The 135950-nt window shown below is 34.5% G+C and overlaps 2 protein-coding genes across 2 annotated transcripts; one reads left to right on the forward strand and one right to left on the reverse strand.

Annotated features, from left to right (window-relative positions):
• Positions 1-1186: 1186 nt before the first annotated feature.
• Positions 1187-2374, reverse strand: LOC123658249. Its single transcript, XM_045593689.1, has 2 exons — positions 2117-2374; positions 1187-1855 (listed from the first exon to the last, which is right to left on the reverse strand). Exons 1-2 carry the CDS (start codon positions 2372-2374, stop codon positions 1187-1189), a joined length of 927 nt encoding a protein of 308 aa, XP_045449645.1.
• A 2659-nt stretch (positions 2375-5033) lies between these two features.
• LOC123658250 (monocarboxylate transporter 4) lies at positions 5034-71712 on the forward strand. The gene is made up of 14 exons (XM_045593690.1): positions 5034-5120; positions 34178-34454; positions 41054-41197; positions 47798-48045; positions 56458-56586; positions 56701-56871; positions 58170-58315; positions 62820-62886; positions 64400-64619; positions 66062-66240; positions 67354-67497; positions 69718-69796; positions 70953-71184; positions 71496-71712. The coding sequence occupies exons 1-14, from the start codon at positions 5034-5036 to the stop codon at positions 71710-71712; spliced, it is 2340 nt and encodes a 779-aa protein (XP_045449646.1).
• Positions 71713-135950: the final 64238 nt, after the last annotated feature.

Below are 135950 nucleotides of genomic sequence, written 5' to 3' on the forward strand. Positions count from 1 at the left end.
AATTGCCGCTGTAGGCGAGATGAGAATTGCGGAAAACCGGGATGTCTGGCGTGAGGTTGGGGAGGCCTATGTCCAGCAGTGGACTGCGATAGGTTGATGATGATGATGATGATGATGATGATGATGATGATGATGATGATGATGGTGATGATGATGATGATGATGATGATGACGGTACATATAGTCTGTTTTTTGTTTTGATTAATTGGGGGTGGCTTTGATTGTCTTCAGGCGGTCCATCGACCTACGCAGAACTCGTCACGGATACCGTTTTGCAGGGAATGAAATGTTTCACGCCCCACACAGTTGTTCGTGTCGGTGGCAGGTCGAGGTCTTGGGCTCGATGACTCTTGTAAAAGAGCTTGTTGCTCTAAGCTGAAGAGTTCTCGGGCTTGGGCTGTAGCAATAAATGCGGGGTATCTACAGGCGCCCAACCTGAAGAAGAGATTCAACGCTTCCTTCAGATATTGCAGGAACTAAAACGCTGAGGCAAAGTTCAAACACATTCGCAGAATTGGAGACTATTGGGCTTTCCAAATGAAATCCTTGGCTTATGCCATTGGATAACTAGTGTTCTTGATAGGTGTAGCATCATGATCGCTGTTGATGGAATATTCTCGGAAATTATGCCTATTAACGCTGGAGTATCTCAAGGCTCAAGGCTCAAGGCTCAATGGGTATGAACCCATACTGTTTATTCTGCCTATTAACGACATGTTGCAAACTAGCAATATTCGTTGCTATGCAGATGACTATAAGGGCGATGCATTTTACGCTGGCCGGGCTAATATCCTTAGGGCGGAAGTGGAACAGAAGAGATTACAATTTGTGTCTGTGTAAGTAGCTCACGAGAACAAATATGACTCAAAATTAAATTATATTGTATACAAACAAGAAAAAATGAAAACATAAAAATAAATACTTTTAGTTTCGGAGTGTTTTGAAAACAATTTATACTAATTTTAACTAACAGAATTTAAATTAATAAATATGAAAGACACGTAACTGATTTGGAAGCTTTAATATCTCTGACTTGACTTTACATTCTCACCATACGCTGTGTTTGCGTCTCTTGCTTAGTTTATGAATCTTATTCTATGAATTTTAATCGAGGGCGGATGGTCGAGTCGTAATTACAACTAGATTTGTGTATTATACTAATAATTACAACAAAATACATTGCCTATTAATATAAGTGGGAGAGTTGAACTATAACTATGAGATATGTGGTTGAAACACTTACAAATTTAAGTACTAATTTAATGTCTATAGCAAACATATCGTATGCAAATATCTTCAAAGGTCTGACTTCAGTTAGATCCATTAATAATTTTGCTTCAATTCTCAACTCAACAGGAAGATCGTAATTCATAATTATGTCATTAATTAAAATTTTTGTACGACGACATTTCAAAAGCATTAATTCACAAACAAAAGACATTGCACTAATAGACAATATTTCAAATACACATAGCATAAATACGCGTGGCATGGTGTCAAAAGCGTTCGAACTACGTATATAATATAGGAATGTCCATATAATAATTATTACATAGATAAATGTTGATAAAAGACATTTAAAAATATGAAATTGGAAAACTTTATTTATTAATTCGTTAGTTTCACTGATAATAGTATATGCTTTTCCTAAGAATAATAACTTAGAATTGCCTTCTCTATTAGTGAGGTCTTTTCGGATATCGTTATTTTTTGGTATTATTACATTTACATACATATTTCTATTATTGGGTCTAACATATTGTTTTAGATTTATATTGACAACACCTAATTTGTCATTTAATATTTCAATAAATACGCAAAATGCAAATACTTCAAAATGTCTTTCAAAATCAATAATAGCCGTTAATATTTTTGTCATAAAAAAATCATCTAGTTTTATATTGTCTAATAAATTTATAATACTATAAGACGTCAAAAATATAAGTAATTGAATTTGAAATCGTTTCCGTAGTTTCTTGCAGCTTTCCTTGTCATTTGTTTTATTTAAAACAGAATCTATATGTGCGAGTCCAATAATGATGAGTACATTATTGTTGCTATAAACTAAAAATAATGCCATCGATATAATGTGTTGCACGACCATAATAAATATTACCAATTCATCCACCAGGTCTATAACTTCGCCAATTTCAGTGAACTGTTTTTTCAGTAAAAAATCTATAAATGTTGCATAATACGGTACAATCAAAATAATCGTTATAAAAATTCCATAAATTTTCATTCGTCTGTTCAATACGGTAAGTTGCCCTTTTTCCATTCGATATCTGAATTTTCCAAACCAATTTTCAATTACAATTAATGGTTTTAACATGTAAAGAATTGATTCAATGTTTTCATTTTTACGATTATTCATCTTTTTTCTATATTTTATGACACGAATTTTATTCTGAAAGAACTCTTTAGAAGTTTCTTGTTCCTATTTATTGAACGTTTTAAGTACAACTGAAAATACGTTTCTGTGACTAAGCTTTTACTTACACTAATTGAGTTTCCATTAAGATAATAATAATTTCTATTAAATGAAAGTTTTTGCCTTAATGGTAAATTGTTTTATGTAGAGAATATGTTCTGTATATTTATTTTCAGAAGAAGATTATTTAATTTTCTGTCTGTGTGTTGTTCCCAGATGCCTGACAAAAAAGTTGTTCTTGTATGGGTATATTAGGATTGTTTATTGTATATGTATCAATTTTTAGTTTGTGTAAGTATCTATATTTTTTTTCAGGTGTGTTAATTGCATTGCATTATGTTATAATTTTTTCTTTACTGCGCCTTTTTGTATTTTGAATCTATGAACTTTGAGTGCTAATTTCTGTTTTAAAATGACTAAAAAACTCTTCAGGTTTTGTGTTGCTCTGTGTTAGTGCTTAATATCTTTTTCTTGTTTTAAATATTCCTTCAACATGCAATTTACGGTATCTATTGTTATTGATGTACTGGGTGAGTCATGTACAGTCTACTCTGATTTTTCTATGTTATTTTCTAACCTTATTTGCCATGGTGATTTATTGCAGTCTTTGGGATTGTGCTTTTAATATATTCTGTAAACTTATAGTTAAGTTCTTCGGAGATAACTAAAGCTGCTTAAACATATATGGACTAGTTGGAATAGGCGAGAACTGTATCTATACGTATGTATTTAAAAAAAAAGTTTAGCTACAACGTACGTTGACTTGCAAATCTTCGTTGAATAAAACATAGCGCGAGAAGCATTTGTCATCATCATCCACAAGCTTGCACCGAACATTATGGTGCGAACTCATAATTATGTTTTGCCCATAATCACTACGCTGGGCAGGCCGGGTTGCTGACCGCAGGGCTGGCTTTATCGCACCGAAGACGCTGCTGCCCATCTTCGACCTGTGTATTTGAAAGCCAGTAGTTGGATGGTTACCCCGCCATCAGTCGGCTTTATAAGTTCCAAGGTGGTAGTGGAACTGTGTTATCCCTTAGTCGCCTCTTACGACACCCACGGGAAGAAATGGTGTGGCTATATTTTGTACTGCCTTAATTAGGGAGTAAGTGACTTTTCCACTAAAGGAAATAAGCCTTACCAAAAGTACTTAAAAATTAACTGGTATATAGTATGTTCTTGATACATACATTAACCTCTGATTTTATTATTGTAAAACTTTTGTCCATCTTGATATGGTATCAATATGCAACGATATCACTTAAATTTAGGATATACCGACTAAAATTACGGTTTAGGTTTCGGCCATAAAACAGCCGAAACTTTCGGCAAAAACGAAACTCAGTTTTTATGCAAGAATTCCTTATACTGAGATTTAGTGATTAGATTATGCACCTAAATCTTAAAAAGAAATATTTAACTACCGTTTATATTCTTACAAACACTTAATTAAAACCTATAACTCAAAATCTGTAGTACATGTCTAAGTATAATGAATGTTAATTTTGTAAAGTTTACTTCTAAGAACAAGTCTTTACTTTAACATGTTTGTTATAATTACCAAATTACCTTTACACTGGCCTCTAACCTACTAACAGATAAAATAAAATACAGCCATTATTATAAAATCCATTTTTTGAAGTCACTTAAATAATACACTAGTTACATTGTCCACTTGAGTTTCGGGTTCGGCTAAAAAACCAGTTTCGGTCTGACACTACCTACCTAAAATTTAATCTATATTTTCAATGAGAAATATGTTATGTTGTTGCAACCACAGTAAAAATAATTTAACCTTGAAAATAAATGTACTTAAAGCCACGTTGAACAGCTTTTAAACTGTCAAAAGGTCCCAGGCCTCAGCTGAGGGTGGACTTGCGCCTTCTGTATCGACCGACGACATAATAGGCATGTTCCTGGAACATGTCGATATTGCCACAATTTTTTAGATCCGAATAATAAATCCATCGAAACTCAAAAGGAATGACGTTTAAGATTTATAAAAGTAATGGAGTAGGTATAATCATTAAGTCAATAAAGGTCTCATAAAAAAAATACAATCACAAAGAAATGAAATAAGTTCGAAAGAATTCAATACGGCACGAGCTATCTTTATTGCAGATAACTTAGCTCGTTCCGGCTTAAAAGTTATACCATATTATAGGATAGCAATCAAGAGTATGTCCGTTTGATGCCAAGTGGATACCGTATCTTCAACAAGTTATAGGATGGCATTAAAGTAGACATCAATCATACCTAATAAATAAAATAAGAGTAATGTCTTCTTTGTATCAAATCAAGAACCGTCCAAGATCAAATTAGACAAAGCAATATAATATACCTACTTGCTATACCAGCAATACAAGCGACATGATTATTTCAAAAATTAGACAAAGCTTTTCAGCTTATAAGAAAAATTGAATTACTTCTACTTTTTTACTAAATTTTTAGGGATATCGATGTATTAGGGGTGAATCCCTAGTTCTTGACAGACCCATGTAAGCTACCACAACGGCGCGGTATCGGTCGCGCGAAGGACGCGTGGCGGCTGCTTGCGGCCACGCGCCGCGTTACGTCAACACTAACAAAGTAATCAAACATGGGTCAGATAGCTGGAGCTGAATGCTCCCCCGACGATGACGAAGAAGAACCGCGCATTCATGTTAACCCCACTGAACATTCACTGGTAAGTTAACCCACGAATATTTTGTAAAAATCACTTTTGGAAATTCATTTATGTAACGCATTTTTAGTAAAAGGTTTGGTATTTTAAAATTATATGTGTTGTATTGATGAATGAGTGTTATGTAGCTAACTTTTGAATAATAATCCTGCTGAAAATTTAGAGCAATTATCCTACTTGCACGAAATATAATATTGCTAAGTTTAAAATTCAAGACAAAATTCTGCTCTTATGTAAGTAGGTATCTATGGTAGATATACAGCAATTTAAATTAAGGACGTTGAGTAGAAAAATGTTTGATTAAAACTCATAACATATTTTTTATTTGTCTCACGAAAAACAAAAACAAAAAAATTATATTACGTTCACAGATTTGTTTATTAAGATAATGTAAAAACATTATTATAGACATCAAAGAATAATATAATTATTTAATGCACAAACAATTATTTATTTTGATGTGATACGTTAATATTTAATAATAATAGTAAGTCTAGTACTATTGTGTAAATATTATCGATATTTGTCTTTTGTTAACTCTAAAATCATTTTTAGTTTTCGTATAAACTTAGCCTATTGTGGTCCACAGCTGGCCATAGTTAGCGTCAAATATCCTAGTAGATTATGTTATGATTAATCGAATATAATAATCAAAGTAGCTTAAAATTAAAATGTCACATATACGTTTTTTTTTTTTTCTTCTATAAAATAAAATAAATAATTCTACTGGTTTTTAAATTTTATTGCAATTTTTATAGCCGGTACACTTTTTGTAGTTTTCTTTTACATATTATAATAATAATTTTTCTCTGCATTTCGAGAATCGATTAAGACTTAAGAGTGTCTATATGAGATGAGTGATATGAGATTTTCGCCCCTATGACTCATTCATACGCACTTGGCGCGAATCTTCTAACTAGTTATCAGTTTAACAATTGACAGTTGTCGGTCCGGCAGCGCAACGAATGGTATCTTGTAATTTGCGCCATGCATGCCGTCCGCGTGTAAAACGAAACGTATCATAGCTGTAGTTAACGTAACTGTCAATCTTGCTAAACAAACTATTATTAAAACTACTCAGATTTACTCCAATGAATCAGTAACATTAGATCACAGTGCTACCTTCATATTATAACAATTTCTTTATGTGTGATTGAAAGTTTACGTTATGGGTCGGGGTAATTGATAAAAGTGCTGTCAAAATTAAAACAATAGACTTCCTTCAGTGTAAGATGTTTAGATGTTTGTAATTTGAACAGTGAATTATATATTAATCGTGAAGATTGAAGCCGTTTGCTGCAGTGCAGTAGTTTTCATTTTGCTACTCAGTGAAGATTGACAAAGTCGAAGATGTCTAAAGTGTCTCTTAGCAATATTCCTTCAAATCCTCGTATTAATCGTCTACGGACATTTTCAAGGGTAAGGTTATTTATATTTAACAAGTGTTAAAGTTGACAAAATAAATTTCATTTTTAGGTTACATTTTTGCTTAACATCTATATTTAAGTAAAAAGGAATAATATCCGTACTTATTTATATCAATAACTTTGAAAATAGAACATTAAATTTTATACATTTAAAATATCTTCTTTTGTTTGTGGTGTAATTAAACAAAAACAATGTTTGACAAATGTTTTGTCAAATGTGCTATTGTTCCTTAAGGTGATATCAGACGGTTCACTCGAATGATTGTTCACTCGAGTGAATGCTTCATTTTTTTTTCATTCTATGTTCACACGGCTTAGACGAAATGATACAGAAATGAACATTCATTGTTCTTTCTTTTAAATATGTCATCGAATGAAGTCGTACGTCTTGGAATTTGCCGCATGAAAACAATATAATAACACACAGAAAAAAATATAACTTCGTCGACAACGTGATGTCCGTCGGCTACAGGACTCGAAACAAAATGGCCGAATCCGAATGAACGTTCTCTCAGTGTTCAGACCGTTCATTTCTCGTTCATTCGGAGTGGGAATGAAAGATACCGGATGCCAATATCCAACACTGTTGGATCGGTTCACTAATGAATTCATTCGGCACTCGTGTTTCATTTTTTGTTCAGACATTTCATTTCGAGTGAAATGTACCGAATGAAAGGTGAAAATGAACAAAAAATGAACCGTCTGATATCACCTTTAAGGACAAATATGTTTCATTTTCTCCATCTTACGTGACATTGGCGAAATCATCTGTGCTATTCGGCACTAGTAAAAGCCATTAATTCTAAATTCATTCATTCATATATTTCATTGCTTTGTTGTTTTTTTTTGTGTTGTAGTTGTAATATAAACATACAACATAATTAAACAATTTGAAATAATTACACCTACATGTAAGGAAGTGATAATAATTGTAACAAATTGTAGTGTGGTGATAAAATTATTATTGACACATATTAGTACTAATAAATGACACGTTCATAAACTGATACTTTTGAAAATAACCATTAAAGGCTTCTTTTACTGAATTTAATCCCGAGTCCACATGTCTTAGTGATTTTTGTAAAAGCTTTGTAAATGATCAAAATGTGATTTTAAAAGTATGTATATCATAAATGTTACCATTTAATTTACGAGTAGATTATTGAAAATAAATTTTGCCGAACAAAATAAAATTGAAATAACAATTAAATGTTGCAATTTATTGAGTAAGTAAAGCTGATTCCGAATTCAAAAGTTGATTCAGCTATGCTGTTCTACTTTGTGTTTCTTGTTAATTTTCTTACCTTTAAGTACACATGAAGCATGTTAGTGAGCCAATTCCGAGTTGGAGTTTAACCTGTAAACTTTGGCTTAAAAGATCATCTCAACGCCATCAAAGTGGCCATTACTTATCATATCATATTTAATCACTAAAAAAATTCATCTATTATTTGTTAAAAACATTTTCACAAGCATACTTTATTTTTATTAAAGTTTATAAATATACAAAGATAATTATGTCCTCTAGGCGGGAATTGGGGATAGGGTCAGCAACACACTAGCCTTGTGTTTCAGACCTCTTGTTTGCTGACCTAGTAATTTAAAAAATGTAATAATTTGACATTTTGTGTCATTATTTTTTGAATTTGAGAAAAAAATTAATAAGTTAAGGTGATTATTAGATTTTGATAAACACCAAAAAATAATTTAAGCTTCAAAACAGAAGTTTAACACTGTAGTTTTTAACTATATTTAAAAATGTTTATTATGTAACATATTGTTAATTTGATTTCATTTTATCAAAGGTATTGTATGCTTTATATGTATTTATGTAACCTCTGATTCTCACTTGTGGTATTAATAGGATTTTAGTAAGTATGTAATGTAGCAAACATATATTATTTCTAGAATTGTTTGTAGCATTAATGACAAAATAATTTAAATACAATTAAGTTGTTTTTTGGCAAGTTAAAATATGTAGAAATGCCAAAAAATATCACGTGACTTGTCAAATGTTCAGTCTAATACTCGTCGTCATTATTGTCATCATTAGCTTAATTTCTATGAAATTACTTTAACATTCACTATCAGAGCAGACCAGGTTCTTTATTGAAATGTTTCATCCAAAGTTTAGTATCTCATAAATTTGTGATTGTTTATTTTAAATATTGTACATACACAGAAAACATCACTATTTATTAAGCGTGAAGAATTACTGTGCTTATGTGATGTTTTAATGATTAAGTTTGTCCACATCTAACACATCTATTATATGAATGGTGCCAAACTCTAGAGACTTTCTTGTTCCCAATGGCCTATACAAAATATAATTTATCTAACATTAAAATAGTTCACTCATGACAAGCATGATGTTTGTAGTAGATTTGACCTTGCATAACATTTCTTTCATTGTTCCAAATTAATGAGACGGTATGATTGATTAAATTTCAAGAGCCTGTTATTTACAGCAAACACTAAATCAACTTTATTTTAAAAGATCAGTCTACACTAATATTATTAATGTTTTTTGTATTAAACCATTAAATTTAAATTATTATTTTTTTATTAAGTATCATCATATATATTAACTAGTGACCCGCCCTGGCTTCGCACGGGTGCAATACTGATACTAAATATACTACAGAATGTCTTTATTTATACTATGAAGTTAGCTTATAGCATGGTTATTAACATAATAACAACATTCAAATATGCGTCGTTAGATTACACGTTGCTACAGAATGCGTTGAAGAAATAAAGGTTCACTGCTCGTTCCCCGTAGTTGATAGCGTGATAATATGTAGCCTATATGTTGACCTGACTTCTTAATAATATTCGTGCCAAATTTGAAGTAAATCCATGCAGTACTTTTTGAGTTTATCCCGGACATACATACAGACAAACAGACAAAAATTCTAAAAACTATATTTTTGGCTTCAGTATTGATGGTAGATCACACCCCAAGTATTCTTTTAAAGAAATATTCAATGTACAGTTTTGACTTTCCTACCATTTTATTATATGTATAGATATGCTAAGGCTTAAGGCTTTTAATTTGATACAACGTCAACATGATTGACGGCCAGATTTTTTTACTTTTTTGGTGCAATACATTCGCATGGGTATTGCTAATATTTTATTAATAGAAAAGTTTAAATTTAATAAAAGGCATGAGATAAAATAAATGTATAATTTAAAAGAAATTTTTATAATAGATACTAAATTCATAGCAGAAGTCAACTGACAATTTTGACCAATAGAAAATAAGCTAGAAAATATCATGCATAGTTAGTTATATTTTTATTTATTTATTGAAAAGTTACAATATTGCTACATACATTTAAGTTACAATATAAATATAAAAAGCTACAACAATATCTATATAACACACATAACTGAGTACAGTGATCAGCATGTGTTCCATGCATTCAATTTTAGAAATTATGATTACGTGTGTATTAGGTGAGAATCCTGCTAAAGTAGGTGTTTGTTTTAAATTTAAATTTTATGTCCAAGATTTTTTTGATTTACCAAATATGTATGTTCCATGTTAATAGTGTCCTTGTTATTTGCAAGTAGTCCGCAGTTTGACATTCATTAAATTACTAGGGAAGTTGATATTTTTTATAACTTCTTAATATCAGTGCGTTTCATGTATGATGTTTTTGCTATACGAGTGATTAGAATAAAGGTACACATGCTAACATGAGAAGACATGTTTGATACCCTTATTACCATTAACCAGAAATTAATACAGACACAGAAATGTAGAAGCAAATAAATATAATCTCCACTTTTGTTACTTGTTATATAAATATAGGACGATACAGACGTCAGAAAAGTTGCAAATAATAGGATAAGAAGATAAGAACGTAATTGCGTCGTCCTCATGTTTACAAAGTACTTTGGTCCTGATATTTGACCTGATTGAGTGTTTAATAAAGTCCTTTACAAAATGTTTAATCGAATGTTTTTAAAAAATACAAAAGGCGGTCTCATCGCATTAAGCAAGGCAAGCTCGATATCTAACTATAAAAAATCCTGAAAAATTATTAATATGCTTGTGGATACAGCGTTCTTCTTAACGATTTAACTCAGCAGACAGGCACTCTTTAGGCCCGGAACTCTGAAAATTATTCAAACTTCTAAAACTTCTAAACAGCGACTGTTTAATTGTATTGTTATCAATTTTGCTTGAAAGTTTCCAATACCATTGCTATGATTACACCATATAAAAAAACGATTTATCACGAATGTTTTAATAACAGCCAACTTGTCGTCATTATAGGTTTAGTATTAAATTAAAGCTGAATTAAAAATCTATTTAAATTCCAGAAATATATTTATAGGAATGAAATTCGTCAGACGCGACAGTCAAAGTGAGCAAGAATAGCACAGTACTTCAATTTAAAGAATTTGAGAGAATATTTTTAATACTGAAATAAATTGGAACCTTAATTCCTTAGATAAAATATATTTTTTAGTAAATTTGTTTCTTCATAATATGTTCCGAAATATTCAGATTTCCTCACGATGTTTTACTTCAATCACAGATTAGTATATATGTAGCTAGCTAACTTCAATGCCGAGCTTAAAATGAAGTATGTATATTTTAACTGAGGTAGGGCACAGCAGGAATTTCGTGCTCAAAATATGGAGCAGCCCTACTGGGGTAGTACCTCGACCTTACAGAAGATCACAGCAAAATAATACTGTTTTCAAGCAGTATTGTGTTCCTGTTGGTGAGTAAGGTGACCAGAGCTTTTTTTTTTTTTTTTTTATGTCACTAGGTCAACAAACAAGCGTACGGCTCACCTGATGGTAAGCGATTACCGTAGCTTATAGACGCCTGCAACACCAGAAGCATCGCAAGCGCGTTGCCGACCCAATCCCCAATCCCCCCAGGAGCTCTGGTCACCTTACTCACCAACAGGAACACAATACTGCTTGAAAACAGTATTATTTTGCTGTGATCTTCTGTAAGGTCGAGGTACTACCCCAGTCGGGCTGCTCCATATTTTGAGCAGGAAATTCCTGCTGTGCCCTACCTCAGTCAGCTCCTGGGGGGATTGGGGATTGGGTCGGCAACGTGCTTGCGATGCTTCTGGTGTTGCAGGTGTCTATAAGCTACGGTAATCGCTTACCATCAGGTGAGCCGTACGCTTGTTTGCCGACCTAGTAACATAAAAAAAAAAGTTGTAAAGACAACCCTATTACTTGGACACTCACAATCAGCGGCCAGCACCGGTTTTAACTCATGACAGCCTAGTACCGATACTTTTGTCTATTCCCTGGCCCTAAGCCATATAGACGAGATCAAGAAGACAAAATACGTTCAAAGTTGTAACTAAAAAATGTAATAGTTACTTGTAACTGTGGCGAACTCGAACCCTAATGTACACAATACCTATATATAATACACCTACTTACATCAAATATGTAGGTCAGGCTATTTAACTGGTTAATTACAAAGTTATTTGGTACATTTATGTCAATTGACACAAATTTAGCGCAGTTGTTATTTTTTACGTAATGTAAAAAATAAAGATTCCAGTGACTATGCGATTTCGTAAAACTCAGAATATTTAAATTAAAATTATAAATAAATAGAAAAGAAGAGAATGTTAATAGTATTAAAAAGTTCAATAAAATACATTTTTAGTTGTAATTTCAAACCTAATAATAATATTTGATGATAAGTTATTTTATCCCTATGCGCTATAATAATAATATTTGATGATAAGATATTTTATCCCTATCCGTTATATAGGTGCCGGATAGAAACGGCTATCATTTGTGTAATTCGGGCTCAGAGCCAAAATCAAGGGCTGTGTGAACTTGGCACCCGACTTTGGAAAAAATGTTTTTTTTTGGATTCATTTAATAGATATTGGTTAGTAGTTGATAGTAGTGACAACAACTTTTTTTGTAGTTGTACAAAAAAAAAATTTTTTCGCACCAAAAAATATTGCATCCCCCCACATTTAAAATAAAATTTTTTTTTCTTCGATTCTTATAGAGGAACGTTAATAGATGATTGTAGTGCATTTTGTTTTGTTTTTAGTAAGCTAGAAAAAAAAATAATTAAAAATATAAAAAATAATAAATTGCGAGCAATTATCGTCATGAATTTTACCTCTTTTAATAAAATCAATTTGAAAGCCTCAATAATTACAATTACAGGTTAATTGAACGATAATTTCCGTAGCGATTTATAGTCATCATTTTTTTAGTTAGTGATAGAATTAATATGACATACTCGTAATACCTATATAACAGTATTAGATGCAGTGAAAGTAAGAAAACCAGTGATTCAGTGCGAGCCAGTTACCGATGGATGGTCTTCACAATTACTGCATACGTCTAAAATGATTGAGGGACCTCTATAGAGGTTTTTGATTAAAAGACTTTCGTTTGTAGTTGAATAGAACTTACAGAAAATTGAAGTGAGATCCGCGGGAGTACGAAAACTTCGACTTCGACTGATTCGATGCGAGCCAGTTACCGATGGATGATCTTCACAATTACTACAAACGTCATAAATCATTGAGGGACCTCCAAAGAGGTTTGTAGTGAAAAAACTTTCGTTTGTAGTTGATAGAACTTACAGAAAATTGAAGTGAGATCCGCGGGAGTACGAAAACTTCGACTTCGACTGATTCGATGCGAGCCAGTTACCGATGGATGATCTTCACAATTACTAAAAACGTCATAAATCCTTGAGGGACCTCCAAAGAGGTTTGTAGTGAAAAGACTTTTGTTTGTAGTTGAATAAAACTTACTGAAAATAGAAGAGACAGCCGCGGAAGTACGAAAATATCGATTTCTACATGTTCCGTGTGAGCCATTACATATGGTTGGTCTTTACGATTACTACAAACATCATAAATCATTGAGGGACCTCCAAAGAGGTTGTAGTGAAAAAACTTTCGTTTGTAGTTGAATAGAACTTACAGAAAATTGAAGTTAAAACCGCGGAAGTACGAAAATTTCGACTTCGACTGATTCGATGCGAGCCAGTTACCGATGGATGATCTTCACAATTACTATAAACGTCATAAATCATTAAGGGACCTCCGAAGAGGTTTTTAATTAAAAAACTTTTGTTTGTAGTTGAATAGAACTTACAGAAAACTGAAGTGAGATCCGCGGGAGTACGAAAACTTCGACTTCGACTGATTCGATGCGAGCCAGTTACCGATGGATGATCTTCACAATTACTACAAACGTCATAAATCCTTGAGGGACCTCCAAAGAGGTTTGTAGTGAAAAGACTTTTGTTTGTAGTTCAATAAAACTTACTGAAAATTGAAGAGACAACCGCGGAAGTACGAAAATATCGATTTCTACATGTTCCGTGTGAGCCATTACATATGGTTGGTCTTTACGATTACTACAAACGTCATAAATCATTGAGGGACCTCCAAAGAGGTTTGTAGTGAAAAAACTTTCGTTTGTAGTTGAATAGAACTTACAGAAAATTGAAGTTAAAACCGCGGAAGTACGAAAATTTCGACTTCGACTGATTCGATGCGAGCCAGTTACCGATGGATGATCTTCACAATTACTACAAACGTCATAAATCATTGAGGGACCTCCGAAGAGGTTTTTTATTAAAAGACTTTCGTTTGTAGTTGAATAGAAATTACAGAAAATTGAAGTGAGATCCGCGGGAGTACGAAAACTTCGACTTCGACTGATTCGATGCGAGCCAGTTACCGATGGATGATCTTCACAATTACTAAAAACGTCATAAATCCTTGAGGGACCTCCAAAGAGGTTTGTAGTGAAAAGACTTTTGTTTGTAGTTCAATAAAACTTACTGAAAATTGAAGAGACAGCCGCGGAAGAACGAAAATATCGATTTCTACATGTTCCGTGTGAGCCATTACATATGGTTGGTCTTTACGATTACTAAAAACGTCATAAATCATTGAGGGACCTCCAAAGAGGTTTGTAGTGAAAAAACTTTCGTTTGTAGTTGAATAGAACTTACAGAAAATTGAAGTTAAAACCGCGGAAGTACGAAAATTTCGACTTCGACTGATTCGATGCAAGCCAGTTACCGATGGATGATCTTCACAATTACTACAAACGTCATAAATCATTGAGGGACCTCCAAAGAGGTTTGTAGTGAAAAAACTTTCGTTTGTAGTTGAATAGAACTTACAGAAAATTGAAGTGAGATCCGCGGGAGTACGAAAACTTCGACTTCGACTGATTCGATGCGAGCCAGTTACCGATGGATGATCTTCACAATTACTAAAAACGTCATAAATCCTTAAGGGACCTCCAAAGAGGTTTGTAGTGAAAAGACTTTTGTTTGTAGTTCAATAAAACTTACTGAAAATTGAAGAGACAGCCGCGGAAGAACGAAAATATCGATTTCTACATGTTCCGTGTGAGCCATTACATATGGTTGGTCTTTACGATTACTACAAACGTCATAAATCATTGAGGGACCTCCAAAGAGGTTTGTAGTGAAAAAACTTTCGTTTGTAGTTGAATAGAACTTACAGAAAATTGAAGTTAAAACCGCGGAAGTACGAAAATTTCGACTTCGACTGATTCGATGCGAGCCAGTTACCGATGGATGATCTTCACAATTACTACAAACGTCATAAATCATTGAGGGACCTCCAAAGAGGTTTGTAGTGAAAAAACTTTCGTTTGTAGTTGAATAGAACTTACAGAAAATTGAAGTGAGATCCGCGGGAGTACGAAAACTTCGACTTCGACTGATTCGATGCGAGCCAGTTACCGATGGATGATCTTCACAATTACTAAAAACGTCATAAATCCTTAAGGGACCTCCAAAGAGGTTTGTAGTGAAAAGACTTTTGTTTGTAGTTCAATAAAACTTACTGAAAATTGAAGAGACAGCCGCGGAAGAACGAAAATATCGATTTCTACATGTTCCGTGTGAGCCATTACATATGGTTGGTCTTTACGATTACTACAAACGTCATAAATCATTGAGGGACCTCCAAAGAGGTTTGTAGTGAAAAAACTTTCGTTTGTAGTTGAATAGAACTTACAGAAAATTGAAGTTAAAACCGCGGAAGTACGAAAATTTCGACTTCGACTGATTCGATGCGAGCCAGTTACCGATGGATGATCTTCACAATTACTACAAACGTCATAAATCATTGAGGGACCTCCAAAGAGGTTTGTAGTGAAAAAACTTTCGTTTGTAGTTGAATAGAACTTACAGAAAATTGAAGTGAGATCCGCGGGAGTACGAAAACTTCGACTTCGACTGATTCGATGCGAGCCAGTTACCGATGGATGATCTTCACAATTACTAAAAACATCATAAATCCTTAAGGGACCTCCAAAGAGGTTTGTAGTGAAAAGACTTTTGTTTGTAGTTCAATAAAACTTACTGAAAATTGAAGAGACAGCCGCGGAAGAACGAAAATATCGATTTCTACATGTTCCGTGTGAGCCATTACATATGGTTGGTCTTTACGATTACTACAAACGTCATAAATCATTGAGGGACCTCCAAAGAGGTTTGTAGTGAAAAAACTTTCGTTTGTAGTTGAATAGAACTTACAGAAAATTGAAGTTAAAACCGCGGAAGTACGAAAATTTCGACTTCGACTGATTCGATGCGAGCCAGTTACCGATGGATGATCTTCACAATTACTATAAACGTCATAAATCATTGAGGGACCTCCGAAGAGTTTTTTAATTAAAAGACTTTTGTTTGTAGTTGAATAGAACTTACAGAAAATTGAAGTGAGATCTGCGGGAGTACGAAAACTTCGACTTCGACTGATTCGATGCGAGTCAGTTGCCGATGGATGATCTTCACAATTACTACAAACGTCATAAATCCTTAAGGGACCTCCAAAGAGGTTTGTAGTGAAAAGACTTTTGTTTGTAGTTGAATAAAACTTGCTGAAAATTGAAGTGAGATCCGCGGGAGTACGAAAACTTCGACTTCGACTGATTCGATGCGAGCCAGTTACCGATGGATGATCTTCACAATTACTACAAACGTCATAAATCCTTGAGGGACCTCCAAAGAGGTTTGTAGTGAAAAGACTTTTGTTTGTAGTTGAATAAAACTTACTGAAAATTGAAGAGACAGCCGCGGAAGTACGAAAATATCGATTTCTACGTGTTCCGTGTCAGCCATTACATATGGATTGTCTTTACGGTTACTACAAACGTCTTAAATGATTAAGGAGCCTCCAAAGAGGTATGTAGTGAAAAGACTTTCGTTTGTAGTTGAATAGAACTTACAGAAAATTGAAGTGAGATCCGCGGGAGTACGAAAACTTCGACTTCGACTGATTCGATGCGAGCCAGTTACCGATGGATGATTTTCACAATTACTACAAACGTCATAAATCCTTGAGGGACCTCCAAAGAGGTATGTAGTGAAAAGACTTTCGTTTGTAGTTGAATAGAACTTACAGAAAATTGAAGTGAGATCCGCGGGAGTACGAAAACTTCGACTTCGACTGATTCGATGCGAGCCAGTTACCGATGGATGATCTTCACAATTACTACAAACGTCATAAATCCTTGAGGGACCTCCAAAGAGGTTTGTAGTGAAAAGACTTTTGTTTGTAGTTGAATAAAACTTACTGAAAATTGAAGAGACAGCCGCGGAAGTACGAAAATATCGATTTCTACATGTTCCGTGTGAGCCATTACGTATGGTTGGTCTTTACGATTACTACAAACGTCATAAATCATTGAGGGACCTCCAAAGAGGTTTTTAATTAAAAGACTTTCGTTTGTAGTTGAATAGAACTTACAGAAAACTGAAGTGAGATCAGCGGGAGTACGAAAACTTCGACTTCGATTGATTCGATGCGAGCCAGTTACCGATGGATGATCTTCACAATTACTATAAACGTCATAAATCATTGAGGGACCTCCGAAGAGGTTTTTAATTAAAAGACTTTTGTTTGTAGTTGAATAGAACTTACAGAAAATTGAAGTGAGATCCGCGGAAGTACGAAAACTTCGACTTCGACTGAGTCGATGCGAGCCAGTTACCGATGGATGATCTTCACAATTAATACAAACGTCATAAATCCTTGAGGGACCTCCAAAGAGGTTTTTAGTGAAAAGACTTTTGTTTGTAGTTGAATAAAACTTACTGAAAATTGAAGAGACAGCCGCGGAAGTACGAAAATATCGATTTCTACATGTTCCGTGTGAGCCATTACATATGGATGGTCTTTACGGTTACTACAAACGTCTTAAATGATTAAGGAGCCTCCAAAGAGGTATGTAGTGAAAAGACTTTCGTTTGTAGTTGAATAGAACTTACAGAAAATTGAAGTTAAAACCGCGGAAGTACGAAAATTTCGACTTCGACTGATTCGATGCGAGCCAGTTACCGATGGATGATCTTCACAATTACTACAAACGTCATAAATCATTGAGGGACCTCCAAAGAGGTTTGTAGTGAAAAAACTTTCGTTTGTAGTTAGATAGAACTTACAGAAAATTGAAGTGAGACCCGCGGGAGTACGAAAATTTCGACTTCGACTGATTCGATGCGAGCCAGTTACCGATGGATGATCTTCACAATTACTACAAAGGTTTGTGGTGAAGAAATTTTGGTTTGTACTACAATAAAAGTTATATAAAATCAACGTGAGAGTTGCGAAAGTACGAAAAAATAGATTTCAACATAAATTTCGTAGAGAGCATCCGCCCTTCCGAAAAGAACCTCGTATTCATGCTCCTTTAACGGTTCTTTTGAGAGCGGACTATTCACTTCTTTATACTACTTCTATTATATTCACTTTTTGATATATTTGTATCTTTGCGTAAAGTAGGTAACAAGCAATTTGTTTCACCGATAGACTAATATAGCGTCAACAGTGTTGTCAATAGTGACTTCAACATTACTCTCATTTTCGGTAGATTCCAGGCATACGCATAACGTGTTTTTTTTTAAATATTGTTCCTGTTTTGCGACAAATAAATAAAGATAATCTTTCGACATCTAAGCGTTTATTGCAATAGTTGCAATGTCCCAGACACCGCTACTCTACAGTACTAGTCTGTCTTTGTCATCGATAAAACGCAAATGTTTTAAAGAATCAAAAATAATATGTGGCGTATTTGCCGCATTGCAAGACGTATTTATTTTGATTAATATGAAAAATGAATAATTTCAAAATTTGTAGTCACAATTATATATACCAAAAAAAACAAAGTTGTAAAGTGACCATTATCATTACAACCTTATTATAGTTAGGTCGTCGTGTCCGTACGACAAATTTTCATAATAAAAATATTCAATATGTATTTAAAATAAACTAAACTTAATATAATGTTTAAAAAAACATTACTAACGGGAGTGTGTATGATTGTGTGTATGGGTGTGTTTTCTTGTGTGTGTAAAAATATAAGTCTTTCTTTTTGTTTACGGGTACACAATTACTAAGAAATTACAATGAAAAGACTTCGAATTATATATTGGAAATAATAACGAGAGTCTTATTATTAGTAACATTACAGTTTACTTAGGATTCGGATTTTCTGTAATTTTTATTCTACTGCAAACAAAAATATCTCATCTACAAACATCTCGAGAGATCCCTCAATCATTTTAGACGTTTATAGTAATTGTGAAGACCATCCATCGGTAACTGGCTCGCACCGAATCAGTCGAAGTCGAAATTCTCGTACTTCCGCGGTTTTAACTTCAATTTTCTGTAAGTTCTATTCAACTACAAACGAAAGTCTTTTCACTACATACCTCTTTGGAGGCTCCTTAATCATTTAAGACGTTTGTAGTAACCGTAAAGACAATCCATATGTAATGGCTCACACGGAACATGTAGAAATCGATATTTTCGTACTTCCGCGGCTGTCTCTTCAATTTTCAGTAAGTTTTATTCAACTACAAACAAAAGTCTTTTCACTACAAACCTCTTTGGAGGTCCCTCAATGATTTATGACGTTTGTAGTAATTGTGAAGATCATCCATCGGTAACTGGCTCGCATCGAATCAGTCGAAGTCGAAATTTTCGTACTTCCGCGGTTTTAACTTCAATTTTCTGTAAGTTCTATTTAACTACAAACGAAAGTTTTTTCACTACAAACCTCTTTGGAGGTCCCTCAATGATTTATGACGTTTGTAGTAATCGTAAAGACCAACCATATGTAATGGCTCACACGGAACATGTAGAAATCGATATTTTCGTTCTTCCGCGGCTGTCTCTTCAATTTTCAGTAAGTTTTATTGAACTACAAACAAAAGTCTTTTCACTACAAACCTCTTTGGAGGTCCCTTAAGGATTTATGATGTTATTAGTAATTGTGAAGATCATCCATCGGCAACTGACTCGCATCGAATCAGTCGAAGTCGAAGTTTTCGTACTCCCGCAGATCTCACTTCAATTTTCTGTAAGTTCTATTCAACTACAAACAAAAGTCTTTTAATTAAAAAACTCTTCGGAGGTCCCTCAATGATTTATGACGTTTATAGTAATTGTGAAGATCATCCATCGGTAACTGGCTCGCATCGAATCAGTCGAAGTCGAAATTTTCGTACTTCCGCGGTTTTAACTTCAATTTTCTGTAAGTTCTATTCAACTACAAACGAAAGTTTTTTCACTACAAACCTCTTTGGAGGTCCCTCAATGATTTATGACGTTTGTAGTAATCGTAAAGACCAACCATATGTAATGGCTCACACGGAACATGTAGAAATCGATATTTTCGTTCTTCCGCGGCTGTCTCTTCAATTTTCAGTAAGTTTTATTGAACTACAAACAAAAGTCTTTTCACTACAAACCTCTTTGGAGGTCCCTTAAGGATTTATGATGTTTTTAGTAATTGTGAAGATCATCCATCGGTAACTGGCTCGCATCGAATCAGTCGAAGTCGAAGTTTTCGTACTCCCGCGGATCTCACTTCAATTTTCTGTAAGTTCTATTCAACTACAAACGAAAGTTTTTTCACTACAAACCTCTTTGGAGGTCCCTCAATGATTTATGACGTTTGTAGTAATTGTGAAGATCATCCATCGGTAACTGGCTCGCATCGAATCAGTCGAAGTCGAAATTTTCGTACTTCCGCGGTTTTAACTTCAATTTTCTGTAAGTTCTATTCAACTACAAACGAAAGTTTTTTCACTACAAACCTCTTTGGAGGTCCCTCAATGATTTATGACGTTTGTAGTAATCGTAAAGACCAACCATATGTAATGGCTCACACGGAACATGTAGAAATCGATATTTTCGTTCTTCCGCGGCTGTCTCTTCAATTTTCAGTAAGTTTTATTGAACTACAAACAAAATTCTTTTCACTACAAACCTCTTTGGAGGTCCCTTAAGGATTTATGATGTTTTTAGTAATTGTGAAGATCATCCATCGGTAACTGGCTCGCATCGAATCAGTCGAAGTCGAAGTTTTCGTATTCCCGCGGATCTCACTTCAATTTTCTGTAAGTTCTATTCAACTACAAACGAAAGTTTTTTCACTACAAACCTCTTTGGAGGTCCCTCAATGATTTATGACGTTTGTAGTAATTGTGAAGATCATCCATCGGTAACTGGCTCGCATCGAATCAGTCGAAGTCGAAATTTTCGTACTTCCGCGGTTTTAACTTCAATTTTCTGTAAGTTCTATTCAACTACAAACGAAAGTTTTTTCACTACAAACCTCTTTGGAGGTCCCTCAATGATTTATGACGTTTGTAGTAATCGTAAAGACCAACCATATGTAATGGCTCACACGGAACATGTAGAAATCGATATTTTCGTTCTTCCGCGGCTGTCTCTTCAATTTTCAGTAAGTTTTATTGAACTACAAACAAAAGTCTTTTCACTACAAACCTCTTTGGAGGTCCCTTAAGGATTTATGACGTTTTTAGTAATTGTGAAGATCATCCATCGGTAACTGGCTCGCATCGAATCAGTCGAAGTCGAAGTTTTCGTACTCCCGCGGATCTCACTTCAATTTTCTGTAAGTTCTATTCAACTACAAACGAAAGTTTTTTCACTACAAACCTCTTTGGAGGTCCCTCAATGATTTATGACGTTTGTAGTAATTGTGAAGATCATCCATCGGTAACTGGCTCGCATCGAATCAGTCGAAGTCGAAATTTTCGTACTTCCGCGGTTTTAACTTCAATTTTCTGTAAGTTCTATTCAACTACAAACGAAAGTTTTTTCACTACAAACCTCTTTGGAGGTCCCTCAATGATTTATGACGTTTGTAGTAATCGTAAAGACCAACCATATGTAATGGCTCACACGGAACATGTAGAAATCGATATTTTCGTACTTCCGCGGTTGTCTCTTCAATTTTCAGTAAGTTTTATTGAACTACAAACAAAAGTCTTTTCACTACAAACCTCTTTGGAGGTCCCTCAAGGATTTATGACGTTTGTAGTAATTGTGAAGATCATCCATCGGTAACTGGCTCGCATCGAATCAGTCGAAGTCGAAGTTTTCGTACTCCCGCGGATCTCACTTCAGTTTTCTGTAAGTTCTATTCAACTACAAACAAAAGTTTTTTAATTAAAAACCTCTTCGGAGGTCCCTTAATGATTTATGACGTTTATAGTAATTGTGAAGATCACCCATCGGTAACTGGCTCGCATCGAATCAGTCGAAGTCGAAATTTTCGTACTTCCGCGGTTTTAACTTCAATTTTCTGTAAGTTCTATTCAACTACAAACGAAAGTTTTTTCACTACAACCTCTTTGGAGGTCCCTCAATGATTTATGATGTTTGTAGTAATCGTAAAGACCAACCATATGTAATGGCTCACACGGAACATGTAGAAATCGATATTTTCGTACTTCCGCGGCTGTCTCTTCAATTTTCAGTAAGTTTTATTCAACTACAAACAAAAGTCTTTTCACTACAAACCTCTTTGGAGGTCCCTCAAGGATTTATGACGTTTTTAGTAATTGTGAAGATCATCCATCGGTAACTGGCTCGCATCGAATCAGTCGAAGTCGAAGTTTTCGTACTCCCGCGGATCTCACTTCAATTTTCTGTAAGTTCTATTCAACTACAAACGAAAGTTTTTTCACTACAAACCTCTTTGGAGGTCCCTCAATGATTTATGACGTTTGTAGTAATTGTGAAGATCATCCATCGGTAACTGGCTCGCATCGAATCAGTCGAAGTCGAAATTTTCGTACTTCCGCGGTTTTAACTTCAATTTTCTGTAAGTTCTATTCAACTACAAACGAAAGTTTTTTCACTACAAACCTCTTTGGAGGTCCCTCAATGATTTATGACGTTTGTAGTAATCGTAAAGACCAACCATATGTAATGGCTCACACGGAACATGTAGAAATCGATATTTTCGTTCTTCCGCGGCTGTCTCTTCAATTTTCAGTAAGTTTTATTGAACTACAAACAAAAGTCTTTTCACTACAAACCTCTTTGGAGGTCCCTCAAGGATTTATGACGTTTGTAGTAATTGTGAAGATCATCCATCGGTAACTGGCTCGCATCGAATCAGTCGAAGTCGAAATTTTCGTACTCCCGCGGATCTCACTTCAATTTTCTGTAAGTTCTATTCAACTACAAACGAAAGTCTTTTAATCAAAAACCTCTATAGAGGTCCCTCAATCATTTTAGACGTATGCAGTAATTGTGAAGACCATCCATCGGTAACTGGCTCGCACTGAATCACTGGTTTTCTTACTTTCACTGCATCTGATACTGTTATATATTACGAGTATGTCATATTAATTCTATCACTAACTAAAAAAATGATGACTATAAATCGCTACGGAAATTATCGTTCAATTAACCTGTAATTGTAATTATTGAGGCTTTCAAATTGATTTTATAGAGGTAAAATTCATGACGATAATTGCTCGCAATTTATTATTTTTTATATTTTTAAATATTTTTTTTTCTAGCTTACTAAAAACAAAACAAAATGCACTACAATCATCTATTAACGTTCCTCTATAAGAATCGAAGAAAAAAAAATTTTATTTTAAATGTGGGGGGATGCAATATTTTTTGGTGCGAAAAAAATTTTTTTTTGTACAACTACAAAAAAAGTTGTTGTCACTACTATCAACTACTAACCAATATCTATTAAATGAATCCAAAAAAGAAAATTTTTTCCAAAGTCGGGTGCCAAGTTCACACAGCCAAAATCAAGAGGTGAGTGTGCAACAAATTGCAAGAGAATTTAGTTTTGACTGCAGGAGAAAGAAGCATCTAATTAATTATTTGCATATAAATCATGAGAAATAATATAATGAATCAAAAATATTTCCTAGTAAATATATTGTTATTAGACTCAATTTAGGCACTACTAAAATAATTATTATGTAAAAACTATTGTTTCAGTTAAAATAAATTTATTAAAATTCGCATAATTAAAACTACGTCCCATTGATCTTCGTACTGTAGACGGTCGACAACCTTTTGCTTATTCATTTACGAATAAGTTAAATTTTGTTAATATAGTCTTAGAATGTTTCCGTTAAAGGAGGAGAGGTAAAAAATGATTATGAATTACTTTAATGAAAATTAATGGCGTTAATAGCCATCAATTCATCAATCATTGTAACATTTTTGATAAGTACCTAAATCATTAGCCGGTAATTATGCACTTGTCTGTCCTATCTATTGAAGTTTACTCATTATCAGTTTCCGTTTCGCCGCAGAAGTATCTAAAATCGCTATTTTATAATATAACTTATCTAAAATATTATAGCATAAATCGATTGTGATACGTATTCTTGGTTGTATTTATCTAGAGCCGTTGATTAAGTTACAATTTATCGGATTATATAGCTCCCGATACAATTCTTATCACTAATAGTTGAATTTGCAACTAATTGTGAGTGAAGCGTTTTTTGTCGAACGCTTTGAAGTGTTAAATTAAATTAAAATTAAAATAATATGGTAAGTAATACTAACTACAATTTGTGTACTATAGATACTAACAATTATCGTATTAAAGGCACGATTAAGATAGCTCTAATAGTACCAGTAGCTAGTTAAGTAACTCAATTGGAGAATAGGAAACTTTAAACTACTTTTAGGTTTCTGGGTCAGAAGTATGGGTAGTCCATTGAACACTGGAAGTCATTTTACGTTACGTTTACGTAATTACAAACATCCTAATAAGAAGTAATAAATGTTGAATTTGAAGGAAGTCAGAGACGAACGGGCGGCACTAATCAATTACCTAATGGGAATCTGCGTGTTGCTTCGAAAGGATATCACAATCATCACAATTGTATATGAAAGAAATTTAAATATTAATTACCTATATGTGTTATATGTTACTCAAATTTTATTTTATTTTTCTTCATTTTTTATTGTTGAGTACCTTTTATTCAATATTTGATATTCATTTATTAAAGTAGGTAATGTAAAATGGCGTAGAAATAAAAGTGACTCGTTTAATGATCAAAAGTATTTTAATGCTTACTTTAGTATGACAAACCGATGCCAAAGGTTCATTAACCATATGCCGTTTCTTTGTTCGTTTAATGTTTATTTGTCACGCGTCGGCAAATATTGCTGAAAACTCAAGGAAATTACATTGATATAAGTATACAAATGTAGAGTTTTAGTAGTAGAGTAATGGGTCTTTATATATTTAATATTTTAATTTCATTGAAACTAAAAATGTGTCTATTTTGTAAATAATAAAAATAGTAGTATAAAAACTACTAGTAGGCACATGCGCCATAGGTGTTAAATTTAGCGTGTAATAAAATATATTTTCACTATATGAATCCTTCGCAATGGCAACGTTCCGATGTGACGAAGTGACTGCAATATCATGAAAAATTCAAACGCTCTGAATGTCAGTCTCACAGCTTCCGTTACAAAGTTACTCGACATTGGAATAAAGCAAGGTCTTTGAAATGAAATGTATATAAAGTATTTATAAAACATTCGACTCCTGAATTTCTGACCTTACTTGAACAAATGTCTCGCTAGTTATTTACGTCAAACGTTTTTCTATGTTGCGGTTTTTATTTATTGCCCCTAAGGAATGCGTAATATAATAGTTTTAGTTGTTTATCCGCATAGATATAATGCATTATGTATAATTAATTCGAGTACATACGATGATATCAGGTTTCTCTGTAATAAGCATAGGTAAACATGATAAAATTTAATTGCAAGAAAATAAGCCACTGCGATCATTTGAAACAATATGCAAATAGGAAAATTTGGTCTTTATCCTAAAAACTACCCTGTTTAATGTATTATTAATTCGTAATACACACACAACGTTTGACATGTTGTTGATAAAACAAGTGCAAATAATGTATGTTCGTTATATTGAGAAATATAAGACCTTACGATGAACAATCATGAAAGGGACAATCTTATTTTCCAATGGGACGATTTGAAAAGTTCTTTTATGTTAGATTAATAGTTTGTTAAGAAACGTCTATATTATTAAAAATACGCAGGAATATGAAGCATGATACAATTCATAGAAGTGAAACATAAAAGGAACAGTAACCATAACTATGAATGAAAACGGGTGTGTGTTTTTAACTGACTTGAAAAGGAGGAGGTTCTCAAATCGACTTTATTTTTTTAATGTGGGTTACCTCATAACTTTTTACTGGGTGGATCGATTTAAATGATTATTTTTTAATCGAAAGTGGTGCGTGCCATATGGTCCTATTTAAATTTAATCGAGATCCGTCAGTACTTTTGAAGTTATCTCTTATAATGCGCGATTAGGTACTTGACTATTTTTTCCTCAGCATACTTTGTATTATACTCCATAACTTTTTACTGGCAACTACGAATTTAATATATATTTTTTTAATCGAAAGCTGCTGCTTGCTATGTGGTTCTATTTAAAATTAATCGAGATCTTATTAGTATTTTTTGTAATATTTAGTAAGGCGTATATATACTTGACTATTTTTTCGTGTACATGCGTTGTATTACTGGATCTATGTACCTAATTGATGTCAGTGTTTTTTAGTTTACAAGCAAATAACTATTTATATAATAAGAAATTTATTTATTATAATAAACATTTAAACTACTATTTTTCCTGGTTCATTATCAAACTTTCTGCAAAAATAATGGGCCGTTTTTCTTTTTAAAATTCAACAAGTTTGTTGTACAAAAATAAATTTAAAAAAAGGTAATATAGATATATTTTTATCTAAAACTGTATAAATTAACATGTGATATTCTAATATATACACTAATTGACTACAATAGTAAACGAACATTCTCGTATATCCCTTTTTAACCGATTTCCAAAAAAGGAGAAGGTTCCCAATTCGATAATATTTTTTTCGTGATCAAATAGTGAATGCGCTTTTCTATAAAAATAGTCGATTTAAAATATTTGAAAGAAGATTTTAATACAATCATGGTCACGGGAGGACCTCGTCGGAGGCATGTAAAAAACCTAATAAACCGCGATAAAATCTGAAAAAGTGGTTTCATTATAATGAGTGAAATTCGCGTAAATATTAAAAAACAATACTGCAAGTGAACTGAAAAAAATATCACATATGAAAAATAAAATAGGAAAATGCAAAAGAGCACGACGCCTCTAAGTTGTATTTATTAGAAAATTAATTATGGAGTTTATGTATCACTCATAAAAATACAATTTATAACTTAGTTTTCGTATAGTTACAATAAAGTTACTAGCTCAAAGATAATTTTAAAAAAAATCTGAAAATAATTAAGTGTCCCAACTCCGGCCTCAATCTATCGCTACACATTATTCAATTGATTTGAACCAAATATTGCACGACTCATAATGCCAATTAGAGAGTGCTTTACAATAGAAAAAAAATACTCTTGCCTCTTCTCCTTAACAGTTTTGTCATTTTATGCTTTCCTACTAATCTGGTAACTATTCTGGTGCCGTAAATTGACCAGGATAGGTTGAATATCATTATGCAGCTAATTTAATCGAAAATAATTCTTTAATTATCGAATATTGATTTTTTATGAAAAAAAAAAAAAATTATCAAAATTGCTCAAGAAACCTTTTCCGTCAATCAACAACATTGTTTATGGAATTGAATTGAAATGTTTTTTATATATATAAAATATTGAAGAATTTTTCAGTCTTCATATTCAATAGGCTTCTGCTTCGTTGTTTCCTGACATCATAAAAAAACAACTTATTTTGTCAAGTGGTTCTCGGTCCAAAAAAGTTGACGTCAACATAATATTTATTTAATCGACTCTTTTTACTATATATTATAATAGTATTTAAAAAATCCTTCAAATGATATTTAATGTATAGTTTAATGTGTATTCTATAGGTATAAAAGTAAAGTAAGTGTGTATTCTATAGCATATAATTGAATTGTTTTTAAATATAAAGGTTTAAGAGTAAGCGCTTGTGGTAATTTTCATTTTGTGAGAATGAAGCACAACCTCCTTGGGGAGGCGTCCAAAAGAGTTTTGTTTGCAATTGGAATTAATTTACATTTACACATAACGTCTTATTTTATAATTTTACCGTCTATTTGCTTTCTACATAAACCTAATTTAACATTCGTTAATGTAATGTATGGTTTTTGTTCACAATGAATGTTTTTGTAATTGTGTGGTTTTTTTGTGCCGACGCGTTGGTGCAGTCACAGCCCTGGTTTGTGTCTGTTGCACTGTCGGTTGCGGGTTCGATCCCCGCACATGACAAACATCTGTATTGGCCATACAAGTATTTTCCGTGGTCTGGGTGTTCGTGCAGTTCTTGTGGGTCTCCCAACCGTGCCTGGGAGAGCACTTAAAGCTGTCGGTCCCGTTTGTTATCAGGTACACCTGATAGCAATCGTTACTCATAGTAGGGAATATATCCGCCAACCGGCATTGGAGCAGCGTGGGGGATTAAGCTCTTATTCTTCTCCTACGTAGGGGAAAGAGGACTATGCCCAGCAGTGGGATATAACAGGCTGAAGCGAATGTTTTTGTGTCAACCTATTCAACATTCATCTGATTAGGCTGATAATTAATAAAAGCCATTTCATACTTACAGATTCATTTATTCAGAATCTATGAAAGCTAAAGTTGTTGTTTTTTAGTGGAAAAGACCCTAAGAAACTCTACCAAAGATTGCGCAACCAATGAAAACGGGCTGTATGGATAATAATGATAACTTTAATTGAGGTGTTTTTCGTATAATGTATTTATGATTGCTCTTATCTCGGTATAAATAATATAATACATGAGTGACAAAAGACTACAATAAATACTACTGGAAATGCATATAAAGTTATTATGTTCTTTGAAATAAATTCCTACTCATAAACGAAAAAAAAACTGACATGTATATATATATACTAATGTTAATATATAATTAATGTTATTGTCTTGTAAATATGTATGATATTTAATAAAAAATGTTATTATCTTAATGACAATTTTTTATTAAATATCATACATATTTACAATTCACAACTTATAAGGGCTAAATATTTTCAGATAGTTTTGGTACAAATCATGTCCGCGTGAAATCGTGCCAAGAATGCTGGCAGCATTTCCCCGTTGAATCGCTATGCCGATTCTCTGGGCAAAAAATGCACCAGCCTTCTTGTCACCAGTGGAGGCAATAAGGCGAGGAGTTATCTCATTTAAAAAATTTTTAGCTCTTCTACTCCAAGGTCCAAGTGTTTCGACTGCAAATGGCTCAAAGATGTAATTTGGAATTAGTGACGAATATTTGTGCCGTTTAGTCGTTTCAGCTTTTTCCGCTGCGGCTCCCGCTTTTAAGGCTGTTTCCCTGACATGAGAAAAACTAAACGGTTCAGTATAGATGAACATAATGTTCACCAAAAATGTTGGTCTTTATTAGTTTTACAAAAAAGTTAGTGGTACTGTTTAGCTTGCTTTTATTACAAAGGTGTTTTTTTAAATGAAAGAAAGAAATTTTATGAGGTCGAGATCTCTTTTTCAAGACCAAAACATGAATCTTTAACGAAATAAATTATCTATATAAAAAAATAAAAAAATTGGAGTATCTGTTTGTAATATTAAAATAATCACTTTTACTAAATGCATGGGTAATACATGGGTGTACACAGTACATATACCAAAGTAACATTTTTTACAATTTTTATCTGTCTGTTCCAGCTAATCTCTGAAACGGCTGGACCGATTTTGACGGGACTTTCTCTGGCAGATAGCTGACGTAATAAGGATTACTTTAGGCTACTTTTATTTTAGACATTTATGTATTATAACTCTGCAAACTGAAAAATAGCTTTTTTGTTAAATTCCATGCGGACGAAGTCGCGGGCACAGCTAGTATACTCGTATAATATAGGTATATATATGAGAGAAAAAAATATATATTATTCGCTAATAATAATAATAATAATAATATATTCTTTATTGTACACCAAAATATAAACAAACAGTAGTAATTACAAAATAAAAGATGTACAAAGGCGATCTTATCGCTGAAGAGCGATTTCTTCCAGATAACCTTTGGGCACAGGACATGATATAGTAGTGACGGATAGGAAGTGTACAATATTCTTAAGGATGAATAAAAATAGTGTATGATAGATTCATTAATTCATACAAATACACATATAAGTACAAATATCCATACATAAATAATCAAAATAGTATTAATATACGTGTATAAATGTAAAATATATATTGATAATATAAAATATGCATGTTAAAATCTGAATATTATTATATGTTAAGGGACATATAGTACTTCTTTAGACGTTGCTTAAAACAGGCTGGAGTAGAAGCACGTCTTATTGAAAGCGGAAGAGAATTCCAAAGGCGGACAGCTTTAGCAGTGAAGGAATTAGAGTAGAAGGAGGATTTATGGGAAGGAACTTTTAGAAGTAAATTGGAATCAGATCTAAGGGATCGCTCATGGGAATTGCAAAGATACGTGAACCGTTCTTTAAGATATTGAGGGACGCTAATAGTGGAAACTTTACTGATTTCAGTTATTGTAATTAGTCATAATATAATAATGTAATATAAAATTGTATGTTACCCCAATAAAAAAAAAATACACATATCAATTCTAGTTATTTTTACTTACATGCTTAATAAATAAAACTTACATCAAGATGAGCGCTGGTTCATTGCGAATATGATTGCTAAAAATTTGGTTCTAAGGGCGGTTAGGGAATATATTATAGCCTGGCCAGTAATTTTCCAGTCAACCCTTTCGCGATTTATTTTTTACATACTAAAGCAGACAAAATAATTTTTATCCAGTAAACAGATGGGTGAAGATCGTGTCTAGTTCGGATCTTAGACTACAAAGAATAAGCTGGAATACTATCCATATTCTTACTTCTTTTCCACTTCATTTGTATACTTAGTAAAATAGTAATAGTTTAATTTCCAAAAGTAGGCGAATATAAATGATACTACGGACTTATTTCTGATACAAGGTCAACTAATAACTTGAAACTTTTGTGTACAATTTGCTAACACTTCCTTGTAGCTCCTAAATTTTCCCCTCGAGTAACATGACTCACTACTTCTGCTTATCTTATTCGTGATTGTTCATGGCTATACCAATTAAAATTTATACTTGTAGCTCCATGGATACATGGTGTTATTGCTTCTAAGTGGTTAGAAAAGTATTTCTAGCGTTATGGAATTTAGTGTATGGGGTATGTTAATGGTATATTATCTTACGTTATTCTAGTGACTGTGTGTTTATACTATTTAATATACAATGAATATAAGTAAGTAATTAATACCTATGTAAATATAATGAAGAAAGTTTGTTAAAAAGCTGAGCATGAAAATACTTTATAGGTAGTAAGAAATAAAAATCTGTAACGAATGAAAATATTCGGCTGTTATACAAAAATCTGTATCTCAATGACACAAATAAAAATTTTAAGGAATAGGTATAATTTAATGTGAGAGTTGTATGGTTGTGTTAAAACGATATCCACGTATTTTACTTATCTATAATATAAAAATGAGTCGCTGAATGTGTTGCTAAGCGCAAAACTCGAGAACGGTTGGACCGATTTCGCTAATTCTTTTATTAAAATATTCCTTGAAGTATGAGGATGGTTCTTACGGAGAGAAAAAATTAAAAAAAAAAAAAAAAAAATTCCTGAAAAAGTCTAAAAACAACACTTTTCTATACTCCCATACAAAAGATTTGTGATAATACTTAAAAGTCAATTTGAACTTTAATACCATATGATAAAGTTTGTGTTAGGCGATACGAAGTTCGCCGGGTCAGCTAGTTTAAGATATAAGTACAACATACACATACATTCTATATGTACGGATACATCTTACGACATAGTGATGATATACAAAAGACTTATAAACCGTAACACAAACAATACAAATAAATTATAGCACAGGAGTGACTAATGACTATTATAGGCGGCCATGTTATCTCGCATGTTGAAACAAACAGCTGTTTTATTATAGTTCGCGTCATGTAAAAAGAACGCTGAAAGAAACTGGAGGGGGTGCGTTTGCGCATGGGTATACTCGCGCACAAGTACTACTGTTTTATTTTTTAATTAGGCTTTCACTCGCGGCTTCGTATAATGGTTATTGGTAGGTACATTAAAAAATACTAGAAATACAAGTGCGAATAATTCGGACTAAATAAGTATAATAATTATCACTTTACAAAAACACATTTTTTTTTTAAACAAAAGCAATAACAAATTTTTTAGTTATTGAAATGTCGTATTCAAAAATAATAATTATCTGTACTCTCGATATTCGTATCTTAATAGTTTTTATGTGTTTAAAATGATAAATTGATAATTGTTTTTTAGTGAAATAAATAGTAAATGGAGAATTTTGTAATTTAAAACTTTTGTGCGCGATAATAATTTGAGTCGACGTCGAACTGTCAACCGCTGTCAACCAATAGCACACCGGCAAGCATGCGACACGTGCTAAACACTCCCGTCCCCCTACCCGTACCACCAAATAGACCGATAAATCGCTTCTGCGCAGCTTCAAGGCCAGCGTTCTTTTTACATGACGCGAACTATACCATGCTTTGTTCTTCATCTGAAGCCATACTGTATAGTATATATTTGAAGTGTGTGTGCGTTGATATGATAATGACCGTCTAGAACGCATTTCTACCATACGAAATTAGTTCGTACGAATTGATGAAAACAAGGTTCTGACAATAACATCTAATTATGTGTATAGAATAACCTTATACATAGTTGATACTAATTATTATTTTATTTATGGCTTGAAATAAAATTGCAGGTAACTAAAATATTTTAATAAGAAACTAGCTGACCCCGCAAACGTTGTTTTGACATATATTTTATTAACCTTCTCAATCCCCCTCCCCCCTATAAGTTAGGGAAAGGAAAAATAGATGTTGTTCGATCCTCAGAGCTACCCGATATGCGCACAAAACTTCATGAGAATCGGTCAAGCCGTTTCGGAAGAGTTTAACTACAAACACCGCGACACGAAAATTGTATGTATTAGATTAGCCAAAATTGAATAAAGTAATCAAAATGACAATAAAATATGTTTTACGCCTAGGATATATCAAACTCCGGACGACCATATCGTTATTGTCGTGTTTTTCCTAACATACCTAGTTCTTGACAATGACCGCGAATTGGATGGATCGAAAGATAAGTATGATGATATTCATTTTAAGAGCTGACAAACAGTAATTAAGGGCGACTAAAGGCGAAAATTTGATCTACAAAAAACTTGAACGAGTTTAAAAGATATTGAGTATTAGAGCTAATGTTAATTTTGCTCATATTTATATTTAGAATTATTAAGAAACAGGGTTAAGGTTATTGAACATTTATTAGTTTTTTTACTGTCTGCCAATATGACTATGTCATCGACAAATCGAAGGTAAACGGAGTGCTCGACTTCGACGTATAGATGCCAAATGCGTTCCAATTTAAAAGCGTAAAGGTGTTTTTCATACAAATTTGATGAGATTGTTTTCATGTTTTTCACTCATTGCTATATAAAAAGCATAAAACCCATTCATTATATATACGAGTTAGTAATTTAATGTCTATTAAAATCAGAAAAAATATTTGCTATAATACAATACCACACAGACCATAACACAGATAAATGTTTGTGATAGGTACAGGTGTATTTTTAATAGGAAATAGGTTTTACCTAAACTGCTATGTCAGTACCTATATAAAGTATATAACCACGATGGTACTTTATTTTATCACTTTAATATTATTATGTAAAAATATCTAGATGGACGACCTTGTGAACAACATACCTACTTATTAGCTAATTGCGGCCATCTTTTATGTATAAAAAAACCAGTTTCAATTGTAACGTTATGTGAAATTGAAAAGCTAACGACTTCTCAATAAACAAAGTATTTAAAACAAATAATAAAATTATAAAACATGTATTGTACAATTGAAAAACTTATTAAAAGTATCTTTTATTATATTAATAATGAACAGATTTAAATCTTTACACAAATTTGGAAATTTCTTAAACATCGACTTTTATCGCAAAATTTTACGTTTTCCTCATTGTACGAAAATCCTTGCGTTATGTCCTTGCGTTGTGATTGATTATAGCCGTGACTATTATAGTAAATTTGTATGACGTAATCATTTTGTTACTATAGTTATATATAAAAGTCAAAGTGCATATAAAATTTACGATTATGTATCATAATAATAGAAAAATATATATATTGTTTCAGACGGAAAGTGAAACGTCGTGCGAAGAAGCGGCGCGACTAACAGCGGAAGGCGCAGAAGATGACGATGAAGCTTACGAATTCGGAGAACTGCCGCCACCACCTGACGGTGGCTATGGCTGGGTGGTAGTATTTGCGTCTTTCATGTGTAATCTGGTGGTCGATGGCATCGCGTACACTTTTGGAATATTCCTTCCCGAGCTAGTTACGTTCTTCGGAGAAGGAAAGGGCACGGTTGCGTGGGTTGGAAGCTTACTCTCTGGAGTATATTTAGCTGCCGGTAAGTACGTTTTATTCTTTGTTTTCTTTATCGATAAATTCTGTAGTAAATACTTATTCATTTTAGATAAGGTTATTAGAAAGACACGCTTAATCTTGTTACCAACTCACTTGAAATTTAGTATCAGTATTGATATATGATATAAATTATATATATATATATATATATATATATATATATATATATAATTTATATCATATATATATATATATATATATATATATATATATATATATATATATATATATATATATATATGTGTGTGTGTGTATTTATAATAACTTTGATATTATAGAACTACTTAAAACAAATAAAAAACAAACATAGCTCTAAAAAGAAATTAGAACGTGTTAAAATACAGCAACCTGTTTGTTAACCGTAGTCATTAATCACCAAGATTACAAGTTTAGATATAGGTAGATCACATACACTTGACGTAATTTATATCACGTGAAGGGTTTCTTTTATTTATTTAGCCTTTGGTCAATATACGAGAAATAAATTCGTAATAATAAAAATCATTAAATTTACCTTTACCTATTTCGTTCTTGTCTTCTTGCAATCTAATTGACATCGCTCGTCGTTTCCAGGCTCGTCAATTAATTCCGGTTGTCTATTTCCCATCAATTCTAGTCACGTTGTCTAGTATGCGACTGCATTTATCCTCCATTAGTAAACTATCGATTTGATACTTATATATGTGTAGTATAGATCTCAACTATAATGGTTTATGTTTCTTGGAAGCTGATAATATATAAGATATAAGAACTTGGAGGAATTAACGCGAATCGTCATATTCTTGTACTCATAAATACTCAAGGTAATTTATTTTGGATGAGGTATTGATATCTCTTAAACGCTGTACTATCAGGTATATCTGGAATTACATAAATCAAAATTGCAACAATATGGCGTGCACATTATCTTTAATTAATATCACCAAGCAAAAAAATGTGACGTTTTGCACGATATTATTGATTTTAATCGAACAGTTTATACCCCACGACTAATTTATATTATCACGATATTGTTTTATCAATACCAATAACGTAAAGCATAATATTTTTTTTTTAAATATATTATATGGTTGTATATGTATTTAACTATTTCAGTACGTTATTTTAAATATTAATCCCTGGTTAAATGTCATTTGAAAAAATTTTAAATAAGAAAAAATTAAAAAACGCTTCAAAATATAGGTACAGCCCACATTTAAGAGAATTCTGCATCATATGCTGTATACATAATACGAAGCCAAATGTCGAGACCATATTTTTTATACCTATAGTCACACAAGTCTTCGCGTTTGTCTTTTACAAACATACATATATATAATATAATTACGGCATTACAAATTATTGTTATGTGTGGCGATCAAATAGATATCAATAGATATACTTGACCACTGCGCTAATCTGTCGTCAAAATACATGATTTTTTTAATGAAAATGTTTGAATTGTAGAATTATGTACTTATTTTTGGTGTGCCAAATGTGTGACTAATTCTAAGTTTCGTTTAAATAGCCATAAAGAGACGCGAATGATCTTATTAACGTTTTATGTTTCAAAATATTAAAAATTTAGAACAATAGATATGTAGGTATATTGAATACAGCACGCTCCAGTACACTGTACTTGTACCGTTTAAGTGTAAAGCGCTCAGATATTGTCGTAGTTTATTCTTGTACAGTTATATTATTGAATAAGGTTAGAAAATATGTGAAATAATATACAGGTTAATAACATAGGAAGTGCGCAAACACTAAACGTTTCACTCACATTTACACTGTAACAAAAATAAGTAGATATTTATAATATAATTTTATATTATATGACAATCAGTACATATGTGTACGTACTTAAATACTAAATGTAACACAAATTTATATTTATCAATATATTATGTAATTTAATATTATCATTAATTGGAAATTATTTCTTCGATTAATTGTATATTAAATAAAATAAACTTAATGGATAAATAATTTCTTTCTAATATGTAAATGTATACTTTGATATCATTATATATAATGATATATAATGACTTTCTCTTCATCACTAAATAATTATCAAAAGAATTTGAATAGTTTCCCTCATTAGTTATTATTTTTAAATTCTTAGTATTTTTGTATATTGATTAAAGTTTATCGAAGATTTGTGAAGCAATCTATGTATTATCAAGGTAGGTATCAGTGTTTGTTATTGACCCCGATTCCAAATGTAATCATTGATCGTGTTGACTTACACTACTTAATTCATGTCATCATCATCACTCCAGCCTATCGCAGTCCACTGCTGGACATAGGTCTTCACAAGTTCGCACCAAAAATGGCGTGAAATCACGTGTTTTGCCCATAGTCACCACGCTGGGCAGGCGGGTTGGTGACCGCAGGGTTGGCTTTGTCGCACCGAAAACGCTGCTGCCCGTCTTCGGTCTGTGTATTTCGAAGCCAGTAGTTGGATGGTTATTCCGCCATCGGTCGGCTATTTTAGTTCCAAGGTGGTAGTGGAGCTGTGTTATTCATTAGTCGCCTCTTACGACACCCACAGGAAAAGAGGCGGTGGCTATATTCTTTGCTATCGTAACCACACAGCCTTTGCTGCCGTAACCAATTAATTCATGTAAATGAAAACAATGTATATTTATAATTAACTGTATAAAAATATTTGTTGTAGATTATATTGAATTAGCAACACTTTTTATAATCTACATAAACAGATTCTTAAAACTTTAAATCAATTAAAATAGATAAGGTAATCAATAACCATTATGATTAAACGCGGATGTCATTAGACATGCTATTATTAGGAACGCTATCTTGTAAAATATGTAACCTAATTTAGGTTCAGTTCTCTATGCCGATGAAAATGTTATGCAATTGAGCGTATATTATTGCTTAAACACAATTCAATCAGCCACGTTTATTAACACAATGAGTAACGTATTTTCATGGTCATCATATACCTGCTTAATGATTCGTAACACATACATTGTTTTTTCCATAACGTTTAATTTAAACAATTTGTTTATATTTCATTGAATATAATAAATTCATATTTTTGAAAAATATTAAATATCTATGTAAGAATTTACTGTAAATCAGTTGACATATATTTTTCTTTAATTTCTATTCTATACTAGCTGTGCCCGCGACTTCGTCCGCGTGGAAATTAACAAAAAGTCATTGTTCAGTTCGCAGATTTATAAAATAAATAAATTTATAAAATAAACTTAGCCTAAGTTACTGCTGATTATATCAGCTATCTGCCGGTGAAAGTTCTTTCAAAATCGGTCCAGCCGTTTCAGAGCATTAACCGGAACAAACAAACAAACAGACAGACAGACAAATACTGTGAAAAATGTTATTTTGTATATGTGCCATGTATACATCCATATGCATTTAGTAAAAGGTGGTTATTTTAATATTACAAACAAACAATCCAATTTTATTTATTTGTATAGATTTCTAGTATTATATTAATTTAAATAGAAATTTAATAAAAATTGTTGCAACTTTTTGAACATTGATAACGTAACAATAATAAATACATAGCTATATTATATTTATCTATAGAACTACTGATTCATATTGATCTACTAGACTCGCCGCGCCGCGCCGCCCACTTCTGTCGTTCTTGATGCACACAATACAACTCTTGATAGCATATTGCGAATTTTTCTTTGATTTATATTTCAAGTAATAATTGACATACATTTTAAGTCGTAGAAACAATTATACGCGTCAAATAGATATTTTTAATAAAATGTTCCTTCTACATACCTAAATATTGCCATATATAAAATTTGCCTTTCAAATATTTTTGAGAATATGACGCAAAATAAGTGATTCATCTTCATCAAGCATGAATTGTTGAAGTTAAAAAAAGTAGGTGAATTTAAATTACAATGTTGTTTTAATAATTCAAAATTACATAGGCTTCACAACGGTTTCTAAGAATCTGATAGACGTTTGCGATGAATTAATTTATGACCCTCTGAAAATCGTAATTATTATCTATAGAATAACTAGGCACATGATGTGTGATCGTGAAGTGGACGTGTTAAATGAAGGGGACATCACGTGGCGGTGTTACGAATTATTACAATTTATTTTTTATTTATTATTTCTACGTTAAATCTAAAATAGTGCGTTATAAACAGAATGGTGTATTTAATTTCATTCAACATTTATAGCTCGATTTTAAAAACTACGTTATAAATATTGTTTAATTTTCCAATATAGGTACGATGGATTTAAGCGTTTATTTGCAAACGTTCAAGTTAATAAAATACATTCCTTGAACTGAATAGCGAGTATTCAAATGTTACGTACGTGTATCTAGAAATTGACTATTTAGGTTTTAGTACAAGGCAGCAGGTAATGGTGAATAGTTATTAATTAATTATTTACATTAAATTTTAAATTTCATTACATATTAAATTTATATTTTTCCTTAGTTTAATACAACAAGTCACTTTAAATAAAAATAATAAATAAGTACTTTTAATTTTCAGCTTGTTTTTGCGCGTAAACCGCAAACATGGAAATTAGGTTCAACATAATAATTATGTTTAATAATAATTTATGTATAATAATTTATGTATAATGTTTATTAAACTATTGTTATTGAAAAAAACAACAACAATTATACAACTTATATTAACGTGCGCTATTCTTCTGATTTTATTTCTATTTTTAATTATTACTATAGCTGAACAGGAAATATTCACAAAAATGAATTTTATCTTTTATCCACAAATAATTAACTTAACAGGTAGAAATGAGGGCCATTTTACGTAGTTTATTTGTTTCTTACATTGTTTCTAATAAAAAAAATGTATACCTACTATTTTACTGTCGCAAAGATTTAGAATCAGGAACTCTGTTGTTCATGCAAGAAATATTATTTTATTATTAGCTAAAATTTAACGTTTTTAAAAGAGCTGAGTTTTTTTAACAAAGCATATTCCTAACCGGTAGAGCAATTTCGCAAAAACTATGTAAATATATAATTAAGTATAAAATAAATAAATTGCAACATTACGACCTAAAGTTCTTTTGGTTGACATAATTATCTTGCAAAAGGATGAAGTCAGCCTTGGTATGATGCTACCATATAATGAAATATATATAATATTACTAAATAAACATATTGTGTCGTAATTTATATGTATTACGTAAGTTTTTACATAAATTGTGTATAATAAAAGGCGAATCTTTGGTCACGTACAGATTTCTGAATCTACACAGTACTGGTCTTTCTCTTCGTCCTTGTATACCTACGAATGTACCGTACACTACGTACATACTATTTTACTACTAACTATTTTTTAAGGCCCAGTTTCTGTTATAGTAACAACGTTTACATCTTTTTGGGCATCGTACGGAATCCTATAAAGTATATTGCACTGTAACATAAGAATTTTAAATAAATTTCAATTGGATGCTCATATTGTAAATTCAAAATGAGTAATAAAATAAGTAATACGATGTTGTGTTGTGAGTCAAGGATTACAATATCTACTGTGTTTTTTGAATATATGAGGAAGTCTATACTAATATTATAAAGCTGAAGTTTGTTTGTTCGTTTGCTTGAACGCTCTAATCTCAGGAACTACTAGTCTGATTTGAAAAATTCTTTCAGTGTTAGATAGCCCATTTATCGAGGAAGGCTATATGCTAAATAACAAAGCGATAGGAGCGAAGCACTAATACATAATTTTTCAAACTTGTTTTCATTTTCTTTTTGAGAGTTTCCGCTGCGTGCGCTGCGTACAGTCAAAGTTTCGCAAAAATCATGTATGGCAGAATTGTTCCTATTTCACGCGGACGAAGTCGCGGGCAGAACCTAGTATTTAAATAAATTGTCTTTATAAGTTTCGATATTTGCGTAGTTATCATTTATTATTATATTATTAATTAATTAAGACAAATTAAGTTGGAGAAAAACAATTTTCAAGGCTACATATTATATATTTTTGTTACTTACGTTGGCGGGACCATATAAAATAGAGAGATACATTTAAAAAGTTTAGTGGTCTGAGATAGTAAATTTCATTAACTCGCAATGTTTTTATTTATAAATCATTAATTTATTTTCGCTGTCTGCCTACAATTTAAGTATCAATACTTATCTAGTTAAAATTTATAGATATAAAAATGACCCTTAAAATTTCGAGCAACAAAAAATTCATTTTCAGCGGAATGGGCGGGTGATACGCCGACGCCATGGCGTCGGCGTTTTATCGGTAATGGTACACTACCTAAATCGTTGTATGTTGATTAATGTAATGTATAAGAAAACTTTGGTATTTAATAGAATGCTTTAACATGGCACTATACTAGTATTATTCTAAACATATATCTATATACTTTAACTAGCCACCATAGAACGAGATCATATTATGCATATACTTTATAAATACAGCGCAGCTGTCAGCAGTATAGTGCAGATCAAATTTTACACGCTATTTCATTCGATTCGATATGGTATAAGCGTAATAAAGTTCAATACATCCCAATTATTGTACCATATTATCGTTTAATAGCGTAATACATTTAAAAATCATGGTTAAGTAGCATCACTTTGTATTTCAGGGCCAGTGGTATCAGCGTTATGCAACAAATATGGATGTCGAGCGGTGTGCGTCGCTGGTTCGTTGGTGGCTGCGACAGCTTTTGTGCTTTCCACCTTCAGCAAAAGCGTCACCATGATGATGATCACCTATGGTCTCATTGGAGGTAAGATTTAATTGTGTATGATAGGACTGTATAACAATTTTACCGTGACTTTCTTTGTATATAATCCACATAATAACTGATTCTGAACTACCGTGGAACATATATTCCGTCTATGCATACCGTATTTTATTATTTTATTCATTTTTATTTTATTTTATTAGGAAAGCGATATAATTTAACAATTGTTTAAAAAAAGGAAATATCTAAGGACCATTTAGTTTGCTCTCACACTTAAATATACAGCAATACATAACATATAATCAAACCATAACTATTTTATATAATCAAATTTAAATCTATAACTTATTTAATCATTGTCGTCACACCGACTATAGTTATAAGGACATATACAGTGTATATTAATACGAGTATATATAATTATGTGTGTGCTAAAATATTGGAGTATTTGGAAACTTCAGAATTAATCAGAAATAAAAAATTATTTCCTTAAAATGACCTTAGGATAAACGATTCGTCTGTAGAGAAATATGTTAATTTAGTTTATGATCGCAACGCATCCATTAGCTCATAGTCGTCTCGGCTCTGTTATAACTATCAAATTACACGAAAAAATATAGAAATAGTAAGCAGTTCTAAATAGTTAAAATAGCAATTAGATTATATGTTTGAAAATATCAAAAAGTATTTACGTTCTCTCTAATATTAACACTATTCATTGTTTCAAAAACATAAATTGAGAAAACTTTCCTTTAGAGGCTTACAGCTGACAGTAAATACGTAAGAAAAATAATAATAATATAATAGCTGAAAAATATAACTAAAAACACGCTTTTATATCATTAAACAAAACTAAAAAGTAATAATCTTATCAAATTAGTGTATCGTCATCGGTTCTCGAAGTCTACTAAGTTTAAATGAAATCTGATTGTTTGAAGTGGGTCAAAATGAAGTCCAAAGGAGTCGGTTGCAAACATACAAATATACAGGTGAAGCTAATAAAAAGCGTGTAATAAATTTGAGACAATTTTATGACGATGACTATGAGTGGGCGGACAACGGATAAATTTAAAAAATATATGAAATGAATTACGATATATAAGAAGTTTTTATAATGTTTTCATAGCAGTAAATTATTATGATTCCTGAATATAACTGAGCATAGCAGGAATTATTCTGCTTAAAATCGAATCGAAAAACCCGACTGGGGAAGTACCTCGACCTTACAGAAGATCACTAAATAATACTTCAAGAAGTGTGGTGTTCCTGTGGTGAGTAAGGTGACCAGAGCTCCTGGGGGATTTGGAGGTAGGCTTGGCAACGCGCTTGTAGTGTTGCAGGCGTCTATAGGCTACAGTAATCGCTTACCATGAGGAGCCGGATTACCGTACGCTTGTTTGCCGACCTAGTTGTGTAAAAGAATTAATTAATGCAAAACGTAAACAGATTATAAGTATTCATAAACTCAAGGCAATAAAATATGTACGCACAATGTTTAATGGACTCACTATTTTACGAGTAGATGGCCAAAGGAAGGATAAACAATTTCAAATAAATACATGTTTGTATTCTTTGATCGATTTCTTGTTAACATATTCATATTGAAGTCCTTTCGTTTTACTCCATTCGAGTATGTCATTTATCTAAAAATTAATACCTTACCAAGCGTGTTAGCATAGAACAATATTATGTTGTTGTGTAATGTATATGTTCGAAGTTTCTAGATTGTTAACATTTTCTTTATAAAGTTCAATGGAAGTTCGCTATAAAAAATATTCTTTTTTATATACTGACTAGCTGACCTGCAAACGTTGTTTTGCCATATACGTTATTAACCCCTTTACCCCACCCCCTCCCCCGATAACTTATGGTATGGGGTATGAAAAATAGATGTTGGCCGATTCTCAGACCTACCCGATACGCACACAAAATTTTACTTTTGTGCCGATGTTTTGATACCTTTTTCACAAAAATATGGCTCAGTCACTCCTTCACAGCTAAAACCCCACCAAACCATCACTGAAGTCCGATTATGCCCACTTTGTACTCTTTTGACTAATTAGGAAGTTTTCTTAGAGCTTTGAGCATAAATACGGTCATTTTGTTTGTTCATAATATATTGCTCAATTGTAAATGTTGCAGTCACAACTCTTTTGACTGATTTCGCTAGTCAATAGTGCTCTTGACTGGTTAAGAGTTTTGACTGCAACATAAACATTTTCTCAAGTAATTATTATTGTACTAACCAACTATGAGCCTATGTAGCTTGACAATAAAAGATTTTTATTTTATTTTTTATTTTTTGATCGCCTTTTTCGTACGAACTCTAAGTAGACGGCCAGATCTTTTTCTGTCACAAACAGAAGAGGTTTTATTGTACTTATCAATAGCCCGGTACACAAACATTTGACTAATACCAAGCGTATGGAGAATTTCAAAAATTCTATTTTAGAATATAATAGAATTTTTGAAATAGATATTATATATATTAATTCTAATCCATACCTACTTTGTGTAATGCTACAGCGATTCGGTTCGCTTCATCACCGCAATGTAGTGGCGCGAAAATGAGAAAACTAAAAATGACTGATTCCAAATTAAAATGTAATATATTGTTTATTTTTAATGATAATAGTATTTATGGCCAGCTATTTGCAAATACATTGCAAAATAATTGAAAACAATTTATTTTAGTGCTACGAGTATTGTTATCTTTTTAATACTTATCTTTTTATCGTAGACAAAGGAATGTTTTATTGTTTATAAAATAATAAAAAACGTAGATATCGTATGTATGTATTTTAATTTAGTGTTTATTTTACTCGCGTTTGTTATTCGTTACAATTCAAACGAATAAAAATTCAATGTTGTCGCTTTAATAGAATCTGAACTGCGGATAGAATCCATAAGTGATTGAAACTTGTGTACCGGAATAGAAGGGCTTGTGAGAGAGAACGTGATCGTTTAAATAAATGCCCGTTGCTACGACCTTGGCACATTGGCTCATATTATGTTGACGACTCTTTGGAGACATCTTTCCGAGAGCTTTGGCTGGGGAATTTATACGGTCTAGCTATTAAAGTTCTTCGTATGAGTTAACGAAAGTATTGAAGCATGAATTTTTTCATTATTTGTTTTATTTTTATTCACTTCATTGTTAAATATAAAATAGTTTTATGGAATTATTCTTCTTATAGAAAATAACAGCTGGACACAAAAATAAGTATTTTTATACGTTTCCTTAGTAAAAAATATATTATGTGGTAAATAAAATTATAGATCTTTAATTACCTTATTTTATTCATATAAAAAAATTTCTTTTCATTACATTAAATAAAGATGTATAAACAAAATCGTTTGAAAAGTTTTTATCTGAATTCGCTGAAATCTGTAGCAACAGATCGATTTGTAAAAATTGGACACTTGCCAGGCAACCAGCAAACAAAGCGACACAAGAAGTGTATACTCATATGTATAAGCCCGTTGAGAATTAGCGATGAGTGGAAAACAACGGGTTTTCCGATCCCACCCTTCTCTTTATGAATTAATAATGCTGTTGGCATGCGATTGTGTACTTTGGATTTTCCAAAATTATACATTTAATAATAAATTGCACCAGAATTCCTAGAACAACTTAGTCCTAATGATCTTTAGTTGCTGCGCAGTTTTATAAAATACAATAATGCATTTATAATTTTCTAACGCAATTTTAGAGACCAATAAAGTTGGTAACAAAATAAAGGCACCTTGAAAACGAATGACTAATTCTTCCAACTTAATGTCTACTCTAATGTCCAAGTTTTGTCTATCCAAGTTGGTTCGAAGGTCTTAGCAGAAACTTGGTCTAGTGCCAATGAGATTGTAGACTATACGGCGCCTTGTCGAACACGGTGTTACTTTGTTATCTGATTACAGTGCTTAACCGCGTTCCGATCCGTCCTTGTCACTAATTTACTTTAATTCAACTTGATATCTTTTTTATAGACATAAGTTATAGATAATAAACATTAAAATCAGATATGAATTATACTGTCTGTCGATAAGATTAGCTCGGTTAAACACGGATAAAACCAAACGTTCCATTAAAGTTCACGTAATGTAAATTTTATGTAATCATGCATTTTGAACAAATATAAAATTCCTATTATTTATATATAATATAACTTTTATTTAAATAAAATTTATGATCCGTTGTATCCATACCACACCGATATTGACGTGCAAATTGTGCGGTATGACCTAATTCCGGTCGCAGGTGACGTCGACTCTTGGATCAACGATATTCGGTATTTTATTACCATTTTATATCTGTCGAAATAAAAATCTAAATAAATATGATAATTGACGGTATTAATATAAAATGCTTATATTAAGCACTATTATTTTATTTTAAAATATCAACATAAAATTATCTTACTAAAAATATTGATATGAAATGGTTAGCGGTGTAAAAACTGAAACATACATTTTAAATTGTTTACATGAGAATGATTTAATCATGTTAGCGCTACTTCTCGAAGATAGCGTTCATGAGATCACTGTCAATGTCATTTTTTTTTAGTAATGCTGTCTTTATTTTGTATAAATTATTTTAAAAAATATTATACATATTTACAATTCACAACTTAAGAACTAAATATATATATTATTATATATATTTTTAAATAAAAATTCTGTAAATATAGTAACTAACATTATCTTTTATATTACACAAATGATATTTTTTCATATCAGTTTCTATTATCAGCATATGATCATATGTAAACATTTAAAGCTGTAAATGAAAAAAAAACGGTTGTAAAAGTATATATATACATATTAGATTATTGGATTCTTTGTTTTGACAAAAACCATTTCGCTAACGCTAAACGGAGCTACATTCAATCTTTCGTTGTTTAAATTCTTTTCCGTTTTACCAATTTTTTTAACGTATATTTTCAATTTCCTTTATATTATAAATAAATATCCGTTTCTTGGTTAAAAAATTAACTTATATTTTTAGTTATTAAGAAATAACTTTATTATGTACTTTTTAATTCATTGTTAAGAATCTAATTAAAAACGAAAGTCATGACCGAAGTTCTCCTTCAAAGTGAGTGCGTTAACTCATGTTTCCAGGTCAGGTTTCACGCACTGTTCATGTTTTAAAACTGCTTCCCGGAAAATGAGTCATATTAGTTTAATGCTGATGACCTCTCCGCTGTACTCGTGAGTCCTTTGTTTGGTTTCGATTGGTGGTGTTTTGTGGACTGCAAACGTTGATTCATTCGTTATCGTACTCCAGATATTCGCTGTTTGAACAATTGCATCTGTTTACACGACGTTCTCAAATATATCATTAGCTATATTATTAAAAAAACATTGGTACAGAAATGGTCACATTTGAGCTGACAACTCGTCAAATACGAATTTTAAAAATCAAGCATAGTTTTTTCGTTATATGTTTTATTCACAAGCTAGATGAATGGCATCATTTGTATTAACTTTTCCGGTGCCAATATCGTTTACTTGATCTTTAATAGCCATTAACCAACATTAATTTTAAAAAAAATGCCCCTCACTCAACGGCCCTCCGTGGGTTTTATTCCTGTGTCAGGGGTTAGAAAACATAAAGCACAAAGACAAACGCCAACAATAATCCAACTAATACAAACAACTACTTCTATATAGGAGTGATATTACTACATTCAAACAAATAAACTAAAACAGTTATTTGTTATATGGGTAAACAAAAACATGTACCCGATATAAGTCTACGCCGATGTTTGAATAATTAAACAAGCAGGAAATTTCCTACAAAGTAACGTAGAGCAAATTAATAAATCTTAAGTTCCAACTTTGAGTTTAAAATTGTTTCAAATTATTTACCATCCTAATTACAATGAATCGTAAATAAATATATTTGCATACTATCCATATATTTAACGGCTCGCTAAATATCTCTAAATTCGGTACTTTATATTAGGTTTGTAAGAAGATAATAGTTGACATGGTTGATGTATAAAAAAGACATCTCTTTGTAATTAGCGTAAAATTTTGCAAACAGAATCTATCTTATCTTAAATAAATTTGTTATCATAAGATTAGGGTTATAAAACAAGTGAAAGTCAATTTGATAAACGTACTTTTGTTACTACCAGGATTTTGATTTAAAATCTCAATATATTTTATTTTACGTGTAAAATATTTGAAATTTACAACATTTTTTACAATTTTTTTGAAATTTACAACATTTACAAGGAGTCTGACATAACCCTATGGCGCGGGGGCGCCAGAGGGTTATGTCAGACTCCTGCTGACTAAAAAAACCACCACGTGTGAACAGTCGTCCGCCTGGGTGGGGCAAGATGGGGTCGCGCTAGCATTCGCCACCTCATCTTCAAAAGTACCTGTGACCTAGCTTTATGAAATAAAGAATAATTTAAAGAATGTTTGAATGTGTTTAAATGAAAATTAAAAAATTAATTCTAAATGAATGAATTAATATATATATATATATATATATATATATATATATATATATTCCCTACTATGAGTAACGATCGCTATCAGGTGTACATGATAACAACCGGGACCGACACACGGTGAATTAATTAAGAAAATGAAATGGTTTAAAAGTTAATATTACTATCTTTCTCTCAGGTATGGGCTTCGGTATGATCTACCTTCCCTCCGTGGTAGCTGTAGGCTACTATTTCGAGACCCGTCGCTCCTTAGCTACAGGTATCGCAGTATGCGGTTCGGGGGTTGGCACATTTAGTTTTGCTCCCCTGGCCGCTGTTCTTCTGAATGAATTTGGTTCATGGCAGAACGCGAATCTACTTCTCGCTGGGTTGATCTTGAATTGTGCAGTATTCGGAGCGTTAATGAGACCACTCGTGTATCCGAAAGTAAGTAACTTCAACTCTTATCTATTTTAATATTATTAATAAGTGTGAGATATTTTTTGTTTGAACTCTTAAACTTTGGGATCACAATTAGGTTCCGATTTTAAATATTTTTGCACTAGAAAACCTTTATATTAGTTATATAGAGAATGCATTAAATTATGTAAATTTTTTATAGCTCGAAATAATGTTTTATTCCTGGAAATAAACAAAATAACACCAACAAAGCGTAAGGGTTTAAAAATAGTTTGCATGCTGGTGCACGCGGCTCAATGTGATGATACTAAATAGGATTAGCTGTCGTGTTTGCCTTATGGATATAAAATGTTTATGTTTAGCATAAAACAGTTTATACATATGTCATCATTAAAAAATAGAGAATTAAACTTTTGTCCAATTCACAATTTTGAAAAAGACCAATTCAAACTTTGTGACACTTACTTAGGTTTCTAGACGATATTGGACTTCTAAGACACATTTTTCCGTTTATTGTTACATTGTGTGCCAAGATGCGTAATTGTTACCGTATACACGTCTTTTATTGTTGTAAGGTGAATAAGCTATTCATTGCCAAGGGTATCTGTACTCACAAACATAGAAACCATTATAGTAAAGTTCTTATAAACATTATTACTTATTTTTGAATTCATGGTTTGCAGCGTCCATATTTAAATTTCATCTCTGGGTCTTTATTTTAATTCACCAAAGTGTCAGAAATAACAATCCATAGACTAAAAATAGAAGCTTTAATTTAGCAATAGATTAAGCGCGCATTTCATTTGGTTTAATTAGTGGTTTAGTGGGAGTAGGCTTTTGTATGCCTGAAATTTGCTGAATCATTCGAGACTTTTAAAACCCTGTCAAAGGCGGAAAAATAATTAAATACAACCTCAACCTTTGACATTATGTTTTTTAGAATTCAGAAATTAGAGATAGAAGTTTAAATTAATTATCTTTATTATTTAATAAACAAGCCAGGACCTTTTATTAAATCACTACTATTGTTACGTCCGACCTGGAGTATATTGAAACGAGTGGAAGCGTGATCTCAGGTACGAACGGGACGAACAATTGTCTGCAGTACGCAGAGCTAACACTCAATGTCTTAAATAAAAATCCTACCTTAGTTTCACTGAATACTGTTCGGTGAAGCCTCGCCAGGTATAACTTAATTAACATCAAACTATAATAAATTGGCCAATCATTACGTCTAATGCTAATCAATTATACTTAACTGAAGTGGCGGGCTGAAGCAGGAACCAGCAATCAAAATGGCCGTTGTTCGGCGTAGTTCCCTCACGTTTTTCACAATAATTCAACAAGGAATACAAGGAATACACTTTGCTATTAACAATTAAATTACTTCAAACAACAAAGGATGGTTCGATCAACAAAAGGCGATAATTTTTCGCGAGAACGAACAAGTACAAACAAAAGCGTAACTTTTATACGGAGACCGGAAAAAACGATGCAAATTTTAAATTCAAAAAGGTGACGAATGACAGCTCATAGATAAAAACCATTTCGTAAACTATACTAACTGTCATAGATAATATAATAGTTTAGTGTTGCTACATTTGGTTCATAACATCTACCCGCCTCGGCCAGGACTACCTGGCCGCTAATCAATTGGCAGTCGTGACAAGGTTGATACCGCTCTCTTCAGAACAGAACCGTCCACCCGAACCTCAGCAAAACGGGGCACTCCATCTGCTCCAAAGACGAGGTTAAGAATGCGCCCTCTGCGCCAACACAGTGGCGGTGAGTTAGCGTCCTTAACCAGAACGAGGTCACCAACATGCGGTGGATCAGTCTTGTCAGTCCACTTAACGCGCTGCTGGAGAATATGCAAATATTCCAAATTCCAACGTTTCCAAAAGCTCTGAGTGAGTTGTTGGATCAATTCAAACCGCGAGAGACGATTGAGTTTCACATCAACATAGGGGTATTCCGGCAGGGCGTTCAGCGGCCGTCCAATCAAAAAATGGCCCGGTGTGAGGGCTTCCAAATCGTTAGGGTCTGAAGAGATCGGGCACAACGGGCGTGAATTCAACATGGCTTCAATTTTGCAAAACACAGTTGCGAGCTCCTCAAATGTTAATACGGACTCGCCAATTACTCGTCGCAAATGTGTTTTGGCAACCTTTACAACACTTTCAAAAATTCCTCCCCAGTGGGGGCATGACGCGGGACTGAACTTCCAAGTTATTCTGCGACTAGCTAGTCTAGACGCAATCTCAGTCTCATTAGACGCCAAAAATTCATATATCTCTTTTAAATAGTTATTTGTGCCTTTGAAGTTGGTGCCGCAATCCGACCGAATCAAGGACGGTAGTCCTCGTCGTGACACGAATCTATCTAACGTCGCAACAAAGGCCTCTGTCGAGAGGGCTGAGACTAGTTCTAAGTGTACCGCCTTGGTGGACAGGCAAACAAAGACGCACAGGTAGGACTTGACCGTTTTACTGTTCCTGAGGGTCGAGGTCTTAACCGAAAAGGGACCTGCAAAGTCCGTCCCAACTCCAGCAAAGGGCCTTGTCTCTGTGACCCGATCCGACGGCAGGTCACCCATGATAGGCTGCATGGTAGAGGCCTTGAGTCTATAACAAGACATGCAGCGAAAGACCACACTACGGATCGTCCTTCGGGCCGATAAAATCCAAAATTCTCGTTGTAAAATGGCCAATAAGGCATTACAGCCGGCGTGGGAGTTCTTGATGTGACGATCAGTCACCAACAAACTCACTAAGTGGCCACTTTTGGGCAACAGGAGGGGATGACGAGCTCCATACGGGAGGTTTGCGTTCCTTAGACGTCCTCCGACTCGCAAAAGACCCGCACTGTCCAAAAAGGGGTTCAGTTTGCAAATGGCTCCAGACAGCTTACATTTGCCTTTTCTCAAAATATCAATCTCATTTTCAAAGTTCTCTTCTTGCACAGAACGAACCCAATGAAGAAGAGCATCCTGGAGCTCTTGTGGCGATAAGAACGCCTCCAAGCATTTGTTCTGTGGGTGTCTACAATTTCTGGTGAAGCGCTTGATCCAAGCGGTGACCCCCAGTAATTTGTCTAATGAGCTGTAGCGATTCATTAGGAAATCTGGGTCGAACGGATGGTCCCGCCGTTCAATCGCAAGGGTTCGCAACCCAGGCAATGTGACAGTATCCAAGGCCGGTGTTCGCGGCCAATTAGATTCTGACCTGGTCAACCACTCAGGTCCCCACCACAGGGAGTGCTCAACCAAAAAGGGGGCCATACATCCCCGTGATGCGCAATCAGCAGGGTTGACTTCGCCAGGCACATGCCTCCAGATTAACGGGGTTTCCGATTTCTGGATCTGAGAGACCCGATTTGCAACAAACACCTCTAAGGTGTGGACTGACGTCTTCAGCCAACATAGGACAATTTGACTGTCAGTCCATGCATAGACTGTCTCAATGTTAACTGACGGGCACAAGGTGGACATGACGTGATTCAAGAGGCGAGCAAGAAGGGCCGCCCCTGACAACTCTAGCTTGGGAATTGTCAAGGTAGTTCGAAGAGGCGCGACCTTGCTCTTCGCCATGACCAATGACACCTTCACTTGACCATCCATGGTCACGGTGCGCAAATATACGGCTGCTGCGTACCCACGTTCCGAAGCGTCCGAAAACCCATGAAGGGACGCTGTATGCTTCCCTGGTGGAAGCATAGCACGGGGCAACGATATCATATTGATAGCAGGCAATGAGGAAGCAAACAGGAGCCAGTCCTTCAAAATAGCTTCGCGGAGTGGCTCGTCCCATCCAAGACCTGCAGTCCAAAGTCTCTGCAGGAAGCATTTGGCCCAGAATATGACTGGGCATATCCAACCATTGGGATCAAACGTTCTCGCGACAGTCGACAGAACCAGCCGTTTCGTCCAAGTGCGAGGCGAATCCAAATCGACGTTGAACGTGAAGATGTCCTGGACTGGTCTGTACTGTATTCCAAGGACTGTCATCATGGTAGGATTGTCACGGTTCTCAAATAGGTGAGGATCCTGCTGGTGGTCATCAGGTAGCCCATCCAAGAGCGCAGGTAAGTTGGAGATCCATTTACGCAATTCATATCCTGCGGAGGCTAGGATGCCAATCAATTTGTCACGCAAAAGGAGAGCCTCTCTCTCCGTGGACGCACCAGTGCATATGTCATCAACATATAGGTCCTCCTTCAAAATGGCGGCTGCGCGAGGAAACGACATACGCTCTCGATCTGCGAGCTCCCAAAGCGAACGTATGGCCAAAAAGGGGCTAGACCGCAGCCCGTATGTGTTCGTGTTGAGTTCGTAGACAAGTATGGGATCTTGCGGGTTTTCCCGCCACAATATCAGCTGGTATCGACGATCATCAGGGTGGATTACCGTTTGCCTGAACATCATCTTGATGTCAGCTACGAAAACGAATTGGTGACGCCGAAACCGCGTGATGACGTCACAAAGGTCCTTAAGCAATTTGGGACCAGAATGAAGACACTGGTTCAAGGACACTCCCGATGTGGTCTGCGCAGAACCATCAAATACTGTGCGCAGCTTGCCACTTGACGGCTTTATCACAGCATGATGTGGGAGGAAAAAATGCTCCATCGAGCGCCAATCAAATTTTGACACAGACATGTGTCCCAAATCTTCATACTCCCGCATGAAGTCAATATACTTCTCTTTGAGTAGCGGGTCCCTGCTCATGCGGCGTTCCATTGCCAACAAACGCTTCTCTGCAGTAGGCCGCGAGTCGCCAAGGGGCGGTCGTACGGCAAGAAATGGCAATCTTGTCATGATCCGGCCAGAACGAAGATAACTGGTGTTGCTCTTGTAGAACCGTTCACACTCCTCGTGTTCCGGATCAGAGCGGGGTGCTTGTGGTGGCTCTTCCACTTCCCAAAATCTCTGCACGGCGTCAGAGAGGGCGGAGCCCACCATCAAAGCCGTTCCAGGTTCAGCAGGAGGGGGAGCCCTCAATACAGGCCCCATCAATGCGAACCCAAATATGGTCCGGAGGGCTACTAAGCCACCTGGCTGCAAAACACGATCCTTACCGAGTAATATTTTGCCCAGTACATCGGCGCCAAGCAACAAATCGACCGTGCCAGGTAGGTCGAATTTAGGGTCAGCCAAGTCCAAATCGGCGGTCAATTTTACCGCATCCGCAGACAACCGAACTTGCGGGTGACTGCCCAAGATGTTCTCCATCACAATGGCCGACGATCTCAGCGTCGGGCGTGGAGAATTTGAAGGCGAGAACTCAAACGAAACGTGGCCCTCAACCGTGGTTACAGGGGCGTTCCCGACACCTCTTATTACATCTGAATACTTTTTAATATTCAGGCCAGTCTGCCCCACCAACCAAGACGAGGCTATGCACCCTTGTGAGCCTGTGTCCAATATTGCTCGGACTACAACCGAGGCGCCCGTCCGTCCCCAGACCCGGACATAGGCCGTGGGCAAGAGGACGGTCTCAAAAGGGGGTGGTGCATAGCGGGGGCAGACGCCAACATCCTAATGTTGGCGTGGCGGCGATCTATCGCCGCTGTCCCGGGACGGCACGTCAAAACGAGGGAGTGGTTTAAACTCGCCCTCCTCTCGATGGCGACTGCCACGAGCCATAGTCGGCGGTTCGTAGCGCCGGGAGCGTCCGTACTGAGGGTTGCGCGGCTCCAAACGGGAACGCTCCGCCAGAGGGGGGGACGGCAATCGTACCGGACGTGCGTCACGGTAATCGTGGTAAATGACTGGAGGTGACCGTGATTGGTCACGAGGGTGCGGTGAGGGCGAACGGGGCACAAAGGTGCGGGATTGAACCCGAGGCCCCCTCCCATACCCGCCCGTGGGGCTGCGCGCCGAATCATGTCGGCGATCCACAGCAGCACAATCTGCGTGGCGGGGGGGAGGTGAGCCGGACTCCAAATTGCGGGACTGAGCCCGGTGTCCGCTCTCATACCCGCCCGAAGGCGACCCCGGGTGGTCGCGGCGGCCATTTGCGTTGGCGCACAGCACCTTTAAATGTTGCCCTCCACAAACAGGACACGGGTGCATGTCGGGGCAAGCGCGCTGAAAGTGGTCCCCCAGGCAGGAGAAACACCAGCCTCGGGCCTTAGCAATCCGCCTACGAGAGGCCACATGCAACGCTACAAAGTCCGGGCACTGCATCGTTCGGTGCCCCCGGGACTTACAGAACCGGCAGACCGGTCGCGCAGCCTGCGCGACTGCAAAGCGGGGGGACGCCCTTCCCTTTGGCGCCATTTGAGCAGTGCGCCGTTTGTTGGTGGGTCCGGAGCTTGATAGTCCCACCGGCGCATTCATAACGTCGCCCATGCGACACTCATTCTCCAGGAACGCCAACAATTGCTCATAACTAGGGAGAGGAGATGCCTCATCCCTAGTGTGCGCCTGTTCAAAACGTGCTCTCAGGGACACCGGCAACCGCTTGAGCATAATACGCACCAACCAGTATGACGACTGGTCAACCGGCAGGCCCAAGCGGCTAAGAGCATTGGTAGCTGCAACGAGGGGGTTAAGCATCTTGGTCCTCAACTGGGCGGTATTACTCACGACAGGAATGTCCATTATCTGGTCGATATGAGCATCGGCCAGACAGCGCTGGTTTTGGTAGCGCTTGGTGAGTAATGACCGCGCGACCGCATAGCTCCCTTCACAAATCGGGAGGTGCTGCACCAATTCTCTTGCCTCTCCATCCAGCACTGAGAGCAGGTAGGCCAGCTTTTGGGACAGGCTCAAATCCTCCCTAGAGTCCACAAGGCTTTCGAACAGGCCGATGAAACCCATCCATGCGTCGAGTCGACCATCGAAATGGGGGAGATCCAGGTTAGGCAGTCGGGTCAAAAGGCCCACGGGAGTCTTCAAAGAGGCCCTTGTAGGCGGTACTCCGGCGCGCGAGGCTAAGATCTCCCGGGCGCGTTGGGAGATTTCATCGGCGAGGCCCAAAATTTGGACGTAGTCCTCGTGGACTTGCTCCCGTCGCTCCTTCGGAAGCGACTCCATTGGCACATCGTCAAGGTGCAGAAGGAGGCGCTGGTACAGAGTCTCGACCTGTTCAAGTCGAGCCGGGCATTTCTCGTACCTGTCTATTAAGGCCTCCGTGCGGTCTTCCCTATTCACCAAGGCGACCGCTGAACTGAACCATCTCAGTTGAGCTGTGATTCCTGAACAAGATTCACGGACCATGGTGACCGCGGTCGAAGTCATCTTCAAAGGCACAGATATAACAACAGTAACAACAAACAATAATCAAATTAATTCCAATGAAACAACTGCTATCACTGAATTGAAATCAAGTATCAAATCTTAAATAACTTCAGTAATAATACAAGAAAAAATTAAAACTAAGTTTTTTAATCTAATATTTCAACAAACTAGATTCAAAGCAATAACACAATTTACTCAACAAATTAATGAATTTACTGATAAATACCCATTTAAACAGCTATTTCTAATCTTATACTAACAAACAAGAGTATTTATAAGAAATTAACCTTCAATAAAGCATAAGACAACAGCTGTTATTAACTCAAATCCAAATATTAGACCTTAAGTATCTAAATATAATATTTTAATAAAGAAAGAATTAAACAAATTGTGACCTAACTTATTCATACAATATGATAAACTGAGCAACAATAAGTTAACCACGCTCTGCTACCAAAACTTGTTACGTCCGACCTGGAGTATATTGAAACGAGTGGAAGCGTGATCTCAGGTACGAACGGGACGAACAATTGTCTGCAGTACGCAGAGCTAACACTCAATGTCTTAAATAAAAATCCTACCTTAGTTTCACTGAATACTGTTCGGTGAAGCCTCGCCAGGTATAACTTAATTAACATCAAACTATAATAAATTGGCCAATCATTACGTCTAATGCTAATCAATTATACTTAACTGAAGTGGCGGGCTGAAGCAGGAACCAGCAATCAAAATGGCCGTTGTTCGGCGTAGTTCCCTCACGTTTTTCACAATAATTCAACAAGGAATACAAGGAATACACTTTGCTATTAACAATTAAATTACTTCAAACAACAAAGGATGGTTCGATCAACAAAAGGCGATAATTTTTCGCGAGAACGAACAAGTACAAACAAAAGCGTAACTTTTATACGGAGACCGGAAAAAACGATGCAAATTTTAAATTCAAAAAGGTGACGAATGACAGCTCATAGATAAAAACCATTTCGTAAACTATACTAACTGTCATAGATAATATAATAGTTTAGTGTTGCTACATTTGGTTCATAACAACTATTGTTCCCATGACTACGATTATTATTGTTAAATGAAAATGAGTTAATACTACGAGTATATACTTTCAATGTAAACATATTGTAGAAGATAATTACTGTCGAATTCATATTCTTTTATCGTAAAATGAGTCCTATAATTTTCAGACTTCTGGTGACAAACCTTTGTTACAAAGAATGGCAGAAGAAAAAAGATTACAAATGGAAAGAGGCTCAATAGGAGGCTCATACTTTGTGGTGCATTTACCTGATGGTACTATGGAGAAAAGATTAAAGGTACTCTTAATAGCTATAAATTACTATTTAAAATCACCATTAAATGAATAAGATGTAGCTATTATTATAATTTAGAATTTTACACCTTATTGATAAATTGAAATTAAATTACAGGCACCCTTAAATATAGATCCTGGTGTACACTCGTCACTAAACTTAGAAGCCTTGGCAAGAGTTCCAACTATCCCCAATATGCCTGGAGTACCAACCGTGCCTACTCTTCCCACAATTACTGAAGCAAGAGTCGTAGAAGACGTTGAAGAAAAAAAGAAGGTACCAAAAACATAATATAAATTTGTTTTATTCTTTATTTGACTAGCCCGTTGGCGCAGTTTGTAGTTGCCCTGTTTTCTGTCCTGCGGGTTGCGGGTTCGATTCCCGCCTGAGTCTCGGTGTACTATAATATTTGTATTTATATATTTATATATGTATTATTTCTATGTATGTTTATAAAAAAAAAAGTTAAAACAGGTGGCTGTTATCTGTAACACAAGCATTAAGTTGCTTACCATAAGAACAGACGACCGTGTGTATGTTATATAATAAAAAAAAATTCTTAACATTATAAAGGACTGTTTCATCAGTTGCTGATAAAAGCTATGATTTGTTATTCGAATCATTGCAATATCCAATTAAAAATTGCCGTAGCCCCGAGAGTGCATCGCAAGCGCATTTCGAACCCGCATTTCGAACCTCCCCACGAGCACTAGTTACCATACTCACTACAGGAAAACAAGACTACTAGGGACCAGTATTATTTAATTTGATCTCCTTGAAGGTTGAGGTACTTCCCCAGACGGGCTGCTTCAGATTTTGAGCAGGATATATTCTGTTCTGCCCTATCTAAATAAAAATCTTATAATCGCTAAAGTTTACTTATAAATTAAAAAATCAAAATAGTACCTACTACCTATTTATAATTTTTAAATGTCTTTTTAAGTATGGTGAATGATGAAACGATCTAACGATACACATGTCTAGAATTGTAACCCGTTGGCGCAGTTTAGTGGACCTGCTTTCTGCTCCGTGGGTTGTGGGTTGGATTCCCGCCAGAGTCTGGGTGTAATATTTGTGTTTATATATATATATATTTTTTTTTTTTTTTTTTAATGTCACTAGGTCGGCAAACAAGCGTACGGCTCACCTGATGGTAAGCGATTACCGTAGCTTATAGACACCTGCAACACCAGAAGCATCGCAAGCGCGTTGCCGACCCAATCCCCAATCCCCCCAGGAGCTCTGGTCATCTTACTCACCAACAGGAACACAATACTGCTTGAAAACAGTATTATTTTGCTGTGATCTTCTGTAAGGTCGAGGTACTACCCCAGTCGGGCTGCTCCATATTTTGAGCAGGAAATTCCTGCTGTGCCCTACCTCAGTGACAATTTATATATTTATATATGTATTAATTCCATGTATATTTATCAAATAAATATTCAGCTATATCAGCCGGTGTTACCTATAACACAAGCGTTAAGTCGATTACCGGAGGGACAGGACCGTGGGTGCACGTCAAGACACATTTTTTTTAATTTATTTTATTTATTTATTTTTTTTTTTTTTACATTTACCGTCCGCAGAGCGAGGCGCGCGCCGCCGCGGCGCTGGCCCGCAACGTGTCGTCGCCGGCCTTCAGCGCGCAGGCGCCGGGCCTGCCCAAGAACGGCTCCGTGCCCTTCTTCGACCGCCAGCGCAAGCACAGCTCCGCCGATAGGTCAGCCGATAAGTCCACCGATAAATCCGCCGATAAGTTCACAGATAGGTATGACGCACCGTGTTTAGGTCGGAGCTTGGTTCGGTCTCGCATTTGGGAGGTACACGGTGGTCTGTAAAATTGCTTTCTTGGAAATGGTTTTGGCGTAAAGACCAACATGTGTGTAGATATGTATTGTGTGACTCGATATTCTGTGCAGTGGTCAACTTTTGGGTTTTTAAATGTGAGCTTATGTGAAATGTTAAATATTCTTTTGTTATAAAAAATTAAGAGAGCTTTGTTCGACGTGGCCCCTTGTGTTTTGCAATATTGCCTTACTCGTTTTATTGATAATACCATTTTATATTCTCATATATGCAATCTCTATATTGAAATAGTTATACGCTTCAGGCATATATTAATATTGTAAAGTTACACGGTTTGTTTGATTAAAAATTTCCACTCAATGAACCATTTGAAAATATATTTTACTGCGGCATATAAGCAAAAAATATTCGCATTGACTAATACTAACATCTATTGTACTAATTTTGTAAATTTTTAACAATATATCTAAGCTTTATTCAGGTGAAATTGCATGGGTATTTTATTGCCACATTAATTTTATAAGAGGAAATACTTTACAGTTGCATGAATTCTGTTATAGTTTTAAGTTAATTTAACTACTTACATGTTGTGGTGGGATTAATTGTTGTTTTATATATGTTTTTATTTTCTGATTATTTAACTCCACCATATTAATGTCACGTTAAAAGCTTATATCAGGAGGTAATATTCAAGTCATTTCCAAATTTAAATTTGTGAAACAAAATTTTTTAGATGCTTCCACTGAGAATGCGAAAATTTAGCTTTTTTTAAAATTCCTTAAATGTTAGTTAGTAGTTTTAGATTGATTAACAAAAAACGAAATTCCTTTTGTTGCAAATTAATTTGTTAATAAAATTGCATTTTTTTTTGTGTGCTAGAAAATCCTTCCGACTCATTTTTCTAGACGTCATTCCAGGTAGAATGAGATATAGCTCATATTTTTAACAGATTTATCTCTGATTAACACGTTTTTGAACTTGTTGACTAGACTATAATCCTGACATAACTTAAATTGAAAAAAAAAAAATATTTTTAGTGTTTCCTTATGTAAAAATAGCTTGTTAAGAAAGAGTTCACCTTTAAATGATGTCGTGGTGGAATTGTGTAAAAGTGAACTTGTGTCGTTTTGAACATTACTTCCTGGTAAATGTCTTACCGTAATTATAATTAGTTTTCTTACGTTGTTAAAAAGTTGTTTTTATTTGCATTTTAGTCCTAAAAATATTACTCATAATAAAAGGAGGGGTATCGATAAGGTAAGAAAATCGGCCCCTTTTAAAAAAAATTCTTTTATATTTTTTAGTTAGTGTATGACTCATATTTAAAAAATATATAGATTATTTCGTGGAGGTCCTATTATTTAACTTTAATTGAAGCACTCTATATATGTATGGAATAAAAGTAGTATAAGATAAAAATATTTTTATTTCAGATATAATAACCTACGAAAGAAACAACATTCATTATATGACATTATTTTTTATTAAAAATCCTATTCTAGGCCTACTCTGAATCGTCTGACCATCCACACTGCGTATCAGCAGCAGCATCTTGTATACAACTGCTGAAGTCCACAACTCGTTGTGTTCGGCGTTCGTATCTTTCATACGATAAATACCATATAACTGATGCTATGTGAGCACAACAGCCAACGGTGCGCGCTCCTACTTTGCACTGACAATACCACGCTTCTATGGTGGTGGCATTATATTGTAGCCATAGATTGTATACTTTAGAAGAGATATGTCGCGACTGTATTTTAACTCTTATTATATTGTCATTTTCCCGATGCACAAAGATTGTATAAAGTCCCTCAGCATCTAAATGTTCTTTTGTGTATGACTTCGCCTGTTTTAATTGATACACTCCCAAGGTCGTGAACCCCAATTCGTCTGATGTTAACCGTGGAAAATCAGTCAAAGCGTCACTGGTTACTTCTGCCCACGTCACTCTTTTTCTCGCCCAGCCTTCTTTTCCTACGATTTCTTGGAGGCTATTTTTGATCTTCGAAAGTCTTACCATTCGCTCGGCCAGAATATTGTCATTGTCAGTTTGAATCCTCGGTGGTCTATAAGCATTGCATATACTGCATACTATCTTTACGTAGTCGCCAATGTAGGGTATTTGGGAGTTCGGCATGACATTATTCAGTAACTTAAATGTCTTAATTAGACCATTGACGGCTTCTATTACTCATCTTATAGATGTTATTAAACGTGAATCATTGGCATCTTCCGTAGTGTGCTGAACTTCTCCTTGTAAAAAGTGAGGCATTTTGGGGATAAGGTTCATATCTTCCATGAAACTAATGCTATCTCGGAATCCTCTGTCCACGACTATAACGTCTTCTTCTTTCAGCCATTCTTTTAAAGATTCAGCACTTTTGGTAAGATGAGAATTTAATATGGAAGCGTCATTATTTTTTTCCGTCGGCGAAAAAAGGTCCCAATACGTCTAAAATATATCCTGTTGTGCTTACTATGATCATTGGCTTGACAAGTGGCCTACCCTTATGAACATAATAGGTTCTTCTCTGAAAGCTATAATCTCCACTTTTTTGTAGATAAATATAGGTACCGTCTACGACGATAATAACATTATCTTCTTCTGTATTAAATAATTTCTTTGCCATTGGTCGTGTACGTTTTTCAATAAAATGTTGCCTGGTCACGTGACTATATCCTAAATATTTCGGAACGAACTGGTCCATTAACACTTTCCTGCAGCTATGAATACATCTACTAATCACCATTTTAGGCATATGAAATAAAGAAGCCAGCACTTGATGCGACAATCCTGTTCGAAGCTTCGTTAAAAATACAGCTAAACAAGTGCGGTTACTTCTTTGATCAGTAGATCTAAGGTAATCTTTTACATGGTTAAATAGGTTGTCAAAGCACTCAATATTTAATCCTGTTAATGCCCAATAATCTTCGTCTTTGAGATTATCGGCAGTGTCAAAGTCAAGTCCTTATTTAATCGCCATACTACGGACATTTTCTAGTAACTGGATGATGTCTGTACAATTCAACATACTAAACTGTTCTGCTGGCTCAACGGATAAAGCATCTTCCTCTTTAATAAAGAATGGTGACTTTAAGATTAAATGTCTTTCACAACATCTACTTCCCGGGGGAATCAGAAATCCTTGCTGTACAAAGAACTTGCATCTAGCCTCTGATGTAATAACTTTTAATACTCTATCACTTCTTTTACAGATTACGCACTTTTTGTGGTCGTTGCGGGAACGCTGAATGTCAATTTTAATGTTACGAGGACTTAATATCTTACTAGTTGTAGCTTCTTCATCTGATTCGGTCTCTCGACTTTCCTCTTCCATAGGCGCACTTGACGTAGAATCCACAAAGCAAGGAGCACTGCTACACGAAGGAGCATCAGAAACGTTGCTACATGAAGGTCGACAATTGTTGTAGGCTAGTGTGAAACAATCAGGACAAACTTTAGAGTTACTTGTTAAGCCTTCGTTTATTGTCTTTAAGAAGCGCACGTAAGCGTCATTCTTAACACTCCGTAACTTGTTTTTTCTCACTCGGGATGTACAACAGTCACATAAACAGCTTTTAGGCATCACGAAATCACTTGTTTCTTTGACTATTAAAACAAAATCGAAGTAACACAAGAGCTAGGTCGAACGGAACAAAAGAACTAACTGATTACTAAAACTTAAACAAGAAAGCTATTCACGAAAAAGTAAGAAAACTCACGAAACGCGAAAAAATTACGAAAAAATGAATAGTGTGTAGCCACCTTAACCATGTAACGCGAAACAGACGTAAAAGTCGCGAAACGCGAAAACGTTGCGAATAGTGTGTAGCAGGCTTAAACCGTTAAGAGGGTACTTGTAGAAGTATTTTATTATAAACACCGCCTACCCAGCGAACGCAATTAAGATAAAATAAACACTGATAATGTGAGTATGGAAACTTGACCTAACGTACTTATAATCCAAAAAAGTTTTATTACACCATGAGCACATTTTTTTAGCAAATCAGTTTTTTTTATATATTGTGCCTTGGCTGTCGGGTAACGTGTAGACGCAACAATAAAAGTGCTAAAAAAATGCGCTCTGTATACAATGATCACGAGTATGCCCCAAAAAAGCGATTTTTCTTGAAAAAACGACGTTTAGACTTCACTTTACGGTATAAGTTTCCCTAGAAAATGGGACTATATATAATCATATTTATACGCACCATTAAATATGGGTCCACTAGTATTTAGAAAGAGACAAAATTTTTAAAAACAACAGAAGTCAGTTTTTGTCAAAATAGGGGCCGATTTTCTTAGCTTATCGATACCCCTCCTTTGCAGTTATTTTGTTGTGTCTAAACTTAATAAATATGATCATCAAAAATTCGATAACAGGCCGTGAATAATTATATTTAAACTTTTAAAAATGTATTTTCAGATTTAAACCGTCCTTAGCAGCAATTAAAGCTACGTCAAAAGCTTCAGTTAGCAGTCACCGTTATGATGTGAGTAGTCATCTAAACAAATAAATAAAATTAGAGTGTCTGTGTTTTTTACAATTTTTGTCTGTCTGTCTGTCCGTCCGTCCGTCCGTCCGTCTTTCTCTAACTCTGTTTGTTCCGGATAAACTCAAACAGCTGGACCGATTCTGATGGGACTTTTACTGGCCGATAGCTGGTAAAATAAGGAGTAGCGTGGCTACTTTTATTTTAGAAATTTATTTATTTTATAAGTCTGCGAACTGAACAATACCTTTTTTTGTTAAATTCTAAAAATAGTATTATATGTATAAGAGACAAGCTTTACGCATAATAAAAAGTGTTGAATTTTGGTAAATAATTGTGTTTGCTCGCAAACGAAAAAAAACCGACTTCAATTACATCGACAAGTAATACAACGTAGATCGAGGAAAAAATAGTCAAGCAACCACGCGTTATCAAAGATTACTCAAAAAGTAGTTATCAGATCTCAATAAAATTTATATGTGACCACATGATAAACATCAGCTTTCGATTAAATTAAAAATTATCAAAATCGGTACACCCAGTAAAAAGTTATTGCGGATTTTCAAGAGTTTCCCTCGATTTATCGGGGATCCCATCATCAGATTCTGGTTTCCTTGTCATGGTACCAAACTAGGTATATCCCCTTTCCAACAAAAAAAGAATTATCAAAATCGGTACATCCAGTAGAAAGTTATGCGGTATAATACAACATAGGTCGACGAAAAAAGCGTCAAGTAAAAACGCATTATTAGATATAACTCGAAAAGTAGTTGTTAGATCTCAAATAAATTTAAATGGGACCAATTGGCACACACCACCTTTCGATTAAAACAAAATTTGTCGAAATCGGTCCACACGGTCAAAAGTTCTGATGTAACATACATAAAAAAAAAAAAAAAAAAATACAGTCGAATTGAGAACCTCCTCCTTTTTTGGAAGTCGGTTAAAAAGTATCACACAAACAGTACAATTTCCTGTCAAGTTTCTTTTTTTTTAACTTTATTCTTTAGAGTCCATGGGATGCGTTCCTAAGTTGCAGACAGACAAAAAATAAAAATAAAAATCTGTTTCACCTTCAGTATCGATTATAGACCGCACTCTTATTTTTTTTTTTTTGATATCTATAATTTACAGATATACGGTTCAGCTACACATACATATCGCCCGATTATCATTTTATACTAGTAGCGCAATTTATTTGCTACATAAAATTAGTTCACGTATCATCATCATATAGCGCGTTCGTGAGCTCACTCGTAGCCTTTAAATATCATAAAATATAGTCATACTTTTATGTTAATTTTTATATCTTTTATTTATAATAATCAGCCATAGTTACAATAAATCAGTCATTGGATTTATTTACACCTTTATTCTATAGATAGCCGATTTTATATTTAGGTATACTATTAGGTTCATAACAGTTCGAGTTGAATACCCAAGGCAGTACTTTATATAGATAATCCTATTTGTTTTTTAAATACGTTATTAATAAAAAATAATCTTTCAACAGGGCGATGCAGAAAGTGGGGTATACAATTCTAAGTTGTCTGTGGCGGCTGCGAGAGAACCTTCTAGAATGGTCCGACCGCTTTCTAGAAAAGATATCTTTTATTCGGGATCAGTTATAAATTTGCCGCAGTACCAGAGCCAGAAATCGTTGCAAGGTTACCGGAATTCCGTTCTCAGTTTACCACAAAGTAGACAAGCTGGCGAAATGGAGAGGCAGGAACGTGAGTACTGATACAATGTTTTTGAGTAAAAAAGATTTTTATTTGTAGTACAAACGAATTTGAAATCAGTTAACTAGACAAATGTAATTACTATTATAAAGATGCGGTGGTTTGTTTGTTCATTCAAAACTATTTAAACAACCTTAGTCTTGGTAGGACATAGCCGGAAATATCCTACCCAAAGTCTGAACCAGCCCGACTGGGGAAGTACCTCGACCTTACAGATGGTGACCTATTGGATCACAGCTAAATAATACTGCTTTCAAGTAATGTCGTGTTCCTGTGATGGGTTAGGTGACCAGAGCAGGGATATTCCGGTATGGGTTATTTACCTTTATAAAACGGTACTTATCGAATCAAAATAACGGTAAGAGAATCATTCGGTAACCGAATCATATCGGTAATACAGTATCGAGATAAACCGGTAGTAGGCATAACGTTCGCGTCGTAAGTTTAAGCGGGCAATTCCCGTTCTTGTAGCTGCGCTGCGCTAGCTCGGATTGCGGTCCGAACGTACACCATATCTCTATCTCATTCGCTCCCGTGTGTTGCGTGATTTTACTTAAAACTTATTTATTTGTGATAGACGACAGGCCCCGGGCGTGGCGCGAGCAAGTTTTCATCTCTTTTTCGCGTTAATGTTTACATTGCATATAACGAATAATTCAAAACAAAAAACTTAATTACTTTCATAGTTAAAGAAGCCAGTCTTATGAAAAACCAAGCATTATCAATAAAAGCAAAGGAACATTACAGATTCTTCATTTCAAACGATGGCTCACAGATTTTGTCACCCTCTGTTACTTCTCCGAATCATTTAAAACCGAAATACATAACGTTATATTTCGGTATTACAGTTTAATCGGTAACCGTTTTATTACGGTTTTGGAACCGAAATAAAACGGTAACCTTTTCAATCGGTAACCGATTCATACGGTAACCGTTTCAAACGGTTACCTTTATGAATCGGTTTGGCGAACCCTGGACCAGAGATCCTGGGGGAATTGGGGATAGGGTCGACAGACAGACAGTGCTTGCTAGGATTCTGGTGTTGAAGATATGCTACGGTAATCGCTTAACATCAAATGTTAGTTACCACACTTGTTTACCGACCTTCAGCCTGTAATATTCCACTACTGGGCATATTTATTTATTTTATTTATTTACACTTTTTGCACACTAACACAAAAGTAACATAAGTTTAATGAGGTTAAAAAAAAATAATAAATTTACATTAGTTGCAACAGGCGGCATACGCCTCTTTCCCCATGTAGGAGAAGGATCAGAGCTTAATCCACCACGCTGCTCCAATGTTGGCGGATACCGACCTGGTTGTATAATAAATAAGCAGCCCCCCACTAAGACGCCCCCACTAAGACGCCCCCACTAAGACGCCCCCACTAAGACGCCCCCCACTAAGCAGCCCCCCCACTGTCCCGCAGAGTACGAGCTGTGCCCGTGCCTGTCGCTGCCCGGCTCGTTCAGGTCGGCGCTGGCGTCCATGCTGGACGTGAGCCTGCTGCGCGACCCCGCCTTCATGCTCATCGGCGTGTCCAACGTGTTCGGCATGGCCGGCCTCTACGTGCCCTTCGTCTACATCGTCGACGCCGCGCACCTCAATGTGAGTCCGCGAGCCCGCACGTGCGCACTGTTAGGAGCCTCAAGGCGAGAGTCTTTTTAAAAAAAGGAAACAAAATTTAATTTTAAAGCACACGTCTAGCGCGGATGGAAGATGGGAATGAGACTGACTGTGGCGAATAAGTAATAACACCTGCTAAAGGATAGAAAAACTGAATGGGCAGAATAGGAGTGCTGAATAAGGGTAACTGATCAGGGTTATAACAGCACGCACGCCTTACGCAAGGAGCTAAGACTGAGCCATGCGTACAGTAGGCATAGTAAAATATATTCAAACAGCAAAGAGTACCTTCACTTTTTAACCATAACATAACTTTGAAGCCGAACGCTAAGAACTAGTCTACAAACTACGTCAAATTCATTATTATCATTTTAACTGAGGTAGAGCACAGCAGGAATTTCCTGCTCAAAATATTGAGCAGCCCGACTGGGGTAGTACCTCGACCTTACAGAAGATCACAGCAAAATAATACTGTTTTCAAGCAGTATTGTGTTCCTGTTGGTGAGTAAGGTGACCAGAGCTCCTGGGGGGATTGGGGATTGGGTCGGCAACGCGCTTGCGATGCTTCTGGTGTTGCAGGTGTCTATAAGCTACGGTAATCGCTTACCATCAGGTGAGCCGTACGCTTGTTTGCCGACCTAGTGACATAAAAAAAAAAAAAAATTATTATTGACACAGCAATCAGATCAATCTGTTCATCAACTAAATAGAGCAACTTAGTTTAGTATTGCGACAGATTGAGTTCCAGTTACTCTCATTTACTATATAAAATACTCTCATCTCAATTAATATATAAAAATATAAAAACGTGGACTCGTGGATATAAAATCAGTGGACTCGCGTTGAGTTTTAGAAATTTTAAAACTAGTTATTAAGGCTTCTAGGATTCTAAAGTTGCGGTGATTTTACCAATGCATGTTAAAAAAAAAGATATACCTATATGTATGGAATAACAAAAGCACGGGCATAATAAGCCTGTGGATATATCACTAAAAAAAAATTACTCTCATTTAAGTAGCTCATATATAACGACCACAGTAGAATTAAAGACTAATCATAGTGAACGCAGCGACCTAACGTGGCTCGCGTGTACAGGGCGTGGAGCAGTCGCAGGCGTCGTTCCTGCTGTCCATCATCGGCATCACGAACACCATCGGCCGTATCGCGTGCGGCTGGGTCGCCGACTTCCCCTGGATGGACTCGCTGCTCCTCAACAACATTTGCTTAGTTATTGCTACCGTGAGTATCCTTGTCCTTCATTTAAGTTCCTCGATACACAATTCTACTAGTTAGTTTTAATATTATATAATAAAATTGTAGCACGTGCAAATGGAACTGCACTGGAAATGGTTCTGATTATGTTAAAAAGCTAATATGGTTATCTTATAATATAAAAATGAGTCGCTGAATGTGTTGCTAAACGCAAAACTCGAGAACGGTTGGACCGATTTCGCTAATTCTTTTTTTTAAATATTCCTTGAAGTACGAGGATGGTTCTTACGGAGAGAAAAATTCTAAAAAAAAAAAATTATAATTTCCTGAAAAAGTCTAAAAACAACACTTTTCTATACTCCCATACAAAAGATTTGTGATAATACTTAAAAGTCACTGTTAGGCGATACGAAGTTCGCCGGGTCAGCTAGTAAACTTATAAAACTATAGAAAAATTATAATGAGTTAAATATACATATTGACCTGTTTTATAGTCTGTTTTTTTAAATAAACGAGTAGTGATTATGTCTCTCGCACATTTCCGATAATGATAGAGTGAGGTGGGTTATTGTTAGGGGTGGGGCAAAAGCTTTTGTTCTTGTTATGAAATTGTAAATGGCCGATCATATTGAATACTTTTAAAAGTGACTGTATATGTAATTAATTTCATAAATTTAGCTACTCCTTGAAACAAAACAATTCGAGCTTCATCAATTTTATAACTTTTGTTATTTGCTGCGACTTAAAGCTTCACTTGAGCCCAATCAAACTCAATCGGGTTGAGCCCACAGGGATACGGTGGCCATCTTGTCTATAACAAATTTTTCAAAGCGATTATTTGTTTTGCATCTTTACCATTAATACGTCACAAGAAATATTTTTCGACTGTAGCCATTCAATAATGTCTTGTTTGCGAAACGAAGTTGTAGGTGCTTTGTCAAGCTTTGAGAATGATACGATGCATTATCTAAAATAATAATCGCATTCTGATCTAATTTAGGTAAAACGTTTTGGAACTAATTTTCAAACATTGACGTCCAAAGCTTGATGATAGTCACCAATTTTATTAGATTAAAAATATTTCAATCCTCCTTCTGCAAATCAATTAATACTGCCGATATTATAATTATAATCGGCTTGTCTTTTCTTGCAGTAGTAATAATAAAGTACCCGTTAGTGAAATAACATACTAATATTATAAGGTGTGCGTTATATATAGCGTGTTTTTATAGGATACTAGCTTTTACCCGCGGTTTCGCTCGCATTGAATTTTTTTAATAAAAAGTATCATATGTTACTTCTAATACCTCCAAGCATATGTGTACAAAGTTTCATGATGATCGGTTAAGTAGTTTTCGCGTGAAAGCGTAGCAAACAAACTTATATTCACATTTATAATATTAGTAGGCATGTGCAGATTTATTTATAATCTGACGGATTTTTCAATCCTATTGATTGCTCACCTAAGAATGAGCTTACAGAAGACCTTAGAGAAATTATATCATATTATTTTACAGTAATTTTCGCATATTTTTATTTTTATGAAAGTATCAAATGCAGTTTATCACACTATAACAACAGTCGCTTGGCGCATGTGAGTGAAAGAGATAGCTGCGCAGAATTTGGCGTAGATTTTAACTCTAAGAGCGCTGGCGCTCGACTGATTTACTGGGTTTGATGCGTGGTATTATAAGATAGTAATCTTTTTATTTTTAATACAAAAGGTATTAAAAAAAATACTTTAATTATTATTTTATGTTCCTAAATGATGAAAGTTTACTTGGGTATAGATAGTTCCTTAAAATTTCTTAGTTTTCTAAGAAAAATATCGCTTTTAAAATTCTACTTATTTGGAAAATATTCGTAACTTTAAAATTTTATTACGGATTCACGGAGATACAAATGGAAAACAATCTACATTAAGCATCAACAAAAACATATTCCACGTATCCATTTATATAATATTTTTTTATTCAGTTTTAAGGTAGAGGTATATGACTTTAAAGTATACATGTCGACCGCTTACCCAGAAAGGTTCATAATTTTATACACACAATATAAATCAAAATACTGATTCATTATGTTACTACAACGAAGGTTGCTATTATATTTCAAAAATAGAATAGAAGTGTTTCAATTGTCGCGGATTGTTAACGATTTTTGTGAAATAGCTCTTAACGACAGGAATTTTTTATGTCGTTGGGGTAAGAAATATAACTATTTCAACGGGAAACATATTTTTTACAGATTTCAGTGGCCTTAACACCCTTCTGTGCTTCATATGCTTCATACATAGCAGTTGCCATCGCTTTTGGAATAGCAATCTGTAAGTATACAAATGTTAAAGGTATTTCTTTAAAATCAACTAATATCTCTAAGTCCCGTTAAAATCGGTCCAGCTGCTTCAGAGATTAGCCGGAACAAACAGACAGACAGACAGACAAAAATTGTAAAAAATGTTACTTTGGTATATGTACCGTTTATACATCCATACGCATTTAGTAAAAATCGGTTATTTTAATATTACAAACAGACACTCCAATTTTATTTATTTGTATGTAAGTATATGTTTTACAATTCATCAATCCTATCAGCGTAACAATCAAACCTCATTTCATGTTTTTATATTGTTTATAATTTTTTTATAGATGTTAAGAATTTGTATTTTGAATTCTTCTTCATATTTTATGTTTTACAATTCATCAATTCTATTTTATATTTTACTACGTGCACATTGTTTTGGAATTCTATGGTATATTTTGCTACGTGAACATTATTACCAGCTGACTCGGCAAAAGTTGTCTTGCCGCTAAACGTTATTTAAAAATAGGGGGTTAGTGTTAGAAGGGTTGTATGTATTTTTTAACGCAAAATCATAATAAGTAAAAAATAAATATTTATCTAAAAATAAAAAAATAAAAATTTAGGGGTGGACTACTCTTAACATTTAGGGGGATGACAAATAGATGTTGTTCAATTCTCAAACCTACCCAATATGCACACAAAATTTCATGAGAATCGGTCAAGCCGTTTCGAAGGAGTTTAACTACAAACACCGCGACACGAGAAATTTATATAATAGACTAGCTGACCTGGCGAACTTCTTATCACCTTATTTTTTTCTGAAATATAATAATAACATAATATATCAAAATAAAATATAGCCTATCTTTTAAGTTGTATCAAACTGCACACGGTGTGCAAATTTGACTAAAATCGGTTAAGTAGTTTAGGAGTCCATTGAGGACAAACATTGTGACACGAGATTTATATATATATTAAGATTATCCTTTAATAAAAATTTGGTGGAGATATCGAATATGTTATTATTACTTCACTCGTTAAATAGCTCATTCGTTATAAACACTTTAAAAAACCTTAGAAATACGTGTGTGCCCAGTGGGTGCACAGCACACACAGTCCTCCCCCGCAATAACGGCAGTGCCGATAGCTTGAGCGCAGCATGCCCCCCGTGTCCGCAGCGGGCTACATCTCGCTGACGTCCATCATCCTGGTGGACCTGCTGGGGCTGGACAAGCTCACCAACGCGTTCGGGCTGCTCATCCTGTTCCGCGGCGCGGCCGCCATCGTGGGCTCGCCGCTGGCGGGCGCCGTGTACGACGCCACGCACAACTACGACGCCTCCTTCTACATGGCCGCCGCCTTCTTCCTCGCCTCCACGCTCACCTCCTTCGCCGCGCCCTTCTTCCGCAAGTACGTTTTGACTTTTCACTTGGCTAAATTGTAGTTGTAGATGTCTGCTAGGATATAAAAAATAGATGGGTCCGAACCCCTGCTCTGCCCCACAGTGATTTGGCGTAGAATTTTCCTTCTTAGTAGAAGTGTACCTTAAAAATGTACAAATATCCACTCTGAACGGGAATCGAATGCGCACTAGGCGTTAATCGAAATCGGTCGAGTCCTTTGTTAGTAGGCCACGGGCCAGCTCAATCACCGGTTAGGATGGTCCACGACAGTCGCCCGGCGACCGCAGCGGCCCAGTGACCCTCTCGTCGTGTCCGCAGGAAAGAGGAGGAGGTGCCGCAGCCGCTCGACGTGCTGACGCCCATCGACGAGGACCTGGAGGAGGGTGAAGAGGAGGACCCTGACGACACGCCCATCACCATGGGCGCGCACCTGGCCGGCCGCGCGCCCGCCATCACGCGCACGGCCGCCTCGCCCGACGAGCCGCCGCCACCCGGCCCCGCCCCCGCCGCGCCGCAGCGGGAGAGTGTGCTGTGAACCGCCCCGCCCCCCTTCCCGCCCACACGCGGACCACGCCCCTCGCGCTGTGAAAACACTGTACCAAAGGGGCTGTAGGCACACTGAGATAAATAACGTTAGCATAGGAATCGTATCACTTAGAGAGAGGGCATCCAGGGTTTGTAGGTAGAGAGCGGTCCGAGCCATCGGTTAGGTTAAGTCTCTTACTTGTTTGTAAATAAAAACAACAAAATCGTTACAGTGCTCCTTGCAAAACTGCGAATTCGGTTTTGCTCAAAGTTTTATCCTACACAAAACGTATATACGGCACCTCCTCGTGGTGACTGATACAAATATATGGGGTATTCCATCCCACCTTCGATCCCTTTCGATTTGACTAAAAGTTTTCTATTCTTTACTACCCTTTGAAAAATATTTTTGACAATTTTTATAATGCTTTTTTTCAACCCACAAAAGTTATGAATTTTTGAAAAAAATAGCTTTTTTCTTTTCAAGTTGTCATAACTTCTGAAAAAATTTGAACTTTTGGTCATTTTCTTTAAATTTTATTTTTTAAATGAATTTTTCGAAAAAGCCGACAAAAAATAATTTTACATGACCAACTGAAATTTTCTTAATTTTTATTTTTTTTTTGTCAAATGTAATGAATAATGTTACAATTATTCCCGCCGATCCTAGTGGGTCGATTATTTTTTATTGAAATGAAAAAAATGTCTAAATTTCAAAAAGGATTTTTTTGTTTACAAATTCAAAAAATAAATGCAATACAACGATTTTAAGGTATTATATTTTCAATTTATAGGCTTAAGCTACTACTCCGCTAAACGACCAAAGTGGTTGATTTGGCATGGAATACCCATCTATATAATATGAATTATAAATGTATACCTGGATTGAGTATATTAAAATATAATGTAAATTTGTACTTATTTTTAATACAATTTCGCTAATTTTATCAAATCGCTTAAGTCTCTATGCGATTACAAAAATCATAACCCTGTGCGTCAGAAGGAGACGATTAAATAATTAACTCTACCCCTCTCGCTCTCTCATATCGTCGTGGAAATATGCTTACCTCAATTGATTTATCGCAAAACTATTAAATCTAACACTTAAATTGGAAACTGGTAGCTGTTGAAACATGTTGCATTCTGAATACCTTCTATACCCATTATGTCTTTACATAAGTCACATGGCTTTTTTACTATCCCTACGATGTGAGGTGTGCTATCTCTAGACCTGTACCTTGGTCGTATAAATAGTGTAATTGAACGCAGTGGTCTCTAAATTCTCGCATCCTATCAAGCCTGTATTCTATTTTAAGGAAACATTATTCAAAAATAAACACGCACTCCATTCTACCATTTTGCGTGTTATACAGATCAATAATAAATTATGTATATGTGATTTTTATTTCTCTTAGTTGCGATATAATACATATTTAATTATGAATGGCCTCGAAACCCCTCAACTTAATTTCCATTAAAACAGAAATAGCCGAGCAGTTAAGACTGTTGCAGTACAAAATGTACATAGTATATGTATAGACGTTTTTTTTACAGGCTTGCGAGAAGAGACCCGATTATAAATAAATGAGTAGATAGTCAATCTAAATAGTCAATAATAGCAAAATGTGTGTAAAATGATTAATATATTTAATTACTTAAGTGACTAATGGATGTTGAAAATTATTTTGCATCGTCGCTGTCGAGACGGCTCAATTAGGTGTTGGAGGTGTTGCCATTACCTAAGCTATCGAAATCGTATAAAACTTATAAATTGACGTTGGAGCAAAGTACAATAAATTATTTTGCTCAACGAAGCCTACGGACGGCGCACTGACACCGACGTCGGCGATGACAGTCTAAGAATATGAACTAACTTTTCAGTTGCCAAAAGTTTGTATACTTGTATAAAACTTCTATTAAATAAATAAAACACAGTGTGAAGCACGGTCTTATATACAGGTCATGCAACTGAGCCCAATGTCAATGATGGGAGATTAGTACGATAGTGTCATAACTATGTTCGCTTTAACGCCGCTGTACGTCACTGCTATCGCTGTGTGCGGTCACGTTTAGTGACTCTTCATTGTAATTGGTTATATTGAGTGACGTTCCATTGTAATTGGTTGTATTTTAAAACACAATCTATCTTCACGCCTCTCGTAAATTGAAGAGAAAATCTCAACCATTAAGCCGACGTACCTCCACTACTGTTGTTGCACGACCTGTGTATAAGACAGTAGTGTGCAGTCTGTTTGAAGTCTATGTGCTGTGTATGTTACTGTTATAATATTATGTTGCTACGTTAAAGGTATCTGAGGGAATGTCGGTTAATTATGTATATAGTCAACGTAAATACATATAAAGCACATTGATATGAAATGTATAAAAAAAAGAATCTTTTGTATTTTGTCTTAGAATAAAAAACTATTAGGTAAAAAATATTTTAACACAATGACGCGGATGTAAACTTGTAAAATATTATTTCAGGGCTAAATAAGATTTGGCTATTGTTATACTAATGTATGAAAAATGTGTAATATTGCGATTGCATTATACTTTGATACATACATTGTTTCAAAATATTCATCGATATATCGTTGAAACTAAATACAATATAATATCGTTTCAAGTTAAATAAGTGCGTAACGATTTTCACTAAGAATAATATCAGACTACAATTTGCTTCTACATCTCGTTTGGGAATTCTAAATTTAAATGTGCCATAAATAATTTATTGGATTCAGTAGCTGATATTTATAAAAATAATGTATTTTTTTCAAATCAAAAAGGAAGGTCAAACAAATCAGGAAGATCATTTAGAATTTATTATTCATGTTTGTAAAAAAAATATTTAAATTAAAAAAAAAATCTAAAAACAATAGTTCGTGGGATTCGCATAAAGATATAAAAACATAAAAAAAAAAAAAATTGAAAAAATACTAAAAATCCAGTCCGTAGTCTAGCAGCAGTAATAGTACTTATATAATGTACTTAGGATAACTCGTCTAGTAAACCTTTTTTGTTTTTGTTAGGAATGGACAATAATTGGGTATTGTTTTGGTGTGTATGAATTACCAAAAAGTTAGTAAAATTAAAAAAAAATGTCAAAAGAGTAATACATTGTAAATAATGTAACTATTTGCATAATTGTAAATAAACACGATTAGGAGAACGTGGGTTTTATATTTAGAAAAAAAAAACTCCCAAACTATCAACATTTTGAAAATGATTAATTAAAAACTATATGCACTCACTTTTCCAGCTCTAACACGTAAATGTTTAAAAATTTCCTAGCGTTTAATAGCAAATATTAACTAAGCAGAATTGTAGCACTCACATTATAAAATATGTTGTGTTGTAACCCCAAAGAAGCAACTGAAATACGAGTTTTTTTTATTTTATAATTTGAAAACATATTTTGCGGCCAGACACGATCTACACTTTATTACGTATGTACGATATTACAACTTTATTATGTATAAATATAAAACAACTCTATTTAACATAGGTTAATGAACTTCGAGCTTGGCTTTCTTACTAACGAGAGAGGTAACTTTGAACTGAAATTCTTGTACGCTCAAGAATTAAATGCACTGTCAACGGTAACTAGGTATAATGAAATGCCATATTGTAGTCCTTTATTGCGTGTATTCTAACATATTTTATATCGTGCGCTATTCGTCCTAGCGATTTTACTCAATTACGAATTAGGAATTTTTCAATTTGACGTGTGCCATTGCTAGGAACAATTCATGTACATACACAGTCTAACTATTTAGGAGTATATTATAATATATAAACTATGAATGAGCGCAACTCAGTCAATTTTCTGTAAAGCATTCGATACCAAATATTACATATTCCATTCCAGTTTATACTGGATTGCTATGAACTGTCTCACTAAAAATTATAATTTACTTATTAATTGTTCTATACAATGATTTTGTCGTCGCAAATTAAAAATAAAAATGTTTCAATATTGATAAATATTTTATTTTTGTATTTAGATGCAAATGTCAAATGTCATTGTGTCATTGGATAGTAGACCTAAACCTTGTACTACTTGTACTCTACTAGGTATCTGAACACATATTGTAAAAATATACATTTATTTGTTTAAAAGAAAATAAATCAATTATAATTTATTTATTATTTGATACCAATAAGTTAATATTTTTCTAATATCCAGTATATTTATATATTTTGTTAAAAATATATTTGTGTCAATATATTGCATAATTTAGCTTTTAAGTATAATTAGAATTAGTAATCTATTGAAACAAAACATAGGTACTAGATTTACATAGGATAACAAATTATGTGATAAAAATGCTTATTGTTACGAAAAAATAAAATATTTCTTTTATAACAATCCTGTAATATTATATAATTAATCGAATGTAATGATTTTTAATGAATAAGTTTTAATGTGAACTGCTATATACAGTATACTGTATAATTGTATAAATTGTATTAAATATTATTCGAAAAGTTATTGAGTATCGTTAACTGTTGTTAAGCTTTATGTAAAAAACCAAAAGTGTTTTTATGTTTTAAGAGTGTAAAACTATTTAAGGAAAAGATAGTAAAGGATTATGTCATTTTTCAAATACGAATATATATTTTGTTAGGAACGCAGGAACAGTACGATATGTAATATAAATGATTACGACAAAGTTCTTCGTTTCGAAATGTATATTGTTAATAAATATCTGAATTATATGGTACAATTTTTGTTTTTAAATTTCGCTAACTTTGCTGTTAGCGTTAATGGCTCAAGATCATGATATAATTGATTTTTTATTGTATTTTATTCAGTATTGGCTCAAAGTATTGTATTTGTTAGATATTAAGATGTTTACATATATATGTTGCATTAATAAAAACATTTCCATAATCAATGCATTATTTATATTCTGTTTGTTGTTTACAGCACAGTATAAAATTGAATTAATTATTGTTTATAAACAAAACAGATTCAGTACAGAAATTGTGATGCAAAATATTTATATGTAAACAACTTAGTTCAGCTTTTAAAAAAAACGCTTGTAACAGAATAATTATATCAGCGCTTTGCACACGGTACAAATCCAAGCTGTTGTTGCTGTCCACCGAATATTTTATAAATAACAGATTCATTAAACGATAATGATCAATAGTAGTTGTTTTATTATCCATTGCGTATAAATGAATGCAAAAAAAATTACTACATATAAATGCTTAAATTTCAAATTTTGAAACAGGACTTAATTTTTCTATTCTTCGCTATTGTAAGTTAATGCACAATCTTCGATGAGTTGCCGATCATAACAGCGAACGTGTCTTAAAAATATGTTAAAAATATGTCTATGCTCACATCCACTCGGAAAGTTGACACGCGTCTTCGCGTTATTTGAACTTTTTTTAATATAAATTTGAACGTTGAGTTAGAGTTTCATCCAAATTTAAATCTGCATTGGTAGAACTCATAAAGTTTTATAAGCTAATCAGTTACATTTTATCGAATTTAAATCTCTGTTATCACAGATCACCATACATCAAGAGCCGGTTTGAGCGGTTGTGGATAAAGTTTATCCACACTGATGTGTTTTTTTTATCATACTAATACCGACAGTTTTAATTTCGTCCCTATTTTGAGTTACAAAAGTGTCACACAAAATTAATTATTTATTGGAAAAACCGACTGAAAAAAATTGTCCATTTTATTTGGAAAATAATTTGAGGCCAAGGGGCCTCCAGGAGCCGCTTTTGTTGCCCCGAGGCCTCCAGATCCCTAAATTCCGCCCTGACTGCGAGTTGGGTTGGTTTATCAACCAACAGTAACCATAGTTATTAGTAGGAGTTTATGACAATAACTGCGAGAGCTGTCTTATGTGTTGGCCGAGATACGGCGTACAGATTTACGAAAACAATCCCCCCAGTCTCAAAACAAATGCAAAAATAGGAAAACGTTCTCTAAGGAGTATTGGAAGCAGTGACCATCAGCGTTGATAGAATACCACTAATCCAAAATATTCATCCAATCGTCAGCCATCAAAAGCCCAAGTCGTAATGAAATTTTTGAATTATTGATAAAAAGAAAAGAAATGTCTGTTTGGTTTAGTTTTTAAGGTTTCAAGATTTTAAATTTAGAAGAAGTGATAGGTACCTACTGCCGCCGTTTTTTTTCGTAACTTTAGGGTTGATGGTCATATAAATTTTTCTTAGTATATTTTTTTTTTCTTATTAATGACTCTACGTTATATTTCAAAATTTTAAAGAAACGTGTATACAGTACTGTCCAGGAAAAGTAGCATTGGGTATACAAATTATTCACTAAAATTTTTCATTATAACTATCTAACCATAAATGATTCAAACCAATTGCCCATTTAGATTGGAATGCAAGTACGAATCTTTGTCATAATAAATTGTAATATAGGTAGGTATGTATATTTTTATGAACATGTTAGCACATTGATATTATTGTTAGTAGTTTGAATGAAATCTTTTATTATGAGAAAGTGTAGTAAGTCAAGTGAAGAAATTAATTATATTTGATAAGGTCTATTTAATCTGTATAATACAAAAAAAAATCTTTGCTAGATCCTAAAACAACTAGATGTTAAAATTCTAAATATCATAGATACCTATATCAATTTAACTATTACAATCAAACTTGTTTAATGCGATTTCCCATTTTTGAGGTCAAAACCGAAGTTCACAAAGCCAATGTTTATCATGTAGTCACATTTAAATTTCATCGAGATCTGATTACAACTTTTGGAGTAATCTTTGATAATGCGTATTTACTTGACTATTTTTTCGTCAACCTACGATGTATTAGGTACTTGTCGATATAATTGAAGTCGGTTTTTCTTCGTTTGCCTGCAAACACAATTATAAAAATATTGTCTTCCTATGTAAGTAGTCGTTGATTTTTTTTAAATATTATTTTAATTTATTTATTTTTATTTATTAAGAAAAACTTACAGCTATACATAACAAATTAGAAATTTTTAATACAGATAGCTCAGCTACCTAGCTAGGAGAAGTAGAGATCATAATAGTTATTGCTTTCAAATTACACCTAGAAACTGATTGTTCCTTTTTTGTCACTTGTTACTTGAATATGTTGTGTAAATACGGAAATAAATAAATAAATAAATAAAATATTATATAGAAATATATCCTAAAGAAACTACCTAGGTACCTATATCAACTAAACTCAGGTTCGAATGTCTCATACATATAATTTTATGTCGGAACTTAACAAAAAAGTGTCAAAAAAGTAAAAAAAAAACACAAAAAAAACATAAAAACAAATTAGTAATAAATACACTTGTAATTAAATTTATGAGAATTAGTTATTTGTGTTTCCCCAGACTCAGAAAACATCCAAATATGACAAATAAATATATTACCTTTTCTAATTTAACTTTCCCTATTAACGGACAGTAAAAAACAATCAAACTTTCGGCATCTACTAAAATGCACTTTTGATTTTTCTTCATACGAAAAAAAAGAGGTTTAAAAATGTTTTTTTTTTTTTGGAAATATATGTTGATTAGAGTCATCAACTTGCTTACGATGTCCCATGTTCCTTGTATAGGCTACGATAATCTCACCGGCGGTAAGAAGTGGCTTAAAACATGAGTTTATATTGTAATTATATAAAAAATTGTTTTAGAATAATTTTAAAAACATTTTGATTTTCAATTTAGCTTAAGGAAACTGTAATGCGTACACCTTATTGTTTAAGGAAATTGTTATTTGTTTTTCTAGGAATTCTTTTACCGCATTAGTTTAGTTGTTGTCAATTCTACGTATCGTACGTATTATTAGAGATACGAGATAAATTTAAGACTGGTAAATAAAACTAGTAATAATGTTTATTTTCTCTAAAAACATTTGTTCACAAAACTTTTGTACAAAAAAACCTTGAATTATATTTTTTTTATTCTATAGGTACGCTACATTAATTTTTAACCGACATCCAAAAAAGGAGGAGATTCTCAATTCGACTGTATTTTTTTTTTTATGTATGTTACATCAGAACTTTTGACCAGGTGGACCGATTTCGACAATTTTTTTTTAATCGAAAGGTGGTGTGTGTCAATTGGTCCCATTTTAATTTATTTGAGATCTAACAACTACTTTTCGAGTTATATCTAATAATGCGTTTTTACTTGACGCTTTTTTCGTCGACCTACGTTGTATTATACCGCATAACTTTCTACTGGATTTACCGATTTTGATAATTCTTTTTTTGTTGGAAAGGGGATATCCCTAGTTTGGTACCATGATAAGGAAACTAGGATCTGATAATGGAATCCCAGAGAAATCGAGGGAAACTCTCGAAAATCCGCAATAACTTTTTACTGGGTGTATCGATTTTGATAATTTTTAATTTAATCGAAAGCTGAAGTTTATCATGTGGTCACATATAAATTTTATCGAGATCTAATAAGTACTTTTTGAGTAATCTTTGATAACGCGTAGTTACTTGACTATTTTTTCGTCGATCTACGTTGTATTACTCTTCGATGTAATTGAAGTCGTTTTTTTTTCGTTTGCGAGCAAACACAATTAATTATATGAGCTTACTACTACTTCTTATTTTACTATGCCACAGTTGACCTTAGTAAATAAATGTTCAAATGTCTGCTGTAACAGGCTAATTTATTACGTCAGTTGTTCAACACTTACAATTATTTCTTGTTAACAATATGAACAGTTCAATTGCCATATTTGTTTATCTAATTAAATCCAATAGCTATAGACAAATAAATTATATGTGTTAACCTAAATTCAAAAGAACGTTTTAATTATTTTTAATTCGAAACGATAAAAACTTGGTGTAAATATTTTAATTTCTACTAAAATTATTTCAATACTAGAAGTTGCCCGCGGCTTCGTTCGCGTAGTAATTGATAATATTTACAAAGAGGAGGGTATAATCCAAAGTAACATATAATCATTCTATAACAATAAGTTAGGATCTCTTATACCACATTTATAGTTCACTTTTCGAGCGCTAGAACTTCTAGACTGCTCTCAGAGAGAGAAATTTCATACCTGTAGTACAAAAACTAAAGGACTTTTATACAAATTTTGAGAGCCTCTAGACCACCTTTACTAAACCCGTTCTTAGCGGACGTTAAACTAATTGTAAACTACCTATGTGACAATTTTCAAGTTTGTAGCACTAAAAATTAAAGACTTATTATAAAATCGATCGAGATCCTTTAGACCTCCATGTGGCGCGAAATTCGTTCTTAGTAGATGTCTAGAAACTATTGAACATCTCTCACTCAGATTAATAAACAACAACAACCTTTTGTTTATTAATCTGAGATCTCTCTGTTAAATTTCAAGCTTTTAGCGGAAACAATATAGTATTTTAGAAAAAAAAAAATTGAGAGTCCTACGACCTAGTTTATGACCCTGTCGCAAAACCTAGTGTTGGTGGAGTCTACTAACAATTAACTATTACTCTGTCAAATTTTAAGTCCATTGTACAAAAATAGCAACTTAACAAAAGTTCGTGAGAGCCCTTAGATATCTTATCTGTCGCAAAATCCGTTTGTGGTAGATGTCTACTAACAATTAACTACCTCTCTGCCAAATTTTTATTTCATAGCACAAAAAATGAAGGACCTCCGTACAAACTTGTGAGAGCCCTTAGACACCTTTGGCCCGGCTTTATCGAAAAATCCGTTCTCAACGGACGTCTAATAGATAACTAAATCCCTGTCAAAGTTCGTTTTTATGCGTCCGGATTTTGAGATTTCGGAGTGAGTAAATGACTTAACGACTTTCTAAACATATCGATAAAAAATTGTTTATCTATATTAACAAAAAAAAAAAAAAACAAACTTTGAAAATTGCTATAGCTAATAATTATGCTATTTCTTTTTAAAAGTTTGACATATCCCTAATCTATACAAGTAAATAAAATTGGAGTGTCTACTTGTTATATTAAAATAACCGCTTTTATTAAATGCATAATTATACGGACGTATATACCTTACATATACCAAAATAAAATTTTATACAATGTTTGTCTGTCTGTGTGTTTGTTCCGGCTTATCTCTGAAACGATTGAACCGATTGAACTGATTTTACCGAGCAGAACAGGAGGACATACATACCGGACTAGAAGAAAGGTCAGGCTCAACCAGATCATGTATCTGGACCGGATCAGGATAGAATGAGGCATGCCAGATCCGGCAAGCGAGAGAGAGAGAGAGAGAGATAGTGGCAGCTGCAGATGCTGATTGATGTGCAGTAGATTTTTGGTTTTATCAAGGTGCTACAGGAAAAAAAAAAAATATATATATATTTATTTATTTATTTATTTATTTATTTAACTAAGAATTTGGTAAATGTAAAACATTAAAGACAGTGAAACCGACACGCTAAAACAGCTGAAAAGGACACATGTATGAGTTTGAGAAATTCATAGTTCGAAGTTCTGAAAACTTTAGAACCAATTATCATCATCATCATTTCAGCCTATCAAGTTCACGCCAAAAATAGCGCGAACTCATGAGTTTTGCCCATAGTCAACGCTAATTATATTGAAAAGCTTGAAAAAAAAAAAGGTTTTCTAACGCGACGAGAAGCGATGAGAATACATTTGAATAAAAACTAAAAACGGTGGTAATGGTTGTTGGGTGGAACAATTTTTATTCTTAAATCGGGAAAAAATATGAACGATATACCTAAGTCAAGCTAAACGCTTAACGGCTTAGCTCTTTTTTAAAATAGAATCATTATTTTTTTAAATAGAATTAAGAAGAAATAGACTTTAAGGATTAATAATTTGTGTTTGCAGGCAAATGAAAAAAACCGACTTCAATTACATCGACAAGTAATAGAACGTAGGTAGACGAAAAATTAGTCAAATAAATACGCAGTATCAAAGATTACTCCAAAAGTTGTAATCAGATCTCGATGAAATTTAAATGTAACGGTACGGTGTAAAATTTTTCTCTGATAGTGTACAATAAAGAGTATTTGTATTGTATGTAACCACATGATAAACATCGGCTTTCGATTAAATTAAAAATTATCAAAATCGGTACACCCAGTAAAAAGTTATGCGGTATAATACAACGTAGGTCGACGAAAAAATAGTCAAGAAAAAACGCATTATTAGATATAATTCGAAGAGTAGTCGTTGGATCTCAAATAAATTTAAATGGGACCAAAAGACACGCACTACCTTTCGATAAATTTTTTTTTTATCGAATTCGTTCGGAAAGTAACACATACATAAAAAAAATACAATCGAATTGAGAACTTCCTCCTTTTTTGGAAGTCGGTTAAAAAATAAAGAATTTGGCGTAAAATTTTCGGTTTGCCCCGGGCGGCAAAAACAAACGCTGCGCCACTGGTTCAGTTATCTATATACTGACGAGGTCACTAGTGATGCACGCCACTTTTGCACTTATCGATAGTCTGTAACTCTGTAGATGCATACAAGGTCTTTGACCGTTGTGTCTCGTGCAAGCGGCGCTAAAATTACATCAGCCGGCCTTGCTTGACACGGAACAATGGCGATGTTGTGCCGTAACGCCTCGCTTCAGGCGTAGTCACCGGTAATAGTAATGGTTAAATAGATAACAACTGAAATGTTTTTATGTAACAAAAACGTTTGCAAAGATTTCGACTTTGTAAGCATTGCAAAAACATTCAAATTTCTTATAAAATAAACGAGATATTTTTTAAAATAAATATTTATAATTATTATTACCTTATGACTATAATTCGGGAACATTCAGGTTCTATTAGTAATATACATAGGTACGACAATAAAGACCGTCTTGGTGCAATGATAACGAAAATGAATCCATAACTGACGCGGGTTTGATGGGTATATCTCGAGGCATTATACTTACTGCTACAAAAATTATGATCCTGAAGTGGAGATTACTGGTGTAGGCTGGATGAGGATTGTGGAAAACCGGGATGTCTGGCGTGAACTTGGGGAGGCCTATGTCCAGCTGTGGACTGCTATAGGCTGAACTGACTGACTGACTAACTGACGAAAAATTATTACTGGGACTCGAAGATTGTGAGTTACTCTATCGTTCTCGCAGAGCACGTAGTCTTTCGCGGTTTTAGTAACAAGAACCCAATAATTATTAAATCCTTGGTAGGAAAATTATTAAATCTAGGACTTAATAAAAAAATCTTAAGGTTTTTATTGACTTGCTTTCAAGGCTTTCGTGGTAATCATTCATAGCGATCTTTCTGTGAATATATAAGTAATTTGTCAGATTCAAACAAGGATAAAAACAAGCACGACAGGATAATGCAATAAGGAAGTTAATGAAAATTTTAGTCGATCGCATAACAATTTAATCATTAGATTTACTACTATACTTGTAGATATATTTATTTGCTTACATACCTATACAGAAGAAGGCACAAAATATATCATAAGGAAGAACTTCTAAAATAAGTACACGTAAATTATACGTTTTATTGTTGTGACTGTCAAATTTTTACGATTTTTTTTAAACATTTAATTGTTTCTTTTTCTTCTATTTTTTTTTTAAATGAAAAATAGGTAGTTCTTTTTCTCACAACTGAAAATACGTTTCCTATTTTGTATGGATCATAAAAATAATAACAAAAAATATTTAAAGAATTCTACACATACCTACATTAAATTTTCATATAAACATAATTAGATTGTATGCACAAGCACAATAGTCAATTGTTAGTCCTTTACTTGTGGTTTTGTTGATAGGAAATATATAATAAAAATATTAACATGTGAGACCATATATTGTGTTTAGGGACTTATAACGATTTTATAATAATTATACGAAGTAAAAATGTTACACATTGTTGGAGTGGGAGTCGAATCCTTAAACCTGGAGTGCCAGCTGTGCCAATGGCCCAAGGCAATCAGTGAATTGAACCGATTACGTAATTTATCTAACTAAAAAAACATTAATAAAATAATAATTAAAAAAACCCGCTTGAGTAAAGAACAACTAATTGAAAATAAACTGAAAAGGCTTTAACAAGATAAAAATTAAATAATTACACAAAGCCAGCGAAATAAATCAAAACAATATCAAACATTATGTACTGTACACTCAAAAATATCAATACGGTAGGAAGTCCTTCGAAATTTTATGCAACATCGTATGCAGCATGTGCTGTGTGGCTACGGCACTAAAGAATTTAGCCACCCCCTCTCTTCCCGTGGGTGTCGTAAGAGGCGACTAAGAGATAACAAGGTTCCACAACCACCTTGGAACTTAAGAAGCCGACCAATGGCGGGATAGCCATCCAACTGCTGGCTTTGAAATACACAGGCCGAAGACGGGCAGCAGCGTCTTCGGTGCGACAAAGCCAGTACTGCGGTCACCAACCCGCCTGCCCAGCGTGGTGACTATGGGCAAAACACATGAGTTCACGTTATTTTTGACGTAAACTTGTGGAGGCCTATGTCCAGCAGTGGACTGTATAGGCTGTAATGATGTATAGCAGCATGCATATAATAATGCAGTCGGAACCATGAAATTGAAGGATAACTCACATCATTCTCTCTTTGTCTCTCTCCGCCGTATACAGTCACATACGTAAGTAGCAACACTAAATTATTGTTGATTTTTACATTAAGACAGTTAACTAAATATTTACTGACAATGTTTAATAAAGTTCTTCTTATTAGCGCATCAGTAAGGGATCAGGCTACCTTACTCAACAAAGAAACACAACTTTTTTTTAGTAGTATTATTTGGCTGTGATCCTTTGTAAGATTGTGGTATTTCCCCAGAGAGGCTGTTCTAGATTTCAAGCAAGAAATTTCTTGCTGTGGTCTACCACAATAATAATCTTTCATGTCAATTTTTCATTAATTGACAACATTAGCAAAGGTCTATTGATTTTATAAGTTCGCTGAATAAAATTGCATCGCTCGATTAAACTTAATCAATTATTGCAACAGAGGATGAAGATGCATTCCGATCGTTGTTCGTCGTACATAAATAAACAATATGCCACGACATACGATGCCAAGTCGCATGCGCTACTCCGTAAACATGAAACTGTGATCTTGACGAAGTTACGATAGTACATGTTATGATTTTTTTTTTTCAAGATCGGGCGAACTTGTAGCATTCCATTGAACATCTCTTATTTATAAAATTGTCTTTTTTTAAACATTTACGGAAATGAGCGATCCAAGAAAATTTATAAATGTACTAGCTGACCCCGCAAACGTTGTTTTGCCATATATGTTATTATCCCTCTTAATCTCCCCCCCCCCCTTATAACTTAGGGGTATGAAAAAATAGATGTTGGCCGATCCGGACTTACCCGATATGCACACAAAATTTCATAAAAATCGGTCAAGCCGTTTCGGAGGAGTATTTGTAATGATTAAATAATGATTGATTACATGATGTAATGTTACGAATACTTGCACCATGCCAATGATTAAAAATAAACATACCTAACCGACTTTTTTTGTTTAACATAGGCCAAATCAATGCAAAATAATTTTATTCGACTTCAAACAAAAAGAGGAGGTTATCAATTCGACTGCATTTTTTTTCTGTTACCCTGAGTAACATAACATTTTTACTAGGTGGTCCCATTTAAATTTAATCGTCATCTAACATTTTTGAGTTATATCTAATAATGCGTATTTACTTATCAATTTTTTTACATACATTAAATTGTATCATGCCTTATTACTTTTTACTGGATGTACCGATTTTAATAATTCTTTTTTTAAAAGAAAGCTGTTATTCTCACGAAGTCCCATAAAAAATATGATCGAGATCTGATGAGTAGGTACTTTTTGAGTTATATCTAATAATGCGTATTTACGTGACTATTATTCGTCTACCCAAGTACGTTACATTTTTTTTCGTTTGCGAGAAATCACAATTATTTGTGTGTACTCGTATTATAGAAGGTAATATACATTGTCCTCGTAACTTTATTTCTTGTAAGTAATTAATAAAATGTTACTCCAGTTAAACAATTAAAATAGTAACAAAATATATGCCTAAAACTCTCACTTCTCGCCCGATCTTAAATGAAAATCTTAAAAACAATTTTAAAGTAAAACTTCTTTACGCACGCTTGACTTGGGGAGTAAGCTGGTGAATGGGTGACAAGAACGTTACGAAAACTGTGATCAGGCTAGGCGAACGGAAGTTGAGAGGAAGATATAAGTTAGTGAAGATAGAAAGAGCGTTTCAAAAGTTTTACTTCGGTCGTGTGGTCTAAAGCACACTCTTTTTTTTAATTGATCCATATTTTTTAAAATTAATACTTTATATATTAATTAATAAATCAATGAAAACTTTTTGATTATTGTCGGAAGCATTCACGTTAGAATGAATAAAACGGTCAAGGTATCGGCCAATCAGTCCACCGAGGCCGGATTCTAATTAAAGTATTACTAAGATATTTGAAGAAGTAGGAGATGCTCTCGATTACAATAGTTACCTAGTCTTTATTCTATTTTAAATTAGTTAGATTTAAAACTAATTTAACTGCTTGTTAACTACTAACATAATTAAGACAATTGCTGTTAAATTATCGTTGTTCTGAAACAAAAACGTTATATACAGCCTAACAAAAAGACTATTATTTGTTTAAGGAAGGTTAATTGTGATTACGACGGATAATTAAAAGAAAAAATAATAATTAATAATATAATTTAATTAGTGCCGGATTTATATTTTTTATGAGTGTAGGCGACTTTATTTCTGCCGCCCCATGTACCTTTGTAAAATAATAATTTTCCATTTGTATTAAAGGGAACTCCTTTACTTACAAATGGCTCTCATCTATCACTCACGCGATAATATAGGTTTCGATAGGTATAAAAAGGAAGGAGTTTCTTTCTATAGGGATTTATTGAAAGTATAAAAAACCATTAGAAAACCAGTGGACGTGTTTGACTTTTATCCTCTGAAATCAAATGATCGTCCTCTGAAATCTGCCGCCCCTAGGCTGCGGCCTATACGGCCTATTTATAAATCCAGAACTGATACTATCTTAGTAAGCCATTAAATACATAATTGTCTTCTACGCGAAAACAAAATGTTGGTAAAGGTCACTAGTGTTACGAGTACGTATATTCAGAGTATAGTTTATTGATCTGTTATTACTAGCCATCCGATAAGTCCAATTATTAAACATATACCTATTTATGTTTCCTCGCAAACGAAAAAAAACCGACTTCAAGTACATCGACAAGTAATACAACGTAAGTAGATGAACAAAATTAACAAACGCACTAGTCGTCCCTACGATTTTCGAGGGTTTCCCCTCGATTTCTCTGGGATTCCATCATTAGATCCTGGTTTCCTTATCATGGTACCACATCTGGTATTATCTCCTTTCTAAAAAAAAAAAATAATTATCAAAATCGGTTCATAAACGACGAAGCTATCCCCGACCATACATATATATATTTTTATACATACGCTCGAATTGAGTAACCTCCTCCTTTTTTGAAATCGGTTAAAAAGTACATTCCATTCGTTTTTGATCTCAATTCGACTACATATTAAGCTTAAGTCAATTCACAAAATAAAACATTTCCGTCTATTATTATTGTTATAAAAGGATTTGTAACGTAACCAATTGCGCCATTATGCTGTTTCCGTCGCCGATACATTGTCATAACCTGAGATTTGGATGAATTTGACTTCCGCTCTGATAGTGTGAGACCACCTTTATTAAAAAAAAAATCTTGACCATGACTGTTACATTAACAATAGAAATGATCTCGTATTAAGAATTTATTACACACATATGCATTAACAATATTTAACAACGAAATTATATTAAATTATTTATTGAAATACATATTTACAATTCACAACCTAATAACTAAATATTTACAGATAGTTATGGTGCAAATCATGTCCGCGTGGAATGGTGCCAATAATGCTAGCAGCATTTCCCCGTTGAATCGCTATGCCGATTTTCTGGGCAAAAAAATTTGACCAGTCCTCTTGTCACTAGTGGAGGCAATAAGGTGGGGAGTTATCTCATTTGAAAGTTTTTTAGCACTGCTACTCCAAGGTCCAAGTGTTTCGACTGCAAACGGCACGAAGATGTAATTTGGAATTAGTGACGAATATTTGTGCCCTTTAGTCGTTTCAGCTTTTTCTGCAGCGGCTCCCGCTCTTAATAAGGTCTTTCCGTGACATGAGACGGACAAATGGTATTTATAAAATAATATATAATTTTATATTTATCATTTTCATATTATATTTTATAATATAAATATAATATATAATTTTACATATTTATTTATAATATTTAGATTTTTTTTTGAAACACACAAATGGAATAAACCTTAAAAATACGTATAGTCATAAAAAAGTACTAATTTTTTATATTTTTTTCCAAATATGTAGCATATACATTATAGAAGCTCAAAACATGTTTCTCTGTTTGTTTATTGAAAAACAGTCTCTATTTAATAACAAAAAAGTGTACGTTTACATTACTCCTATACTTACTCATTATACCGATACGGGTAAATGAACAAATGCAGATTTAAGTGGATGTAAATTATAAGGTTTCTTTTCCTTTTCCAATGCCCTTATGAGATTAAACTTTTATGTAGAAACTAGAACTACCCGGCATCAAACAAAAGGTCAAACGCACAAATAAAATCACTTTCAACATGAATCCTGGTTCTCAATAAAATTTACCTTTTAAATAGGTATAAATGTGTAAACAAATTTAGATTTTTTTAAAAATCAGATATATTATATTATTGACTATATATATTTATATTATATATTCGGATTTTTTAAAATTATATATATATAAATATACATCTCGTGTCGCGTTGTTTGTCCGGGCTAATCTCCGAAACCACTGGACCGATTTTAATGAATTTTTGACAGATATATAACTTTGTCCAACTTAAGATATAGGCTATATTCTATGTCGATTAATGATAAATTACGGCGATAAATTAAAAAAGTATGGTGGTACGAAGTTCTTCAGGTCAGTTAGTATATATATATATGTATGTACATATGTATATAAGTATATATATACCTACTTATATTAGTTATAGTATTATTTATTATTTATAAGGCCTATACTATCTAAAATAATAATAATATAAGTAATAAGTAGTATAAACCCACATATTCAAAGTTAAAAGCGATTCGATTTTTACAGTAATAAAAACTTAACAGCTAGTTCATAAGAACAAGGAAATGAGTATCTAAATATAGATATGTATTTTGCAATGATTAAATCTGTTTCTGTTGCGCCTTGATTTTTTTTGTATCGTAAGCAATTACTGACAGTAGTAAAGGAGACCTAGAAGATTTGAAACAGTTGCTACATTAAGCCCCACAACTTTAAATATAAATGGTAGTATGTTATGGATTGTATACTTAATGATACCTCGTTTAATTAATTAAGAAACTTTTACGACAAAAACCGCCACTATTTCTTAATCTACTTTAAAAAAAGAGGAGGTTCGCAATTCGACTGTTTTTTTTTTTTAATACTTATTTATTTATTTATTTACACTTTCGCACACTAATACAAAGTTTTAATAGCATAACAAATGAAATATAAAAATAAAATTTGCATCAGTTGCAACAGGCGGCCTTATCGCTAATACAGCGATCTCTTCCAGGCAACCTTTGGGCAGAGGACTAAATAAGAAGTGTGGGATGGGGCGCAAAAATGTTATGTAGCATACGTATGAACATGTTATAGTCACAAACGTACATGTACACGGGTACACCAAATACATTTACTTACATATACATACATTCAGATATATACATATACACATACATACATATACATACACATACATACACAAATACATATATATCAATAATAGTAATTAAAAAAAAACTTGATAAATTTTAAATGACAGACAAAACATCATAGCATAAAGTACTCATTGAAATAAAATTGCTTGACATACATTAAGACGATAAATACATTTCTTTTGTGATAATATGTGTTACGTCATAACTTTTTACTGGATTGGCCGATTATTAAGATTCTTTTTTTTTAAATCTAAAGGTGTTGTCATATTTAATTTAAATGGGACTATATCATTTGAATTTAATTGAAATCTGACAAGTACTTTTAAAGTTAGCTCTAACAATGCGTGTTTACTTGACTATTTTTTCGTCTACCTACGTTGTAATAACTTGACGATATAATTGAAGTCACAATTATTTTGTATACATAAAAAGTCAACGTGAAGACATCTTTATGATTGACTTTATTTCAGACGCCTCTTAGTGAGATAAGTAACTCTCCATACTTCTCCCCTACTAACAATTTTATAATTTTGTGTATTGCAATGCTGTTGTTTTTTTCTAATTCTGTTTACCATAGTACCATTAAAGCACATCCAAACTTATTGATTAGACTATATAAAAGACTGAAGACTATAATCAGCCGCTGTGTCTGGCATTTTTGGACTACGATATGCTGAGGTACTGAGACGTACATATGTACGACGCGGTGATGATGGCCATACATATACAAGACCAGCCAACAAGACCTCTTTACCTTTGTCGCGGGCTATGACGGGAATGTAAAATCACCAAAACTGTTTACCACTACGCTGAAGAATGTCTCTAAGAACATGGATTGTAGACGAATGTCGCTATTGTCGTTGATTCCTTCGTTTTTCTAAGATATCGTTATCTTTGAGAAGACGTTAGAGGAACTAGGCCAAATATTGGGTGGCTAAATGAGCCCTCCCTAGGCCCAGCCTAGGTATGAATTTGGACAAAACGAAAGTTATGTATAACAACCAAGTCATACCAAGATCGATATCGGTTGATGGTAATCGTTTTGAAGTTGTTCATGATTATGGTCTACCTAGGCCATACTATTCAAATAGGCCGTAACAACCACGCGAAGGAAAACCGATCCACAACCTTAAAGTCGCTCAACGTCCGGTGGAACGAGCTATGCTTAGGGTCCAGCTCAAAGACAGGACTCGAAATGAGCTATCCGCGAGAGAACGAAAGTAACCGACATAGCCCACAGAATGAGCAAGTTGAAGTTGCAGTAGGCTGATCAACTATGTCGCTGGACTGATGGTCGCTCGAGCAGACATATCCTAGAGTGTAGACCGCGTGTTGGTAAACGCAAACCGGAAAACCGGGATGTCTGGCGCAAACTTGGGGAGGCCAATGTCCAGCAGCGGATTGCAATGGGCTGAAATGATGATGATTATCAATTAGAAAATTTTATAGAAAATCGCAAATAACCAATCTTATCATTAGGTATAATTTAACGTACTTATTATGCAATGCAGTAAGTCAGATATGGAAATACCTAGTCAAAAGTATTTTTATATAGATAATTATGCTGTAATAAGTAACGTGCGATGTTGTTTTAATTTATATGCGGGTATACTTGGGAAAAGACCGTGTGGAGCATGAGGAAAATAAGTATCGAAATAGCGCCGCGCTTGGTATTACAAAATGCTAAGCTTGTTTGTTAATTTGAAATCTTTAATAAGATAAATCGTTTAGAATAACGTATAATTTTGACAATTAACTTCATATTTTATGACCTTTCTATAGTAATATAGGTAGTTCAGTTAAACGGAAAGTTCATTTAACTGCTGTTCTAAAATGAAACAAAACAATGTGCTAACATCAATTAAAAACCGTTCACATAAAATAATTTGTCATTGTAAATATTAATAAATAATGTATGTACTGATGATTGATACCCAACGATGCATGAACATCGGCATGTGTGTGGGTCTCCCCACCGTGCTTCGGAGCGGGTCTCCTCACCGTGCCTCGGAGAGCACGTTAAGCCGTCAATCCCGGTTGTCATCATGTACACCTGATAGCGATTGTTACTTTTAGTAGGGAATATATCCACCCACCCGCATTGGAGCAGCGTGTTTGATTAAGCTGTGATCCTTCTCCTACATGGCGAAGGCTTTTGCCCAGCAGTGGGATATTACAGGCTGAAGCGACGCATATACATCGGCTGAACAAAAATTATAAATTAATAATAGGTACTTACAAATTGTACAATTTACCTTGTTTATCTGAGGTTACGGCGATCGGAAGGAAAAAGTAAAAACAAACGTAAATTAATATTTGAATACAAATTATTTCTTTATATAGGTACCTTGACATTGTTTGGGTGCCAAATATCCAGCAGTTCCGAATCCAAAATTTATAAGTACTAACAAAAATTGGGAATACTAAACAGTTTTCTTGGTCACTTAACTTACATTTTAACACTATATAAATTCAACAAATCAATTTTCATGTAAGCTATGTTATATTTAAAGTTACATTTTAGAGCTATTTAATCTTAAAAGAATTATAATGAAAATATGTGCGATTTATATAATCATTAAAGTAACAACGTATGAAACTTGTATGAAAGTGTACGTAATTTTATGACAAAATATGCTTAGCACAACAAAATACCTACTTTCTTATGTCATAAAATAGGTAAATTTACAGTAAATTATATTTATTAAATGTTCAGAAACTCATTTTATTTCAAAAATAAATGAAAAGGTAGTTTGAAAAATAATTCATTTTTTTTTCTATATATGTTCCTTTATAGCATATCTATAGCATAATGGCTTAGTCGAAATGTCCAATTTGTACTCATATAATGTCTTATGTGCTGTTGGTGTTCCTAATAAAATATAATAAATAAAATAAATAAATAAATAAAATAGTCGTTCCTTTATCACGTATCACTTGTTACAACTGGAAAATTTTAATTTAAGAAGGATTATAAGCGGAGGATAAAAAAGATATCACATAAATTTTGAACGTCACAGGTACAGAACGAGCTAAATTTATATGACCTTTCTAAAACTCTTCTCTCAGTAAATTATAATACATACGCTGTTTGCAAGTCTCATGGTTATAGCAATGTGAGTAATAATGTCCATAGCATACTGATCACTTGGTAGTCACGAGCTGTGAGACCTTAGCGCATGCATGATGAGGACGATAGATAGTGTGGGAATGTCGTCAATTATATGGTAATTGCTTTCACCTTTTAAATAGATAAAGCTTAATGACCGTACAAGAAGAAAATATAATTTAACAAATTAAATCACTTATATATAAACTCAAACAATCGAAAAATATCATAAAAATATCAATAATAAAGCCCAAGTTATGTTACAGTGAAAATCCAGTCTGTTATTACAAAAAATAAGTACAAAATAAAAGGACAAGTAGGTACAAAAATAAAAAATAGCAATGTTATCTTAATAGTGCTGTCAACCGATTACGATTTTGAACACAAATATATACCGATGACTTAAAAAAAAAAACGATTTTTACGGTTTTTTAAACCGACTTTACATAACTTACTGTGCCCGTGACTGTATCTACGGTTTTCATTACTTATATTTAGTCAATAAAATAAAGCACGTAGTTTATAACTGTTTTTTCGCAAACGAAAAAAACCGACCTCAATTACATCGACAAGTAATACAACGTAAGTATATGAAAAAAATTAAGAAACGCACTAGTCGTCACTACGATTTTCGAGGGTTTCCCTCGATTTCTCTAGGAATCCATCACCAGATCCTGGTTTCCTTATCATAGTACTACACTTGGGATATCTCCTTTCCAATACAAAAAAAAAGAATTACCAAAATCGGTTCATAAACAACGAAGCTATCCCCGAACATACATAATATATATACGTCGGTCGAATTGAGTAGGCTCCTCCTTTTTTGAATTCGGTTAAAAACGAGGAGGTTCAGATTTGACTGTATTTTTATATGTGTTACCTCATAACTTTTATGTATTATATATTCTTTATTGCACTTTAAAAAAAAAACATAATTACTGTTGAAACCATAAAAACGAGATGAGAGAGCCAGTATAAAAATATAATTAATTTATTTTTATGTTATTGCCAACAATTACAAGTCATTTTTACAAATGATGTTGGCAAGGGCGAACTTATCTCTGTAAGAGATCTCTACCAGAGATATGGGTAGACCCATGGTGGTGAGAAATGGTGTTACCGCAGGACTCATAAGTGCCAGAGTGATAAAGTGATAGAAAAAAAAAACTGAACAAAAAGGTTAAAAATAATAAAAAAGCCATATGCTTATTTTGCAATACACAGTTACATGCACATATACATACAACTTTTTACTGGGAGTACCGGTCGGTGATTCTTTTTCTAACCGAAAGCTGATGCTTATCATGTGGCCCTATTTAAATTATTATTTTTATTATTTATTCTATTTTTATTTTTATTATTTTGATTATTTTTTAACTACCTCCGATGTATATGTAAATTTAAACCGGTTTTATTTCGTTTGCGAGCAAACACAATGGTTTTTTTAATTTTTTTATAAAAGAAAAAAACGAGTGTGGTTTAGAGCACACGACTATAGAAAAATTTACTAAACGTGACTCCCTCTCTTTCTATCTTCACTAACTTAAATATTGTTTTTAACTCACTTATTCATTCGGTCCGTAAATATTTAACAGTAATGGTGGTTTAAAGTGTAGTTACTACAATTAAAGTTATATATTCGTGTGGCTAAAACGAAAACGAAGCTAATGGAAATTGTTGGAAATCAATTCGAGGTAAAACACTGTATTAATTAATAAAATATTGTTCAAAAACTTTTCTTACGTTTACCGCCTGACCTACAACAACTCGTTGTCGCAGCCGCTTAGTGGAGGTCATTGACCCCACCGCTCTGTGCCACCACTGCACTCGCTACAACTACTGTTTACACCTTATCGCTTTGCTTGCTTTTGGCTGCAATTATGAACTACGCTGCTTGCTATAGTTCTATAGCAAAAGATGAGGATTTCTTGCTTTGCGCGATGGAGGACTGTAGTAAAATGTATCACCTTATTTGCGCTGGTGGGAAAAAGACGATGGACTCTGAGCAAACTGAACTTGGGTTTGTCCCGAACGCATATGTATAAATAAAATAGACGTACACTATTCGCCGCCGCCAAGCGGCAGCGCGACACAAATGTAACTTTCCGTAAAAAAAGCCCTCACCGTCTAGTACCGTTATAGTCAGAGAGCAAGATATCTCCGCGAACTTATCACTTGAAATTCGCAGTCTGCGCGAGGAAAAGGCGATCCTGCGAAACCAGCTTAGCAATGCAGTTTCACTAATAACGAAGCATGAAATTAAGTTCGGGAGCTACGCAACTCAGGTTGGTCAACTCCAAGAAAAGCTGAAATTGTATGAGGTTAACATCAAAATTTCCAATGCACTTGTTTCGTCTATCCCTCCTGTGGAAACAGAATCCCCTCCTAAGTCATCAGAATCTTTAATAGGCACTGTGGGAGTAAACCGTACACCGTGGGGAGATAAGCCGCATTTGACAAAACCAAAACCTCAAACTAATATAAATCAAGAGTGCTAATCATTCAAGAGTGCTGAGCCCATTGCTACGTCTATGGACGACTCCGGCCCAGGAAACGAGGTGCAGCGACAGACTGTTGTGAAAAAGAGGAATCGACAGCATCTTTCACTGGCAGGCACAGCTGGGCCTGATATTACACCAATTAAAGCGGTTGAGGCCCGCAAATATATTCACCTATGGAATATGGTATCCAACGCCGATGAGATTCGTGACTACCTCGATCAATTATGTCCCAACGCTACTTGCACAGTTGAAAAACTTAATCCAAGAGGGAACTATAAATCTTTTAAGATAGGTGTACCCGACGCTTACTTTGAAAAGTACATGTCAACTGAGGTGTGGCCCATTAATGCCAGATTAAAAACCTGGATTACTTACAAAAAGCGAGTGGACCCACCGCAGACCAACAATAGCCAGCTGTCCTTTCAAGAACCAGCACTCCCACCTAACCATTAGTTCCCTCGCACCTAGCAGTTACGTTTCCACCATCAACATTTTCTATCAGAATGTAAGAGGATTAAAAACGAAGCCTCCAACGTGGCGTAACAGTATTAGTGCCCTGGAGCACAACATAGTAGCTGTCACAGAAACTTTTCTTGATGACTCCGTATGTGATGGTGAATTGATATGTGGAGATCGGAGTGTCTTACGTCGTGACAGACCTACGGCCTGTGGAGGGGTTTTACTTGCGGCACGATCTACTATTACCTTAAAACGACGGCATGACCTTGAGACAACCAGCGGTGAGGATTTATGGGCATATTTTTCATGGCGTGGCCGTTCAATTTATGTGTGTAGTCTATATCAAACCAAGTGCTAGTAATAGTGATTACATGGCCTTTTTCAACAAAATCGAAAGTATTATAGCTAAATTATTGGCAACTTATTTATTCTAGGAGATTTAAATCTCAATAGTGCTTCAGTTAATGTTAATAATAATTATTGTTTTTTTTGTATCTTCTTGTAGTATGTCTGAGAAGAATGTCGCGGTGAATACGTATGGAGGAATGTTAGATGCTGTGTTAATCCAGACGAGTGACCACGAGTGAGGTTATAGTCACAGCTACGGAAGGAATCGTACCCCCAGACGCCTATCATCCGCCTTTAGAAATTTCGGTGGGTATTGATACGGCCCGTCACGCAGTGGTCCTTAAACCGAGTATGTCGATCCAGTAAAGGACTGGAATTTTATAAAGTGTGACGATCAAAGTCTATCTGAGAAGGTTTTGGCAGCATATCTCTGGTTTGCGGTCCGTGGGTGGCTTTTAACCTACCATTATATACAAAAAAATGTAAAACTTTCTGGACCACAAGCCGCAGAAACATTTGCGGAGTGTTTTGCCGGCGTCTTCTTACCTGACAATCCGGAGCCAAGCATGTCTAGTGTTGCTCTCGTGGGCCATGATAGGAACAGCAACCTTATAAATCTTTTGAGGATAACTCCATCTGACGTTGAATATGCGATAAATAAACTAAGGCCAAATAACTCCACTGGTCCTGATAATAATCCACCACTTCATATTGTCAAAGGTGCTAAAATATGACTTTGCCTCCCACTATGCCACATTTTCAACCTCGCATTAAAAACTGGAAATTATCCTCCTCATTGGAAAGTGTCAAAAGTAACACCCATACCAAAGGGCTCAAGGAAAGATGTGGTTGAGAAGTAACGACCGATTGCCATTCTTGTGCCCAAGTAGACACATTTTTATGTAATGAACAGCACAGCTTCAGAAGCAAACGCTCAGTGGACACGAACCTATTATCTCTCTTTGAGTACATCTCTACTCGTCTTGATAGGGGGGGACAGGTCGATGATACTATACTTTGATTTCCGGAGGGCGTTTGATAGAGTCAATAATGACATACTGCTAGAAAAGCTTGCAGCCATTGGTTTTGCCCCTGGTTTGCTCAGATTCATTGCATATTACCTTCGCAACCGTCAACAGTATGTCAAGCTCGGGATCTATGAGTCGCAGCGCTATCACACGCTTTCTGGCGTCAGTCAGGGATCAATCCTTGGGCATTTGCTATTCTTGATGATGATAAACGACCTGCCGACAGTCATCGCTCAAAAAAAAATGCTTACTATACGCTAACGATTTAGAACTCTTCATGGAGATCAAATCAGAGGCTGACTGTGTTTCATTACAGAGCGACGTTGACTCCATTGTCCAGTGGAATGACACGAACAAAATGGAGTTTAACACGAATAAGTGTTACACGATGACATTCGGTCGGATGTGGGATCCTCTAAAGTTTAAATAAAATAAAATAAATAAATATTTACACAATACACACACGATCGTCTGTTCCTAAAGTAAGCAACTTAATTTTGTGTTATAGGCAACAGCCGACTGGTATAGTTAAATATTACTAATTTTTTTTCGATAAACATACTTATAAATAATACATATATAAATATATAAATAAATATTTATATTACACCCAGACTCGGGGTGGGAATCGAACCCATAACCCTCGGAGTAGAAAGCAGGGTCACTACAAACTGCGCCAACGGGCTAGTCAAATTATAAAATTAACAACCATGTAATAGCCAGGGCAGACACCATTAAGGATCTGGGGTTATATTCGACGCGAAACTTATATTCCACGACCATGTGATGTCCTTAGCGAACGAATCCCATAAGCGCCTTGGGTTTGTGCTTAGGAGTACAAAAGACTTCCAACCCATCAGTGTTTTGCGGCTGATATTCAATGCACTCGTGCGATCCAAACTGAAAACAAGTGCCTGCGTATGGAATCCCTACCATAGCACTTAGAATCTTCTGCTGGAAAAGGTACAAAAGACCTAACTCCATACCCATACCAACAAACTTTCTATTGGGTGCCCTAAATTATAATTCGTTAGAGGTCCGACGGGTGCATCGTCAGTTGGTCACAGCGTGCAAGATATTCCACAGTAGGATTGACGTCCCTGACCTGAGTGACGGGCTGTGTCGATTCGCTGTTCCATTTTTTTTCATTCATTACAACCCATACAGTCCTCGTTCGGAATCTGTCCTCCACGTCCTCCTGGACTGCCCAGCCCTGGCTTACGAGAGACTGCGTTTCGAGTGTCAATTGGGAATAAAACTGAGCAAAAATATATTACCAAAACTATTAGAAGAAGAAAATAGCAGAAAACTGTTCCTGCAGTTTTGCAAAGAAATTGCTGTACTTGTAAATAATAGAAATAGGACTTAAAAAATTATGTTTTTTAAATATTGTACATATATTTACATAAACATATAGTTATAGTTAGTATAAGTAATATAAGGAATAGTTATAAGTTTTGTAATTATTAAAAAATTGATTTGTAAAAATCGATGCCTAATTGAAAATTTGTAAATAGACATAAACGGTCTCCATAGTGTTAAGCATGTATGTATAAGTTTAATTGTAAAAAATATAATATTGAAGCAATAAGGGAAAAAAAAAGAACACATAAATAAATATATATATGCTCCCTCCCTATGTCACTCCCCCCTGGTGTGTTGCACACAGTGCGAATAGTTTAGATTTAGATTTGCCTTATTTGTATTGAGGGGAAATACCCCATAATGAATGAATGTGGACGGATGAAAGAAGAAATTGGTATGCAGAATGTCTGTGAAATAAAAGCGAGAAGTATGACAAAGGGGACTAGCTTAAGTAATATAGTAAATTTGTAAAAAAGGACTCCGAAAGATAAAAATCGGAGGCGTAGAAAAAAAAAAAAAAAAAAAAAAACCCATACAGTCCACTGCTGGACATAGGCCTCCACAAGTTGACGCCAAAAATAACGTGAACTCATGTGTTTTGCCCATAGTCACCACGCTGGGCAGGCGGGTTGGTGACCGCAGTACTGGCTTTGTCGCACCGAAGACGCTGCTGCCCATCTTCGGCCTGTGTATTTCAGAGCCAGCAGTTGGATGGTTATCCCGCCACCGGTCGGCTTTTTAAGTTCCAAGGTGGTAGCGGAACTGCGTTATCCCTTAGTCGCCTCTTACGACACCCACGGGAAGAGAGGGGGTGACTATATTCTTTAGTACCGTAGCCACACAGTACTGTGCTGTTCCATATAATTTAACATTAAGTTCCGTATGCATAAACTTTTTGCCGTACCACCAACGCGTACTGTCGCAAGAGCGCGTTCAACGCTTTTCTGGATGCATATCCTGAGTGTGATCTGTTTGCGGATAAATGGTCGAAAATATTATCTGTATGCATCAAGTTTTGTGAGCGAGGTGTATAATTTTTGTATTGACTGTTGCATTTTTCTTTTTATTTTTTTTCTTTTCATTCTATTTGTTGTATAATTATCTGATTGCTGTGTTTATGTTTATGTTTCTTTTAGTGATTAATTTAACTGGTGTAAACCGTTTTAATTATTATAATAAATAAATAAACAAAATTAATAAAATAAATAAATAACTAAACCGGCAAACTAGGGTACACCAGAAACATCGCAAGCGCGCTACAGATCCTATCCCCAACTCCCCTCCCCCGGAGTTCTGATCACCTTTAAATAAATACTGGAATGCGGGATGCATATGTTTCTTTGTCTAGTGTAGTTCCAATAGAGGTTATCTATGCGGTACCTGGCTGGTCACCATCTTAAACCCTATGCACTTTAACTTGAGGATTCCTATTAATACGAGGAAACGTATACGAGGTTACTCCTCTAAATTTGATTACTTTAGCATACAGTAATTTTCATTATCATAATCGGCATTTACACTTTGCGCTGATATTATCAAGTAATAGTTCCAAATAATATTTACTTTAAGTTTTCGTATTTTTACGTAAACAAGATATCTCGTAATTTGACGTATCTAAATAATTCATAAGTCTAACTGAAACGTTTTTGAACCGCGAAGTTAGCTAGTTATTAAAACAGGATATTCAGAGGTTCTCCTGCCAGAGATATACGCACCCTATTCTGATACATTATTTCTATCAATACAAATAAACTAAACATAAGTGTTAGTGAGAAAATTTAAATTACGAAAATATCATTCGAAGCTTGCAAGAGCATTTTGTGAGAGAGTAGTCAATACCGGTAACCGAACAAAAAGTCGGTGATTACCGGTTTATACAAATACCGGTTTTTTCACATCACTAAATCTTAACGGTGATTGTTCTTTATTTATGATTATAATCAACGAAAATCCGTACGAGAAACGAAACTCAAAATTTACATATAAATTATAATTATATGGAGAAATCATTTGTACCATTACTTCTAAGAAGCTTAATCGTTAATCCTCAACCTTATGTACATTAATATATATTATTATCTATCTTAATAATATGAATATTTCAATAAAATACAGTTACAGTTTAATTAATATTATGACGATGAGATATTGATTTATTTATTGTTTATTTCAGATGTCTCATAGGATGTCATTTGTAGCCTAAAATTCCGTTACTATGAGTCTGATTTATATAATCGGAAGTGGATTCGGTGTTTAACTCAGCTACACACTAAACAAACAAATGGTTTTAAGTATACCAATATTTAGATAAGTCTCTTAGAATTTTAAACTCAACCAATATTACAATTTACATTTATTTAAGGTATTTTTAATGTCGATATTAATGACAAATACACAGGAACATCATATTATAAACTCGTGTAATATCATAACCTGTTTTAATAATCACGTACTATATTACATATACGATTGACAAATAATTGCATTCATATAAAGTTAAATGTATGTATTATTTTTCACAAAGAAACATTTGATTATAAATAATATAATATAATGATTTTACTTGCACTTTCGTATATGTGGATTTATAAATTATGTGTCTATTTTTTCTCTTTGCTGATCTTCATACAAAATTCCGTATCATACAATTACATTGATAGGTATAAATTTGTTTCAGTCACTCAGATAATACTTATGTAGATATGTAAGCAGACATGTGTATCTTAGAAAAACACTTACATCCATTTAGTCTATGCATTTTAGAACAAATAACCCGCTACAGAGCAGTCAAGCTTCAGCCTGTAATATCCCACTACTAGGCATAGACCTTTTTCCCCATATAAGAGAAGGATCAGAGCTTAATCCACCTCGCTGTTCCAATGCAGGTTTACGGACATATTCCCTACTATGAGTAACGATCGCTATCAGATGTACATAATAACAACCGGGACCGACGGCTTAACGTGCTCTCCGAGGCACGGTGGGAAGATCCACAAGGATTAACAACCAGACCGGATAATGTGCAAATATAAATACGAGCAAGAATCGAACCCGCGACGCTATTTAGGTGCCGCCGACACGGCACACGCACCATTACATCAGAGCGGTCGTCAACGCTACAGAGCAGACTTGGGCAAAATGTATTCACATTAATGATTAAGGATTACGATTACAGATTACAAAAAAATAATCAAAAAAATAATCATATTTGTTGATTAATGATTAATAATCTGCGATTGTAATCTTGATTACTTACTTTTTCTGATTAATTAGGACCAACAGTACAAATTTAAAAAAAAAAGTTCAATAATAATCATCTTTATTTTTCAGTCTCATATACATATGTATGTATAAATCATTGCAATATTTGGAATAATCCTTTTGTGAAAAAAATTAATATACTGTCATTATATTAATGTTATTGATATGCGGCTTCGAATAGATTTCAATAGCACTAATGTGCTATGTATTTAGGTGAATACATCATGCAATAATATGGAAATATTCATTAACATTCACTCGATTTGATTATTTCATATTTATTATACCTACTTTAATTTTTCACGCTTCCTTTTTTGTTGCCGTCATAAATAATAGTATTCAAAACAAATCTAAGTATAAAAATGTAAATTTTTATTATACTATTTAAAGACGAATAGATGGTTCTTGAGGATGACGGACTGATTATAAATATTAATCTAACAAAAAATTGTTTTGTTTATCGACAAGTAATGTAGCGTGGGTAGTCAAAAAAAATTACGAGCGATCAATTAAAAAAAAAACACCAAAATCGGTACACCTAGTAAAAAGTTATGAGGTAACAGAAAAAGAAAAAAAAGTACAGTCGAACTAAGAACCTCCTGCTTTTAAAAAAAAAAACGATCAACAATAAACATGCAATCTTTATTAATGACTACTGTAATAAACATTAAAGATTACATGTGTAGTCTTTATTACAATTAATTATGATTACTTCAATCTGATTAAAATAATCATGATTACTTTAATCGAATCTCTGCTACAGAGTTAAGAGGAAAGGGTACCGAAGAGACTTTTCAAAAATAGGTATTTGAATAAAATGTTTCTGTCGCGCTGCATGCCGCTACCGCGCCCCGCACCATCTCCGCTCCGTTTTTTCTACGTGTGACTGTCGCGTTCTTAGTGTGCGTGCGCCGGCTATTCAGCTATTAATTGTTGACGATATTTGAGTATTCGCATCTTTCGTTTCTTATTGACTACGAGTACATATAGCGCATAGTGCTATTTTTCTGAATTTGGCTTGTTTTATTGAATTTGTTCTGCATCGTATTGCTGTGATTCGGCTTTACTATTATTGGATTTCGTAAACTACTTATTATTATGTTTTATTATTTTGACTTGGTTACTCTTTGTGACTTGATACATTACTATATTTTTGTAGGTAATTATCGAAATACTTAGGTACTTTATTTATGAATTAGGTATGTAATTACATGGTTGAGGTGTGTGTAAGAATGGGTATTGAGATACATACATAATTATAGTGTATACATGTAGTATATAGTATAAGTGTAAGAATAATATATATATTATGTAATGTAGTACATACATAGTATAAAACGTTTGTCTTAGTACCTGTATAATTTGTAATGTCTCATGTTTGTCGCAGTTATTAGTACATAGGTATAGGTTATATGTATTAATTAACATATAATTGCGGCGATATAATAATGGTTAAAAATAATATTATAATTAAAGAAAAAAAAAACAAGAAAAGCCGCCTGCGTGAAGAACAACTATTAGAAAGTCAATTAAAAAGGCCTGAACAAGATAAAAATTCAATAATTACACAAAGATAGCTAAATAAATCACAACAATTTCACACATTATGTACTGTACACAAAAATCATGAAGGCGGCTTTTTCAATTATTATTTTATTTATGTTTTTTTAGTTAGGCAAATTACGTAATCTATTCAATTTTTTTAAAGAGTGGTTGATTAACATGACATAACATAACAATACACTTTATTGTACACCAACAGAAAATAATAATACGTATCAAAATGATTTTTAACCGACTTCCAAAAAAGGAGGAGGTTCTTAATTCGACTATTTTTCTTTTTTTTTTTTGTATATATTTTACTTCAGAACTTTTGACTGGGTGGACCGAGTTCGACTTGTACGCAAAGGAAAAAAAGCCGACTTCAATTACATCGACATGTAATACAACAAAGGTAGACGAAAATATAGTCAAGTAAATACGCGTTATTAAAGATTACTCAAAAAGTTCTTATCAGATCTCGGTAAAATTTAAATATGACTACACGATAAACATCAGCTTTTGATTAAATTAATAATTGTGTTTGCTCGCAAACGAAAAAAAAAAACCGACTTCAATTACATCGACGAGTAATACAACGTAGATCGACGACAAAATAGTCAAGTAACTACGCGTTATCAAAGATTACTCAAAAAGTAGTTATCAGATATCAATAAAATTTATATGTGACCACATGACAAACATCAGCTTTCGATTAAATTAAAAATTATTAAAATCGGTACACCCAGTAAAAAGTTATAGCGGATTTTCAAGAGTTTCCCTCGATTTCTCTGGGATCCCATCATCAGATCCTGGTTTCCTTATCATGGTATCAAACTACAGATATCCCCTTTCCAACAAAAAAAGAATTATCAAAATCGGTACATCCAGTAGAAAGTTATTGCGGATTTTCGAGAGTTTCCCTCGATTTCTCTGGGATCCCATCATCAGATCCTAGTTTCGTTATCATGGTACCAAACTAGGGATATCCTCTTTACAACAAAAAAAGAATTATCAAAATCGGTACATCCAGTAGAAAGTTATGCGGTATAATACAACGTAGGTCGACGAAAAAAGCGTCAAGTAAAAACGCATTATTAGATATAACTCGAAAAGTAGTTGTTAGATCTCAAATAAATTTAAATGGGACCAATTGGCACACAAAACCTTTCGATTAAAACAAAATTTGTCGAAATCGGTCCACACGGGCAAAAGTTCTGATGTAACATACATAAAAAAAAAAAAAAAAAAAAAAAAAAAAAAAATACAGTCGAATTGAGAACCTCCTCCTTTTTTGGAAGTCGGTTAAAAATCATCAAAATCGTTACACCCAGTAAAAAGTTACGCGGTATAATACAACGTAGGTCGACGAAAATAGTCAAGTAAAAACGTATTATTTATATAACTCGAAAAGTTGTTGTTAGATCTCAAATAAACTTAAGTGAGACCAAATGACACACACCACCTTTCGATTAAAAAAAAAATTTGTTGAAATCGGTCCACTCAGTCAAAAGTTCTGAAGTAACATACATAAAAAATACAGTTAAATTGAGAGCTTTCTCCTTTTTTGGAAGTCGGTTAAAAATAGAAACCGATTTTACACGTCTATAGAATTCCTAAGTCGACAAGCTTGAACAGTGAAAGATTTAGTATAAAAGAAAGAGGAGTGAGAGGGAAATTCAAGAAGTAAGCTTTCCTCAGAACGAAGACTGCGTTCATTGGAATCACTAAGAAATTTAAATCGTCGTTTTAGATAAGCAGGTACAACAGGGTTAAAATGAATAGAGTAAAGTAAGTTGAGAATATACGTATTCCCGCAGTAGGGAATTGGGTGCCACTCAGGGCGTAACTACTGCCGTATCAGCCGTATCGATGATACGGGGCCCCCTATTTACAGGGTATTACAGGTAAGGTGTGTAAGCAAAAATTAGTAAAATATTATCCACAATGTCACTTAATCTTGTGCTTCCTGGAAAAAAGAATAAAAAAATGGCATACATACCTATAGAGTTTTCACTTCAGAAATGACTGAAGTCTGAAAAGCAATCCCCTTTTATCCAAGTCAAGCGTGCGCCCAATTGTGGATAACATTCTGTATCGTTTATTTCGGGATTCAGTTAATCATTATGAACAATGAATTAATCTTTTTTTATATAAGAATGGGGCACACAAGCAGACGAAGCCATCTGATTTATAACGGCTACCGTCGCCCATGGCCTTTAGAGAAAAGATGTAGACACTAGACGCTTGAAAACCCCCAAATTTTAGTAAGGTCATTCCACACTTTGAATGTACGCGGAAAGAATGCGCACGAAGCTCACACATTGGTTGCAAACCACTGGTGGATACTATTAGCACCACTAGACTTCTTGGCATCGAAAGAATGCAGAACACGACAAACGACACTGCTCATAGTGCACATTACGCATCGCGTGCTCGCACTGTGGAATGCTCGATGGTGCTTTTCCCTCATCGTCAAGAGTTGAATTCGACGCAAAAAGAGTGCAAAGAATTTTCGCTTACTTTTTCGCATAATGTGCCAGAGAGCATTCAGGTTCGCGCAATGATGGAAGTGTAGACTAAAAAACGTTACCTTCGACAGCTTTTGTAAGAAACAAAAGGCACGGGTTCCATTTGGAAAGCCCAATAGTCTCTCGCCAATTCTGCTGTGTTTGAACTTTGCCCTAGCGATTTACTACCTGTAAGACCTGGAGGCAGCGTTGAATCTCTTCTTCAGGTTATGCGCCTGTGAATCCCCCTTATAGATGCGGAAGATTCATAGGAATTCACTAATAGTATTGGCCTCACAGGCTGAAGCGAACGATCCCCCGCATCTATTGCTGCAGGTCAAGGCTAATAACTCTCCAACTTGGAACTACAAGCTCTTTAATTTAGCTTAAAATCCGAAATTCAAAACATTCATTCCATTAAAGAACTCATGGAATTATTACTGATAAAATTCAATAACCTTGCATCCAGTTTTCCGGAGGTATTAACTTGATGTTTTTCAAAACTAAAACTGATAAAAAATTAACTAAGGATTTCGATGGAACAGGAACAGCTACAGCAGACTACACTCACTATTGTCTATTCTAGGAGGAAGTAATAACTTATAATCAATAAATATTTATTTTAATTCAATGCAAGCATTTTTTTACCCATCATTTGCCTGCCCCCCCCCCCCACTAATTTTGATACAGGGCCCCAAGGTTCCCGGGGTTCCAAGGAATGCTACGCCAGTGGTGCCACTTGAGTTTTTTACGCAATCCAGAAATATGATTCTATTTGCGAAGTCCAAATACGAATTGCATAGGTACATAGATTCGACCAAATTTAATAATCTGCTCCTCAGTTATGTCAAGAAAACAACTAAGCAATTTTTTACCGATGAAAAAAAAACAGAGGTTCTAAAGTCGCCACGTACCTATATTTATTTATGTTTGACTATGCATAGCTTTTTACAGAGTATTCCGAAATTGATAAAAAAAATATATATATTGGAAAGAGTAAACCCCGAAGTTGTTTTTCGCCTAGGAGGCGAGGAAGAAGCGCGGCTCGCAGCTTGCTTGGCATAGGCATGGAAAAGAGCAGAGTCCTAATTTTTTAAACTTTCTTATTGTATTTTTTATTAGTATTACGGTAATAATAATCATAATATACTTTTTTGAAATCCTTGTATTGAGCCCTTTAATTTGATACCAAAAACAAACAACACAGTTATTTACCATAATTATCATTGTTATTTGTTAGCGAAACCCTTCGTTAGCCCAGGTTTGCACAGTGTTACAATAAAAACCGCATATACAAATACGGTTTTATTGTAGTTATGAAAAGAGAAATTATTTAATTTTGTTAATACGAATTTTAGAAAATATCGACTAAAAATTACATCACTAGTGTATCGATATAATTGTCGACTATGAGGCATCACTTCGCTGGCGTATATACGTATTGCTTTGACCCTTCCCTCCCCCAGACCTATCCCCCAAAAAGCAAGAAAGTGACAACTGCAGCTCAGACCGTTTTAGGTATATAATTTTTAACCAAAACAGTGTTTCGTAGTCGACTGTTTTCTCCTCAAAACATGGCAATTTTTTAAAAAAAAATTTTTTAGAATATAAAAGAAGACTTCGGCTATGCCCCTATGTTTTCATTTTTTTGAAAATATGCGTATATATTTTTTAATGAGTGTCTGAAAATGTACAAAAAATTATGCAGTATTTTGAGTTTTTGAAGTCTCCTAATTCCTATGATAATAAGAATATGAAAAAAATCAAAACATAGGGGCATGGTCATGGCAGCAAAGAGTTCTATGTCACAAAAATATTTGATCTAGTGTCATTATCCAGGGAGAAAACAGTCGACTACGTTTGTATGGAGAAAGACCCGGTACCCTTTCCTCTTAAGGTAATGAATTAAGCTCCAAGCGATCAGCGATCCTCCGATTACATAAATGTATTTGCTCGCAAACGAAAAAAAACTGACTTCAATCACATCAAAAAGTAATACAACGTAAGTAGACGCAAAACAGTCAAGTAAATCCGCGTTATCAAAGATTACTCAAAAAGTAGTTATCAGGTTTCGATCAAATTAAATGAGACCACATGACAAACATCAGCTTTCTATTAAAACAATAATTATTAAGGTAAACCCAGTGAAAAGTTATGCAGTATAATACAACGTAGGTCGCCGAAAAAACAGTCAAGCAAATGCGCTTTATTAGATATAACTCAAAAAGTACTCAGTAGATCTCAATTAAATTTAAATGGGACTAGGTAACACGCAACACCTTTTGATTAAAAAAAAAATCATCGAAATCGGTCCACCCAGTAAAAAGTTCTGAGTTAACAAACATTTAAAATAACAGTCGAACTAAGAACCTCCTTCAAAAAAAGTCAAGTCGCTTAAAAAGTAGTTGACTACGCCCATATACATAACGGAGTAACGTATTGAATCTGCAGCGATCAGTGAGAAATTTACAGGCCGCTACATGCATAAATATGCATAAATACAGTTAAATGGTAACATATCTTAAACAGGGTTTCACGCAAGTAATCCGTTTGAAAAAACTTTTTTACCCCATGTTTGATGTTAAGTGTAATTATATAATTTTTAGTCATTTAAATCAATTTTAAAGCATCCTCATCATCATCATCATTACAGCCTATACAGTCCACTGCTGTCCAGTACTGGCTTTGTCGCACCGAAGACGCTGCTGCCCGTCTTCGGCCTGTGTATTTCAAAGCCAGCAGTTGGATGGTTATCCCGCTATCGGTCGGCTTCTTAAGTTCCAAGGTGGTTGTGGAACCTTGTTATCCCTTAGTCGCCTCTTACGACACCCACGGGAAGAGAGGGGGTGACTAAATTCTTTAGTGCCGTAGCCACACAGCACATCCTGTATTCGTTAAATTACTAAGTGTCTATATTTTGAATAGACAAGAACGTTAAAAAATATGTACGTACATAACGACTTCAATATGATTGAATTGGCACACCTCAACTACTTATTTCAATTTAAAAAAAAAAACATATTTTGTGAAAAAAATCGCACTCAGTCCGCAGTCGTGGTGCCCAACCTCAATATAGTTTCACGCATGGGTAATGAACGTATTTACACGATAACATTGTTTACATAATTTTGATAAAAGTAAATATGACGCTAGAATGACACAAATATGTATGTATATGGTTAGATAAGATGATGAAAATTATTAAAAAAAACGATGATGTTTTAGTTAACGTAGCGCGTACAAATGTACCGCTATGCAACCCTTTTGTAAACTTTACGAGTATTACTATGAAAAGTAAAAGTAAGTATATCTTACTATGAAAAGTAATCCATTTGCGTAAAATTATTGTTTTGTTACAAGCCACACAGTAATATTTTAACAAAGTAAGTGTAAAAATAACTTACAAAATCGTACCAATATCTAAGATAGATTAGCGATTACGCTCGAAAGAAACAAACTTTCTGCATTATTGTGATAATAATGATAATAATTTACATCGGATTTCATAAAATATAAGAGTAACGTAAAATATACGAGAAGCGAAAAAAAAAACAAGTCAAAGTTATGTCTACTTATGTTTTAATTAAAAAAAAAAGAAATTAGATTAGACTTCATCACCATTATTTACTCAGTAATTAATTTAAAAAAATTTAAAATGATTTTTATCAGCAAAAATAATTGTTACAGTACATATTTCAAACAAGAAATTAATTATATAACTTTTAGAGGAAAATAGTTATTACAAAGAATTTGTCCTCGGTAAAGAACCTTTCGGAGTTAACAAATAATAAAATAGTATCAAACGTAATTACTATCATGCAATTTTTAAAAGGTCGTTAAATTAACGAAGCAATACAAATTAAAATAAAATTAAAGTATAGAGTTAAAAGGATATAATACGTACGACTACGACGTAGCAGGACAATCATCGACCTAACTCTTGCCACAGAAGCGGCCTCCGAGACCATCTCCAACTGGCACGTATCCGATGAGGCATCGTGCTCAGATCACAGATGGATACGCTTCGATGTGCAGGTAAATACAGTTCCAGCAACCCCTAGGCGTAACCCACGCAAAACTGACCGCGTGCACTACGCTGAGAGACTGGAGCAGCTGCTCAGTGAGCAGGCATGCCCAGACCGGCTTGTGGGAACAGAAAATATAGAACAGCAGGTAGATACGTTGACTAGCAACATTATAGACTCCTACCAAACTGCATGTCCCTTATCATTGCCACCGGAGAATAAAGTAATCTGGTGGGGGCCTGAACTGGAAAGACTCAGGAAAAAGGTAAGGCGACTTTTAAACAGAGCAATGAATACATGCGCCGATCTGGACTGGGACAGGTATAAGAAAGCCAAGTCCAGATACAAGAAACGACTAAGGTACAGAAGCACCGACTCGTGGCGCAAATTCTGCAGCAGCGTGGAAACCTGCGAACAGGCCAATAGGGTAAGGAAGGTCCTAGCAAACCAATCCAGCCAGCTGAAGGGCTCCCTAAGAAAGCCTGACAACACCTTCACGAGCACGCCGGAAGAAGCAGAGTGCATCCTGGTTCAGACACATTTCCCAGGGTGCCACATCATGCAGTCGGTGGACTGGCCCGAGGAGGACGTAGCCCCAACAGAGGAGCATTGGGAATATGCACTCAAGGTAGTAAGCCCATCAAAAGTCAGATGGGCTATCAACAGCTTTGACTCCTTCAAATCCCCAGGGTTGGACGGGGTCTTCCCGGCACTTCTAAAGTGGGGAAGTAACCGACTGATCCAGAGACTTACCACTGTTTTGGCGGCCTGTTTAGCTCACGGCTACGTGCCGAGGCAGTGGAGGGAGGTAAAGGTAATCTTCATCCCCAAACCGGGAAAAAGTGACTACTCTGAACCCAAATCCCACAGACCTATAAGTCTTACATCTTTTCTACTGAAGACTCTGGAAAGGTTGTGCGAACGGGATCTGAGAGAAAACGCCCTAGCTACAGTACGCCTACATCCAAACCAACACGCGTACAGCCAAGGTAAATCAATAGAGTCAGCTCTACATGCAGTGGTCAGTAAAATAGAAGAGGCCATTGAAAACAAGGCTATGTGTCTTGGCACCTTCATCGACATAGAAGGAGCCTTTGACAAGACTAACTTCAACAGCATCTCGTCGGCCCTAGTTAAGCACGGGGTACACCCGATGATGATTGACTGGATAGGTAACATGCTCAGAAAAAGAGTCATCAAACTTACATCAACTGAGGCACAACATGCACTGGTAGCCAGAGGATGTCCACAAGGAGGGGTGCTTTCCCCACTACTGTGGAACCTAGTGGTAAACGACCTTATAACCAGACTGAACCAGCACAACTACTTCACGATCGGGTACGCTGATGATATCGCTATTCTAATCAGCGGCAGAGTCAGCAGTACCGTGTGCAATGTCACACAGCAGGCGCTACGAATTGTGGAGAGATGGTGCATAGATAACGAACTCACCGTCAATCCTGGAAAGACGGAACAGGTAATGTTCACTAACAAACGGCAATTGGGGAGCTACAAACCCCCTAGACTGTTCGGTACGGAGCTACAGTTCAGCTCGGAGGTAAAGTATCTAGGAATTATTCTAGATAGCAAACTGAACTGGAGCAAGCATCTCAACAGCAAAATTGACAAGGCTACAATAGCCTTCTGGCAGTGCCGCAGAATGATAGGTAAGAAATGGGGTCTATCCCCAAAAGTCACTCTGTGGCTGTACCAGTCTGTCATCAGGCCAATTATCAGCTACGGTGCTGTGGTTTGGTGGCCGAGAACCAGACTAATCACCGGTGAAGCAAAATTACAACGACTTCAAAGGCTAGCTTGCATGGCGACTACGGGCTGCATGAGGACTACTCCGACAGCCGCCCTGGAAGCCCTACTGAACCTGCCGCCGCTGCACCTGTTTATCCAACAGGAGGCGGGAGCGGCTGCGGTAAGACTCAGGAAGCTAAACCTTTGGAGGAACGTAAAGGTAGCACATACAGGAATACTTGGCGAACTGGCAAACAGGGAACCGCTCGTCGAAGCGGTTACCGACAGGATACCCAAACAGTACGTATTCGACAAAAGATACAGAATACAATTACACGAAGACCCAGGTGAAGGCCTCAACCCTAGAGAGTTAAGAATCTTCACAGACGGGTCGAAAACATCAACAGGTACAGGTTCTGGGGTCTACTCAGAAGACCTGAATATCCACATCTCATCGCCATTAGGAATCCACAACACCGTCTTCCAGGCGGAATGTATGGGAATCATAATGGCAGCAACAGCGATCAAGTCTAGAGAGGTACAGGGTTTTCCAATCCGTATACTTTCCGATAGCAGATCGGTCCTGCAAGCCCTACAGAGCGACATTATGACATCAGGGCTAATATACGAGTGCCATCGAGCTCTGACGAAGGTAAGTGAAACAAACACCATTACCCTTCAATGGATAAAGGGACACAGTGGATCGCGAGGCAATGACGCGGCCGACCGACTGGCGAGGAATGGATCGGAGACGAGGGTCCACGGACCCGAACCCATTCTGCCTCTGCCATTCGGATGGCTGCGCAGCCAGCTGCGACACAACACCAAGGTAATGCACCAAGAATATTGGACAAACCTAACTACCTGCAGGCAGACCAAGGAAGCTCTTCCGACGATCAACCCAGGATTGTCCCGCAAACTTCGCGGTTATGGAAGAGCCCAGCTCCGACTACTGGTCGGGGCGCTTACGGGACATGCCTTGCTTAACAAGCACTTACACAATCTAGGTGTTACAGACAGCCCCCTGTGCAGAGCGTGCCTGGAGGCAGAGGAAACGGCCTCACATATCCTGCTGGAATGCGGTGGTGTGGCGAACTACAGGGCACTACACCTTGGGACACCGAGGTTGCTCCAGGAAGTCGTCGGCAACGTGAAGGGTCTGCTAGGCTTCCTCAAGGAGCTTGGCTGGCACGAATAGTGCCCACCAGCCGATCACGCAAAAAAGGCGCATCAAGACGTCGAGTTGCGGAAAATAGCCCGTGTACAACAACAACAACAACAACAACAAGGATATAATATTGTCTTGTGTACAACGTATCAATTATAAAATGACACACATTTAATTTGTTTTATCGGAATCAGGAAGTTAGTTTTGCACTTTAGGTCCGGTTTTTGTCGTCATATTTCCTAGAATAATTTTATTTCGTATTTTATTTAATACGGGTGATACCAAACATATTGTCAATAAAATATATTCAATAAGACGGGCTTCGAGATGTTTTTATTTTTTGCAACTGCGTAGGTACGCCTCCAATTCGGAAATACCGTTACGTCCATTTATATTTGATAAAATTTTTTGTGGTACATTAAAAATAGCTCTATATATATGGCGATGGAGCAGACGTGTCCTGGAGTGGAGACCGCGTCTTGACAAACCCAGTGTGGGAAGTCCTCCCGCCCGCTAGACCTATCATCATATCTACGTAATATTGCCGGTGTAGTCAGGATGAGGATTGCGGAAAACTGGGATGTCTGGCGTGAACTTGAGAGGCCTATGTCCATGATGATTGATGAGGATTGTATTGTCGCGTTTTTCCTTTCAGTGTTCAGGAAAAGTGAAAATTTGTAATTTCGAAAAATCCTCCCTGCGTTATCTGGGGAAAACTATTATCTAACAAATGAATTTTGATTTTTTGATTTCAGATGATCTAGCACAAAGTTATGAGGGGCACCACAATAGTCTGACTAGCCCGTTAGCACAGTTTGTAGTGGCCCTGCTTTCTGTTCTGCGGATTGCGGGTTTGATTCCCGCCTGAGTCTGGGTGTAACATAATATTTGTATTTATATATTTATATATGTATTATTTCTTTGTATGTTTTCAAAAAAAAATATATAGTTATAACAGTCGGTTGTTACCTGTAACACAAGCATTAAGTTGCTTACCATAGGAACAGACGACCGTGTGTGTATATTATATGATATTAATTTATACAAAAAAGTAAATTATCCGAATTGGTCCCATTCTCGAGTTAGGCGCTTATCAATATTCACATTTTTTTATAGATTAACCAAATTAATTGAATAATTGTGTTTGCTCACAAACGAAAACACAACCGACTTCAATTACATCAACCAATAATACAACGTAGGTCGAAGTAACAATAGTCAAGTAAATACGTATTATTAGATATAACTCAAAAATACTTGTCGAATCTCGATTAAATTTTAATAGAATAACATAACAAGCACAAACTTTTGATCAAAAAAAAGAATCATCGAAATCGGTCCACCCAGTTTAAAGTTATAAGGTTCAACGCATAAGAAATGAGAATTGACAACCTCCACCTCTTTTGAAGTCGGTTAAAAAAGGAATAATTAAATATAATAACAATATAATAAATATATTTGTCTCAAATTGTTAAAACATATCCGGAAATCAAACCACTGTCTATTCAAAAGTTAAAGAAACAGTATTTGAAGGTCGAAACATAAAACTTATCAAGTGCAAATAAATGGAGTAACACACGGGTTGAGTGAAAAATGCAGATAAACAAGTTTCATAATTATTTTACACATTGGCGACTCGATATATTTCTCACCGATAGAGCCAAGTACTTAGTTTTTACTTTTATTACGAATAAAATCTTTTTGTTTATTATTTTTTTGCGATAGAGCTTAATGTAGAGCCTTCTCGTAAAAACAAATAACACATATAAGGATGAATAATAAATGATGTAATAAGTTCACTACATTTACATAACGTTAACCTTTATTATACGTACTTATTTATTTTTATTATTTTTAACTACGTGGTAATAATTAGTAATTGAAAAAAAAGTAGTTATTTCAATAAACAAAAAGTAAACGTTTACCAGTTTAGATTTTTTGTTAATATTTTAATATATTATTAGAGATAGAATTATTTCTTAATGTGAAAAGTAACAAGCCTCTTATTATTATTTTTAAATTGTTATATCAGTCAGTATCAAGTATCAGATAGTACAAATACGGTATAATTTATACTGATTCTCGTAAAAGTTTGCGTTTACAGTGATTTTTTTTACTTATTTTGGAAAAACATTTGCTATAAATTAATTTAAAAAAAATTGATTTTTTTTTCATGTTACAGGTTTGATCACACTAATATGATTATGTATATATCTTTCATTTTTAATACCAGTTCTTACTTCAGAGCAGTTATATTTTTTTTTATATCACTTATAAAGATACATTTTAGGCATACGTACTCGTTATAACTCGTAATGAATACGAATTAGAATCGATTATGTAATATCGTGTGCTTATGTGGTAAACACTATCATAGCCACCATCGTGCCTGATCCCTACGTTAACAGTATGTTATAATCGAAACAAATATTTTTTATCTAACTTACGGCGTGCTTTTAACATGGTCGTCAGATGCCGGCATCGCTCAGTACACTCGCAACCGGCGACGAAGGCACGCGCTACCTCTTTTAAACAAACTTATGACGATAATCAAAAAAACAACTTTCAATTATCTTACAAATATAGTTTAAGTAGTGTGTACAAAATATTCGGGCGATACATGTCGAAAACTTTAATGTGTTAAAAATCGCCGAAAAGCGCGGGAGTGAAACCTACGCATTCATGCGTAGCATAATAAGCCGGCATTACGGAATATACAAAATTTAAATTGGTACAATATTGGCGGATTTGGCAAAAACAGTGATTAACCCTAGGAGTGCATTACGGGTGAGTGACATCTGAAGGCACAGTTTTATTTTTAAACCAGGACAAGGCATGCGCAGACGCAACTATTTTAGGTTCACGAGACGTTCACACCTATAGGTATTTTAAATTCGTTCTCGTGTTTCAAAAAAATAGTCAGATAAATTATATGAAATCAACTATCTATAATATATATAAATAACTATCTATATTGTGATTAATTAACAGCAGCTAGTTAGTAGTTAAGTAGAGATTGCAATCCGTCGTCATTTTCAATCAAGCCGGATCCGATCGGATTTTCATCATTACGACCGGATCCGGACCGGATTGATCAACCCATAATAACTTAATCATTCTTTTGCATTCTAACACAAGTAGACCGTTCATGAAGCGTAAGAAACAATACATGTTCTATGAAATTATTATTTTTGTATACAAAAGATAGGTAGATTTGGACATTAATTTTAAAAAAGAAAAACAATGAGATTCTCAGTTTCAAAACATGTATATTAAATGAACAGCTAACAATATTAAAATCAACTTCTGTTATTGTTACAAATGTATGTGTAAAGGATTTCACTGCTTCTGCATTTGTCAAATTAAGCCAAGTTTCTTCATTCAAAAGACGATTCGTTTTAAGTACTCACGAAAACTAATGAGACGGACCAAAGAGCTGGACTTGTAATTTTAATTTTTCCAGTAATGTTCAATTTTTTTACCGACTGTTTATCACCTTATCTATTTTTTTACGGGTTTCACACTATCTGTCGAGTTATTATTTTGTTAAGTATTTCTAAGATTTCTTTTTGATTCCGCAGTTTCAATCAAAGATATTACTGATGTAATATGATTAAATGGTTACAGATATTCGAAAAAAAAATGCCAAACTACTAACTTACTTTACTTAATATGATGAGTATTTACTTTACTTACTATAATGTGTTAATAATAAACATTTACTATATTAATTACTGTTACAAATTCTGAATACTCTAAAATAACAAAACCGGATCTGGTCACCGAATCCGACAATTTGGTACCGTATCCGGTAAGTGTAAAATGATGCTGTATCCGAAGGATTACCGGATCTGGTTTTCTGGACTGAAATCTATATAAATTTTTTTTTATTTATACACCCTCATTGCTAATAGAATGGTATAATAATATCTTAAATTAAAAGCACATACTTCTAATTTTAGCTTATATTTATAATTTGAAGATTCTAACATCTACTTATTACATGTGTCCAAAATGAACCGTTGGCGCGTTGAATTAATTAAATCGGCAATACTAATAAATAATTCATAAATTCGTACCATTACCATACTTCGCTACAAAAAATATTGTCACACATACTAAGTACATAAGGATAAGATACATAGTGTACTGAAATATTAAAAGATCAATTCATTAAAATTAAAAAAAAAATTGACTCAACCTAATTTTGAAACAATGTTGTCAATAGCATTGTGACTTGAACGCTATCGAAAGAGTTTTCGGATTGATTTGCCTGACCTTACCCTCTACTCATTCATTGCTAACATTAAACTTATGCAAATTCTCTCACTCGTTCACTTACAAATTTGCATATTTGTTAAAATTAACTGTGGTAAAGTCGCTGTTTAAAAATTTTAAATGAACCTGAAAGTTTTTAATCATTATATGTATTATTCTTCCATTATGATTAAAATACGCATATCTGTTGTTACTTACCTGTTCATTACGACTAATTTTCTTGCAAGCCCATATAATAATTATATAGTTTTTTTATATGTATTTTTTTTTTGTATATTAACATCAAAAAGAATAATAATATATTTTTGTTTTATTTTATAGACGTGGATAATTTGCTTCGTCTTGTTTTCTTTATAAAAGCAAAAATAATTAATGGGTAGTAAGAAACTTTAATTTAATTATTATTATTTTTTTTGAGAAAGTTGTATTGTGTATTTTAATTGCAATATATATACTTTTATAAACACATGCCAAATATTCGAAATTTATTTTCATTGATTTTAAGACCATCTGTTGGGCACATTGAGCCTTGAGACAAAAAACTAGTCCCCAGTGAATGTGAACACTAAACATATTACATATACATTGTGTTATACAACCTTCTTGTTTATTATTATTATTATTTACATAAATATTTATATTGTTATAGAGATGTGAAAGTAATATAAGTGACAATAATTGTTATCTATGTATTTATAAAACTATTTATTTATTTCGTTTTAAGTAAAATACCCATATTAAATTCATACATGAAAGTTGCGCATTTTCCAAAACAGAATGTATCTAAACATATTCTATATAATTGTGTTAGCAGGCAAAAAAAACCGACTTCAATTATATCTAGGCACTAAAGAATATAGCCACCCCCTCTCTTCCCGTGGGTGTCGTAAGAGGCGACTAAGTGATAACAAGGTTCCACAACCACCTTGGAACTTAAGAAGCCGACCGATGGCGGGATAACCATCCAACTGCTGGCTTTGAAATACACAGGCCGAAGACGGGCAGCAGCGTCTTCGGTGCGACAAAGCCAGTACTGCGGTCACCAACCCGCCTGCCCAGCGTGGTGACTATGGGCAAAACACATGAGTTCACGTTATTTTCGCGTCAACTTGTGGAGGCCTATGTCCAGCAGTGGACTGTATAGGCTGTAATGATTGATTGATTGATTTTATATATTTTGATTTTGCCAATGCAGCAGACTGAACAGTAATTTAGTGATGAATGTGACAAATTATTAATTATCATTGATTATCACGTGACTAATTAATTTTTTTCTTCGTTCTAACGTCGTCCCGTGGACGTTACGTATGCTGCGGCCTTTAGTCATTACCAGTTGATTGCTCTTCTAAGTTTAACGATACTTACGTTTATACCTATTAACAGTACGTATTTCTACTACTTACCAATAACTAATATGTATCTACAACAGGCTAGTGCTTCCCACCCTTAAGCTAATGAAACTATCGGATTTACGCTAATAAGCTAATTATTCATAGAATAATTGATTTAACCAATTAAAAACAAAACAATTTTACTGTATATTTTTTTTTATATCACTAGGTCAACAAACAAGCGTAAGGCTCACCCGATGGTAAGCGATTATCCTTAGCTTATAGACGCCTGCAACACAAGAAGCATCGCAAGCGCGTTGCCGACCCAATCCCCAATCTCCCTACGAGCTCTGGTCACCTTACTCCCCAACAGGAACACAATACTGCTTGAAAACAGTATTATTAAGCTGTGGTCTTCTGTAAGGTCGAGGTACTACCCCAGTCGGGCTGCTCCATATTTTGAGCAGGAAATTCCTGCTGTGCCCTACCTCAGTTAAATAGTTGAACAGTAAATTGTATTTTAGTTAATATATATGACTATACTTTTCATAGTTATATACTTATTAGCAGCTGTGTCCGCGACTTCGTCCGCGTGGAATTAATGTGAAATACAAAATAAATAAATTTCTAAAATAAAAGTTGCCTATGTTACTCCTTATTTTATCAGCTATCTGCCAGTAAAAGTCCCGTAAAAATAGATTCAGCCGTTTCAGAGATTAACTGGAACAAACAGACAGACAACAATTTTAAAAAATGTTATTTTGGTATATGGACCGTGCAACAAGCATATGCATTTAGTAAAAAGCGGTTATTTTAATATTACAAAGAGACACTCCAATTTTATTTATTTGTATAGAATATAATAGAATAAGAATAGTACGACACTTTTAAATTATAAACATCGAAAATATGTTATAGTAACTAAAATACAAAGTTCTACATTGCTTTGTTATCAATATTCATGTCTAGTACATACGTACCTTAGGTACCTAAATTACAAGTATCATAATAATTATAATCGCTTGTTATTTTTCTGCAAGCTATAAAAGTATTACATTCATATTTTAATATTTCAAATCGACCTAGACTACGACTAGTAGACCATTATTCCAGTGTATTAAGAGACCAATGTTCCAGTAGTAAATTCCCACGTTTTTAAAATAACAATCTGTAAAATGCAATATTACTTGAAAAAAAGAACAACACATACACACACATGTACAATATTTGTTGGAAAAAAAACTGATGTATTTTGCTCTTTCTCGGAAATGAACGACCCTTTGCTCAGCGTGAGATTAAATTTTTTCGGCGCCTTTTAATCTAAGGGATAGTAGGGTCTTACATTTGGTGCCAAGATTGTAGAGGTGTGAATGGAGCATTCATTCCATTAGCTATTGTTAAGTTTAAGTTATATTTTTATGATGATATGTTATATCAAGCTATACTTATTGCGAACTCTATACTATTTTATTAGTTATTAAAATAAAACATTTTGTACATTTTATTACGATATAATAATTTTAATTTATAACATAAATATAATAATATATAAACGACTAAACGGCACAAGTATTCGTCATTAATTCCAAATTACATCTTCGTGCCGTTTGCAGTCGCAACACTTTGACCTTGAAGTAGCAGTGCTATTTTTTTAAATATATAACTCCTCACCTTATTGCATTCACTGGTGACAAGAGGGATGTTGAATTTTTTGCCCAGAGAATCGGCATAGCGATTCAACGGGGAAATGCTGCCAACAATTTTGGCACCATTCCACGCGGACATGATTTATAACTATCTGTAAATTTTTAGTTCGTAAGTTCTAATTTCTAAATATGTATAACATTGTAAAATTTTGGAATAAATGTTTGAAGATTTTTTCATTTTAATAATTAAAAAAAATGATAATTACTTTGATGGGTATATAAGGATTAGCCTAATGTAGATGTGACAAGGTCCTACTTTACTATTCTCTCTGGTCAAAAAAGTAACACCAGTACATTACGGATAATTATCTTGATTAAACCTAGCAGTCATTAGATGATCGATTAAATTTCTATCACATGAAAATTATTCAAGCAAAATTTTTTCAAGTTAGATTGATGTAAAGAAAAAAAGCGTTGTTTGTTATATTTCCCAATATAGCAAAAAATCTATCTTTTATAAAATCTGGTAAATATAAAGTTAAATATTGTAATTAAGTTTTGACGTAACGATAGAAAAAGCTAGGAAACTGTCTTACGCGGGAAAAAACCACAGAGCTGTTATTCGTGTCACGCATACATTAATTTTTTATGCACATTACCTATGTATATACTGTAAACGCTTAAATTTTTTTAAATATATGGTCCACTAACACCAGGGCCCGTAAAAAGTACCAAAAACACGCAATAGAGAGCAGGTCAATAAGATCAATACAATACTCATTGTACGGGAAATACTATTAAAACTGTAATAAAATACGAACTAACCTATTTTGAACCAGGCCAATACAAATATGTGTTTTAATCAATTTAATACTTTAGTTTGTAACTTGATTAAAAAATCTTCTATAACTTTTTTTCTACGCTTGCTTTTTAGAATATGTATAAACAATTTGGATTGTATCATCGTATAACACAACTACACAAACAACCGGCAAAACTTTCAAAATATCTGGACTTCACAAAGGCTATGTATAAAAGTTTTTACTGTTCTTAATTTTCTTAATGATTTATATGGCGCTAAAAGAGAGCTTTTAAAGTTCTGAAGACTGGATTGATTATTTCATTACTATTGCAATTATGATATATTTAATTAAACTATTATCAATATAATCTCTAGTTTGTGCATAAATAGATAACGTCACGAAAAATATTCAAAATTGATATTTCATAAACTAATAATTATATAGGTAAACATTAAAATATTTTCATGACATATTATCTATATTTAATTGCATATATTGCCATCTAACGACCTATTTGATAAATTATTAAAAACAAAGACAAACAGAAACTCCGTCATTTGCCGTTAGTTTTGATGTAAGTTTTTAGATTAACCTTTTTATGCCAGTTGCATGGTTCACCCGTACAGCCGTCTCTATCGTCGAGCAAATCGATGATCATAGAAAAACCATTAATTACAATAAAAAATTATTGTCTCACAATAATTTGTTTTATATTACAGCACCTATTAAAATGTATGCTGATATTAGAAAAATATCACATTATTATAACATTTTGTAATATAATATAAAAATAAATAACAAATAAATTGGGGAGGCCTTTGTTTAGCAGAAGTTTGAGATACGCTGAAATAATGAATGTGATGATGATGTAATATAATTATATATATTTTTTTAACAAAGAGTTGAAAAAGGTTAATAATACCTACTTATATAAAGTAGCTGCAGTAACGTGTTTCATTAATATTCATTAAGTTAAACAAAATTCGAATTGAATATAATTCTATGCTTGCAAAGAAAAAAAAAACGACTTCAATTACATCGATCAGATACAACGTAGGTACATGAAAAAATAGTGAAGCAAATACGCATTATTAGAGATAACTCAAAAAGTCTCTCTCGTCTTAATGTATGTCAAGCAAATTTATTTATATGAGTACTTTATGCTATGATGTTTTGTCTTTCATTTAAAATTTATCAAGTTTTTTTTTCTTTTTGTTATTATTGATATATATGTATTTGTGTATGTATGTGTATGTGTATGTATATGAATATGTATATATCTGAGTTTATGTATATGTATGTAAATGTATTTGGTGTACATGTACGTTTGTGACTATAATATGTTCATATGTATGTTACATAACATTTTTGCGCCCCATCCCACACTTCTTATTTAGTCCTCTGCCCACAGGTTGCCTGGAAGAGATCGCTGTATTAGCGATTAGGCCACCTGTTGCAACTGATGCAAATTCAGTTAAAACCTTGTATTAGTGTGCGAAAGTGTAAATCTATAATCTATAATATATATAAAAGCGAAAGGTCACTCACTCATCACGAAATCTCCGAAACTATAACACCTACAAACTTGAAATTTGGCAGGTAGGCTTCTTATAGAGCGTAGACATCCGCTAAGAACGGATTTTATGAAACTCGACCCCTAAGGGGGTAAAACGGGGGTTGCAAGTTTGTATGAAAATCCTATGTTTTTGAAGTAAGAGACCTGAAATTTTAAATGTATGCTCTATAGATGATGAGAAGACGTCCAAATAATCCATCTTTAGAAATCAACCCCTTTTTGGGGTTAAAACGGGGGATGGTAGGTTGACTCACTGATCACGAAATCTCCGAAACTATAACACCTACAAACTTGAAATTTGGCAGAAAGGCTCCTTATAGAGCGTAGACATCTGCTAAGAACGAATTTTACGAAACTCGACCCCTAAGGGGGTAAAACGGGGGTTGCAAGTTTGTATGAAAGTCCTATGTTTTTGGAGTAAGAGACCTGAAATTTTAAATGTATGCTCTATAGATGATGAGAAGACGTCCAAATAATGCATCTTTAAAAATCAACCCCTTTTTGGGGTAAAAACGGGGGATGGTAGGTTGACTCACTGATCACGAAATCTCCGAAACTATAACACCTACAAACTTGAAATTTGGCAGGAAGGCTCCTTATAGGGCGTAGAGATCCGCTAAGAACGGATTTTATGAAACTCGACCCCTAAGGGGGCAAAACGGGGGGTTGGAAGTTTGTATGAAAGTCCTATGTTTTAGAAGTAAAAGACTTGAAATTTAAAATGTATGCTCTATAGATAGCAAGAAGGCGTCCAAATAATGTATCTTTAGAAATCAACCCCTTTTTGGGGTTAAAACGGGGGATGGTAGGTTGACCCACTGATCACGAAATCTCCGAAACTATAACACCTACAAACTTGAAATTTGGCAGGAAGGCTCCTTATAGGGCGTAGAGATCCGCTAAGAACGGATTTTTCGAAACTCGACCCCTAAGGGGGCAAAACGGGGGGTTGGAAGTTTGTATGAAAGTCCTATGTTTTAGAAGTAAAAGACTTGAAATTTAAAATGTATGCTCTTATAGATAGCGAGAAGGTTTCCAAATAATGCATCGTAATCTATATATATAAAAGAGAAAGGTCACTGACTCACTCATCACGAGAACTTAATAACCGCTGGATGGTCCATCCATCCAGGATGGACAAAGATGAGGCAGGGAGGTAGATTATAGTTAGTTGACGTCCGCTAAGAACGGATTTTGCGATATTCCACCGCTAAGAGGGTTTAATTAGGGTTGATAGTTTGTATGAAACATATACAGCCTGAAAATAAAACTAAAAATGTGGTGTATAGAGAGGTTTTATAAAAATAACTATTAAATTATACTAAATTGTGCCTTTTAAAAAGTTACTCAGTTTGATAAGCATTTCAAGTGACTGAAATAAAAAAATAATTTGCGTTAAACATCTTAATAGTAATGCATATCTTCATAACCACGCGGACGTAGTCGCGGGCGACAGTTAGTGTATTATAAAACAAAGTCCCCAAAAGTATATGCGATAGATTTCTTCAAAATCTACTGAACGGAGTTTCATGCGATTTCACCAATGGAGAGAGGGCTTTGAGAGAAAGGTTTACGGAACGGCTAAGCCGATTTTGATAATAGTTTCACTGGAAGTTTGCCGGGAAAACTTTGTGACACACTGATTTCTACGCGGGCGAAGCCGCGGGCACAGCTAGTAATATATATAAAAGCGAAAGGTCACTCACTCATCACGAAATCTCCGAAACTATAATAGCTACAAACTTGAAATTTGGCAGGTAGGTTCCTTATAAGACGTAGGCATCCGCTAAGAACGGATTTTACGAAACTCGACCCCTAAGGGGGTAAAACGGGGGGTGGAATTTTGTATGAAAGTCCTATATTTTTGAAGTAAGAGTCTTGAAATTTAAAATGTATGCTCTATAGATGGTGAGAAGGTGTCCAAATAATGTATCTTTAAAAATCAACTTCCGTTTGGGGTTAAAACGGGGGATGGTACCCTGACTCACTCATCGCGAAATCTCCGAAACTATAATAGCTACAAACTTGAAATTTGGCAGGGAGGCTTCTTATAAAGCGTAGACATGCGCTAAGAACGAATTTTACAAAATTCGACCCTTAAAGGGGTAAAACGGGGGTTGAAAGTTTGTGTGAAAGTCCCATGTTTTTGAAGTAAGAGACTTGAAATTTAAAATGTATGCCTTATAGATGATGAGAAGGTGTCCAAATAATGTATCTTTAGAAATCAACTCCTTTTTGGGGTTAAAACGGGGAATGGTAGGTTGACTCCCTCATTACGAAATCTCCGAAACTATAACAGCTACAAACTTGAAATTTGGCAAGTAGGTTCCTTATAGGGCGTAAACATTCGCTAAGAGCTGATTTTATGAAACTCGACCCTTATAGGGATAAAACGGGGATTGGAAGTTTGTATGAAAGTCCTATGTTTTTGAAGTAAGAGACTTGAAATTTAAAATATATGCTCTATAGATGGTAACAAGGTGTCCAAATAATGTATCTTTAGAAACCAACTCCTTTTAGGGGGTTAAAACGGGGGATCGTAGGTTGACTCACTGATCATGAAATCTCTGAAACTATAACACCTACAAATTTGAAATTTAGCAAGTAGGCTTCTTATAGGGCGTAAACTATCACTAAGAATCGATTTTACGAAACTCGACCCCTAAGGGGTTAAAACGGGGGTTGGAAGTTTGTATGAAAGTCCTATGTTTTTGAAGTAGGAGACTTGAAATTTAAAATGTATACTCTATAGATGGTGAGAAGGTGTCCTAATAATGTATCTTTAGAAAACAAATCCCTTTTGGGGTTACAACGGGGGATAATAGGTTGACTTACGGCCGAACCCAATATTCAATCTAAAGATAGAGATAGGTAGTTATCATCGACTGCTAATAACTAACTATCTATCCTTTGTAGTTGTCCCAATAATTCGGATAGGAGACTACTATCTCCAGTTAGCTGTAGATAGACCGGCTACCTGAGCTCTCCCTTACATTCCAGTATAAGCAGCGTCACAGACGGCCTCAGTTATGTTACATAGATGTTTTGTAGTATTTAAATTTGTCATACAAATTTTAATCATATTAAAGTAATCTTGTTTTATAAAAATATGGACAAATTAATTTTTACACAGACTTTTTAATTTATAATAAATGATATTATTTTAATATGGAATGCATGGTAAATCTAGTAACGGAACGTTTTAACACGACACGAAAAGACGCTACGAGGCCATTACGCTTTATTGAATCGTCGTTTCGTTTGAATTTGTATAACTTTTTTACAAATCAAAATTCAAATTATACAAATCATTGCAAATTATACAATCATTCATCAAATTGTTTGTTTTATTCACAAGATGAGTAAAGTAAGTATTATTTCACAAGAAACTTATTATTTTTATTCAATTAATTGTTGCAAAAGAGCAATATCACTTGAACTGCTACTTGAACTTGAGTCTGCCATTATTTTTCACTCGAAATTAATTTTATTTTAAACAAAGAAAATACTTTTGCAATTAATAAATCTTAGTTATCCCCCGAAAACTATAGATCGGATATTGTTGTTACTAAAGATAGCCAACGTTACTGACAGATAGAACTCTATTATTATTGGGACGCTTAAACTGTCATTTTCATACGAACTGTTATCTCTGGTAAGCTATCCTCCCTCTCGTCGATAGATAGCTTTGAAGGATAAGATTGCCTATCGTCGACAAGTTTATTGGGTCAGTAAAATGAATGATAGATAGATATTTCTGTCTCTAGTAGGACATAACCAGAGATAGACTGAATATTGGGTTCGGCCGTTAGTCATCACGAAATCTCCGAAACTATAAAAGATTTAAACTTGAAATTTGGTTGTTAGGTTTCTTATAGGGTGTAGACGTCCGCTAAGAACGGATTTTATGATAATCGACCCCTAGGGGGTAAAACGGGGGTTGGAAGTTTGTATGAGTCCTATGTTTTTGAAGTAAGAAACTTGAAATTTAAAATTTATGCTCTATAGATGGTGAGAAGGTGTCCAAATAATATATCTTTAGAAATCAACTCCTTTTTGGGGTTAAAACGGGGGATGGTAAGTTGACTCACTCATCACGAAATCTCCGAAACTATAACATCTAAAAGCTTGAAATTGGGTAGATAGGCTTCTTATAGGGCGTAAACATTCGTTAATAATGGATTTTACGAATCTCGACCCCTAAGGGGATAAAACGGGGGTTGGAAGTTTGTATGAAAGTCCTATGTTTTTGAAGTAAGTGACTTGAAATTTAAAATCTATGCTTTATAGATGGTGAAAAGGTGTCCAAATAATGCATCGTAATAGAGAAAGGTCACTAACTCACTCATCACGAGAACTCAAAAACCTCTGGATGGTCTATCCATCCAGGTTGGACAAAAATAAAATTTGGCAGGGAGGTAGATTATAGTTAGCAGACGTCCGCTAAGAACGGATTTTACGATATTCCATCGCTAAGGGGGTTTAATTGGGGTTGATAGTTTGTATGAAACATATACAGCCTGAAAATAAAACTAAAATTGTGGTATATAGAGAGGTTTTATAAAAATAACTATTAAATTATACTAAATTGTGCCTTTTAAAAGTTACTCAGTTTGATAAGCATTTCAAGTGACTGAAATAAAAAATAATTTGCGTTAAATATCTTAATAGTAATGCATATCTTCATAACCACGCGGACGTAGTCGCGAGCAACAGTTAGTGTATTATAAAACAAAGTCCCCAAAAGTGTATGTGATCGATTCGTTCAAAATCTACTGAACGGATTTTCATGCGGTTTCACCATTGGAGAGAGGGTTCCACCATTGGCAAGAGGAAGGTTTACGGAACGGCTAAGCCGATTTTGATGAGAGTTCACTGGAGGTTTGCCGGGAAAACTTTGTGACACACTAATTTCAACGCGGGCGAAGCCGCGGGCACAGCTAGTAATAATATATATAAAAGCGAAAGGTCACTCACTCATCACGAAATCTCCGAAACTATAACACCTACAAACTTGAAATTTGGCAGGTAGGCTCCTTATAAGACGTAGGCATCCGCTAAGAACGGATTTTACAAAACTCGACCCCTAAGGGGGTAAAACGGGGGTTGCAAGTTTGTATGAAAGTGCTATGTTTTTGAAGTAAGAGGCTTGAAATTTAAAATGTAAGCTCTATAGGTTGTGAAAAGGTGTCCAAATAATTTATCTTTAGAAATCAACTCCTTTTAGGAGCCTTATAGGGCGTAAACATTTGCTAAGAACGTGTTTTATGAAATTCGACCCCTAAAGGGGTAAAACGGTGGTTGAAAGTTTGTATGAAAGTCCTGTGTTTTTGAAGTAAGAGACTTGAAATTTAAAATGTTCGGTCTTTAGATGGTGAGAAGGTGTTCAAATAATGTATCTTTAGAAAGCAACTCCCTTTTGGGGTTAAAATGGGGGATGGTAGGTTGACTCACTCATCACGAAACCTCCGAAACTATAACAGCTACAAAGTTGTAATTTAGCAGGTAGGTTCCTTATAGGACGTAGACATCCGCTAAGAACTGATTTTACGAAAATCGACCCCTAAGGGGATAAAACGGGAGTCGGAAGTTTGTATGAAAGTCCTATGTTTTTGAAGTAAGAGACTTGAAATTTAAAATGTTCGCTCTTTAGATGGTGACAAGGTGTCCAAATAATGTATCTTTAGAAATCAACTCCTTTTGGGGTTAAAGCGGGGGTGGTAGGTTGACTCCCTCATCACGAAATCTCCGAAACTATAACAGCTACAAACTTGAAATTTGGCAGGTAGGATCCTTATAAGACATTCGCTAAGAACGGATTTTACGAAACTCGACCCCTAGGGGGATAAAACGGGGGTTGGAAGTTTGTATGAAAGTCCTATATTTTTGAAGTAAGAGACTTGAAATTTAAAATGTATGCTCTATAGATGGTGAGAAGGTGTCCAAATAATATATATTTATAAATCAACACCCTTTTGGGGTTAAAACGAGGTTAGGTAGGTGGACTCACTCATCACGAAATCTTTGAAACTATAACAGCTACAAACTTGAAATTTGGCAGGTAGGTAGGGCGTAGACATCTGCTAAGAACGGATTCTACGAAACTCGACCCCTAAGCGGATAAAACGGGGGTTGGAAGTTTATATGAAAGTCCTATGTTTTTGAAGTAAGAGACTTGAAATTTAACATGTGTGATCTATAGATGGTGAGGAGGTGTCCAAATAATGCATCGTAATCTAGAAATATAAAAGGGAAAGGTCACTAACTCACTCATCACGAGAACTCAAAAACCGCTGGATGGTCTACCCATCCAGGTTGGACAAAGATAAAATTTGGCAGGGAGGTAGATTATAGTTAGCAGACGTCCGATAAGAACGGATTTTACGATATTTGACCGCTAAGGAGGTTTAATTGGGGTTGATAGTTTATATGAAAATTAAAAATGTGGTGTATAGAGAGGTTTTATAAAATTAACTATTAAATTATACTAAATTGTGCCTTTCAAAATGTAACTCAGTTTGATAAGCATTTTAAGTGACTAAAATAAAAAAAAAATGCGTTAAACATCTTAATAGTAATGCATATCTTCATAACCACCCGGACGTAGTCGCGAGCAACAGTTAGTGTATTATAAAACAAAGTCCCCAAAAGCGTATGTGATCGATTCCCTCAAAACCTACTGAACGGATTTTCATGCGGTTTCACCAATGGAGAGAGGGTTTCAAGAGGAAGGTTTACGGAACGGCTAAGCCGATTTTGATGAGAGTTTCATAGGAAGTTTACCGGGAAAACTTTGTGACGAACTGAATTAAACGCGGGCAAAGCCGCGGGCACAGCTAGTCTATAATATATATAAAAGCGAAAGGTCATTTCATCACGAAATCTCCGAAACAATAACACCTAGAAACTTGAAATTTGGCAGATAGGTTCCTTATAGAGCGTAGACATCCGCTAAGAACGGATTTTACGAAACTCGACCCCTAAGGGGGTAAAACGGGGGTTGGAAGTTTGTATGAAAGTTCTATGTTTTTGAAGTAAGATGCTTGATATTTGAAATGTATGCTCTATAAATGATGAGAAGGTGTTCAAATAATGTATATTTAGAAATCAACTTCCTTTTTGGGTTAAAACGGAGGATGGTAAGTTGACTCACTTATCACGAAATTTCCGAAACTATAACATCTACAAACTTGAAGTTTGGCAGGTAAGTTCCTTATAGAGCGTAGACATCCGCTAAGAACGGATTTTACGAAACTCGATCCTTAAGGGGGTAAAACGGGGGTTGGAAGTTTGTATGAAAGTCCTATGTTTTTGAAGTAAGAGACTTGAAATATAAAATGTATGCTCTATAGATGATGAGAAGGTGTTCAAATAATGTATATTTAGAAATCAACTCCCATTTTGGGTTAAAACGGGGGATGGTAGGTTGACTCACTCATCACGAAGCCTCCGAAACTATAACAGCTACAAACTTGAAATTTGGCAGGTAGGTTTCTTATAGAGCGTAGACATCCGCTAAGAACGGATTTTACGAAACTCGACCCCTAAAGGGGTAAAACGGGGGTTGAAAGTTTGTATGAAAGTCCTATGTTTTTGAAGTCAGAGACTTGAAATTTAAAATATGTGCTCTAAAGATAGTGAGGAGGTGTTCTAATAACGTATCTTTAGAAATCAACTTCCTTTTTGGGTTAAAATGGAGGATGGTGGGTTGACTCACACATCACGAAATTTCCGAAACTATAACACCTACAAACTTGAAATTTGGCAGGTAGGTTCCTTATAAAGCGTAGACATCCGTTAAGAACGGATTTTACGAATCTCGATCCTTAAGGGGGTAAAACGGGGGTTGGTAGTTTACATAAAAGTCCTATGTTTTTGAAGTAAGAGACTTGAAATTTAAAATGTATGCTCTATAGATGGTGAGAAGGTGTTCAAATAATGTATATTTAGAAATCAACTCCCTTTTTGGGCTGGGTAAAACGGGGGATGGTAGGTTGACTCACTCATCACGAAGCCTCCGAAACTATAACAGCTACAAACTTGAAATTTAGCAAGTAGGTTTCTGATAGGTAGACGTTTGCTAAGAACTAATTTTACGTAACTCGACCCCTGAGGGGATAAAACGGGGGTTGAAACTTTGTATGAAAGTCCTATGTTTTTGAAGTCAGAGACTTGAAATTTAAAATGTATGCTCTATAAATGATGAGAAGGTGTTCAAATAATGTATCGTAATCTATATATATAAAAGAGAAAGGTCACTGACTCACTCATCAAGAGAACTCAAAAACCGCTGGGACCATCCAGTGGTTTTTAATCCATCCAGGATGGACAAAGATGAAATTTGGTAGGTAGGTAGATTATAGTAAGTAGACGTCCGCTAAGAACGGATTTTGCGATATTCCACCGCTAAGAGGGTTTAATTGGGGATTATAGTTTTTACGAAACATAAACAGCAGCTATAAGTTCGCCTGATAGGTTATTTATACTGCAGCCTCAAAATAAAGCTAAAAATGTGGTGTATAGAGAGGTTTTATAAAAATAACTATTAAATTATACTAAATTGTGCCTTTTAAAAAGTTACTCAGTGTGACAAGCATTTCAAGTGACTGAAATAAAAAAATAGTTTGCGATAAACATCTTAATAGTAATGAATATCTTCATAACCATGCGAACGTAGTCGCGGGCAACAGTTAGTGTATTATAAAACAAAGTCCCCAAAAGCGTATGTGGTCGATTCCCTCAAAATCTACTGAACGGATTTTCTTGCGGTTTCACCAATGGAGAGAGTGCTTCAAGAGGAAGGTTCACGGAATGACTAAGCCGATTTTGATGAAAGTTTCACTGGAAGTTTGCCGGTAAAACTTTGTGAAACACTGATTTCAACGCGGGCGAAGCCGCGGGCACTGCTAGTAAATAAATAAAAGTACTCAGCTCATCTAAATCAAATTTATATGTGTTTTTTTCCATTTTTTTACTGCGTAAAAGTGTTTGACTATATTCATGCAAGAAGTAATAAATAAATAAATAAAATAAAAAAAGAACTATCGACTCCGGTCCCCGCAGAAAAAAGTTATGAGGAAGTAAAAGTAGGCATTACTAGCGACAATTCAAAAAAGTATTTGTCAGATCTCAATTAAATTTAAGAGGGACCATACAATCCAAAAAATTTAATGCGACACCAAGAAAACAACCTTTTGATTAAAATAATAACCATCGAAATCGGTCAACCCAGTAAAAACTTCTGACATAGATAAAAAAAATACAATCAAATTGAGAACCTCCTCCTTTTTTGGATGTCGGTTAAAAAGTGGTATGATACAATGTCATTATTTTATCCATCTTCTATATATTAATACGTGAAGAAAAAAATTTGTACCCCTTTTTACGAAAATTGCGCGAACTGAGGATTATGAAATTTACACACTTATAGTTTACATAGACAAGGAGTGCAGAATGTTAAATTTTTTTTAAATTTTGCATAAAAAACACCTTAAATTAATTTAAAAAAAAAAAAACATAACACACTACCATGTATTCGACACAGACACGCATATATACTCTTTTGTTTATTTTTATAGTATAGTGAAGTATAGTATTTGACAACAGAACTTTAATAATATTTAAACTTATAGTTTAAATTAATTATAGTCGAATTTCGACCACTGGGTGACCACTATATGATAAAAATACAAGCTCTCAATACTAATCTATATTATAGTGTATATTTTTATCATCTATGATTCACTTAGTTTAATTAATTAATTAATAGGTTAATAATTAATATTAGTCAATACTACGCTTGTATTATTACAAAATTGTTTTACTAAATGTCCTCCCTAAATGTACTAAATACAATCTACTTGCAAATTGTCTTTGTAGTCGCAGAGAATTCAGTCATTTTTATACATTAAAAATATTCATCCAATTCTTGTCATAAATAATATTTTTTTAGAATTGTTTTACATACAAATAAATCTATAATAATTTAATGAAACAACTTTTTTTTCGGATTTTATCGCGGTTTATTATTAACTTTTGATTCCCGACGTTTCGGATACTTTACAGCAACCATGGTCACGGGAGGACTGAGGTGTCAGACGTCCCAACGTTACAAAGTTATTCGAAACTACCCGACATACATCAATATCTTATTTAGTCCTATCTACGCAGAATGTGCTAATTGAGTCTTTAATCTGTGGTGAATTATGCTTGGTTTTTGATTTAATTATATTAATAATGGGGTCCCAAGCAGGTGGTAATTATTAATTTTTAATATAATTAAATCAAAAACCAAGCATAATTCACCACAGATTAAAGACTCAATTAGCACATTCTGCGTAGATAGGACTAAATAAGATATTGATGTATGTCGGGTAGTTTCGAATAACTTTGTAACGTTGGGACGTCTGACACCTCAGTCCTCCCGTGACCATGGTTGCTGTAAAGTATCCGAAACGTCGGGAATCAAAAGTTAATAATAAACCGCGATAAAATCCGAAAAAAGTTGTTTCATTAAATGAGTAAAATTCGCGTAAACATTAGAAAACAATATCTATAATAATATTGTAAAAAGGAAAGATTCGATTGTATGTTTGCATTGAATAGGCTCCGAAACTACTGAACCGATTAGAAAGATTTTTTCATATAAAATTTTCAAAAAAAAACTAGGAAAAAAATATTCTGAATTTTTTATTAAATACCCGTGTGAAGCCGGGGCGGGATGCTAGTCGTAAATAAAATGTTTGTATCAAAATTTTTAACTTGCAGAATACATCATGTTTGTATAACTAAGCTTTCGTATAGAGAGCGCATGGAAAGCCGCCTCGACCACATTGCTTGCGAGCTATTAATACCATGCTATTTATAAATATAGCAGCGGAAATCAAGTTGACGAAACTTATAAAAAGTCCAGTAAGACTATAAAATATTTTGAATACCAAATTATATGTGTAACATACTCGTATAGTCGGTAAATACGTATGCCTAGTTAAATTCTTGTAAAGAGTTTACGTTTACATTCATTGAAATCAATTGTATTCTGTATTTAGGTATTGTTTTGTGTATTTGAGTATTTTCAAATTGATATTTTACGAAATAAAAAAATAGGATAATAAAAAATTCGCCGAATTAGCGAGTTTCAAATTAATTTCGAATATTTGCTAGTTTTAATTTATTTACACAAATATAAAATATGTCACGCACGATCTTATCCGCAATGATTTTCACCACTCGTAAAATTGGTTGTTTATGCTCTATATGCTTAGCTCTTAAGCGTAAGCCGTAGCGTGACTTTTATAGCGTTTAACATTCCTCAATAAACAGACTTCTACCTTATTGTACTGTAAACTTTCCATTCCTAGGCCAAAGCCTCAATTTTTTATGATTAAAGTACAGACTTGCTCAATTTAAAAATTACATGTATACGTATTATTGTATAAATATTGTTTTTTGAAAATCGAAAAAGAATACCTCTAGCTGTAGATTTTTCATCATCATTCATCGTTTTCCACTGCTGGATATATGTATGTAGGTCTCTTGCAAAGTTTTCCAGCTTTTGCTAGTAGCACCGCTAGTAGGTTTTAATAATCCAATAATTCATTAATTTTAATTATTTTTAAAAGCCAATAGCTAAAGCAAGGCACAAAAAGATGAATTAAAATCAAAATCATTTTATAATAAATCATTTGGTAATTATATTTTTTATATTTCACAGTAATTTTATTTTAGATTTCAGAAGAATTCGGTATCAAAGTAAAATTAATAGAATTATCATCACCACCACAATAAAAATGACGACATGACAAACATATAACAAAAATATAAATAATCACAATTAGAAAGTAATCTTTAAACAGACACACTACTATTCTGTTTCAATTTTGCGGAATTACAAGTTTTGAAATAGATTTAGTCAATATCAGCATCAGAGCTTGTGAGCGTGAGCTTTTCTTGATGACATTATATAGCCAGATTTAGAAAAAATCATCTCTGTGTCGCCGGTAAAGCGAAATATTGTAGCGTCGTTGTCTTTAGTGGTGTTAAATATTTTTCGTAACCATCACTCTGGTGTAGTGCGTGTGCCATGTACGCGCCTAAGCACCGGCGGTTTGCGGGGTCGATTCTCACTGTCGTGAACGCATAAGCACGGCTATAATTTACAATGAAAAACATTCTACGAGGAAAAGAATTTGTTTCCATATGCGGTTCTTTAGTTGTATTTGGCAATCACTATTAATATTTATAACTTTATCGAATTTTTTAAAGGCCAAAAAAAATGATAATGGACGGTTATGCTGATAAGTACGTTACCAGACTAGCTCGTATTTTAAGACTAAATAAAATTTAAAATAAGGAATATATTTTTTTTAAGAGAAACGTGATCTAAGCCTACAGTACCATCCATTTGAAGGAACGCAGTTAAGAGTCGAACACTCTATATACACCCGATAGAGATTGTTACTTGAGTGAATATATTATATCGGGAATATATCCGTCAACCCGTAGTGAAGCACCGTGGTGGATTAAGTTCCGATCTTTCTTCTACATTGAAAAAGAGTCCTATGCCCAGCAGTGGGATGTCACAGGCTGAATCATGCTAACATGTTTCATAATGTTTCGTAACAATCCGCAGAAAATAACACGTTGAAAGGACAAAGTATACGTCGCACAATAATAAATTCCTGATCAATAAAACCTGAACCTGCTACACAAGTGCTTTAATGACATAGAACTTGAAAATTTACATAACATTATGATAAATAAACA

The sequence above is a fragment of the Melitaea cinxia genome, chromosome 12, assembly GCF_905220565.1.
Source record: "Melitaea cinxia chromosome 12, ilMelCinx1.1, whole genome shotgun sequence".
Classification (NCBI taxonomy): domain Eukaryota; kingdom Metazoa; phylum Arthropoda; class Insecta; order Lepidoptera; family Nymphalidae; genus Melitaea; species Melitaea cinxia.

Excerpts from the sequence above, each read along its gene's own strand:
- LOC123658249 (XM_045593689.1), bottom strand. The coding sequence starts at position 2,374 with ATGAATAATCGTAAAAATGAAAACATTGAATCAATTCTTTACATGTTA. Across the intron at positions 1,856-2,116 it reads TAGACCTGGTGGATGAATTG|ATTGATTTTGAAAGACATTT; the intron begins GTAATATTTATT and ends TTAACGGCTATT.
- LOC123658250 (XM_045593690.1), top strand. The coding sequence starts at position 5,034 with ATGGGTCAGATAGCTGGAGCTGAATGCTCCCCCGACGATGACGAAGAA. Across the intron at positions 5,121-34,177 it reads ACCCCACTGAACATTCACTG|ACGGAAAGTGAAACGTCGTG; the intron begins GTAAGTTAACCC and ends ATATTGTTTCAG. Across the intron at positions 58,316-62,819 it reads GCCGATAGGTCAGCCGATAA|ATTTAAACCGTCCTTAGCAG; the intron begins GTCCACCGATAA and ends ATGTATTTTCAG.